The following is a 128,195-nucleotide window of genomic DNA, read 5'->3' on the forward strand; positions in this document are numbered from 1 at the left end:
AGAAATGACATCACTATAACACTTTACACTTCCTGTTTAGAAATGGCACGCCTCTAGTCTCGAGAGCCAGACTGTTGCCTCCCACAATTTTCAAATGCTTCAGTCATATAGTCTGTCTGTCTGTCTGTCGTACAGTCTGTCCGTCTGTCTGTCATACAGTCTGGAGCAATGGGAGCGCTGAAAAATATCCGGGGATAAAGTGCATGTGACGCCTCCTCCCCGCTTCCATTTTGTATTTACATTTGCGCAAATTTGTCCTAATATAAATCAAAATATTCAAAGCCTATATAGCTTGCTGCTTATCAGAGATGGAAATTCCAAAATGAAACATTTCAAAATGAAACATTTTGGAAGAAGATGACAGCTTCCTCTCTCTGCTTTCGGGAGGTGTAGTTCCCGACTCTGTATAGCATTTGGAGATTGTGGAATAGTTGTCTGGCTACGTGAGACTAACACGCCACACACACACACACACACACACACACACACACACACACACACACACACACACACACACAGGTCCTTATTACACAGCCGACACACATGCTCCTACAGACATTTTCCTTGGCACGGCGCCAGAGGTAATTAACGATGCCACATTAGCAGCTCAGCTTTGCTCCAAATGAAGGCGGTGGACGCCTGCCTCATGCTCACATGATACTAACAGCCTCAAATCCATTACCCAGTCCCACCAGAGTCATTAGAATGTTTACTGGCCACGTCCAATGAGATCGCTGATTAGAGGCGATATAAATGCAATATCTGAGTTTAATGAAGACATTTGAATAATCGATGAGGCTCAAGTCCAACATCCACTATCTGTCCATCATTGTGTAATGTGTGGTTTTTAACGACTCGATCAAAGATTGAGAGGTAGCGGGCCATCATTTGCATATGATGGTGATGATCAGTGCTGGTAAAAGTACTCACATTTGGTGAAAGTATCAATACTGCAATGCAGAAATACTCTGTTACGAGTAAAAGTACCAATATTAACAATGTACTTGAGTAAAAGTACAAAAGTATATATCAAAATATACTTAAGTACTAAAAGTACTCATTATGCACATTGTCCCATTTCACAAGTTTCCAAATGTGTAAAATCCTTTGAAAATAGCCGATCTACAAGCAAACAACGCCTCGCTTTGCAACGCGTTGTGAGCTTGTAGATCGGCTATTTTCAAAGGATTTTACACATTTGGAAACTTGTGAAATTGGACAATGTGCATAATGAGTACTTTTAGTACTTAAGTATATTTTGATATATACTTTTGTACTTTTACTCAAGTACATTGTTAATATTGGTACTTTTACTCGTAACAGAGTATTTTCAAATATTATTCAAAATTATTTTCAAATAGCCAAAGTATTATTATAGGTCTGAACTGGCCTTTTTTACAAAGTAACTAAAGTTTTGAAATGATTGTAGTGGAGTAAAAGTACAATATTTGCCTCTGAGATTTAATGGAGTAGAAGTAAAATGACTGAAAATTGGAAATACTCCAGTTAAGTAAAAGTACCTCAAAATTGTACTACAGTACTTGAGTAAATGTACTTAGTTACTTTACACCACTGGTGACGATGAATATGATGACGGCGACGATGATGGTACGTACGTGTCCATTGGTCTCCGCAGCGACGCCAAGTGTGGGAAGATCCAGTGCCACAGCGCCGCCAAGAAGCCCAAAGGCACCAACGCCGTGTCCATCGACACCACCATCAAGACGGACGGCGTGGAGGTGAAGTGCCGCGGCACCTACGTCTACAGCACCCAGGACGGCCAGGGGGACCTGCCCGACCCCGGCCTCGTCATGACGGGCACCAAGTGTGGCGAGGGGAAGGTGAGGAAACCACGTCATCCTCCCCCTTACGCTAAGCCTAGCAGCACTCAACTCCTACAGCATGGACATACGCACTAATGTTATTTATATACTGCGTGCACATACACACTAATGCTATTTATATACAGTACAGTATGTACATACACACTAATGTTATTTATATACAGCATGTACATACATGCTAATGCTATAATATATACAGCATGTACACACTTATGTTATTTATATACAGTATTCACATACACACTAATGTTATTTACAGTATATACAGTATTCACATACACACTAATGTTATTTACAGTATATACAGTATTCACATACACACTAATGTTATTTACAGTATAGTTTGCACATACACTACATTGGTGTGTATGTGCATACTGTATATAAATAACATTAGTGTATGTGCATATTGCATATAAATAACATATTAAAATTATGGTATTATTATTATTAACATTATGTACATACACACCAATGCTATTTATATGCAGCATGCACAATACACACCAACATGTTGTATGTTTTGTATGGATTTTAAAGCACATAATCTTCTATTTTGAGTGGAGGACTGGGTAAATACTGTGCACAGTAAAAGACCCATTCTATTTTGAGTGGAGGACTGCATAAACACACAGTAAAAGACCCATTTCTACCCTCGCAGAGTTAAATATACACTGAGGGCCTTATCGTACACCCATCACAAAACGGCACAAAGTGCAGCATAAGTGTCATTGCTGCCTTGCAGCCAACGCCGTTGGCATTTTCATGTCCAGCGCCCATGTTGTGTAAGTAGCACTTGCACCCGTCTGTGCACCTATTGCTCTTGAAATGAGCCGTGGTTAGGCAAACCGTTAGCACATTGCTATTTAGGGTGAGCAGAAAGTGAACCTGAATTTGCAGGGCGACAGGGCACATTATGATTCAAATGCATGCTTATGTAGCCGGGTTTACAACACGAAGTACACTCTGCTTGCACTCAAAATCCTTCTGAATTTACAGGGCGTCACCTTCAACACATGAGTCACGTTTAAAATGGAAAATGAAAAGAGACTCATCATTACAATAATGAATAATAAAATTAAGATAACAGTTGCAAAGTATCAGCTGGTGAGAGAGAGAGAGAGAGAGAGAGAGAGAGAGAGAGAGAGAGAGAGAGAGAGAGAGAGAGAGAGAGAGAGAGAGAGAGAGAGAGAGAGAGAGAGAGAGAGAGAAGAGAGAGAGAGAGAGAGAGAGAATATACACTTTATACTTTATTGCTAACAGAAAATATGTTCAAAGGCCATTGGACAATGAAATATGTTGACGGTTCTCTCGTATGCACAAACCTGAAACCCACACTGTTATGAAAGATTGTCAAGAGAAATGTTCAATGAATTCAATAACTGTCCAAATACGTGCAGCACAGCCACTGAGGGTCTGTGGTTCACCTCCTGTTTGTTTCACCTTCTGCCTCCTAACATCATTATATCACATATTCCTGCTGCTCCTGTAGATGCTGGAAGTTCACCTTTCCCCCCGAGTGTCACTGTGTGTGTGTGTGTGTGTGTGTGTGTGTGTGTGTGTGGTGGTAATGTGCGCCACAGTGTTTGTGATCATTGTGTTTGTGTCACCACAGGTGTGCAGAGATCGCCGTTGCCAAAACGCCTCTTTTACTGAGCTGGAAACCTGCATTGCACGATGTCATGAAAACGGGGTATGTGTGCACACACACACACACACACACACACACACACACACACACACACACACACACACACACACACACACACACACACACACACACACACACACACACACACACACACACACACACACACACACACACACACACACACACAGAGAGAGAGAGCTCTCTAATCTTCTTGTCACAGTGTGTCCTTGAGCCAAGGTAGATCGCAGTGCTCTCAGCCAGGATCTTGTAAAAGACAAGAAAATGTATTAACTTCTATTTATTGCAGTGTTACAACCCAACCCCCAGGGCACATAATGTAGAGTTATTCAGTTCATGAGCCAATAACCCAAGTTGAGGTGTGAAATATGTTGGGTTTAAACTCCAGTTAATATAACATTGGAGCAGGTTTAGATTGGGGTTGTTCTTCAGTGGGTTCTGAGACGACCCCTGGAATAGCTGCTGGACGGACTGACCTTATACATTGAATATCAGTAGCTGACAGGAAATCATTTTGGACCCAAGCTGTTGTTCCTTAGAAATGCAGTTCCACCGACAAGAGACAACGTGATGACTCAGAGTAGAGAGAGTGTTCCATGATAAAACAGCAATGAGACATCACACTGACTCATGTCCCTGTTTCCTGGGTGAATAAGGTAAAACAGGAATGTGACTTCACACTGGCTCATGTCCCTGTTTCCGGGGTGAATAAGGTAAAAGAGTAATGAGACATCATACTGAACCATGTCCCTGTTGCCTGGGTGAATAAGGTAAAACAGTAATGAGACATCATACTGTCTCATGTCCCTGTTGCCTGGGTGAATAAGGTAAAACAGTAATGAGACATCATACTGTCTCATGTCCCTGTTTCCTGGGTGAATAAGGTAAAACAGTAATGAGACATCATACTGTCTCATGTCCCTGTTGCCTGGGTGAATAAGGTAAAACAGTAATGAGACATCATACTGTCTCATGTCCCTGTTGCCTGGGTGAATAAGGTAAAACAGTAATGAGACATCATATTGGCTCATGTCCTTGTTGCCTGGCTGAATAAGGTAAAACAGGAATGAGACATCACATGGGATCATGTCCTTGTTGCCTGGCTGAATAAGGTAAAACAGGAATGAGACATCACATGGGAATCATGTCCTTGTTGCCTGGGGTAAAACAGGAATGAGACATCACATGGGATCATGTCCTTGTTGCCTGGCTGAATAAGGTAAAACAGGAATGAGACATCACATGGGATCATGTCCTTGTTGCCTGGCTGAATAAGGTAAAACAGGAATGAGACATCACATGGGAATCATGTCCTTGTTGCCTGGCTGAATAAGGACAATAGTTTATAGATATACTGTTGAATCTCATAAAGCGCTTTTATAATCCTTACTGTACACCCATGGCATACAGCCACACTAGTGTTTCAGCTCGAATGTTGCTTGAACGATACTGCCTATGAAAAAGAAAAGATTCAAACAAAACGTCAAGGTCATTCTATGTCTTATCTGCTTCGGCGGGCCGACGGCGTGGAATAAACTCCCATTACACCTGAGACAGGCACCCTCTGTGGATAGCTTTAAAGCACAGCTCAAGACCTATTTCTTCACTCTTGCTTTTAGTTGATTTTTAAATCTCTATGTTGTTATTCATATCCTCACTGTTTTGCTAATACTTTTTCTGTAAAGCACTTGTGCTTTATTCTTGCTCTGTAAAGCACTTCTGAGCTGCATTTCATGTCATGAAAGGTGCTATACGAATAAAGTGTATTATTTGTATTGTTACGGGGGATTATGTAAATGTTGAACAAGAATTTGAACAGCTAATCAGGTTTTCTAACAATGTGCAAATCTAATGAAATTACTACAGTTCTATTCACTTTGATCACAAATGAAAACCTCTGGCTGTGGGATCAGAATTTTACACAGACTGGACACAATCCTCTCACATGGTTTGAAGGAAAGAGAAGGAACAAATGAAAGAAAAATAAATGTCAGCACATGTCCAGCCATGAGATAGTTGGTATTTTCAGGCCATGCATGGAGACACAAAAAGACAGCTCCCAGTACTGTACAACAGCATTAAACGGTGGTTGTACTGGACAGCTCCCAGGTGTTAATGTAACCGTGTTAAATAAAGGTTAATTATAGTTAAAGAAGCTTCCCTTCCAGTCGACCATGAATGTTCTCCAGACAGTTTAGCGTAATCACACTCATTGTTATTTGATTAGAATTTGAACGTGCAGCTGATCGTGATATGAACAGATAATCAACAGATAAATCATTCATACATTCAATTGGTCTGATTAATAGATGATGATTTTGAAACAAAAGCCTTGTTGTGTTGTTTTTAGCCTTTTTTGGTTAAATCAATACATTTAATTTCACGGTCAGTCACTTCATCCTGCTGCTGTAGGCTATAATAGTTGGTCAAATATTAGCCTTGTGCCTATGCACACAGCCTGATGGATGGGGGGGGGGGGTGCTAATATAGCTAAACTGGACACCTTCAGTTCTAAATTGTCCTCTGCGCCCTTGTCTGTGTTGTCTGTTTACACATCATTGGACTGCTGATAGCCATGTGTATGTTGTCTAGAGAACATCATTGTCACTATCAACTCCAACCTGAGTAACGTTTTTTTATATATATAAATTGGACTTGTGAGAGTCGTTTTAATGCAACGCATTTCACTTTTACTAAAGTATATTTGCGAAGAAAATGTGTAACTTTACATTTGGGCCAAATTAAACGCGTCAAAGTGAAGTTTTTCAAATTATTTGGGTAATTCCAATTATGTTTTTTTTTTTTTTACATTTTCTATTAGATGCACATTCTATTTGTTTCATTATCCCAGAACTTCAGAGAGTTGTGTATTGTTTTATTTTTATTTTTTAGGCCATACTTGAACTTGCACATGACTAGCTTATAGTTTATTTATATGGGACAAGCACTAATTTTATATTTTAGACTTTTCAATTATGTTCTCATTGTTTCAACAATAAATCAAATAAGATGAAGTAGCTCAGTAGTCAGTACCCCAGTAGTCTTTCCACAATAATTACACAAAGTAATTATTTTGATGACTAATTTTACTTCTACTTGGGTCATTATTATTTCTCTACAGTTTTTGGCTACTTTACCTACCTTTGGTTGCAATGCTTTGAAATGGACTTTGCGTGACCACTAATGGATATTATATAGATAAATCTATATATCCTGGGCACCTATTGGATCACGGATTCAATCATGACCAATCAAATGATCTCCTTTCATGACCTTAAAGAGGTTCAGTGTGTTCAGTACAACAGTGTTTATCACAGTCACAAGTCCCCCAAAACGCACGCATACATGCACACGCACACACACACACACACACACACACACACACACACACACACACACACACACACACACACACACACACACACACACACACACACACACACACACACACACACACACACTCAACAGCACATTAAAAACAGTGTGGTGTGTGAAACAATTATCAGCCAACAACTTGGAGCCTTTCACGACGTCTGAGTCATTAGGAGATAAATAGGCGTGTTAATCAGTGATGTGGTTAATTACATCTTGATGTAAGTGTAGTGAGTCATCACTTTATCCTTCATTTAGGAGGTGGTGGGGTTATACAGCATGTATGGAGAGATTCATCAAGCAGAAAACACTTTATCTACAGAAAAACATTTTCGATTATAACACAAGACCATTTTCAGACGCTTGACGTCATTGATTACTCCATGTGGCAAAATAAACTGCTTTTTCTTAAATTTTCATGTATCCCTGTGTCCATTTCTGTTCAGCAGCTAGCTAGCTAGGCTTTGACGTTTTGTTTCCAGTAGGAGTTCTGTATGCGACTGCACAGGTGAAATGGAAGTGGGGGAGGCTTTATTTTCTACTCATTTTCAGAGCTTCTGAAGTTCACACTGTTAAGTAGAAACATTAGAACATTGTGGGAGTCAACATGTCTGCCTTGAGAGACTTGTAAACAAGCTCCACAAATGTGTCTGACATTTCCTTCAGGCATGCTTGCTGTACAACACTGTTCTGAGACTCAGCACGTACTGTGTGTATGTGTGTGTGTGTGTGTGTGTGTGTGTGTGTGTGTGTGTGTGTGTGTGTGTGTGTGTGTGTGTGTGTGTGCAGGTGTGTAACAGCAATGGGAACTGTCACTGTAATGGCGGTTGGGCACCCCCGTTCTGTGAGAAGCCCGGTCTCGGAGGCAGCGTGGACAGTGGACCAATCCAATACAACAGTGAGTCTCAGTCTCTCTCTCTCTCTCTCTCTCTCTCTCTCTCACTCACTCACTCACTCACTCACTCACTCACTCACTCACTCACTCACTCACTCACTCACTCACTCACTCACTCACTCACTCACTCACTCACTCACTCACTCACTCACACACACACACACACACATAAAGTGCACGACACAAGCGTACAACTAAGTGTAACTCGTGCATAACTATCTCTAAACCTAACCTAAAACTAACCCCCAACCTGAATATGTTTTCTAATTGTAAACGTATCCCCAAAAATATATATTTTTTTCAAACATAAAACAACCATTCCTCTTGTGAGGACCAGGAAAATGGTCTTCACAATGTCTATTTCTCAAATTCTACTGTACTTTTGGAGACGTTTGGTCCTCACAAGTATAGTAACACACACACTCTGTCCCTGTGTGTGTCCATGTGTTCTCAGGTCAGGTGGGCGTGGTGGTGGGTCTGCTGTTCACCTTCCTGTTCTTGCTGCCTGCCGTCCTGACGCTCTTCTACTGCTACAAGACGAAGAGCTCCTACCTCCACAGGTGGCTCTCACAGAGGGAGAAGAGCAACAAGACCAACAGGTACGTTACAGACGAGCTCCTACCTCCACAGGTGGCTCTCACAGAGGGAGAAGACCAACAGGTTACAGCAGTGGTTCTCAAACTTGATGATATGTATTTGGCCGCGGACCCTTATCTCAAAATATTTTGTTCCAGGGACCCAAGGTTTGCACACATTTTCACTATTTTTCAAAAATAGCAGATCTACAAGCTCATAGCGCGGCTATGAGGTTGTATATCTGCTATTTTTGAATTGCCAAAGTATAAAAGGTGGTTTTAAAGTGGTTACAATTATTGTGATGCTATTTTAACTCATTTTGCTGGGGAACTTCTGGGTATACTTCTGGAGGAGTATGCGCTGGGTGAGCTACTTCCATTGAAATGAGTGGGCAGGGATTTGTTGTGCGCTCTGCAGTTCTAATGTAGCTCAATGATTGTGTCTCTCTCTCTCTAGACTTGAGGGCGCTGTGGAGAAAGAAAAAAACGGTCATTTGAATCCTGCCTTTCACCTCAAAGTGGTTGGTCCCATCAACAAAGCCAGCAGCAGCCATAAGGGGGTGAGTGCAGAGCCCTGCGTGTGCGTGTGTGTGCGTGTGTGTGTGTGTGTGTGTGTGTGTGTGTGTGTGCACACGAATCTGCTTGATATAACTTCATTGACATTGGTCCCCATGGCTACTGCCTTCTACACATAGTATTGGGTTTTTTTAAAGATATTTTTGGGGCTTTTTCTGCCTTTATTTATAGTTTGTATTAGAGATGGACAGGAAACAGGGGGAGAGAGAAGGGGAGAGACATGCAGCAAAGACCGTCGGAAACGGGACTTGAACCCGCGGTGCGCTGTCAGGCTATTTATGAGCCATGTTCATGGTTTTTAACCCATTCATCTCCCACCAGCTACCTCACACCAGCAAAGAGGTGTTGCCCCTCCGCCCCGCCCCTCCGCCCAACACCACCCAGCCCGTCAACGTGGTGCGTCCGCTGCGGCCCGCTCCGTCACCGCAGGACCTCAAGGCCAATCCGGTGCGACCACCTTTGCCGGGCAGCAAGCCCCCCGCCGGCCCACCCAAGTCTCCCGCCACCCAGCCACAGAGACTCACCCCACCCAGGAAGCCTCTCCCCCTCAATCCCACCCGCTCCCCACTGGTAAGACTTCTCTAACAATCTATCTATCCAACCCCCACCCCTCCACGGGTTGATTCAATGAACGGCTGTTGTATAAAGCTTAATATCCATAGTAACACAGTTTTGCTTGCTGAAAATAACTGAGCTGCAACGTGACCTTTTCTTGAAGTTCTATTCAGCAAATGACACTGTTATGCAAAGGAGTACAAGTTAAACTTAACACCTAAAAAAATATAAAATGTTGAAATGTTTTTGTCGTTATTGTTAATTTAATCTATGCTATAAATGTAGACCATGAAATGACAGTCAAATAAAGTTAGAATTGTTGTATGGTCATAATACTTCATCTGAACCTAAATAGGAATATTAGCAGTCAAACACATAATTATTAATTATATAAAATGGAACAAAGACAAGCATTCACATCTTATAAATACAAATTATGATTCATTAATGACCTATTCAGTGTTGGGCAATATTACTTACGAAAGTAAAATATGACTTATTACTCCATTAAAAAGTAATACTATTATATTACTTATTACTTTGTATGAATAGTAATATTTATATTACATATTATATAACGATATTACTTACATTTTTATTAAAAAATATGGTTCCATATTGGAACAAAAAATATCAAGATTCAAGAGATTTCTTGTCACCAGGATGTACGATGAGTACATGCACTGTGAAAAACTTGGGGTGCTCCATAATACACAATAAAAACAATAGCCTACATAGTCCGCCACACTCACATCCTTGACAGCCACTTCAATCCTCGCCAAAACCAAGACGAGCTTATCCACAATGTTAATAATGCCTCCATAGCCATCCTGGATTCCATAGCACCCCTCAAAGCAGTCAAGTAATGATATAGGCCTAATGTTTTCATATTGCTGGATATTAAATTATGGATAATATTAATATTTTATATTGTTTGTGTGCATATGTTTTCACGTTGCTAGTATACATTCCTCTGTCCTCACAAACGCTGCTGTTTGTGCTGTTTGAGACACAATAAAACCACACAAGCTATTGGGCCATGGTGGATGAGGAGATTGGATGTACTACAGCTCTGTGCATGACTGTAGTATCTTTTCCAGAAGGTGGTGTTTCCATTTCCGGGCCTATTTTTCACAGCTTCATTTGATTGGCTCAGCAGCAGATTTAAACTGGAAACACAAGATACAGACACAGAAACAGGAATGCCAGCTCCTGGAAGAGGAAACTACAGTCATGCACAGAGCCTGTGTTCTGGCTATTAACCACTTAACACACTATATAGGTACTTAGTTATCCAGGGTCTCCCTGGGGTCTGTACTTGGCAATTCCTTTTCCCTCTACACCAAATATCTTTGCCCGTAAATAGTCAATCTAAAAGCCATGATGACTGCCTGTCTGTCTCTATCACTAAGCATCTGTCTGTCTGTCTGTCTGTCTGTCTGTCTGTCTGTCTGTCTGTCTGTCTGTCTGTCTGTCTGTCTGTCTGTCTGTCTGTCTGTCTCACTCTCCATGTGTCTGTGACGTCTAGCTGGTGTCAGAGCAGCAGTCCAGGCCCTCTCCGTCTCCTCCTCAGAGGCCCTTGCCTCTCAGCCCGGTCAGGGGGGCTCTGGCCACTGTGAGCCCGGGGCGGGACCCTCCCCACAAACCCTCCAACGGCGGCCTGCTGGTCATGATGCCTCCGGCCGTGGGCCCCAAGCCAGTGGGCAAAGTGTGCGCCTTCCCCCCTCTCAAAGTGCTCAGGTGGGACAGTGTGTACTGAACACACACATTTATCTGAAATGACCTTCAGTTGGCCTAGTTCCTTCTGTAACCCTTGACCGTTTGACTTAATCCTAGTAGCCAACTCAAATCCCAGTATCTATAGCAGTGGTTCTCAAACTTTTTTTGTGCTAAGGACCCCCAAATTGATATGTATGTGGCCGCAGACCCCCACCTGAAAATGTGTTCTGCCTTAAAAAAAAAAAAAAATTGCACACATTTTCAAGATTTTTCAAAAATAGCAGATCTACAAGCTCATAGCACGGCACATAGCCAAAGTATAAAATATGGATAAAGGAGTTAAAATGTACGTGACGCTTTATTAAGTAATTTTGCTGGGGACCCAGCAAAATTTGTTCTATAGATTCTAGACTCAACAAGTCACTGTGTTTTAAAGTCTAGAGAGTCAATGATGGCAAGCCATGACTCCTAATGCATGTATGCCCCATGTATATCTATGGAAGAAGAATGTCTCTCCACCATTAAAATCATCATACCTCGCTGACTTCTCAATTTTCAAGCAGTTTGGTTTGTTACAAATGCTAAACACATAGTTATGTTATAATACAGGGTACTTGGTTAAATTAAAACTATGCGTTGTCATACCAAGAGGCCTTATCTTACGTAGATAGTAACAGTAATGGTTCTAAAACAGAATTCTTGTTCAGTCTTATACTAGACTCAGGCATATTTCTATTTCCACAGCTTAAATTTGAGCACCACAGTTAAATTATTCTGTATTTTTTTTTGTATTATTTAGTTGTTTTTTTTTTTACAATAGAAGATGGTTCCATCTTATGGCTCATATTTGTGACATCATTTTATAATACACATAATTATTTTCATAAATCTTCAGACAATTCATATTTAAACTAGACAGTTTAAATAGGAATTGTCTCAAGACTTCTGAAAATGATTATGTCGTATGTGTATTATACAATTATGTCACAAATATTAAAGATATAGGCTAAGATGGAACCATCTTCTTTTGTATATATATTTTTTTTAATAATAATATTAAATACATTTTGAGCATCAACTTTTTTCACCACCACTGCTACAGCTTCATCCTAGGGGAAACACTGCGAGGCTACAACATAGCCTCGATGGCCGTATTCATGTCAATAGTTGACAGTTGTGTAACACTTCTCTTTGTCCCCCCCCTCCTGCAGGCCGGTCCCGGGAGCCAAACCAAACACAGCCTCGCCTCCTTTCTGTAAATGACCTTCTCCCCCTCCTCTTCCTCCTCCTCTCCTCCTCCTCCTCCTCCCAGTGGAGGAGGAGGTGGCAGATAGCCTATTTGCACTAAAGAGACCTCAGAGGAAGGACGGTGGCACACAGAACACATCAGAGGAACAGGTTGACCCCTCCAGGAGATGAGAGCAGGGGAGAGGGGGAAAAAACGGTAACGGGAAGAGTGGCCATTAAGGAAAAGTGGGCACTTCAATGTAAAATTGGCTATCTCATGTTATGTAAAGCATACATGATTAGAACATGCCTGAACATTCGCCAATTAACCCATTAATAAGGCCTGAGGTTCCGATTCTACAAAATGTCTTCTAAATCCCAACAGTTTTTTTGAAAAAACGTATGTTGCTATGTCAGTGGTTTTCAAACTTTTTAATGTCAAGGACCACCCAAAATATATATGTGTTTGGCTGCGGACCCCCATCTCAAAACATTTTGTTCCAGGGACCCCCCCAGAAGCAAAGATTTGAGTTACAAATGTTCGCTTTAAAAATATATATTCAAAGATTTGCACAAATCTTCTTGATTTTTCAAAAATAGTAGTTCTACAAGCTCGTACCGCACTCGGTGCCACGCTACGAGCTTGTAGATCTGCTATTTTTGAATAGCCAAAGTGTAAAATAATGCTTTAAGCTCAAAGCTAAAAATGACACAGATGCGTCCCAGGTCTTAATGGGTTAAGGCCTAATATTTCTGCAATTGCAAAAAAAATGCTACAAAACCTGTTCATCCAATCATTTTGGGCATAAAAAATAAGTTGAAGGATACATTTAGGTCTGATAATGATGTACCGTGCATGTTCAAATCATGTATACTTTACATTACTTCAGACCATTTTTCAAATATTAAATGTTTTAACATTCCGGACAAAAGAGCCAATTTTAGATCAAGGTGCCCACTCTTCCTTAGTGCCCACTCTTCTTGTATGCAAAAAAACACCTCATTCATACTCTGTAGTACGAGGGTGTGGCTTGTTGAAGATAACGAACAGCTGGCATGGTGCCAACATGGAGTATCAATTCATCTACATGACCTCCACCTTGACCCCGCCCCCCAGCGCACGCCAACATTACCATGACGACCACGTTGTTGTTGCACTGAGGCCTTGCAGACTGAGAGACGCTGGGGGACACTGGGTCACACGTTGACGATTCTAAATCTTTGTATTTTTACTGAACCTTTACTGAATTTTTATAATTATTGTTGTGTGTTTACAGTGTTTGTTTGTTTTGTTTTCATGGCGTGGCACCTACAGGTGAGCCATCTAGAAGAGTGTGTGTGTGTGTGTGTGTGTGTGTGTGTGTGTGTGTGTGTGTGTGTGTGTGTGTGTGTGTGTGTGTGTGTGTGTGTGTGTGTGTGTGTGTGTGTGTGTGTGTGTGTGTGTGTGTGTGTGTGTGTGTGTGTGTGTGTGTGTGTGTGTGTGTGTGTTAATCTCACAGGCCACTGGACCGATCAGCACCAGATATTCGTGCACGCTGCCAGCAGGCTAAGGAAGTAAATCCCTGAATGTTTTTCCACATATTGAAAGTTTTTTTTTCCTTCTTTAAAAAAAAATGTTCTAAACGTTATTTTACATGTATAAAATAGTATACTGGAAGACAATGGAGATCAGACTCCAGAAATGTTGCCCAAATATGGAGATGACTGACATCATACTGTAGTATTGACTACATTGATTGATTGATTGATTGATCGATCTATAGATGATGATGTGGATCTCTGACATCACAGACTTGCCACATGACATCATAGACAGTGGTGTAAAGTAACTAAGTACATTTACTTAAGTACTGTACTCAAGTACAATTTTGAGGTATTTTTACTTTAATGGAGTATTTCCAATTTTCAGTGCTTTTACTTCTACTCCACTACGTAGATTTTGATTATTATTACAAAACATACATTAACCACTTCAGCCCTAAATACATTTATATGTTATTTGAAATTTGAAAATAGCTATTTGAAAATAGCCGATCTACAAGCTCATGTGACGCATTGTGAGCTTGTAGATCTGCTATTTTCAAAAGATTTTTAGGCATTTGAAAACTTGAAATGGGACATTCTGCATGATGAGTACTTTTACTTTTGTTACTTTAAGTACATTTTAATGCCAATACTTTTGTACTTTTACTCAAGTACATTTTGAATTCTGGACGTTCACTTGTAAAGGAGTATTTCTATATTGCAGTATTGATACTTTTACTTAAGTAAAATATGTGAGTACCTTTTCCACCACTGATCATCGATGATGATGTCATGGACCTGTGACATCACAGACTGGCCACATGACGGCATAGATCCACAGGAAAGCCATGCCATTATTACATCCCCGTCTTGTTCTAATTATTGTTTGTTTACAATGTGTTTTTGTTTTGTTTCGTTTACAGTTTGTGTTAATGTGCCAAAGAGGTGTTTGTACACCCGGGGGGTGTGTCCTGAATGCTCGTCAAACATTTGATGTCAACAAAAAGCCTTTAGCCTTTAGAGACGTGTTAACCCATTAAGACCTGAAGCCGATTCTACAAATGTCTTCTAAATCCCGGCAGTTTTCTGAAAAACGTATGTTTCTATATCAGTGGTGCTCAAACATTTTCATGTCAACATGATATGTATTTGGCAGCCGACCCCCATCTCAAAATATTTTGTTCCAGGGACCCCCAGAAGCAAAGATTTGAGTTTTAAAAAATCCTTGAAAATAATACATATATTCAAAGATTTGCACACATTTTCACGATTTTTCTAAAGCCAAAGTGTAAAATAATGCTTTTTAGCTCAAATAAAAAAACGACACAGATGCGTCCCAGGTATTAATGGGTTAAATGTAACAAGTAGAACACACATGTACAAGTACTGTACCTGGACCTCTCCTGTGTTTCACGCTTACTGCTGTTGCCGCTACAACACCTTAAAGCTAAATGACTCTTTACTAGAGGATTGGGTTGTGTAGTTACCTTGACAACATGGAACTCCAAATATTGGTGAGAAATCTTCATTAGTTGATATTCCAAAATAGTCTCCTGGTTGACTTACATTGCACAGTGAAACAGCTTCTCTTTTAGCACATAAACACATGCAAACAAAGCAGATTCTGACAGTTTTTAACTATATATTACAAAACAAAAAAGTCAACTTTCTGTTGATTTTACTGTTGGAAGATCCAGTCTGCATCTTCATGCTAATTCAAATAGTAAATTCAACAGGAAGTTGACATTTTCTTTTGTTATGTGCCATGTCGGACTTGAATTGATTAATCTATACTGACACCAAAGTATATTTTGTTATTGTCTTATGCTAAAAGAGTGACTTTGAGAGCTGTGTCACTGTTCAGTGTTCACAGACAATTTTGGAATATTCATGTCTAGTCAAATGAGGAACTATTGAAGATATCTCACCAATATTTCGAGTTTCATTATAGCAAGGTAACTACACAACCCAAACCTCCACCAAAGAGTCTTTTGTCTTTAATTTCTCCTAACGGTGATCAATAAAGGTCTATCTTATCTTTGTACAGTAACAGAGATCAATAAAGGTACATTGTGGAGAATGTGATCAATGCACAGAACATCTTGAACACACCCCTGGTCGATCATTGTTTGAATGTTTTTTTGCAGTGTGTACGACTTTTTAATTGTTACATTAAATGATATTTTTTTCTACAAACCTAACCTCTGGGTTGTGACTGAGACACTGAATAACTTTGTGATCAATACGTAGGTGTTTTCCACAGGTTTACATGAGGGAGGTTCCAGGGGTTCCCCTGCTAAAGGCCCGTTCAAAGTCAAGTCCCTAGATGGGTCTGAAACATGCGTCAGGGGGTGAGGGATTCCGTCCGTTCTTTACGGACACATGCATGGTCGCTCACGGTATTTAGGGGTTATGTTATTTATTTTAAAGTGTACAGGCGTAATACACCTAGTTGCGAGAGTATGTACCGTACCCATAATGTTGCCATGTCTGCTTATTATAAGCGACTTTGGGCTTATTTTTCTGTAAAGTTGCTTGTAAACAAACAAGCCATTTTTTATTGGTGGTTGCGGATTTATTTGGGCTTGTTTCTAAAGTGTAGTTGCTTATTTGGGCCAATTATTATTTAAACCAGTTATATTGTAGATCTGCTATTTTCATGTGATGTGGCCTAGTCGATTCTTTTGGGCTTGTTTTCATAGACCTGGTTGCTTATTTCTCTCACAAAACCTGGCAACAGCGCAGCTAACAACATGAAGCATACATTTATAATGCTTTTGTCTAAAAGGTCCGGCCAAAAAAGTCCTTGCGGACTTGTTTCCGTTGGGGTCCTTGAGTTAATTTCATAGACATATATAGTAGCAACCAAACAGTTCAAAAATCAACATGAAAATACAGATAATACATAAAAAATACCACTATGTACAAAAAAAGCATTTAAAAAATATATGTACAAAAAAAAAGGGGGGGGGGGGGGAAGCATGGAAAAATAAAAATTATATACAAAAAAAGCATGAGGAAATACAAAATATGTACAAAAAGAGGAGGGGGGGGGTCGTCTGTCTACAGGGAAACTGGTACTAGCTCCTCTTTCGGCCTCCAGAAAGATGGGTTTTTAGGGCTGTTTTGAATGAGCCCAGCGAACTGCATTTTTTGAGGGATGGGGTTAGACTATTCCATTCCTTAGTGGCTGTGCTATAGAAGGAGAATTTGCCCATGTTTGTTTTATGGGTGGGTGGTACCAGATTGTTGTTTACGCTCCCTCTAGTTTCGTGGCTGTGGGTGTCACTAACTTTTTCGAGGTATTTATACAGATATGCGGGTATAGGGGGCATATCGGGCAAATCTGCATTTACAATTTTGAAGACCAGACCCATTTTTAGTTGTTTAACCCTGTCTTCCACCCTGAGCCAGCCTAGGCTGGCAAAGTGAGTGGGAGAGAGGTGGGTCATGGGCCCCAGTCCGAGAAGTAGTCGGATCAGTTTGTTTTGGGAGGTTTGAAGCTTAGTCTGCAGTGACACTGAGGTGTTGGAGTACCAAGAGGAGCTAGCATAGTCAAAAAGGGGCTGTATCAGGGCCCCTGAGAGGGTCCTGAGGGCCTGAGGGTTGACAAAAGAGGAAACTCTGCCCATAAATCTGGTTCTCTGGTTTACTCCTTTGACCACCTTTGTTGCCATGCTTTCACCTGTCAGGTATTTGTCAAGAATACATCCCAAATAGGTAATCTCTTCTTTGCTAGTGATGATTGTGTCATCGACTTTGACCTTGAAGTCATTTACCTTCATTTTACTGAGGGAATGTCTGGTCCCAAATAGGATGGATTCAGTTTTCCCAAGGTGTAGAGACAGTTTGTTATCGGTCAGCCAGGTACGGATTTTTGAGAGTTCAGAGCTGAGAGCTTCCTCAACTTGCAACTTGTCCTCACCCGAGATCAGGAGTGCCGAGTCATCAGCGAACAGGAACAGTTTGCAGTTACAGGCAGCATTCATGTCGTTAATGTATAGAAGGAACAGTAACGGCCCTAGAATGCTGCCTTGAGGAACCCCGCAGCTCACCGGGAGGGATGAGGACATGGTTCCGTTGATGTCAACCACTTGTTCTCTACCCTCCAAGTAAGATCTCATCCAATTTAGTGATGTGCAATCAAAACCAATCGCCCTCAGCTTATCAAGTAGAATTGCGTGGTTTACAGTGTCAAACGCCTTTTGGAGGTCCAGCATGACCATGCCACAGTATTTGCCCGAGTCTACCTCACGTTTGATGTAGTCGGTCAAATATAGTAGGCATGTGTCAGTGGAGTGGGATGTTCTGAAGCCTGATTGGAATTCAAACAACAGTTTACGCTCGCTGAGGTAGCTGTTGATTTGTTCTTGGATTGATCGCTCTATAACCTTTGAGATGGAACAAAGGATGGAAACAGGCCTATAGTTGCCAGGATCTAGTTTGCTTCCTTTTTTAAATAGAGGGATTACTCTTGCCAACTTGAATTCTTGTGGGACGTGACACTGACTGATGGATAAGTTTGTAATGTGGGCTACTATGGGAGCAATGGAGACCGCTGCGTCTCTGAGGAATCTGGTGGGGATGTTGTCAAGGCCGGTGGCCTTGTTTGGCTGTAGGGCGAGGAGTTTGTTTTGCACATCCTCAGTCAATACAGGTTTGAAAAAAAAGGAATATTTTTTAGCCCCTAGCAATAAAAGACACAAACTAGTCCACAAACTAGACAAAAACAATGGTTGTCTACAAAACGTGAGTTTCGACCCCTACTGCACTGTGCTATAATATATTATTTGTGTGTGTGTGTTTAACTTTAGGGAATGGCTGGGTCAGTGGCGGAACAACTCAAAGCCGGGCCGGGAGGCACAGCGCAGTGATCAGGCACGCAGGGGGGGCTTTTTGGGGGGATTTTTGTCACTTTATTTCGGTTTTAGGGTTAGGGTAGGGTTAGGTTAGGGTTATGTTGTTTAATTCTTATTTTTGCCTGATTTTACCGAATTATTATCTGACGGCCCGGGCCCTCCTGGGTCGCGGGCCCGGAGGCGGCCGCTTCCCTGGCCTCCCCGGACGCTCCGCCACTGGGCTGGGTTCATTTTGTCACAGACCGTGGATTCACGGTCTAAGTAATTAAGTACATTTACTCAAGTACTTCCACCAACGTGGGTCTTTTTTTGGAAAAAGAGGGCCGGAGGAAAACTTTTTTTCCTTATACTGCCAACGTATAGCCTGACGGTGAATGTTGATCGCACGGAAGGAAATCCTGGAGCCGCAGGTGACGGAGAGGGAGACAAAACCAACAACGTAAGGAGCGTCGCCGCTCGTTACGTCTCCTTACGTCCGACTATAAATGATACTTAAATCAGTTATTATAGCATCAAAGTCAGTTTAACCACTTTAACCCTATTTCATGCTTTAGATATTCAAAAACGGCTGATCTGCAAGATAACTTATGATGGTTCTAGTTTTAGCCTGTCTTAACTGGACTTAGGCTGGTTTAGCTGGTTTACCAGGCTGGTCAAACTGGTCAGGCTGGTCTTGCTGGTTTGTCAGTATAGTTGGCCAGCTGGCTGGCTGGAATGACCAGCAAAGCCCAGCTGGTAAGCTGGGCTTTGCTGGTCAGCCCAAAAGAACACTTCCCAGACCTACTGTAGTTAAAGGTAGGGTAAGTGATTTACTTTGGTTAAAATAAGTGTTAAATAGCTCTATATTCTGATAGTACTCATTGCTATAGAGTGTTTGTTCAGTAAAAGGAGTCTCCCATGTGTCTCCAGCTCTTAATTAAACAGAAAATGCATTTTCAGTGCTCTCTCCTGATTGGCTTACATTTTGTCACCTACCTGAAAATGCACCTATCTGTTTACTAAAGAGCTGGATAGACCCCTGTGACCGAACAAACGCTCTGTAGCAATGATTACTATCAGAATATAGTACTTTAACCTTTTTCACAAAAAAAAAAGAAATTTCCAAAAAATATCACTTACCTTTAAATGCTAACGTAATGTGAAAATCAATGTTAACATATAAAGAAGCACTTCAAAAGCACTAAGTGAATGGTGTAGTATACTTGGGAATAACTGAGTGATGGTGTGGTGGTCTAATGGTCTGACGTTCAGCACGGAGAGTCCACGTTCCAGTCTCAGGCCTCCTATAGTGCATTGCTTGTGTACTCTGACATTTTGTAGGCTAAAAAAGAACAACTCAAAAGCACTAAAAGACAAATCCAGGGTAGAACAGGAAAGTTACATAATGCAGCTTTAAATGGTGGAGTATTTCAACTTACTAACTACTAACTACTAACTGAAGGAACACAGAAGAACACTTTAACAAATAATAGATACATGCTGTGAGTATTTGAGTGATTTTATAGTGGTCTAATGATCAGACAGAGATTCCATGTTCAAATCAGCATTTCAATGTAACTTTGCTAACTGAAGGCTAACATAAAAAACAGTGGCTATACACAGATGTGGCTGGGTGGTGGTGTTGTGGTCTAATCATCAGACTTTCAGCGAAGAGTTTACATGTTCCAGTCCCAGTCCTCCTATAGTTCAATGCTGGCGTGTTGCAACTTAACTTTACTAACTGAAGGCTAACATACTCAATGTTCGAGTACTTTGGAATTGTCATGGCTAAAATGCAAATACAACAGAACGCTTCAACAACACTAAGTGACATATTATGCTATAATTCCCTGTGAGGTACTGTAGTATAGTGGTCTAATGATCTGACTTTCAACACATGGTTCCATGTTCAAATCCCTGTCCTCCTATAGTTTATTGTTGGCGAACTAAAGGCTAAAATACAAAAGAACAACTCAAAAGCATTAGAAGACACCTGCTGAGGGCCCAAAGGTGCCTTGAAGCAATGGCAAGGTTTGCTTGATCGGTTGCCTCTGCTACAGACAGTTTGCATGTTCAAGTCCCATGCCATCAAGGTACTGGAGGACCATCGGGGGTATGTCCCTCCCCCTGTTCCTGAGAAGTAAAGGGGGGGGGGGTTATGTGTGAAATAACTCTGTCCAGCTGAAGTTTTACTGAAAGAAATTCCGTTATTATTTTTATTAATAAACACCTGCCTAGACTGCCTATAGATGAATCCACAGTGCGCTGCGGTGTCAGGGGAGCGCTCTGTGGATTCGTCTATATATAGCCTACCTGTAGGGTATATAAAGTAACCTGCTGGAAGGGAAACGGTTACTTAAAAACATGAGGATTATTTAAAATAAATCTTCTTCTTCTTCTTTCCTCCTCCTCCTCCTCCTCCTCTTCCTCCTCCTCCTCCTCCTCCTCCTCTCACACACAAATATTTGGTACGTTTGTCAGTTATACCAACTGACATTTTTGCCATCATTCCTCCAAACATTCAATCAATTCAACAATTCAACATTCAACTATCAATATTGAATAAAACCACAAATCCTAGACCAGGGGTGGGCAACTTAGAGGGTGGAGAGGGCCACTATATTTCCACACTCACTCCAGAGGGCCACATAGCATACTGTCGGGCCATTCTATGTCACGCAAAAGTAGCAAAAATAGCCGATCTACAAGCTCAAAACGTGTCGCAGTGCGACGCGTTTTGATCTTGTAGATCTGCTATTTTTGCCATTTTTTTATTGGAATCCTGAATTTGTTTTGCTATTTTTTTGTTGGAATCCTGAAAAGTAACATTTGTATTTAATTTCAAATGCATTTAGTTATACTTATGTCAACTTTATGAACTTAAATACAAATACATCGGACAAATACAAAAGACGATATAATTGTAATACTAGTTATTAAGCTACTAATATAGACTGAAGTAATTAAAGCAGGTCATCTTTGCATGTTTGGAATTGTAACAGCTGAAATTAATTATATATCAGTAATCTGATATTAACCTGCGGGCCGCATTAAGTGAAGGTGGGGGCCGCATGTGGCCCCCGGACCGCCAGTTGCCCATGTATGTCCTAGACTATAGGTCCTCAAAAACAAAATATGCAAGTAACTTGTATGTTATTTTTTTTTATTTAGTAAACCTTAAACTTAACCATTATGGACACAAAAAAGCATTGACTCTCTGATGGCAGACCCCTTGACCAGTGCTTGTGCCAGGTTTGGTGAGATCGCAAGTCTGGACGTTATGTTTGTGACGTCCACCGTCCAGCCACCCTCTAGGCAATTTCAAGATAGGAAAACTTTGTTTCAACCAAAACATATCACTTACTTTGAATTGCCATAGCCAAACAAAACCGCTTTTCCTATTGTTTATTCATTCAGTGAAAACATAAAGTCATCATGACATTAGGTCTACATATATATAAATAAGACAACGAATAGCCTTGTAATTTGCAGTAAAAAGCCCATTAAAAAGTCTACTTTGCATAGTGGGCCTAAACAGCCAGGGGAAGAATTCAGCACAACTGACAGATAATGGTTGGTTTTTAGTTTAGTCGTATAACAGTAATAATAGCTGAAATAAAGTTTTACACACTCAGACAAACCCGTTGAATAATTAATTTGCCTTTTTACTCTGCCTGCTGAATTGAAATATGATAATAATGAATAAGTCACATTCACTGAGTCTACAGTGGTGTTTTTCTGCTCTTCCTGGCGGCAAACTTAGCAATTAAATTTCCTGAAGTTTACTGTACTTAAGTAAAATGTTTCAATACTTTATACATCTACTTCACTACATCTCAGAGGCAAATATTGTACTTTTACTCCACTACAATTATTTGAAAACTGAAGTGAGCATGTTACTTTGATTATTACAACACATACATTAACCACTTAGGCCTGATATATTGCCTCTGTCGGGTGGAAACCTCATACTGTACAGTATGTACTGTATGTCCAAAACTGTTACTTTTCAGGATTCAAATTCAAAGTAGTAAAGTAGCAGATCTACAAGCTCAAAACGCTGCGTTTCAACTTTGCGGATCTTCTACTTTTGATGCTTTTGTAGCTGTAGTATGGAAAAAAATAATATATAGAGGTAAATATGGAGATAAGAGGTTTCTGCCCGACAGTGATGATATACTATAATGTGGGTTTTAGTCTTTTTTCACACTTTAAGTCACATTCACTCAGTCTACAGTGTGATTGTTCTGCTCTTCCTTGCAGCAAACTTAGCAATTCAACTTTCTTTACGAGTCGATCCCAGGAACCTTTCAATCTGGCATGAGGCTAAGGTCTTTTTCTGGATTATTAAAAAAGTTTCACAGTGGTGAAAGTTTTCAGATTTTTCTATACCTAAAGAAAGCTTTTTTTTTTATTAACTTGAATAAAATGTAATTGTGTCCAATCTGTATGGTAGAGTATGTTAATACAATATATCTTATACGATTTGGGTGGTTGTATTTTGTCTCCCTGCTCTTCTATTGAGACATTTAGATTGAGGTCATGTCTCACCTAGACACATGGATCTGACACAAATTCTGACCTGATGGTCAAGATTACAATTTTCCCCCAAGCTAGCAAATATGGGATAGAAGAGGAAAGTTACATGCAGTGCAGTAAAAGTAACAATGCCACAATGTAGATATACTCTGTTACAAGTAAAAGTCCTGTAAGCCTGTGAGCGTGTAGATTATTTTTGAAATATTTTGAAAATCTTCGCGTGGCTGAATCCGCCATTATTTCATCGGGTGAAACAACACAACTTTTTTTTTGTAATTGCATTACGGAACGTACACATTGTTACATTTAGTGGGTTTATTTCGTCATAGCGCAACATATGGCGAAGTATAGTAGTGCAGGTCATTGCAACAATCACAGATCTTGTGAAAAATGAAAACCACATTCGAAACTTTCCGCGCCAATAATCATATTCTTTGAGACACACATCCAGTTTTTTGCCGGTTTAAGAAGGAAATCACGTGACGTTGATCCCCTTCCCCTATTCGCTCATACTAGGACATGACGTATGTGTAGGTAGAAGAACACTTGTATACTTATACTTGTTTCCATTGTGGTCCTATGTATTCAATTCATCAACATACAAATTACAAAATAATACTGTCATCATTAAATACAAAGGAGAAAAAAGGAACGGAAAACAGAACGGGAACACTTTTGGACATGCAAGGTTTCCACCCGACGTCGACGATACGAGACGCACACTGACAAACAACAGAGACTTTACGATGCGCTTTGAAGTAATAACCTCCATCTTTTCATATAGAAAATATCTTTTTGATGGACATTTCAATGAAATGGGGAGCACTCTAATTGAATCACACCTGGCTGTGCTTTCTGTCTGTACCGTACTGTCATATCTATCTCCTCAAAAGGCTTCAGCTGTCACCAGACTAATAAAAAGAATATTAGGGGCTTGGTGGAAAATGAAAGGTGCTCGGTGGAAAAAATGAAATTTCCATACATAGTGTTTATCTTGATGTATTCTGAATCGCTGCTTTCAATAACACATTTGGTGTATTTTTCTCGGCCTCTTTCCTCATGGTCGGCTTCTGCACAAAGTCAACTTCTCCTACAGTAGTGAGTGTGTCTGTGAGTTACGGAGTGACAAATGTGCCCGTCACATTTTTTCAGTCTCAAAATCATTTATCTTCCCAAATAGAAGCCATATTGACATAAATAGGTGTGTAATTTTACTTCTATCCCAGGTGTTACCAACTAATTGCTGGTTGTGTTCCATTCAGGTCAAACAAGAGTCAGGGTAGAAGACAGAGTACTGCAACTTGTAATGGGTCTGGTCTTTAACACCCATTAAAACCGGGAAAGCATCTGTGTCATTTTAGATTTGAGCTATAAATACAGTATAGCAACATACGTTGCTCATAGGATTTAGAACAGTGGTTCGCAAAAATAGCAGATATACAAGCTCACAGCGCGTCCCTTCGTGCCATGCTGCGAGCTTGTACATCTGTATTTGTTTTTGTTTTTTTAAATAAAGAAAATCAGATGGGGGTCCGCGGCCATATATATATATATACACACATTTGGGGGTCCTTGGCACAATATTTTTTTTTGCACTACTGCTTTAGAAAGCATTTGTAGAATCAGCCTCAGGTCTTAATGGTTTAAAATACTAAAAGAGGAACAGTGCCCATGTACCTGTATATACTACTCTAGAGTGAGACGCCAGAGATGTTCATAACACCAGAGGGAGCTCCTCTGACCTAGTTCCCCCCTAGATTTGACACGAACACGGGGGAAAATGCATTCTACCACCAATTTGTGGAATGCCCTATACCAACAGCCTTTAAAAGTCTCGATTCCCCATCCACTTTTAAAACTGACCTAAAAACATGGCAAAGGTATTCTTATCCCCAACTATCTTGCCCCCAGAGAGTCATATAACTCACTCCCTCAGCGAGCTCCACGGAAAGAGGCCCATGCAATGGGGGTGGCATCCTCTGCCCCTCGCCCCCACGCCACTTCATTCTGTAAATATACCGTTGCTGTCGGGCAGAAACCTCTTATCTCCATATTCTATATTCTCTGACTTTTTGTGTTTTTTTATAAATTAACGCCCTACTTGATCATACTACAGCATCACACAAAAGCATCAAAAGTAGCAGATCTACAAGCTCGAAATGTGGCGCGAAGCGTCTGGCTTTGAGCTTGTAGATCTGCTGCTTTTGCTATTTTTGAATTTGAATCCTGAAAAGTAACAGCTTTGGACGTATGAGTTTTCCAGAGGCATACAGAGACGATCAACTATTGTTTTTTAGTGTTGTTGTTGATATGTTGTAGATGAATTGAGACAACATGCATTGTGCATGTTGAAAACAAGCCCCCTGGGGCTACACTAATGGAGCAGAACCTTAATTAATATCATTGGTAACACCTGTAAGTAACATTACACATCGTTTCTGTCGGGTGGAAAACTGTCCAAAACAGTAACTTTTCAGGATTCAAATAAAAAAATAGCAAAAGCAGATCGACAAGCTCTTTTCGGATCTGCTACTTTTGATGCTTTTGTGTGACGCTGTAGGATGTATGGCGTTAATTTACCCCAAAACACACAAAATGTTTCAGCATTATATAAGCTTTAGTGGAGGAGGTAGAGCAACCGCTTGTGAACCGGAAGGTTCCCAGTTCGATCCCGGGCTCCCCCAGAGTTGGCATCGAAGTGTCCTTGAGCAAGACACTAAACCCCTAATTGCTCCTGATGAGCAGTATGGTGCTTTGCATGGTTTCCTCCGCCGTCGGTGTGTGACTGGGTGAATGTATATAGCGCGTTGAATAAAGGCGCTATATAGATGCACCATTTAATATTTCTTGCAATGGAGTTAAGGCAAGCGGGCCTAACATTGAATACAGTAGACGATAGTCATGTCTCTCTCTCAGCTTTCCTAACTGTGCCACAATATAAAGTAATTCTTAAAAACTAACTTTTCCCGTTAGTGCAAACTGTTGGTGCATTTCATTTTTATGTTTTATATATTTTGCCAAGTGATGGGAAAGTGGATACAGCCCGGTTCAGTGACTCGCGGAATCTCATTATATCCAAGGATATCGAGCTAGACTTGAGGGATGAAAATGTTTCGCTTAAAGCCTTAAATGAAAATCTTTGCAAAAATAATTCCACTGTTGAGTGCATTACCCGTCTCAATTATTGGACCTTACCACCAATCCTGTCACCGTTCCAATATGAATCACCAACCTTAAGTCTTTGAATTTGTTCTGAAATGCAGTTATTTCTTTTTTTAATCTCTGAATGTTTTCCACCTAGTTTTATCAAATACAGCAGTGGTTCAGGGGGGTCCCCAGATGACTAGCTTATGTGCAACATCCCCAGATGATTAGCTTAATGTGCAACATTGGTTTCTCACTCAACAGCAAACAAACCAACATACAGTATAAGTGTGTACAGGGTATCTGCACATTTCTCAAGTGACAAAACCTTTTCAAGTCAGGAAAGTGTCTGTGTCATTTTAGATTTTACCTATATATATATAATATATAATATATATATATATATATATATATTCTTGCAATGGAGTTAAGGCAAGCGGGCCTAACATGGAGCAATATATATATATATATGTACATGTAGATGTATATCTAAAAAAAACTGTTAGGATTTAGAAGGCTTTTTTTTATCGAAGGTCTAAATGGGTTGAGGATTTTGAAGAAAAAAGACTATTACTGCGTCAAAAGTAATCAACAAACTATACTATAGAAAAAGGTCAAATATTAGCCAAATGTGGTTGCCTGCTGGCCTAGTGGTCCAGGCGCATACCACATACTGCTGCGTGTCACTCCCCGTCTCTCTCACCCTGTATTCTCTACAATATAATATCAATTCAAAAGGCAAAAAAAAATCTAATATTACGTAAGAAAGAGGAAAACATTTTGAAAATATCTGATCGGCTATTTTGTTATCTGTGGAACTTGCTTGTCAGGGTGGGGGGTCCCCAGTTTAAATATGATTATTTTGGGGGGTCGGGGCCTGAAAGGTTTGAGATCCACTGATCTACAGTAGCTCAGGGGGTAGAGTGGCCGCTTGGGGAAACTAAACAGAAAGGTTCCTGGCTAGATCCCCAGGCTCTCCTCCTTCAGTTATGGTCAAAGTGTCCTTGAGCAAGACAATGAACCGATCTGCTACATTTGCTATTTTTGAATATGAATCCTGAAAAGTAACAGTTTTGGGACATACTGTATGAGGTTTCCACCCGACAGAGACGATATGCAGTAAACGCACCATTTTGTTTAGTTTTTTACATTGGATTTAGATGTCACTACTCATGGTGGATGTAAAAGGCCAATTACCAAAAGTAAAAGTACTAAAATGTATGAAAACAGCAGATCTACAAGCTCACAACGCGTCGCGATGCGACACGTTGTGAGCTTGTAGATCGGCTATTTTCAAATAGCCTAGGTATAAAATAGGCATAAAGTGGTTAAAGTATGTTTTATTATATAATAATTAATATCTGCAAAGTAACTAGTAACTAAAGTTTTCAAATAATTGTAGTGGAGTAAAAGTACAATATTTGCTTTTGAGATGTAATGGAGTAGTCAAAAGTATTGAAAATTGGAAATACTCCAGTAAAGTAAAAAATACCTCAAAATTGTACTCAATCAAGTACAGTACTTGAGTAAATGTACTTAGTTACTTTTCACACCATTGAAAATCAGAGATAACCCACTTGAACATCCGTCCCCCAACCCTGAAATCAGAGGTTAAAACTTGTGAGCGAGGAGGAGAAGAAAAAAAGAAATCAGGAGCGGAACACAAAACGCCAGTGTGTGCAGACTATAGAGCGGGGCTAAAAGGCTCTTGAGACAAGCGTTTCAAACTGCATTTCTGTCCCCATTACCTTGGTGTCTCGCCCCCCCGAGGCCGACATATTCGAGTCGTTGTCTGGCACCGGAGAGCAGTGAGGATTTACCATGGCAAACAGGCTGTTTGTAAAAAAAAGCGAGAGAGAGAGAGAGAGAGAGAAATACCCACCAAAAATACCCACCATTTAAGGTAAACGTGAGGTAATAAATCAAATGCATATAAATAGTAATCTACAGTAGGACCAGTACACCTGCCTGTAGATAAAAATAGGGATGGGGGCAGGGAAACAAACCTACCTTCTATGACGTCAGTGTGCGTCCTGAAGGTACCCAAGGACACGCCCACCTCAGACATCAGCAACATTATGAAAATCACATAATTACAATTGTTCGGGTGAAATTCACCCATGGTTAGTGTTCTAGGGTAGACCAAGAACCTATCATCAGTCTAAACAGTATTATATTAAAAGATATATATCCGTACATTGAAACTATATAAACTATAAGATGCCAGGTTAACACATGAACCTGGCATCTGTCTAAATAACATGCTATCTAAATTACATTTTAACTTTTGCATGCTCGTCAAGGCTTGGGCAAGTGCTACGGAGAGTGCTACGGGCTAAGGTGGAGTCTTTTTGGTGTTCTCCCTGTTTGTTTTGGTAGCCCAAAAACATCCCTGTCTACCAAAACAAACAGTGAAAACACCAAAATACCAGCGAGAGCGCAGTGTGTAAACACCACCACACTACTCCAGTGGCTGATGACTGCTGGTAGAGAGAATGATTGGTATATATATTTATTATTTTATTGTGTAAACACAGGGCAAAGTTGCATACTATATCTTTAATGTACACATTAACACTGAGGATTTTATACAGCAGAAAACATACAAAGTACACAAACAGTCTACCATCAAATTTTTTTTTAAATAATTTCTTTACAGCAAGAGAGAGAAAAACATCTTTACATCTGTATAAACTCCAGAATTCTCATTCTCATTGGGTATCATATAAATATTACAAAATACAACAGTATTTGTGTGTTGCGAACATCCTTTTAAGAATATAAACTGGGTCTAAAGCCAGTGGTTGTACGTCACAGCCTCACAGAACTACTGATGACATCACTGTTCACAATCACACCTTAAAGTCAAAGTGTGCTTTTGAGTTTTGGGGCTTTATAAAAATAGAAGCCTGTTTAAAAGAAGAAATGAAAACTTGAGAATAAAGCCCTGCTCTGGACGGTTCTGAATATTGGTTCTGACTTATTAAGGCTTCATTTATCCGTTGCAGGGCAGCGTCGCACAACGGAAATTGACGATCTACAAGCTCAGAACAGATGAGGAAGAGTTACAAAGACATCTTACTGAGAAGGCATACTGTTACATCAAACTGGGCTTCATGTCTGCCTTTGACAAGGCTGCATCCTACTAGACTTACCAGTCGAACCAGTAATAATAATAATAATTAATAGTAATAATGGTTGGTCCTCACTGACCGTAGTCAGCTTGTAGTTCGTCTATTTTTGCGCGCTACACCGGTGTGCAACTACGTATAAATCAGCCGTCAATTTCCTCTGAGACATAAGCGAGACACAGCAGGTTGGGGCAAAGTGCAGAGGAAACCCCAACCTCCAATAGTTACATTATCTAACAACACACACAAATAGAAACCTTTTAAACGCGCCACGTCTTTCCAAATCTAAACAATTGACTATTGACCGAGCCAGTATGTCTACCTGTGTGTGCAGTTTTAGAAAAACGGCCCCATCGATCCAAAGGGGGGCTTTTAGGAGGCAATTAACCATATTACATTGTTCGTTTTAAGTTGATTACCCAAGGCCTCTGGTCTTTGCACCAAGCACTGCAAAAAAATATATATCGAATAAAACAAAAAACAGAAAGGTCATACAATTAACAAAATAAATAAGGAAAAACTAAAAAACTAATAATAATTTAAATCAGTTGTTTACATGTATACAGTCAAGCAAAAAAAACTTAACCGGCCATTGTTCTTTAGTGGGTGATATACAACAGGCAAAGAAATAATTTATACACACATGCTTAGAAAAGATTCTCTGTACCGTCTGTTAGACAAATGTGACAACGCTGCCCTCCGTTGGTCAACAGTTAACATTGTAGATATACTGTTTCTCTCTCTATATATAAAACAAAGCACACGTGCTGTGCTGTGAGTGGTTCTCCGCACTTTGTCATCTGTCTCATCTGCTTTAAGTGGCTTACGTACAACTGAATGGTTTCGTTTACATTATTGCACACAGTGTTGCACTCTGGAGATAGCCGATCTACAAGCTCACAACGTGTTGTAGATCGGCTATTTTTGGCATGCGACACCGGGCGCTTGACTATATATGAATCAGGCCTTGACCCTTTCAGCGCCACAGGTCTCTGAAACGCTCCACATTTAGGGAACTTCTGTCAAGAATCAGAGATCAAATTCACAGTTCTGTCTGGTTCAACTTAATGCATCTTTCTTTCTTTAGTTCGTTCCCCTCAGGTCAGGTTTTTGAGGAGAGGCGGGGGGGGGGGGCTGTGCATTGACGAGTAAAAGCTAAGCTAGATGCTAAGGCAGGCAGGTGTGTGTGGGGAAGGAGGAAAGTCTGTAAAGTTGTCCTCTCTTCTCGGGTTATTTTTATTGTAATATTTTTTACCTGTGTGCGCTCTGAGCAGGTATAGGTAGGTAGGTAGGTATAGGTAGGTAGGTAGGTTAGGTAGTAGGGTTGGGATCCCTTAGGATTTTAGCGATTCCGGTTCCTTAACGATTCTTTCTTAACAGTCCGATTCCTTAACGGTTCCCTTTAACGATTCCTATAAATTGCATACCATAGGCCTTCTTCCAGAGATTTACAGGCAAGATTTGCACAATGGTACCAAAGATGGATGTCAAAGTTGCAGGACCCATGCTCAGGTGCCAGTCACACCTGCCAGCAAATGGTACAAGGGCTGACACCAAATAATACGTAATCTGCGTAACGGAACACCAGCTTCACTTGCCTTATCCTGAAGGGACAAACGTGACATATTTCCATGGGAGCGGTGTTGCTGCTTGGAGCATAAACAAACTCCACAAAGTTGCAAGACCCATGCTCAGGTGCCAGTCACACACCTGTGACTGGCACACACCTCTCAGGTGTGTTGGGAAAAAACACACTGCTCTATAGGCTATAGGACAGATGTGTCCTGCCTTCTGTCCTATAGGGACACAACGCCTCACATTGCGAGGCGTTGTTCTAGGCGTCGTGAGCTTGTAGATCTATTTTCACATTATTTATATGTTAAATGTAATGCCTCAACTCCTACGTTCGAAGTGCTTATCAGGGTGGGGGGTCCCCAGTTCAAATATGATTATTTTGGGTGGTCAAGGCCTGAAAACGTTGAGAACCACTGGTGTAGCTGACCTGCTGTTCACAGCAGTCCACAGTAGTCCACATCCCTGTGCTGTATGTGTGCTGTAGCCTATAGATTTAAGTGAATAGTGGTGAAGCCTATTCTGTAGCTTAGCTTCCTCCTTAAAAAGGCTTGTTTCCCACTGGCCAGCTGACTCTGTCTTGTAAGACTCTGTCTTTATAGCCTCTGGTTACCATTTCTGGTTTATCTTGCTGGTCTGGTTACCTGTACAGGGTTTCTTGTAAAAAATGGTTTGATTAGGGGCGGCCATAGCTGAGTGGTTAGTGAGCCCGCCTAGGGAGCCAGAGGCCCTGGTTGCCCCAGGTTCGGTTCCAGGCCAGGTCAGCATATGTGTCGATGAAATGAAATTTGTCCCTGAGCAAGACTCTTAACCCCTAATTGCTCACAGGTTCTCATTGGAAACAAGACCGCAAGGACTTAATTGAACGACCTGTTAAAAAAAGGAATTATCCTTATCCATTGTGGCTGTAGCAAACTGTGGTTCATATATGAGCTGTTGAATATGCAATGTGTGAATTTTTATTAATTTATTAAAATACTGTTAACCTTCTGTGTTGTGTTCTACTCATAAATCAATGTGCTTGGGGGAAATTCATGCCGCATGGCATGTCTCATTGTTCGAACTTTTTATTGTAAATTTAAATTTTTATCCCACGATTTTTGTAACCCATTTTTTTCACCCAGTGCCAATTGCCCAAGCTGTAACTTGTGTATTTTTAGGGAACCCTAATTCCTTCATTAATTTTTTGATACATCTTCGTTGTCGGACATCAATTTTCATTTAAAAACTAAATTCCTTGACACACTTAGTTGACTGGGGTCCCCCAGGGTCTATGCTAGGCCACCTCCATTTTTTACTGGAGTATTTCCCATTTTCAGTATTTGTCTTCTACTCCACTACATTACAGAGGCAAATATTGTACATCTCCTCTACAATTATTTGAAAACTTAAGTTACTAGTTACTTTTTAAAGCATACATTAATCACTTCAGCCATGGGTTTTGATTGATTTATTTTTTTATTAGGCAAAAGAATGTAAAACAACACAGTTACATTTATAATGCTTTTGTCTAAAAGGTCCGGCCAAAAAAGTCCTTGCGGACTTGTTTCCGTTGGGGTCCTTGAGTTAATTTCATAGACATATATAGTAGCAACCATACAGTTCAAAAATCAACATGAAAATACAGATAATACAGAAAAAATACCACTATGTACAAAAAAAAGGATTTAAAAAATATATGTACAAAAAAAAGGGGGGGGGGGAGCATGGAAAAATAAAAATTATATACAAAAAAAGCATGAGGAAATACAAAATATGTGCAAAAAGAGGAGGGGGGGTGGTCGTCTTGAAAATAGACGACATGTATCAATAATTGAAAATAGTCTACATATTTGAAAATAGTCTACATGTATCAATAATCTACATGCTCACAACTCGTCGCTTTGTGAGCTTGTAGATCTGCTATTTTCAAAGGATTTGTATACATTTAGAAACATGTGAAATGGGATATTGTGCATAATGAGTATTTTTACTTTTAGTACTTAAGTATATGTTGACGCCAATACTTTTGTACTTCTACTCAAGTAAATTCTGAATTCCAGACTTGTAACCGAGTATTTCTACATTGCAGTATTGATACTTTTCAACCACTGATAGCTGGTAGACACAACATCCTTGTTTAGAGGATGTGATGTGTGTGTGGTTGATCATAAGAAGTAAAGGGACATGTTTACCTATAAAATCAAAACCACAGAATCAGCACCAGCTACAGTATGAAGGAATGGGTGATGTTGTGCAATTCACACATTTCAGTTAAATTAAATATAATAATTATGACTTAAAATGCAATATAAATCAAATGCATGGGAATGCACAGTCAAATTGACATGAAGTGAGTGACAATTTAATGTATAAAATAAATAACATGGTACATGGCTGCAGGTAGATTAGCCTAATATTAATGGTTGATGTGAAATTCAGATAATCATCAGTAAATGAAACTGTTTTGTGGTTAAGAGATGTGCAAACGTTCTGTACCTGAGCCTCCTATAAACCACAACTCTTTCTATCGACTGCGACCATACTTGGCTGTTCCACACACCTCCCTCGGTTATGATGGCATTTCTTCCACAGAAGATGACATTAAGTTGTGTTTTCAATCATATATGGCTGTTCCACACAACCCCCTCTCTTATGATGGTAGTTCTTTCTAACCAACATCACAGGAAGTTATGTTTTCCCCTAATATATGCAGACAGAGCATTCTGTTATCTACTCTATCAACAGAGTTTAGCAGCATTCTGCACTAAACTGTGTGTGTGCACAAACATGCTATACTTATATATATTTATATATACTAAATATCTTCACTGAAAATAGCCGATTTACAAGCTCACAACGGATCATGTTGCAATGAGTTGTGAGCCTGTAGATATGCTATTTTTGCTGAATGTTAGTCCCAGAACAGGGACGCTAGGGTTTAAGTGGTAAAATGTGTATACTGTATGTGAATATGTGTCCATGTAGTAACTTACTGCCTCAGAATGAGCCCTGAGTGTTGATGTCTATGTCCTGTTTGAATGTTAAATGTCTGCTTGACCTGAATGAACACTGGACTGTGATTATAAAAACAGTGTTGAGGTTCCAGGCCATGGTCACGTTTGTCTGTTTCATTTTTCGAACAGATCTCAGGTTTTTCAGTGAGAGTCTCTCTGGCTGAGTCCAGGAGAACTCCGTCCCAAAGGGGAATGTTTCATTCAATGGGGATATTTTTTTTCTGAGTGTGTCCCACAGACTGGGGACAAATAATCACATCCCACCGTGTCATCAGAGACCTGTACCATTAAGATACTGGAGTGTACTGGTGCAGGTCTGGACTGGCCATCGGCAGATTGGGACATTTCCTGATGGTCTGCCTGTGCAATGGCCTGCAGCCATAGCCTGTCAAAACAGGACAATTTTTTCTTTGTTTTGACTTCAACCCAGACACACTATGACTACAGGTTACATCATTGAACACGGCTGGCCATGAATGAGTCTTTGTCTTTGCTGTGACTGGGCGCAGGTGAGAACCACAACCCCATATAGACTTCATCCTACAGCAGTGTCCTGGCACTTGTCATGTATCGCAGTCAGTCCAGGCTTAGTCCAGATATCACGTGTGTGTGTGTGTGTGTGTGTGTGTGTGTGTGTGTGTGTGTGTGTGTGTGTGTGTGTGTGTGTGTGTGTGTGTGTGTGTGTGGGGGGGTGGGGGGGTGGGGGTGTGTGTGTGGGTGGGGGTGGGGGTGTGTGTGTGTGTGCGCGCATTGTGGCAGACCAGGGGAAACAGCCAGGCCTATTCCACAGAGAGGGCGGGTCCCTAAGCTCAGGTTGGGGGAGGTGGTAGGTGGAGTGTATTATCCTGTCCAGGTATTACAGCCACTGGGAGCCTGGCAATGGACTCACCTGCAGCCAGTCAGGCAATCAAGGGGAGCCTTTAAATAGCCGGCTCACAAGCCGGCTGGAGAGTCAGTTTGGAGGAATGAGGAAGCAGGCCACGTCACTCTGTTCCACATGGAAGCTAGTAGGAAGGACATCTTGCAAGTGAGTACAAGACTTAACTCCAACACTTGGAACCACCTTGGATGTGCTTATAGTTATACTCTTGTGGCTCACCTGGTTTCTCTCTCCCCCTCCCCCCTAGGCCGACTGAGCTCCAAACCAACTGAACCCTGAATCATCATAGTAGTCACTGCTCTCTCTCTGTTTACCCCCAGGATTGTGGAGCCCCCACCTGTGTGTAGCGTGTGTACAGGCCCAAGCCCCGGACGGGAGGATTCCTAAGTTGCTTTTGCCCCAATTACCCTTTCCCCTATCGTTTGAATAAAAGACTATTTAATTTAACAAGCCGACTGACTCTGAGCCTCTTGTTTTATTGTGAATCTCACCTGTATTCCCCTGGGTTGCCACATCTTGGTGGAGAATACGGGTACCCTCGGTCCAGCGATACAGATTCACAATAAAATAAGTACTCGTGAGTGAGACACGCGGCGTAATGGAGAACGCCTTAACCCAGCTTATCCAGAACCAGGCCCAGCAGGCTAAGGGCCTCGAGGCCTTACAAGACGCTATGACGAAGCTGGGCAAACATTTGACCAAGGCGGAGAAGCTTACTGAACCTAGCAAGGTGCTCACTAAACAGACTGCCGATGACGACATTGAGGCGTACCTTGAGGTTTTTGAGAGAACAGCAGAGAGAGAGCAGTGGCCGGAGGCGCGGTGGGCAGGCATACTGTCCCCTTTCTTGACAGGAGAAGCCCAGAAGGCCTGTCGGGACCTCGCGCTCACCGAGGTGAATGACTATGATAAATTAAAGGAGGCCATCTCAGCCCACTATGGGCACAACCTCCAATCCAGAGCTCAACGGTTCCATACGTGGACCTACGACGCCACCGCCCCGGTTCGGTCGCAGATTGCCGCCCTGATGCGCCTGACCCGTAACTGGTTGGTTGTGGGGGATGGACCCCCAGCCTTGGATCGAATCGTGCTGGACCGGTGCACTAGAGCGCTACCAGCAGAGGCCAAGCGACACGCCGCTCAAAGCTGCCCGGACACCGTGGACGCACTGATAGCGTTACTTGAAAACCACCAGGTCACAGTGGAGCTGATGCGGAGCAGTCGGCTGGAGAACCCGCGCCCGGCCCGTCCTGACCCCAGGGGAGATAAACCTCAACCGAGAAAGTGTGACTTGGAGGCCCCAACCCAGTTCCATACCACCCGGGCGGGTACACCCCGGGCACCACCACCACGGCCCCCTCCGGCATCTCGAGATCGTCGAAGGTGCTTCACCTGTGGCCAGGAGGGCCATTTGTCATGGAATTGTCCTGGGAATGAGGAGTCCATGCCTACAGAGGGCCCACCGGATCCACAACAGAAGGGAGGTAGCTACCTCACCACTTGCTGGGCCCATGAGGGCACAGAGGCCCCCAGGCTCCCCGTTAAAATAGGGGACCGGGATGCCGAAGCCTTGTTGGATTCTGGAAGTTATGTGACCCTCCTCCGGCCCGAACTGGTGACCGGCATCCTGGGGCCCTCTATCCCCGTTTCCTGTGTCCATGGAGAGACCCGGAACTATCCCACCACCCACATCAAGATACAGACCACCAGAGGTTCCTTTGAGGTCTGGGCCGGAGTGGTCGACAAACTGCCAGTTCCAGTGCTGATCGGGCGGGACTGCCCCATTTTCTGGCGGTTGTGGGGCCGAAAGACTGTCGACCACAAGAGAGGTAGTAAGAAGAAAAAGCCCCGTCCCCCGACTAAAGTAAAGCGGATGTATGCCTGTGCCGCTCCGTCCGGTGGCCCCCTTTCAGCTGGATCCGAGACCGATGAAGAGGCTCACGCCCCAGCAGAGACCCCAGGGATGGAGGACACAGGGCCCGACATGTCCTCGTCCGATGACAACTTTGCGGAAGCGTTCTCGGAGTTCCCCCTGGCGGAAGAAGAACCAGGGGCCCGCCATGGGCAGTTTGGGACGGCCCAGCTAGAGGATCCGAACCTGGAGCAGGCCAGACGAAACGTGGCCGTGCTAGAGGGGAAACGTGTGGAAGGGGTGAGTGATGTCACTTTTCCACATTTTGCTGTAAAAAATGGACTTGTGTATAGGGCAGAGATGTCCACGAGTCTCTGAGCTCGAGTCCGAGTCAAGTCTCAAGTCTTTGAGGCTCGAGTCGAGTCAAGTCTCAAGTCTTTGAGGGTTGAGTCGAGTCGAGTCCGAGTCAAGTCTCGGGTCTTTGAGGCTCGAGTCGAGTCGAGTCTCAAGTCTTTGAGGGTTGAGTCGAGTCGAGTCCGAGTCAAGTCTTTGAGGGTCGAGTCCGAGTCAAGTCTCGAGTCTTTTTAAAGTCTTTAAAAAAAAAAAATGGGGGGGGGGGGGGGGCATAGATGTAAAAGTATAGACAGGTCATAATAAATCACATTAGATTCACAGATTAGAGATTTTATGTATTTTCCCCACAATTTATTTTCATTCAAATGAAATGTGATTGAACTTGCACTAATAATGACTTTAGTTGATTTTTCACTCTTTAAAATATAGTATTTCTTAATTATTAATAATTACAGCTTGTAGATTGGCTATTTTCATGATTTTTAATTGTTTTTAAATAATAATAAAAAAGGAACATACAAGATTTCCACCCGACAGCGATAATATATAGCCAATATGGTTCTGTATCAGTATATGAGTCAGTTTTTGCAGATTTCATTCTAATTGGCTGCTATGCCTGCATATGAATTTCATGGGCCTGGGTAGGTCACCCTGGCTTGGCGGAGATATGCCCTGTTGCGCACACTCGACTCCGCACAGCAGTCCAACAGCAGAGCAGGTGAAAGCAATTCACTTAAACGAGGGCTGTGTTGCGCACCAAAAAACTATCTAAATGTGGATCCCCAGTTCAAATATGATTCTTTTGGGGGGTCACGGCCTGAAAAGGTTTGAGAACCACAGCTTTTATGCAGTGAACATTACATGAGCGTAGCGTTTACCGTGGTGAAGTGTTGAATATTCACCCAGCTGGGTTTAACGAAATGATAATCCGATGTTTCCTAAACGTGCTGTCACAGATGATCCGACCATCTTATAAAAAATGTAAGCATATGCCAAGATAACTGAGGTTATATAGCTGATTCTGAGCTAAACATATTTGTTTAATTTCGAAGTTTTTATATTTAAACTTTATGATGAAAGGCCGCGGCGGCCACACACATAGCAGCTGTTGCGCTCGCCTCTCCATGTTTACGTTAATGAGCAGCATGAAACAGCTTGACTGAAGCCGGCTCCGCGCAGCGCGCACTGGAGCGGAGGTTTCTTTGCGGGGGGGGGGGGGGGGGGGGAGTGGAATTTTTTGGGGCATTTCATTCATTTATTTGTCCCAAAAATAAACATAAAATAAAGATTGTCCACGAGTCTTTGAGGCTCGAGTCGAGTCAAGTCTCAAGTCTTTGAGGCTCGAGTCGAGTCAAGTCTCAAGTCTTTGAGGGGCGAGTCAGAGTCGAGTCGAGAGTCTCGTTTTTGGCCACTCGAGTGCGACTCGAGTCCGAGTCCTTAACTCGAGTCCCCATCTCTGGTATAGGGTGGTTAAGGGGGGGACCGACATTGTGGAACAATTGCTCGTGCCAAAACGTTATGTTCCAAAAGTATTGTATCTGGCACACTCGCATCTGTTGGGGGCTCATTTGGGGGTGGAAAAAACCTATGATAGAATCTTGGGCCGCTTCTACTGGCCAGGTGTAAAGAGGGCGGTCCAGGATTATTGCCGAAGCTGTGCCGAGTGCCAGAAAACTGCCCCAAAGGTACAATATCGAAATCCTTTGATCCCTTTACCCATAATTGACACGCCCTTCCAGAGAATAGCCATGGATATAATAGGTCCCCTGCCAAAGTCCAGTAGGGGGCATCGTTATATCCTGGTCATCATGGACTATGCCACTCGCTACTCAGAGGCCGTCCCGCTGCGGTCGGCGAATGCTAAGGCAGTAGCCAATGAGATGTTCCTCCTCTTCAGTCGGGTGGGCATTGCAAAAGAGGTCCTCACTGACCAGGGGAGTTGTTTCATGTCGCGGATGATGAAGGAGATGTGCAAGTTGTTGAAGGTGAGCCAGATAAGAACATCAGTCTACCACCCACAGACTGACGGTCTCGTGGAACGTTTTAATAAAACCCTCAAACAAATGCTGAGGAAGGTGGTTGATGCTGATGGAAAAAACTGGGACCAGCTAATGCCTTATGTGTTGTTTTCCATCCGAGAGGTTCCCCAGGCGTCCACAGGGTTTTCCCCGTTCGAATTGCTGTACGGACGGAGACCCAGGGGCATGCTGGACCTGGCCAGAGAGGCCTGGGAACAACAACCATCACCTCATCGCTCCGTTATAGAGTATGTTGACCAGATGCAGGAGCGGATGGGTAAGATCTGGCCACTTGTGCGAGAACATATGCAGCAGGCACAACAGGCCCAAGCCCGGGTCTACAACCGGAACGCCCAAATACGGGAGTTCCAGCCTGGGGAACTTGTCCTCGTCCTTGTCCCAACGGCCGAATGCAAGTTCCTCGCCAAGTGGCATGGGCCCTATGAGGTGGTAGAGAAGGTCGGTGAGGTCAACTGTAAATGTAAATCTCCTAAAAAAGTGGCACCCCCCTGATTGTATTCCGATAACCTCATTCCTTGCTGGAACCCCAGACTCTGACCCCTCGCAGGTACCTCTAGGCCCCCAACTGGCCCCGACCCACCGACAAGATCTGGTAGAGCTGTCCGGCCAGTTTAGAGATGTGTTCTCCGACCTGCCTGGACGCACCGATGTGATACAACATGACATTGTCACCAAGCCAGGAATGAAGGTGAGGCTCCGGCCTTATCGGATCCCGGAGGCTAAGAGGGAGACCATCAGAGAGGAGGTAAAGAAGATGTTGGAATTAGGCGTGATTGAGGAATCACACAGTGCCTGGTCAAGCCCTATCGTTCTAGTTCCAAAGCCTGATGGCACTGAGAGGTTCTGCAACGACTTTAGAAAACTAAATGAGATCTCCAATTTCAACGCCTACCCTATGCCCAGGGTGGATGAGCTTATTGAGCGGTTAGGCCCCGCCCGCTTCATATCTACCCTTGACCTTACCAAAGGATACTGGCAGGTGCCCCTCACTGAGGCCGCCATGGAGAAGACGGCCTTTTCCACCCCTGATGGTCTATACCACTACAGGGTCCTGCCGTTTGGGGTCCATGGGGCACCAGCTACGTTCCAGCGAATGATGGACCGGATCCTACGGCCCCATCGTGAGTATGCTGCAGCCTACTTGGATGATATAATCATCTATAGCTCTGATTGGACTTCCCATCTAGGCCAACTGAGAGCTGTCCTGGGAGCCCTGCGGCGAGCGGGCCTGACGGCCAATCCCAAAAAATGCCACCTGGGCCTGGAGGAGGCCCAGTATCTGGGCTACACGATCGGAAGAGGTGATGTGAAACCACAGATCCGGAAGGTGGAGGCGGTAAAAAGTTGGCCTAAACCGGCTACTAAGCGTCAGGTAAAAACATTCTTGGGTTTAATTGGCTATTATCAATCCTTCGTCCCTCACTTTGCTACCATTGCAGCACCTCTAAATGAGATGACCAAGAAGAGCCTCCCAAATCATGTGGTCTGGACTGCCGAAGCGGAGGAAGCATTTGCCACCCTCCAGAAGGCCCTATGCATGGAGCCCGTTCTGAAGACGCCTAACTTTAAGGAACCCTTCGTTGTGCACGCCGACGCCTCAGGGACAGGCGTTGGAGCTGTACTGTCTCAGGTCCAGGTTGGTGAGGAACACCCAGTAGTCTATATAAGTCGTAAATTGAAGAAACACGAACTGAATTATTCCACTGTAGAAAAAGAGTGTTTAGCAATTAAGTGGGCTCTACACAAATTGCGGTACTATCTACTGGGCCGGAAATTCACACTGGTGACAGACCATGCACCATTAAAATGGATGTCAACAGCCAAAGACCATAATGCAAGAGTGACACGGTGGTTCTTAGATTTGCAAAATTTTTATTTCACTGTTGAGCACAGGTCGGGCAAGGCCCATGGAAATGCAGACGCCATGTCCAGGAGAGATGAGACCTGTGGGTTTGTTGACGCTCCTAGCCTCTGCCTGGAGCTGGAAGGGAGGGTGTGTGGCAGACCAGGGGAAACAGCCAGGCCTATTCCACAGAGAGGGCGGGTCCCTAAGCTCAGGTTGGGGGAGGTGGTAGGTGGAGTGTATTATCCTGTCCAGGTATTACAGCCACTGGGAGCCTGGCAATGGACTCACCTGCAGCCAGTCAGGCAATCAAGGGGAGCCTTTAAATAGCCGGCTCTCAAGCCGGCTGGAGAGTCAGTTTGGAGGAATGAGGAAGCAGGCCACGTCACTCTGTTCCACATGGAAGCTAGTAGGAAGGACATCTTGCAAGTGAGTACAAGACTTAACTCCAACACTTGGAACCACCTTGGATGTGCTTATAGTTATACTCTTGTGGCTCACCTGGTTTCTCTCTCCCCCTCCCCCCTAGGCCGACTGAGCTCCAAACCAACTGAACCCTGAATCATCATAGTAGTCACTGCTCTCTCTCTGTTTACCCCCAGGATTGTGGAGCCCCCACCTGTGTGTAGCATGTGTACAGGCCCAAGCCCCGGACGGGAGGATTCCTAAGTTGCTTTTGCCCCAATTAACCTTTTCCCTATCGTTTGAATAAAAGACTATTTAATTTAACAAGCCGACTGACTCTGAACCTCTTGTTTTATTGTGAATCTCACCTGTATTCCCCTGGGTTGCCACAGCATGCACGCACACACGTGTGTGTGTGTGTGTGTGTGTGTGTGAGAGAGTGAGACTTTGTGGTCAATAGACACAACATCCTTGTTTAGAGGATTGATATCTGTTTTTGTTTATAGGTAATATAATCATTTTTGGGCGGTGAAACCGCCCCTATAAGTGAGATTTGGAAAAATGTACATTTTCCTGCGCTGTGATCTGGGCCCAGGAAATTTGTAGAATTATCCTGCGCTGTGATTGGCCAATCACAGTCTATTCAGGACTGTGATTGGCCAGTGTCACATGACACATGTGCATAGCCCTATATAAGCAACCATAACTTGAAAAAAACCAAATATTGGTTTTTTTCAAGTTATGGTTTCGTCCATCATAAAGAGTGTTTCAATAAATGTATTTATCTTTTGTACATGATTGGTTGACTCCATTCAGTATTGTGATTAGCTAGCAAGACACCGCCCACTTCACACAGGGTGTGATTTTTTTTCCTATATTTGATATAACTGAAAAGGTAAACATGTCCCTTCACTTCTTATGATCAACCACATAGAGCAATGTGTGTGTGGTTGATCATAAGAAGTGAAGGGACATGTTTACCTATGGCCTGTCTGACAGTAGCAGTGTAAACAGAATATGGGTCAGTTGTTCTGACATGGTGCTGCTCATTCATAAGCATTCAATAATTATGTGCACTGTTTTTAGAAACACTCATTCAGTAGGATATAAATCAAGTTTGATGTATACAATATGTAACATGGTACAGCAGATGTTAACAAGATAAACAGATGTTCTTAATAAACTGTTGAAAGCCAATTTAATGTATAAAATAAATAACATGGTACAGCAGCAGGGCGATTAGCCTAATATTAATGGTTGACGTGAAATTCAGATTGTCATCAGTAAATGAAACTGTTTTGTGGTTTAGAGATGTGCAAACGTTCTGTATCTGAGCCTCCTATAAACCACAACTCTTTCCATGACTGCAATCATACTTGGCTGTTCCACACACCTCCCTCTGTTATGATGGCACAGCAAGTTGTGTTTTCAATCATATATGGCTGTTCCACAGACCCCCCTCTCTTATGATGACAGTTCTTTCTACACAACAGGAAGTGGTGTTTTCATGTCCATGCCCCCTAATATGCAGAGCATCCTGTTGTCTATCAACAGTTTTTAGCAGCATTCTGCACTAACTGTGCACTGTGTACGTGCACATACACACTATACATATACATACACTATATTACAGTACAATAATAAACTATATTTTTTGGTTTATCCATGTAAATCCAATACTTAGTTGACCAGATTCCCAAGGGCTCTAAACCATAGCCTACGCTAAATATATTCACTGAAAATAGCCGATTTACAAGTTCATAACGCATCACGTTGCAATGAGTTTTAGTCTTGTAGATCTGCTATTTTCACTGAATGTTAGTCCCAGAGCTAGGGTTTAAGTGGTAAAATGTGTATACTGTATGTGTCCATTGACTTACTGCCTCAGAATGAGCCCTGAGTGTTGCTCTACTGTATGTCCTGTTTGAATATTAAATGTCTGCTTGACCATAATGACCATCAGATCTCAGGTGTTTCAGTATGAGTCTCTCTGGCTGAGCTGGGAAGTGCAGGGGAACTGAGGAATGTTTCATTCAATGGGGACATTTCGGAGTGTGTCCCACAGACTGGGGACAAATAATCATCTCCCACCATGTCATCAGAGACCAGTACCATGAAGATACTGAGTGTACTGGTACAGGTCTGGACTGGCTAACGGATTGGGCAGATTGGAGACTTCCTGATGGCCTGCCTGTGCAATCACTGATTTAGGCATACTGACCCGCTGTCAGAGAAATAATAGGCACTTTTCATGTATAGCAGTTGATCAAAATGTCAGTCCAGAATATCATGTAGGGTGTAAGGCATCAGTCGTTGGTCTATAAACCCACCCCATGTTTGGCACCTACTGTGAGTAAATCACTTTTGACCAGGTTATTTTATTTGTGCAACAAAGGGGAGTAACCTGATTTGTCTGGTTAATTTGATATATGTTAAAACAGGTTTTGATATCTATTTATTTACATTTTGTAAAAGTGGCTCAGGAGGTAGAGTGGCAGCTAGGGAACCGGAAGGTTCCCAGTTCGATCCCGGGCTCCCCCAGAGTTAGTGCCGAAGTGTCCTTGAGCAAGACACTGAACCCTTAATTGCACCCGATGAGCAGGTTGGTGCCTTGCATGGTTTCCTCCACCGTCGGTTTGTGAATGTGTGGGTGAATGTAATGCACATTGTAAAGGGTCTTGGCTAAAGGTGCTATATAAATGCACCATTTATCGTCAGGTGTCTTTGAGATTGACAGTGTCGCAGTGACATGGTGGCTATTTACAACCATGAACAGCAGCTAAAGTCCTTGTCATGTCTGTCTATCAGTCGCCCCCGGTAATAGACAACACCACTGACCACTTTCTATTTACGCCGAAGAGCGTCCGTGTATGCCGTGCCTTATTCATTAAAAAGTCCCAGAAGGTTTTTTTATTGACTTACATTTAAAAAAATATATGTACTGTATGCAGCCTCTTAATGTACCAGCGATACATTGACAAATATAGCTCAGCGGCGGACTGGCCATTTGGCGTACCGGGCAAATGCCCGGTGGGCCGCTGGGCCACCCAAAAAAAAAAAAAAAAAAAACCCCTTTTTTTTTTTTTTTAAATAAAATATTTTCGTTCCTGTTTTAGGATTATTACGGTCATTTCAGGGTCGCGTGGCCCAATTATTAGTTACGTTAATGTCTGGGCTGGGATGCTTTCCAGCAGGGGCCTCAGTGCGGCTGCAGAGTTCATGTGCAGAGGGCTGGGCTGAAACAGTGAAACGCTCCCCCCCCCCGTTGACAAAACGGTCCGGGGGGTGGTGGGCCGGTCCGGACCAAAATGCCAGGGCTGAATTTTGGTCCCAGTCCGGCCCTGATATAGCTCAGTCTGTCGTGTCAAAAAGAGTGTGCACACTGCACACATTTTTGTTTGTACAAAATGCAATTACAGACGAACCTAGACTGGCTCGGCTTTGGCACGTTAGACTCTGACGGTGCTGGTGGTGATAATGGCGATTCATTGCTGACAGTGACAACAGGAGAACTTGGAACCGGGTCCGTGACAGAGAGCCACTGGGCCGTGCTTGTGTTGTTGTTGTTATCGTCCACACTCACAGTGCTAGTTGTGGCCCAGGGACAGAGGTGGTTGCACTTTCAGCAGATTCTGTCAGTTTTTTTCATCCATTTCCGAATATGCATTTTGAAACTGCGCTCCTAGTCTACATTATCAACACACGATCAACATGCGATGCTTCCTCCAGTCTTTACATGCTCGGGGGAGTTTTTGAACCTATGTGACGCAATCGTAATAATGAATAGGAGGAGGGAGCTCAGCAGACAACCAATAGTAGCTTGCGTATGTGCGTAACAGACTGTCCTTGACTAAAAACCTTAGAGACTGTAGCTATTGTAATATCACTAGAAACCCAATCCAGCACCCAAGGGAGTTGTATATTTTATTATTGATATTATTTCATTTTGAAAAAAAATAAAATAATCACATCGATCTCGACTGAGGGTGCGCGGCCTAGCACAGAGTCCAAAAGGTTTGGACTCAGGCCAGGTGTGACTGCTTAAATCAGCCATCACCAACACTACAGTATACCAGCTATTTTAATGTAGATCTACACTGCTTTACTTTCACACACCGTTGCACACGTTCATACTGTCACTGTGGACAACTGGTTATCCATCCACTGAACTCCCACTGATTTCTATAAAGATGGATCCATCATCAGATGATGATTGAAGTCTGACGAAGGAGTGTATGGGAGGATTGTATGGGCAAGCCACACGGTCACATACGATTCAGAAGCAGCTGGGCCCCGGTCGGTGGTAATTCAGTTGGGGCCTTTTGATGCCACGTTTTTAACGTGTGGAGTTAATCATTGGTGAACATGGTGCTGGTGTCAACCAATAGGAAAGAAGCGCTATGGTTGACCTCACTTGGCAGGCCTTTGACTTTCAGGGTGGTTGTGAAGTGTGTGTGTGTGTGTGTGTGTGTGTGTGTGTGTGTGTGTGTGTGTGTGTGTGTGTGTGTGTGTGTGTGTGTGTGTGTGTGTGTGTGTGTGTGTGTGTGTGTGTGTGTGTGTGTGTGTGTGTGTGTGTGTGTGTGTGTAGGTTCTGTGGTTTACATTTTATAGGTTACCATGTACCTTTACTGCTCATGATCAACACACACACACACACACACACACACACACACACACACACACACACACACACACACACACACACACACACACACACACACACACACACACACTCGAAGGCAGTGTGAGCAGTGTGGTTTGAGTTATGTTGGCACATTGCCTTTGAAATCCTCCTCATTTATTCACTAGAGATGCTGATTTCACTCACTATTTACTTATTATTCTAAAATATATTTACATATTCTAAAATATATTTACATATTCTAAAATATATGTACATATTCTAAAATATATTTACATATTCTAAAATATATTTACATATTTTAAACATATTTACATATTGTGGCTGTAAGAGATCTTGGACCTACAGTATATAAATTAAATAAATTAATGCCCTACTTCGCGAAGCACGTGTGTGGTCTGTCTGTCTGTCTGTCTGTCTCTCGCTCTCTCTCTCTCTCTCTCTCTCTCTCTCTCTGTCTCTCTGCTTCTCATAGCTATTAGTTCACTGTGAACAGGAAGTAGAAAGGCATTTCAGAGTCGTTCTTCACAGGAAACGATGGGTCACATCGTGCCCTGCGTGATCCTCTGTGAGTATATCACTAATATTACTAGTAGGTCTAATGAACTAGTGTTTCAACCATTTCAATGTAGGATTATGAGTACTTAAACAGCAACATTTTGTTCAAGTTAAGCTGCTGAGTTTGACCTTGCTGTAGATTTATCATTTCAACAATAATACGATTTACTATTAGCAATAACATCCAAAAAACAGTGATGATGCAACTATACCGAACAGAGACAGCCTCTTGCAACCACTCCTAGTATGCACCATATATTTATTTATTTATTTATTTATTTATTTATTTATTTATTTATTTATTTATTTATTTATTTATTTATTTATTTATTTATTTATTTATTTATTTATTTATTTAATTAATTTGTTCATTCATTCATTCATTTAGAAGTCAAAATGTACAGGCCGTCATACTCCGTGTGGCCCCCATGACACCACTGGTTCTATTAACTACACACGTATGAACAACAACAACAACAACAACAACAACAACAACGCTGCTGGGTGTACTGCTTGTGTTTAAAACAAAGTATTTTTCACTGTTTCACAACTTTTCACTGTTGATGCAGTTTTCTTTCTCTCTCTGCTGCTGCTGCTGCTGCTGCTGTTCACTCGGGGCTAGAGCCTAATTTATACTTCGCAGCACGACGGTGTCCTGTGCCTAAAATAGAGGACATACAAGCTCACAACGTGTCGTGGATGCAACTCATTGTGAGCTTGTAAGTCTGCTATGTTTTTAAAACATTATGGCTAAAATGGCATAATCCTGGATTATATTCATATAATATAATAATACAGGCCAGGGTCTTCAACGTTTTTCAGGTGAAGGACCCCTTAGCTGAGAGAGAGATCAAGCAGGGACCCCCACTACATAGGCTATATTGTATAAAACTGTGTTGCAGATAGTTTTTTATTTATGTTGGTAACAACTAACCCTTATTGATGAGCTCAGGAACACATCACTGAAGATGCGTCTTTCATGCATATATATATATATATATATATATATATATATATATATATATATATATATATATATATATATATATATATATATTCCATATATATTCCATATATATATATCAATAATCAATAATATTAGTAATACTAATAGTATTACTATTAGTAATAGTAGGCCTAACAATCTGACACATAGTTTCAGTGTTAAAACGGATACAATAATTGCTGTCTGTGGTTCTATATGGGCTGTGGCAATAATTTTGACAAATAATAGCTCGCAGCAACGTATTGAAAAAAATAACTATAATAGTTCATTTTTGTAACCATGAAGTTTAGTAACTTTGAATTATGAACAATGAACTGAACTAGTTAATTTAAAAATGTGTGAACTGAACTTTGGCCTAATGTATATCAAACTGAGGGTCATTGCAATTAAAATGGTTGTAAAAGTCTTCTATTCGTGGGCTAATATGTGTCAATTTGGGGGTCCTTAACATGAAAACGTTTGAGAACCACCAGTGTAAAGTAACTACTACATTAATTACTACAATTGCAGGGTATTTTTTACTTTACTTGAGTATTTCCATTTCTTGATACTTGATCCTTATACTCCACTACATCTCATAATCATATAATGTACTTCTTATTCCACTACATTTATTTGACAGCTTTAGTTACTAGTTACTTTGTAAATTTGAATAATATTTAATCAAATTATGTGTCAAAAATCTGCTTTTTTTCAAACATTGCAGATCTACAACAACACTTGTACACAGTAAAAGCCTTCGTATTAATTTAACTCTGAGTGTACGAATTGAACCAAATGCATCTGAGGATCCATGTTATGTTATTGATTGTCAGACATTATCACAAAAGAAATCAACATTAACAATTATATTGTTTATTTCTCTACAGGACAGAGAACATGGCCTCTGTTGGTACATGCTTGCTGTTTTCGACCATCATCCATTTCAGTGCAGGTAAGAATGATGATTTCAATCAGATGTGGGCGCGCTTGTGTGTGTGTGTGTGTGTGTGTGTGTGTGTGTGTGTGTGTGTGTGTGTGTGTGTGTGTGTGTGTGTGTGTGTGTGTGTGTGTGTGTGTGTGTGTGTGTGTGTGTGTGTGTGTGTGTTTGTGTGCGTGCGTGCGTGCGTGCGTGCGTGCGTGCGTGCGGCATGGTTGGACCGATTGGCATGAAACTTTGCACACACACTGGAGGCCAATTCACGTCTTGGCCTATAACTCTTGAATCGTATGTCATACAATACAAATGTTGTAAGACTGTACAGTATATTAAGGTTGGGTCAATGCATAATAATAATAATAATAATAATAATAATAATAATAATAATAATAATAATAATAATAATAATAATAATATAAAATTGATATAGAACGTTTCTAAGTGCCCAAAGACACTTTACATGGGGGGCATGAGAAAACAACAAAGAAAAACAATTTAATTGATTATTTTCTCCCACTTCTAGCCCCTACATAGAATTTCGATGTCACCTGACCTATCGTTCGTGTTGTCTTGTGAGGCGAAACACGGGCTGTCACTATTAGCTCCAGGCTAATGAGCGCTACGCAGAATTTTTTATTTGCGAAGCTCGGAGGCACTGTTAGCTCAAGGCTAAGAGTGCTAGTTGGCTAGGCTAGCTGAGCCACAGCGGAGCTCGGAGTCACCGTTTAGCTCGAGGCTAACAAGTGCTACGTGGCCAGGCCGGCTGAGTCAGCAGTGTTAACGGTAGCGGTCGGAGCTACCAGTATTCGCTGGGAGCGAGCGTCAGGGCTTAGCTCTGGAATACTAACAACAAGGTGGTGCTAGATCGGGTCCAACGCCTGGTCCCGGGCACCACGCTCTTGGTTCGGCCTCTGAGGCGCTCACCAAGGCGTGGGTGGGATGTTAGCTCAAGGCTAAGAGTGTTAGGTGGCTAGGCTAGCTGAGCCGCAGCGGAGATCGGAGTCACCGTTTAGCTCGAGGCTAACAAGTGCTACGTGGCCAGGCTGGCTGAGTCAGCAGTGTTAAAGGTAGCGGTCGGAGCTACCAGTATTCGCTGGAATACTAACAACAAGGTGGCGCTGGATCGGGTCCTACGCCTGGTCCCGGGCACCACGCTCTTGGTTCGGCCTCTGGGGTGCTCACCAAGGCGTGGGTGGGATGTGAGGTTGGCCATGGGCATCGACTCACTCCGACTGGGTAGGCTTCGAGGACGGCTCCGTCGACCATGATCTTCTCTTCGGGCTAGCTTTGGTAGCTTGTAGGACGCAACACGTGGAGTCAGGGCTAGTGTAGGCTAACTGAGCTACAGTGTGAGCTAGCCGTCCGTTGAGCTAGCGTCCTTGTCAGGGCTAGCCTAAGGCTAGTCAGGGCTAGCCTATCTTCTTCCTCTGGGGGGAAGAAGGTCTCCCTCGACTGGGGAGTCGAGGGAGATATGGTCGTCCTCGTCTTCTTCCACCATGGCCTCATCCTCAAGGTTTTCGTAGACGTGGTCCTTTGGTTCCACGTCGCAGATCGGCCCGGCCGTCTCAATTCGTCTGCCCCAACTCAAGGCCGGGGATGGCACGCAGAGCGGCCTTGCCGCGGCCCCCGTCCGATCGCTCGGGCCCTCCCCCGGATCGACCCCGCTCGGAGGATCCGAGCGCGACAGGGAATTTGTTGAGCCACTTGCGGAGAAACTTTGTGTCCATCCCTCCGCAGATCGGACAAAAGGCTGCCCCTTCAATGAGCCCTGCCTCGCGTGGCTGATGTCCAGGCATGCTGTGTGTGCCTGTGTAGAGGGCCAGCACTGGACCGGGTCTTCCACTTGGTCCCGGACGCCATGCTCTTAGCTTCAGCCTCTGGGGCTTCAACTAAGGCTTGCGCGGGGAGTGAGACTGTGGCTCTGGGCCTACTCACTCCTGACTAGGATAATTCGGTGAAGGCCTTGCCAACCACAAATTCCCTGTCGAGCTAGCTTTGAAGCTAGTGGGCCGCTACACGTGGAGCCAAGGCTAATCTGCGGGTTGGCCGAACAACAGAGGTGAGCTAGCCTAAACAGCTATTGCACGTTAGTCACTTGCTAGCTTTCCGTGCTAACAAGTGCTACTAGGCTAAGCTGCGGTTAGCAAGCTAACAGTTAGCGATCGAAGCTAACAGTTAGCGATCGAAGCTAACAGTTAGCGATCGAAGCTAACTTGTAATAACAAGATTTGGAATCGAAGTTATCACATTGAAAAATAAAAGGTCAGAAATCACCTGGATTTGCTAGCGTCTCGCGGTCACAAATGTTGATCTGCCTAGTGAAACGTAGTTAAGCTAACAATCCTTCGGCGAAACTGAGGAGATGTGTTCTGTATTCTTTACGAGAAGAGAACGAAGGGACAAACGTATATCCGTCCCCTGACTATATAGGCGGAGGGCGGGACCTCCAGGTCAGGGGAGCGAATCAGGATCCAGCCAAATGGCTTTGCCTGGAAGTTGATCAAGATAAATGCCTCTGAATATAGAACTACAGGTTTTCTTTCTTTTTTTTGGACATACAGTATTTCCAGCCCACTATTCTACAGCATACTTGTGTATTAAATGTGATACTTTTACAGTTTGTGACATGCAGAGTATTGTAATCACTCCTGTCAGTATTTTAAAAGTAAATTTAAAAAAATAAACACACCAGGTTACACTTAGTTGACTGGGGTCCCCCAGGGTCTTTACTGTGCGTGCGTGCGTGCGTGCGTGCGTGTCGTGCGTGCGTGCGTGCGTGCGTGTGTGTGTGTGTGCGTGTGAGAGAGAGAGAGAGCGCGAGAGAGAGAGATTTTGTGATCAATAGCTGGCAGTGGTGTAAAGTAACTAAGTACATTTACTCAAGTACTGTACTTAAGTACAATTTTGAGGAGTATGGAGTACTGGAGTATTTCCAATTTTCAGTACTTTTACTTCTACTCCACCACATCTCAGAAGCAAATATTTTACTTTTACTCCTCTACAATTATTTGAAAACTTTAGTTATTCTTTCGTTTCTACATAAGAAACGTACTTATGGGATATCATCGCCCTCCGGCGATGGCACAGAGCACAACACATGAGCTCCCGGTACTAATTCCATTTGTTCAGGGTCATGGGACGCGAAACCGGAATCCGGCTCGGGTATAAAACCCCCTCGCGTCACAGGGAACACCCTCTTCCTTCACTCTGCAAAGCGAAAGCGCACGGAGCCTGAAGCAACACTATAGCATGAGGAAACTTTTCGAATCCCAGCAACTCCCAAAGCGAGAGCACCCAGTGTCACTCTACGGGTGATTCGTTCTAAAAAAAAATCAGTTATTATTATTATTATTATTAACTCTCCCGAGTTACTTGATTTTCTTTCCTGTCCTCTCAAGTTTTTCCTGCCTCGGGGCAAATGCTGCAGCGCTACCGCTGTGAAGCAGCTAAAGCTAAGCTAAGTGCTAAGCCAGGCTAGTGTTAGAGCTAAGTGCTAGCTAGCCTGTTAGCCTCGGGGAAAAAACAAGAGGAGAAGATGGAGGCGCCGCGTGCCTGCGGCTTGGACAGCTGCAGCCTCTTCGTCGCCGCAGAAGATCGTCACCGCCTTTGCATCTCCTGCCTGGGGCCTAACCACGCGCGGATAGCCCTGGATGGTCCGAAGGGTTCGGACGCATGCAAGGCCTGGGGCGTCTTCTCCCGACACCGGCTGGAATGCCGCTTCAACAGAGCCAGGAGGCTAGCGGCGCTCACCCCGACGCTGGCCTCGTCATGGGCTCTATAAGGCGTCGGCGGTGAGCACAGGCCCAGGCGTGAGCCCACCGCTACATGCTGCTCCACGTTCCAGCGGTGCCGCGAAGAAGACTCAGCGCGAGAAGCTCACCCTCCCGGCGGGACGAGTCCAGACTACTGCCCGAGGCTGACGGAGTCCGAAGGGCCCTGCACTTCTCGTGGCAGAAAGGGACGAAGGAACCGGAGAGAAGGGGCTTCCCGATAAGAATTCTCTCCGGAGCGGACCTGGGGTCTTGGGCCTCCCTCCCATGGGCTTCACGGACAGGGCCACGGGTGGATCCAGGGGTACACAGAGACTAAAAGAGACAATGAACTGAAGTCTCGCCATGGGCTTCACTAGGTTCACAGTGTCCTTTTTTGTCTAAATGTGTGTGAAACATGTGCATCCTGTGTGTGAAATTAAATGTTTTGCCAATATCACAAATGCTCATCTTTTCACGTGTAAATGAACGAGGCGGTTCAAACCCCGAGTCAAACGAGGTGCCCTGCCCTCGATTCTCCAATGAGCCCTCAGTGCTCGGTTTGCGCCTTGGAACAGCATTCCGAACACTGTAGGGAGTCCTGTGTCCTGTGCATGCTGAACATGATGAATCAAATGCAGGTAGTAAAACCTTTGCTATGAATCAAGTGTCTCGAAAAGCATTGTTTTCTAGGTGTAGAACTGGGCCCCTCTGTGAGAAAGATACATTTCTAACTGCGCCGGTGCAGTTCCTTCTTCTGTCCGGAAGATGGCTGCAAAGCGCATCTGTAGGACAGTTGAGGAACAACATGGCGTCCTCCCTCAATCTGCCCAACATGGCGGACGAGGACAGGCGGAAGTTTACTTATCAGAGGGCCCCGGTGTTACACCGGCGAGACTCCCCTTGTGGGTCAAAAGTTTCGTTCCGTGTTACATCAACGACACCGTACAAGAGGGCCGGTCAGTCGACCTCACCAAGATGACGGACGGTTGGAGGAGGATGTTGTCATGGCAGAGGACCCCGGTGTCACCCCATAGACACTCCCCAGGTGGGTCGGGAGTATTGCGCCGGGTAAACAACGACACTGCGGTAGGGTTCCGCTGTTTCACCGCTCGAGGCAACGGTGCCCCTGTTTCTCACGAGAACGGGCACGTCCTCCGACGCGATGACCTCATCACGGCCGCCACACGGAAAGTCCTGTGCGTGCTTTGAACATAATGAATCAGGTACAGGTAGTAACCTTGCTGTGAATCGAATGTCTCTAAAAGTGTTGTTTCAAGATATGAAACAGGGCCCCTCTGTGAACGAAACATTTCTGTCTGCACATGTGCAGTACCTTCTCCCGTCCAGCAGATGGCTGCAAAGCACCTCTGTAAGACGAGGGGAGGCGGAAGTGTACATTCCTGAGGGCCCCGGTGTTACACCATCGAGACTCCCCTGGTGGGACGAAGGTTTCGTTCCGTGTAGCAACGACACCGCACGAAAGGCCCGCCCCAGTCGACCTCCCTAAAATGGCGGTTGTCAAGGGGCGGAAGTTGACGGACCAGAGGACCCCGGTGTTACCCCTTCGACACTCCCCGGGGGGGACGAGAGTATCGGTCCGGGTAACAACAACAAAACCGAGAAAGGGTTCCGCTGTCTCGCCACTCGAAGCGACGGTGCCCGCGTCTCTCACGGGAACGGGCACTCACTTCGGTCTTGTGACCTCATCACGTCCACCGCACGCACTGACGCTGCCGTGACTGCCCCTGGTGGACGCCTCCCGAATGATCATGGTTATCAAAATGGAGTCGTCACTGGTTTCCTAGGAGACGGACAAGCGCTCCTCGGAGCAGGTGACGTCAGTGGCCCCCACCTAGAATCAGAATCAGAATCAGAATCAGTTTTATTGTCACATCACAGGTTTACAAGGTAAAAAGTGGGTGAAATTCGTTTTTGTACATCGTTCCCATCGCAACGTTAATTTACATAGAAAGAAGAGGGGGGGGGGGAGAAGGAGAGGGGTGGGGGGCAAGTGGGAAGGAGATCAAAACAAGAGAGCAACAGAAGGCCAGACAAGTTATCTACATATTTACAAAGTACCTGAGATAATAAAAAACTAAGGTGCCTGAGCATAGCAGCAATGTATGTATACTGTGCATGTTATACTTATACTGTGCATGATATACATATGGACTTTAAGGTGCTTAGAGAAAAAGAGCACAATAAAAAAGACAAAAAAAGTCAGTGCGTTATACATGGGATTAAGGTGCAAAAGGTCAGTGCGTGTCCACCTAGGGTGGACTGACCCTAGTATAATCCGCAAGTAGCTCCATGAGGGAGTGCAACAAAAAGTCATTTGTACCTGGTGTAGTCCACAGGTGTGTCCGAGGGGAAGCTAAGTCCAAGTCATTGTCCCTGGTATAATCCACAGGTGTGTTCAGAAAGAGCCAGAAAAGTCTGCACCGCCTGTTGTCAGGCTGCTGAACAAGGCTTATGCCTCATTCAGCATTCTGACAGCAGCCGGATTAAAACTGCACCAGAACCTGGTGGTGGAACTCTTGATACTGCGGTAGAGCCCCTTGCCCGGTCGCGGTCGTTGTAGGGGTTTGAACAGTCTGTGACTTGGGTGGTGCTTGTCCTTGATGATGCGCTTGGCTTTGACCTACCCTGCGAACCCTCTGGCTCACTGACTAGAACCCGGGGAAAACTTGCAATCCGAACCTCTGGACGGACCAGAAGGGCTACGGTTCGCATTTTTCCAGCAGACTTCCTTTGTCAATCGATGTTTTGTCTTTTCAAGCAACGGGCCTAACCGCACGGATGCTGGAAACAGGGGGTTACCTACGTAACCCGGGGTCACTACGGAGCAGAGGTGTAATCAGAGAAATTTTACTGAAGCAGAGTCCACTGGGCTCTTTTTCAACTTATTTCCTGATGAAAGAGAAGGGGGGGGGGGCGTGAGGCCTTCTCGAGGAGAATGTCACTCCTAGCTCTACCACACGCCGTATGGACACAGAGCATCCTGAGTTTCAGGTTGGGCTTGCTGCCCGGGAGTGGTCATCAGTGCGGGAAACGGTCACGCAACCTCCGGGTCTTGGACCTTTGCTGCTCACTGAGACCCTGGCCGCCCGCTCCAGCGTGGCACATGTGGAGGTCGGGAGTCACTCCTACCCCCCGCTGCGAGCCACGAACTCCCCTGTTGTTCGGAGACGTTCTGGAGCAGGACGGGGACGGGGTCCTGCGGACACCACCAGGCGCCGGACCAGTGGGTCTGGCTCGTGAGCGTACAAGTTTGAGCTCACAGGGGCTGCCTCCTGGTGTGGTGGCCACCTTTCAGGGTGCCAGGGCGAGTTCCACGAGGTCTCAGTATGACATCAGGTGGAACATTTTTGAGTCCTGGTACGATAGGCGCTCGCCTCCAGTAATAGCCTTCTAGGCGCCTGTGGCCAGCGTCCTGACTTTCCTGCAGAGCAGAATGAACCAGGGCCTGGCTTTCTCCACCATCAAGGTGTACTTGGCAGCCATCTCCTCTTGCCATGTGGGGTTCGATGGCAAGTCAGTGGGCCTTAATTCGCTGGTGCAGCGTTTTATGGCCAGAGTGAAACGGGACAAGCCGGTCAACAGGCCTTTGTTCCCTACATGGGACCTGGTGGTGGTGCTGGACGCACTCTGCCTTCCTCCTTTTGAGCCGTTTGTGACCTTGACTCTGAGGATGATTAGTCTCAAAACGGTTCTTCTGGTGGCCCTGTGTACAGCTAAGCGCGTTGGCAACTTGCAGGCGCTCTCGGTGAGCTCTGACTGTATGCAGTTCTCAGGTGACGGCAGGGGTTTTTTGTTGAAAACTGACCTGGCCTTTGTCCCTAAGAATGGCGTGTTTGCTGGGGCCCCAGTGGAGTTGGGGGCTTTCCATCCTCCGCCGTTTGGTTCAGCGGAGGATAAGCGGTTGCACTGTCTCTGCCCAGTGAGGGCTCTGAGACTTTGCTGTCAGAAGACAGCGGCCGGCAGGGAGTCGACTCAGCTGTTTGTCTCCTACGGCCCGGGCGGCCGGAGGAAGGCTGTGGCTCAGCCTACACCCTCCAGGTGGATTGTGGAGGCTGTCCGGTTGGCCTATGAGAGTAGTGGGACTGTGGTCCCGGTGGGCCTCGGGGCCCACTCTACTCGGGGTGTGGCTGCATCTTGGGCCCTCTACAAAGGGGTTCCGATGCGGGACTTTTGCACGGCAGCAAACTGGTCGTGTCCCTCCACGTTTGCGGCCTTATACAGCCTGGACGTGGCGGCATCTGAAATGGCGCACACGGTCCTGGGCGTGGCGGCCGGTAGCAGTCAGGCGGTGGGTGACAGGGCTTGAGCTCTTTCGCCTCCCACTGACGGGGCGTCCTCGGGTCAAGGGAGTCTTGACTTCGTGGCCTTCTACCTGGCCGTGGCGGCGCTGTGCTTCCCCTGGCCCAGCGGGGCTGGATCTAGGGGGAAGGAGGACCTGGTCTTCTATGCCAGGGGGTGGACGGGGTCTTTTACCTCCCTGGCTGTGAAGGGCGGACTTCGGTCTGTTGGGTCCTTGCCTTGAGGCCTTCCTCGCCTCTGACCCGGAGGGTCATGCGTCCGGAGGCCTGGGGTCCTGTTCTTCGGACTAAGAGATGGACAAGTTCAGTCTCTTTTGACCGATAGAGTCAGACCTTGGTCTGTCAGGTCCTTGCTTTTTGTCCTTTCCTGTCTTGCCCTGCGGGGTCAGCCGCCTGGGGGCCTGGACCTTGCCGGGAGGGCAGGGTCTGGGGCCATGAGGTGTGGGAAGGATGGGGTTCAGCAGGTTACGTAGGTAACCCCAGTTTTCTTAGTTTCGAAGTAAGAAACTTACCTAAAACCCCTTCTGTGCGCTTTTTAGCATGCAGAGTGAAGGGTTACGAGGGTGTTCCCTGTGACGCGAGGGGGTTTTATACCCGAGCCGGATTCCGGTTTCGCGTCCCATGACCCTGAACAAATGGAATTAGTACCGGGAGCTCATGTGTTGTGCTCTGTGCCATATCCCATAAGTAAGTTTCTTACTACGAAACTAAGAAAACCCCTAGTTTCTAGTTACTTTGTAAAGCATACATTAACCACTTCTGCCATGAATATTTGAAAATAGATGATCTACAAGCTCACGCGACGTGAGCTTGTAGATCAGTAGATCAGCTATTTTCAAAGGATTTTTATACATGTGAAATGGGATATTGTGCATAATGAGTAGTAGTACTTTTACTTTTAGTACTTAAGTATATTTTGACGCTAATACTTTTGTACTTTTACTCAAGTAAATTCCGTACTTTTACTTGTAACAGAGTAATTCTACATTGCATTATTGATACTTTTACGTAAGTAAAACATGTGAGTACTTTTTCCACCACTGATAGCTGGTAGACACAACATCCTTGTTTGGAGGATATGATGTGTGTGTGGTTGATCATAAACAGTAAAGGGACATGTTTACCTATAAAATCTACACCACAGAATCAGTACCAGTTATAAAGGAATGGGTGATTTTGTGCAATTTACACATTTCAGTTACATTAAATAAAGAAAAAATATAAAAAATTATATGACATAAAAAAGGGTTAGGGTTAGTAATATACATATATATATATATATATATATATATATATATATATATATATATATATATATATATATATATATATATATATATATATATATATATACATCAAGTGTGTGATAGTGTTTTGTGCAACATATCAAATAAAATATATGAAACATATCAAATATTGTCACTGTCAGGCAGAAACTTTGTATCACCATATTTCAACCTTTTTATGTTTTTTTTGTCAATTGATGCCCTACTTCATCATTCAAGAGTGGCGAACAAAAGTAGTGAAAATAGCAGATTTACAAGTTCAAAACACGTTGCATCGCGACAGCAACGATATGCAATATAAATCGTCAGGTCAGGGACAGGTCTCTTAAAATAGACAATCTACAAGCTCACAAAGCGTAGCTGATGCAATGCGTTGTGAGCTTATAGATCAGTTATTTTCAGCATGGTCCACCATACGACTGTGGACCAGTCTGTTCATTCAGTATTTGAATGTATGGCCTGGTCTGATGGTAGCAGTGTATATGGGTCAGTGGTTCTGACATGGTGCTGCCCATTCATTAGCATTCAATAATTATGTGAACTGTTATTGAGAAACACTCATTCAGTATGGTATAAAACCAGTTTGATGTATACAATATGTAACATGGTACAGCAAGATGTTAACAAGATAAACTGTTCCAAATTCATTTTAACATAATAATATACCCGTATAACATGGAACAACCGATGTTCTTAACAAGATAAACAGTTTAAAGCCAATTTAATGTATAAAATATATAACATGGTACAGCAGCAGGGAGATTAGCCTAATATTAATGGTTGGTGTGAAATTCAGATAAATGATGATTATCATCAGTAAATGAAACTGTTTTGTGGTTTAGAGATGTGAAAACGTTCTGTATCTGAGCCTCCTATAAACCACAACTCTTTCCATCCACTGCGATCATACTTGGCTGTTCCACACACCCCCCTCTGTAATGAAGGCAGTTCTTCTACAGAAGATGACTGTAAGTTGTGTTTTCAATCATGGCTGTTCCACACAACCCCCTCTCTTATGATGGCAGTTCTTTCTAACCAACATCACAGGAAGTTGTGTTTTCATGTCCATGCCCCCTAATATGCAGACAGAGCATTCTGTTATCTACTCTATCAACAGAGTTTAGCAGCATTCTGCACTAACGTGTGTACGTTCACATACACACTATAGTACATATACATACACTGTACATACACTGTACCTACAGTACACTAATATTTTTTTATGTTGGTTTATCCACCTAAATCCAATACTTAGTTGACCAGGGGCCTGTTCCTCAAAAGGTGAATTAGAGCTAAAGCCTGGCTTTACCACCTATCCTGGCTTAATTTAGCCAGGATTAGAGCTGACTCGGTTCCTCAAAAGGTGAATTATCTTGAAGATTAGTTTAGCCAGTTCACCCTGGCTAAGTTTAGCCTTATCCGATTCCTCAAAAGAGAATTGAAGCAAGCCTAGCTTAGTTACCATGGCAATTTAGCTGTGAAGTTAGCCTGGTCAGGAGCAGCCAAGCTTACTTAAGCCAGTGCCTTGTTCTTCAAGTTTTTCCACAGTTAATTCAAAACATGTGTTTGTATATGGACTCATTTTAATGACCCTGCATTCAAATAAAATGAAATCAATACAATAAGATATAATCAATGTAATTATATTACTGAAATAGTGTGTGACCATGAATCATAATTGTTTCACAATGACTCATGTGATATGTCATTGTCACTCTGTTAACACTATAGTTCATATTGTTGTTAGATGTTTGATAATATATTACCATTTTTTTTAAAATATTATAAAAAATGTCTAACACATACATATACACACATATATATATATATATAAATATATATATATATATATATATATATATATATATATATATATATATATATATATATATATATATAACAAAAAAGGGGACTCCTGCACATCCAAAAAACCCCGTTGGAGGTGCAAGTCTAGTCAGCAGGCATATAAATTGTAAAAAAGGTAAAAGACCTTCAAAGAAGGGACTGCACACTCTAGGGAACAGATGGACAACTTACTACTGCATTATAGTATTTTATTAGCACGACGCGTTTCGCCGTGAGCTTCGTCAGGTGCTATACAAAAGTGTGAGTGTTTGATACAGTGACACATATATAGTGCCATTCATTAAACAGTTCCACCCCTCCAGGCGTGGTATAAATCATTCAATTATTTAAATACATTTCAGTACAGGAGAGGGTAGACAAAAGATGCTGTATGCAAAAACATCAATAAACAAACAGATCAAATAAGAACACATTTAAGGAGAAAACAAAAAAAAGGATAATATAAATGCACATATATATATACATACATACACACATCAGAAGGAATATCTCTAGTACCGACAGGAAATCCCATACAGATGTAAGGCAACCCGTTTATAGATAAAGTCTTTGAGTTAAAAACTTATAAATTGAAACAAATATCATGGTATAGGCACAATCAAAACGGTCAGGATGTGGGTTAAGCATGGATCAGGCCAGGTCCGTTAGTCAGTGAAAACTTTTTGGACTGTTAATTTAAATATAAGGGGCGGTGCGAACATATTTGTACAAAAAAGCGCAGTGTGGTAATAGCACATTAATAACTTTTAAGATTTATAGAAAAGGGCTGAGGTCCAAATTCTCATTTAGGCCATTAGGTTCCATTGTGTTTAAGGTAAAAATCCAGTGAGCTTCTCTCTGCAATAGCAGTTTTATCATGTCGCCACCCCTAGGTGGCAGGTTCACCTTCTCTATGCCAATAAATTTCAATGTGGCTGCTGATCCATGCGCCCTCTCCTTGTAGTGTCGTGCAATGGCATAATCCATGTTGCCGTTTCTGATAGCGGCTTTGTGTTCAGCTATTCTTATTTTCAGGTTGCGTTTCGTTTGACCAATATAGACCATCCCGCATGGACACTTTAACATGTAAACCACATGAGTTGTGTTACAATTAATGAACCCTTTTATTTTATGTACCCGTCCGGTCTGTGGATGATAGAAAATCTTAGTGGTACTGGTGTTGGAACAGTGGGTACATCTACCACAGGGATAATTGCCACATATCTCCTCACTTAACCAATTAGTGCCAGTAGGCCTACTGGGTGCTTTATACATAGATGTGACAACAGAGTCCCTAATGTTTTTGCCTCTTTTAAAACAAAATCTAGGTGATAGTGTTGCTAGATTTTTCAAATTTGGGTCGCATTTCAGCATATTCCAATGCTTGTGGATGATGTTCTTAATTTCTTGAGACGAGGTGTTAAACTCGGAGACAAAGGTGACTCTATTATCTGAAATGCTTTTGTTCACGGGTTCCAAAAGTGTCTCTCTTTTTACAGTTTTAGTTTTGCTTTCTGCTTTATGTATAATGGATTTCTTGTAGCCCCTCTGTCGAAATCTATTGTGCATTTCGTCTGCCTTTATCTTAAAATCTGCAGGGTCACTACAAATGCGCTTAAGGCGCAAGAACTGTCCATATGGAATATTTTCTACTAACCGTTTGGGGTGGTAACTCTGAGCGTATAGTACACTGTTTCGATCTGTCGGTTTACGGTAAATGGTCGTTTTGAGAAGTCCATCAGATTCTACTGAGATTCGTAAATCCAAAAAGTCTATGTGATCTTTGCTGTGTACCATAGTAAATTTTAACGTGGGATGTGTCCCATTAATGTAATTCTTGAATTCCACCAGCTCGTTTTCTTGGCCAGTAAAAACCATCAGGATATCATCTATATATCTTTTCCAGTATATCACCTTTTTCAGCAATGGAGAAGCGGCTTGGTTTTGGATAAAACGGGATTCCCAATGACCCATAAATAAATTGGCATAATTAGGCGCAAATGTAGACCCCATAGCAGTACCCTGGGTTTGAATAAAGAACTTATTGTCAAACATAAAATAGTTGGATTTCAAAATGAAGTTTGTTAAACTTAGTAAACATTCTGAGGGGATATCACCTCTTGTGCCCAAAAAATAAGACATTGCCGCCAGGCCATCATCGTGAGGTATATTGGTATATAGACTTTCTACATCAAAAGATACCAAATAGGCACCATGTGGGATAGTAATGTCTAATGACTTGATTACATCCCTGGTGTCCGCTACGTATGAAGGTAATATTTTGACAGTATCTTTAATAAAGAAATCAACAAATTGGCTCAATGGCTCTGATAGTGAATTATTACCTGAGACGATGGGTCGTCCTGGCGGATTTGTCAAACCTTTATGAATTTTGGGTAATAAATAAAGAACGGGAGTAACTGGAAAATCGACCTTAAGAAACTCAAATTGATGTTTTGTTATACAATTGTCACGGAGAGCAGCATCCAGAATCTTGTCCCTGTCATTCATCAGTTGTTCAATTGGATTTTGGGGAAGACGTTTATAAAAAGAAGTATTATCAAGCTGTCGCATAGCTTCAGCAATATAATCTTTAGTATTTTGAACAACAATAGAACCGCCTTTGTCAGCAGACTTAATAATGATCTTGTCATTTTTACTAAGTTCCTCGAGAGCTTTTCTCTCCAAAGCAGTCACATTTTGGCGTTTATTTACTTTATCTGATGATATGACAAGTTTCTGGATATCCTGCTCTACCATTTTACTAAAGGTGACCAAGGTTGGATTCAAAGTGCTGGTGGGACAAAACTTAGATGATTTCTTTAATTTATTCACAGGATTAATCGGTACAGATTGGTCAACATTTCTGAAGTGGTTTTTAAGATGCAATAGTCTAAAGAATTTATAACAGTCCACTTTTAGCTTAAATGCATTGACTTTGTTTGTAGGTACAAATGAAAGTCCTTTACTTAAGACTGATTGCTGAGCAGGGGAGAGATGACAGTCAGATATATTTATTACCGTCTGTTGCTCTGGCTGCGGGTGACCACTGTGTGCGGGATGGCGTTTCTTCTTGCCCCGCCTCGTCCTCTTCCCCTGGCTCCACCTCGTTGCCCCAGAACATGTGAATCTGACCGAAGAATCTGATCCCGGTCTATCAAGCGACTCGACCTACTCCCAAGATGAGCGTTTTTTAGACGTACAAACAAGGGATACCCCACGACAGCACAGCTACCACCAACGAGGTGGAGCCAGGGGAAGAGGACGAGGCGGGGCAAGAAGAAACGCCATCCCGCACACAGTGGTCACCCGCAGCCAGAGCAACAGACGGTAATAAATATATCTGACTGTCATCTCTCCCCTGCTCAGCAATCAGTCTTAAGTAAAGGACTTTCATTTGTACCTACAAACAAAGTCAATGCATTTAAGCTAAAAGTGGACTGTTATAAATTCTTTAGACTATTGCATCTTAAAAACCACTTCAGAAATGTTGACCAATCTGTACCGATTAATCCTGTGAATAAATTAAAGAAATCATCTAAGTTTTGTCCCACCAGCACTTTGAATCCAACCTTGGTCACCTTTAGTAAAATGGTAGAGCAGGATATCCAGAAACTTGTCATATCATCAGATAAAGTAAATAAACGCCAAAATGTGACTGCTTTGGAGAGAAAAGCTCTCGAGGAACTTAGTAAAAATGACAAGATCATTATTAAGTCTGCTGACAAAGGCGGTTCTATTGTTGTTCAAAATACTAAAGATTATATTGCTGAAGCTATGCGACAGCTTGATAATACTTCTTTTTATAAACGTCTTCCCCAAAATCCAATTGAACAACTGATGAATGACAGGGACAAGATTCTGGATGCTGCTCTCCGTGACAATTGTATAACAAAACATCAATTTGAGTTTCTTAAGGTCGATTTTCCAGTTACTCCCGTTCTTTATTTATTACCCAAAATTCATAAAGGTTTGACAAATCCGCCAGGACGACCCATCGTCTCAGGTAATAATTCACTATCAGAGCCATTGAGCCAATTTGTTGATTTCTTTATTAAAGATACTGTCAAAATATTACCTTCATACGTAGCGGACACCAGGGATGTAATCAAGTCATTAGACATTACTATCCCACATGGTGCCTATTTGGTATCTTTTGATGTAGAAAGTCTATATACCAATATACCTCACGATGATGGCCTGGCGGCAATGTCTTATTTTTTGGGCACAAGAGGTGATATCCCCTCAGAATGTTTACTAAGTTTAACAAACTTCATTTTGAAATCCAACTATTTTATGTTTGACAATAAGTTCTTTATTCAAACCCAGGGTACTGCTATGGGGTCTACATTTGCGCCTAATTATGCCAATTTATTTATGGGTCATTGGGAATCCCGTTTTATCCAAAACCAAGCCGCTTCTCCATTGCTGAAAAAGGTGATATACTGGAAAAGATATATAGATGATATCCTGATGGTTTTTACTGGCCAAGAAAACGAGCTGGTGGAATTCAAGAATTACATTAATGGGACACATCCCACGTTAAAATTTACTATGGTACACAGCAAAGATCACATAGACTTTTTGGATTTACGAATCTCAGTAGAATCTGATGGACTTCTCAAAACGACCATTTACCGTAAACCGACAGATCGAAACAGTGTACTACACGCTCAGAGTTACCACCCCAAACGGTTAGTAGAAAATATTCCATATGGACAGTTCTTGCGCCTTAAGCGCATTTGTAGTGACCCTGCAGATTTTAAGATAAAGGCAGACGAAATGCACAATAGATTTCGACAGAGGGGCTACAAGAAATCCATTATACATAAAGCAGAAAGCAAAACTAAAACTGTAAAAAGAGAGACACTTTTGGAACCCGTGAACAAAAGCATTTCAGATAATAGAGTCACCTTTGTCTCCGAGTTTAACACCTCGTCTCAAGAAATTAAGAACATCATCCACAAGCATTGGAATATGCTGAAATGCGACCCAAATTTGAAAAATATAGCAACACTATCACCTAGATTTTGTTTTAAAAGAGGCAAAAACATTAGGGACTCTGTTGTCACATCTATGTATAAAGCACCCAGTAGGCCTACTGGCACTAATTGGTTAAGTGAGGAGATATGTGGCAATTATCCCTGTGGTAGATGTACCCACTGTTCCAACACCAGTACCACTAAGATTTTCTATCATCCACAGACCGGACGGGTACATAAAATAAAAGGGTTCATTAATTGTAACACAACTCATGTGGTTTACATGTTAAAGTGTCCATGCGGGATGGTCTATATTGGTCAAACGAAACGCAACCTGAAAATAAGAATAGCTGAACACAAAGCCGCTATCAGAAACGGCAACATGGATTATGCCATTGCACGACACTACAAGGAGAGGGCGCATGGATCAGCAGCCACATTGAAATTTATTGGCATAGAGAAGGTGAACCTGCCACCTAGGGGTGGCGACATGATAAAACTGCTATTGCAGAGAGAAGCTCACTGGATTTTTACCTTAAACACAATGGAACCTAATGGCCTAAATGAGAATTTGGACCTCAGCCCTTTTCTATAAATCTTAAAAGTTATTAATGTGCTATTACCACACTGCGCTTTTTTGTACAAATATGTTCGCACCGCCCCTTATATTTAAATTAACAGTCCAAAAAGTTTTCACTGACTAACGGACCTGGCCTGATCCATGCTTAACCCACATCCTGACCGTTTTGATTGTGCCTATACCATGATATTTGTTTCAATTTATAAGTTTTTAACTCAAAGACTTTATCTATAAACGGGTTGCCTTACATCTGTATGGGATTTCCTGTCGGTACTAGAGATATTCCTTCTGATGTGTGTATGTATGTATATATATATGTGCATTTATATTATCCTTTTTTTTGTTTTCTCCTTAAATGTGTTCTTATTTGATCTGTTTGTTTATTGATGTTTTTGCATACAGCATCTTTTGTCTACCCTCTCCTGTACTGAAATGTATTTAAATAATTGAATGATTTATACCACGCCTGGAGGGGTGGAACTGTTTAATGAATGGCACTATATATGTGTCACTGTATCAAACACTCACACTTTTGTATAGCACCTGACGAAGCTCACGGCGAAACGCGTCGTGCTAATAAAATACTATAATGCAGTAGTAAGTTGTCCATCTGTTCCCTAGAGTGTGCAGTCCCTTCTTTGAAGGTCTTTTACCTTTTTTACAATATATATATATATATATATATATATATATATATATATATATATATATATATATATATATATATATATATATATATATATATATACATATATATAAATATATAATATATATATAATATATATATATATTTAAATATATATATAAATTATTAGTTACGGGTTTAAAGGAGCCTCTGTGTAAGTCAATAAGGAGCATATTTTAAATTATCAATTTCTAGTCAATGGAGAAATTGTTTTGTTTTTTATTTCTTGTCCACCTTTGGAGTTACATCATGATGGCAAGGTAACTACACAACCCAAACCTCTACCAAAGTGGTCTTGCAAATGTGGGGTTATTGCGTGTCTCGTCCCGTCCCCCGCTCATCCCGTCGGTCAACCCCTCCCCCCCCCCCGTCCCGTCCGTCCCGTGCGTCCCGTTGCGGACCCCGTCGCAGTACACCGCCGTCCCCCCGTCCCGTCCCGTCCCGTCCCGTCCCGTCCCGTCCGTCCTGTTGCCCGTCCGTCGCAAACACACACACACACACACACACACACACACACACACACACACACACACACACAGGACTGAGGACTGTGCAATACTTTGCCACGCTTTCTCCCTGGATTTATTAATAACGGCCGTGTTTCCTTTTCTGTTGATAACATGTTTCACTTCCTCATAAGCTTGCATGAGCTGCTGCTGTTCGGCCACAGAGAAAAACGCTGCGCGAGTTTTGTTCCCCGCTGCCATGATTGGTCAAGTTCAAGGAATCTGCGCTCGAGTTCATGGTCTTTTATAGAAATACGTCGTCGGCGAATCGCCGCCCATTTAGCCTGGCTTCATTATCCTGGCTGGACACAGCCTGGCTTGACAAGGTCTAGCTCGACAAAGTTGCTCCTTTTCAGCCTGGCTTGGCGTCTGAGGAACGGAACAAACGAGGCTTTTCGGACCCGACTTTGTCAAGCCTTGATTTGGCTTAAGGCCAGGCTTTGTTAATTCACCTTTTGAGGAACAGGCCCCAGATTCACAAGGGATCTAAACCATAGCCCCCCTCCTGTTTTCACTCTACACTAAATATATTCACTGAAAATAGCTGATTCAGTTCATAACGCTTGCAATGAGTTTTGAGCTTGTAGATCTGCTATTTTTGCTGAATGTTAGTCCAAGAATAGGGACGCTAGGGTTTAACTGGTTAAATGTGTACATGTACTGTACGTGAATACTGTATGTGTCCATATATTAACTTCTTGCCTCAAAATGAGCCCTGGGTGTTGGTCTACTGTATGTCCTGTTAGAATATTAAATGTCTGCTTGACCTGAATGACCATCACTCCAGCTCTCTGAGCTGGCAAGTGCAGGGGAACTGAGGAATGTTTCATTCAATGGGGACATTTCTGAGTGTGTCCCACAGACTGGGGACAAATAATCACATCCCACCGTGTCATCGGAGACCAGTACCATGAAGATACTGGAGTGTACTGGTGCAGGTCTGGACTGGCTATCGGATTCTGCAGATTGGAGACATTTCCTGATGGCCTGTCAGTGTAATCACTGATTTAGGCATACCGACCCGCTGTCAGAGAAAGAATACACTTACACTGCTACTGTATACACACTCATGTATAGCAGTTGATCAAAATGTCAGTCCAGAATATCATGTAGGGTGTAAGGCATTAGTCCTTGGACTATAAACCCCATGATTGGCACCTACTGTGAGTGAATCACTCGTCTTTGGCATGTTAGACTCTGACGGTGCTGGTGGTGATAATGGCGAATAATTACTGACATAACAACAGGAGAACTGTGAACCGGGTCCGTGACAGAGAGTGACTCGGCCGTGCTTGTGTTGTTGTTGTTATCGTCCACACCCACAGTGCTAGTTGTGGCCCAGGAACAGAGGTGGTTGCACTTGCAGCAGGTGGTGGAGAGGGCAGACAGGTAACTTTAGTGGTCAGTGTTTACTGTGTTTGCATCATTAGGTGTGCATTATTGTTTACAATCAGTGCATTTAATTGCTGTTATTTAGCCTACATCATAACGTTGACCATGTGGTCCTTAAAACAAATAGCCTATAATAGTTGGTCAAATAAAGGTAACAGGGTAGGTGGTCACCAAGGAAGAGTGGCCAGACTGGGCACCTCGGTGTTAAAGGGATATTTCACCAAAAAAAAAACGTTGGATAATTTTATCGTCTACTCAGGCTTTTGTGGGCGCCTCCATTTTTAACTTGTTAGATTCATCAAAAACACCCGTCCTTGGTTCTGGTGACTCACCCTGCCCTCCTAATATGCGAGGGGGCCGTGTTTTTTCGATAACGTTTTTCATTTATTTTTAATATTTGTTTTGGAATATGAAAAAAAAAAAAATACACTAAAAAAATGTGCGTATTAGGAGGGCAGGATGAGTAACCAGAACCAAGGACGGGTGTTTTTGATTAATCTAACATGTTAAAAATGGAGTTTGAAGTTACAATGGGTTTGTATAGGAAGGGGGCGTGTCTGATAAAATGAATATCAAATATCTAAATACTGAATCAAGAAACTTAAAAACTGTCTGGGGGCGTTCACAAAAGCCTGAGTAGACGATAAAAGGATCGAAAGTTTTTTTGAAAGTGAAATATCCCTTTAAATTGGCTATTTTTTCCAAAATGCTAAAAAAAGGAAATGTTTGGAGTAAAATTTAAGTAAATTAAAATATACATGATTAGAACATGCTTAAACATTCGACAATTAGGGTCAAACTTTTCTACAATGGCTATAAATTGCTACAAAACCTGTATATCATTTTGGGGCATAAACAATAAGTTGAAGGATAAAATTAAGTGTGATTATGATGTACCGTGCATGTTCACATCATGTACACTTTACATATATTTAATTTTTAAACATTTTACACAAAATAGCCAATTTTACATGGAGGTGCCCAGATGTCCCTATAGCACCCGCCTATCCTGTATCCAAATAGAGTAGACCATTAGCCTTCCCCATTCTCTGCCTATGGTTTCTGGTAATAGTATTGACCATTTATTTTGTATGTCCGTGGCAAAAATTTAAATTTGAGAAAATGTCCACCACAAGCTGGCCTGTTGGTCCACCCCTGCTTGCAACAGATTCTGTCCGTTTTTTCATCCATTTCCGAAATATGCATTTTGAAACTGCGCTCCTAGTCTGCATTATCAACACACGATCAACATGCAATGCTTCCTCCAGTAGTATTCACATGCGCGAGGGAGTTTTTTTTACCTATGTGACGCAACAACGTAATAATGAATAGGAGGAGGGAGCTAAGCAGACAACCAAAGGAGTTGTATATTTTATTATTGATATTATTTTAATTTTAACGTATTATTTTTTTCACGTCCATCTCGACTGAGGGGGAAGGACGGTCCGGTTGAGGGGCCATTGCCCACTTGTGGCACCGGCCCTGCCTTAGAGTCCAAAAGGTTTTGACTCAGGCCAGGTGTGACTGCTTAAATCAGCCATCACCAACACCAAAGTATGCTAGCTATTTTAATGTAGATCTACCTTGCTTTACTTCCACACAGTTGCACACGGTCATACAGTGCCTGTGAGCTATCCAGTATTTCTGCTGGTGACTGCTGAACAACTGTGGTGTTGCTAAATGCCTTGCCCAAGGGTTACTCACTGACTGTTTTTGAGGGAGGGAGAGCTTTATTTATTATTGCTTGCTGGTCAATCAACCACCTAAAAACGTACTTCTAACCATCAGACTGAGACCAATCGTTCTTCCGAAGGAGATGTGATCCTGGAGAGCACTTCCTGTGACAGAGGGAAGTGATGTCACTGTGGACTGCCTGTCCAAAGACTAGACAACTGGTTATCCATCCACTGAACTCCCACTGATTTCTACTATAAAGATGGATCCATCATCAGATGATGATTGAAGTCTGATGAAGGATTGTATGGGAGGATTGTATGGGCAAGCCGCACGGTCACATACGATTCAGAAGCAGCTGGGCCCCGGTCGGTGGCAGTCCAGTTGTGGCGTTTTGATGCTGTGTTTTCAACACATGGAGTTAATCATTGGTGAACATGGTCCTGGTGTCAACCAAAGGAAAGAGGCGCTATAGTTGACCTCACTTGGCAGGCATTTCACTTTCAGGGTGGTTGTGAAGCGTGTGCGTGTACATGCTTGCGCACTGTCCAAACACATAAAAGCAGAAGGCAGGAAGGTGCTAATTAGCTTTCTGATTAACACCTTAATGCGCAGCTGTCTATATTGGTCAATTATCATTACCCATACGTAATGAAACATTAGCACATATTATTAGTGTGGTAGCCCTAACAGGGCAACCAGACAATAGTACTTGTAGTACTTCATTTTTCCGGATAAACTTTATTTTGTACCGCTACTCCTCCGCACACACTCGTGCCATCTGTCAAATTGACCGGCTTCATCGGGAATAGTGTACTTTCAATTTGCTAAGAGATACGTTGTATAGTTTAATTGATATTCATTTATTAATGAATTAACTCAGCCTCAGCCTGAGTGTCAAGTCCCTCTAAGACACTCCACCAGGATGAGATGGCCTGGCTACATGTTCACGTATCCAACCCTTGGCCAACCAGCCTACCAGCCCCGTACCACTGTGAATGCAGTTGGAATCCATCCGATGCAGTGGAACCAGCTGTGCTACCCCCATCCCTATCCCCTTCCCTTTCAGCCCCCAATGCCCCCATCCATCACTCCATACCCATTCCCACCTATTACATTGTTTCTGAACTGAACTGAAACACAGCAAAGACTGTACACACTCACACACACAAGCACACTCACATACACAAACACTTGCGCAAAAAAAATATGCCACGGACTATACACACATTAAAGGGATACTTCACTTTCGGGCCGGGGACACATTTAAAAAAAATATTAAAAATAAATGAAAAAAAGTTATGGAAAATTCATGGCCCCCTCACGACACGCAGTGTCCTACTAATGTGTGAGGGGGCCATGAATTTTCCATAACTTTTTTCATTTATTTTTAATATTTTTTTTAAATGTGTCCCCCGGCGGAAAGTGAAGTATCCCTTTAAGGACATTCGATACCTACCTTGGGAATGCTTATTGTGTTCTTCTTTGTCTTATACTAACTATCCACTGTTCAGAGTGAAGTTGTTGAATTTTGGGGTTTTGAATTATTAAGGTCAAGTGTCAGGAGCCACTATTGTTTGTCGGGGAGTGTGTGATACCCTCACAAATGTGACTGGCTGGAGAAAGGGGCATCAACTCGCCCGTTGAGAAACAGTTTTTTTGCTTTTTTTCCTCCTTCATATTAACACAGTTCGAATGTTGAAGAAGGTTTGTATTCCAAAAGATGGTCGTTTTAGAATCATTAAGTGGTTTAAATTACATTACAAAAACAGCTGTGTTTCTGTGTGTTTCTGTCGGTCTTGTGTGGGCAGAGAGTGGTTTTAAAGGTATCATGACATTCATTTTCACTTTTTTTATTTTCAATGTTTTATTTGGGGTTTTATGACCTCAATTACACCCAAAAAACCTGAACTTAAAACATTCAGTGGATTTTCTGTGGTCTGGGGTTTTCTGAATAATTAGGCTGAAAAGTAATCTGAGCTTGGCCCTTCGACAGTGAGGTCACTGTCGAATAATCCCGCCCACTCTCCTCCTCGCCCCTCCCCTCCCCTATCCTTTCCTTTGGGGGGGGCGGAGCAGAGGCGATGATTGACAGTCAAAATCCCTCACCAGCGACACCCGCAGGCAAAGATTTATTTTTTCATTGCAGTTGAAAAGGCTTTAGAAATGTGAGAGAAAAACACCTGCCATTGATCACTGGAATGGAATTTTCACTTAAAACTTTTTGTACACTTTTGAAGGACCAGGACAAAGACTTTGAATGTGGTGTAAAAGTGAATGTCATTAAACCTTTAACTTGCAGGGAAAACATTTGCATGAGTGGTTTTGGTTGGTCGTTGGCTCCATTGTTCTCCGGTTACAAGCCTAATCCCCGCCCATCAGTAGCCCTCCTCTCTGTGGTGCTGCAAAGTACATTTACTCAAGTACTGTACTTAAGTACAATTTTGAGGTATTTTTACTTTACTGGAGTAATATCCACTGGGTGAATATTCAACCTGAGGCTGAAACTAACTTCACCACGGTGGGAAGTGGCCAGTATTGCGTTAGTCTTTTTCGGGACAGAATCTAGTTGTATTAACAATATAACATTGTAGCGAACACAGCAGCTTTGTGAGGGCAGCCCCAGCTAAACAACAGGCCGCTCGACGTTCATTTGACTGGAAGTATTTCACTGAAGATGTGGACAAAACAACGGTGGAGTGTTTGTGTAGCCTAGCCTCGTTAGCTCGTCGTGGCGAGCGTCTTGGCTGAACTGCAACCTGGTGTTTGCACTTTCTTCATTTACAACCCGCACATCTACATAAACGTTCAGATTTCAAATATAAAGTGCTTAACCCATGGCCACGGATGTTGCAATTATGTACGGGCCCACATAAGTACCTGTATCTTCCGTATTGTTCAATAAAAAGCTTTTTAATCCGATTGGTGGCCATTTTCTCCATTTGCTTTCAACTACACGACTGTTACCCACCTCTTCAGGAAACACTACCCTTCCTCTCTGCCTGACCTACTTGTTGTTAACTAGTTGTACGAACGCTTGTTTTCTATTGCTGTATTGTTTATTGGATCTTGTTTAGTCGATACACTTATTTGTTTTAGCTCATGCTCATTTGATTTAGCTATTTTGTCTCATCTGTTTAAGGAAATAGGTAGCTGATATACTGCACTTTTACCTTAGCGCTAGGTATACTCTTGGTTGCTTGTTTTTGCAGAAAATGCACTAAAGACTTCTGGTGATTAGTAGTTTTCGTTCCCTACCTATGTTGAATACACTTATTGTAAGTCGCTTTGGATAAAAGCGTCTGCTAAATGACTGTAATGTAAATGTAATGTAATGTTACGGTTGGGAGGTGTATTGCACTCTGATACATTGCAACTCTATGAGAAAATGGCCGCCGATCAGATTAAAATGCTTTTTATTGAACAATGCTGAAGATACGGGTACTTATACCCACCCAAAGTGAATTGTAACATCTGTGGGGGGTAAGCACTTTATATTTCAAATCTGAACGTTTATGTAGATGTACGTAAAAGGAGAAAGTGCAAACACCAGGTTGAAGTTTCATAGGGCTAGATATTGCAACCTTGCTGGTGCGAAATACTGTTCCTCAGACAGTGTTCCCAGGTTTGATTATTTTAAGCGACTTTGGGCTTATTTTCCTTTAAAGGTTCTATGACATTCATTTTCACTTTTTTTTTATTTTTTATGTTATTTGGGGGGTTTTATGACCTCAATTATACCCAAAAAATCTGAACTTTGAACATTCAGTGGATTTTCTGTTGTCTGGGGTTTTCTGAATAATTAGGCTGAAAAGTCATCTGAGCTTGGCCCTTCGGCAGTGAGGTCACAGCCGATTAATCCCGCCCACTCTCCTCCTCGCCCCTCCCCTCCCCTATCCTTTCCTTTGGGGACGGGGCGGAGTAGAGGCGATGATTGACAGGCAAAATCCCTCACCAGCGACACCCGCAGGCAAAGATTTCTTGTTTCATTGCAGTTGAAAAGGCGTTAGAAATGTGAGAGAAAAACACCTGCCATGGATCAATGGAGTGGAATTTTTTGTTAAAACTTTCTAGACACGTTTGAAGGACCATGACAAATACTTTTAATGTGTGGTAAAAACTGAACGTCATGAAACCTTTAAAGTCGCTTATAAATATTCAGTTGCTGGTTGCTTTTGTTTTGGCTTGTTTCTGAAGTGTAGCTGCTTATTTGGGCTTGCTTTCAAGATTATTTTTGAAAATAGCTGCCCCAGAGCGTCTTTATTATTAGTCGACTAGTACAAATCACTAGTAGTGAAAGCCCTAGACCACACTGGTCTTTAGGCTATTCTGTTTTCTAAGCATTTAACCCTATATACAGTACATCTTATTAAAAAAAATACATATATTTACTTACATCGGCTATTTGAAAATTGCCGATCTACAAGCATGCATTGCGAGCTTGTAGATCTGCTATTTTCAAATAAATCTTTTATTAAATCTATTATGATGATGATTATTTAATATGCCTATTTTTTACAACACAGATCCTGTATGGGGGTCCCTGGCACTAAATATTTTATAGAGTGGACAGCTGACTGAAAGGTGTCAATGGGGGAGTGATTAGAGTGGCTAGGTTGAATAAATTACCCATTGTTCACGCCCATTACCAGGAGTTGAGAGGTGTCATTCATATTTCAATGACACTTCATTTGAAAGCTTATATTCTGTACTTTAATAATCTGCAAAAAAATGAAAAATGACATTGCTGCCTTGTACCCAGTCACAAATGTGAAGTAACTTTTCTTTTTTTGAAAATATACCTTTCAAACCTTTCAAACCTTTAGAACCTTAAACCTTTCAAGCCTTTCAAACATTTCAAACATTTAGAACCTTAAACCTTTCAAACCTTTAGAAACTTAAACCTTTCAAACCTTTAGAACCTTAAGAATCTTAAACCTTTCAAACCTTTCAAACCTTAAACGTTTAAAACCTTTAACACTACTAATAGTAAAATGTAGTTTTTAGGGTAATTGTTTAACCTAAAAACTACATTTTACACTATTACTATTCAACACTAAACTTTTAACACTACTAATACATCAACACCTTTCAAACCTTTCAAACCTTTAGAACCGTAGACCTTTAGAACCTTTCAAACCTTTCAAACCTTTAGAACCTTTCAACCCTTTCAAACCTTTCAAACCTTTAGAAACTTAAACCTTTCAAACCTTTAGAACCTTAAGAATCTTAAACCTTTCAAACCTTTCAAACCTTAAACTTTTAAAACCTTTAACACTACTAATAGTAAAATGTAGTTTTTAGGGTAATTGTTTAACCTAAAAACTACATTTTACACTATTACTATTCAACACTAAACTTTTAACACTACTAATACATCAACACCTTTCAAACCTTTCAAACCTTTAGAACCGTAGACCTTTAGAACCTTTCAAACCTTTCAAACCTTTAGAACCTTTAGAACCTTTCAACCCTTTCAAACCTTTCAAACCTTTCAAACCTTTCAAACCTTTCAAACCTTTCAAACCTTTCAAGCCTTTCAAACCTTTAGAACCTTAAACCTTTCAAACCTTTAGAACCTTAAACCTTTCAAACCTTTAGAACCTTAAGAATCTTAAACCTTTCAAACCTTTCAAACCTTAAACTTTTAAAACCTTTAACACTACTAATACTTTAACACCTTTAACACTTATACAACTATCAATACTCAATACCATCAACATTCTTAGCGATCCCACACTGTTTCTTCAGTAACAGTACTTTCTAGTTATTGTGGGATCGCTAAAGTGATCACACTAATGTTATTGACATTATTTAGTGTGGGATCGCTAAGGCGATCACACTAATGTTATCTTCAATATACTATATTTATTCCGTCCGTTTTTTGACCCATAACTAGTCCTTCATACTTTTAGCTACAAACTCTGTTCCAACTCTTCAACGTTCGGCTTACTTAGGATATGTCGGTTACCATTTGAATTTTTGAAATAATTTGTAATTTCACTTTTAATTGCTTAAAAAATCCCATTCATTTCATTGGGGAAATGCCATTTAGCGACAGTGGAGCCTAGCAACTGCTTATTAGACCCTAGCAACACCATATTAGAGCCTAACAACCACCTATTATACCCTTGCAACTGCCTATTAGACCATAACAACCACCGTTTACCCTAGGAACCACCAATTGTACCCTTGCAACCACATATCAGACCATATAAACTGCATATTAGACCTTAGCAACCCCCTATTAGACCCTAGCAACCACTTATTATACCATAGCAACCACCTGTTTTACCCTAGCAACCACCTGTGTTACCCTGGCAACCACCTGTTTTACCCTAGCAACCACCAATTAGACCCTAGCAACCGCCTATTAGACCCCTTGCAACCGGCTATCAGACCCTAGCAACCACAGTTTTACCTTAGCAACCGCCTATTAGACCCTAGCAACTGCCTATTAGACCCCAGCAATCACTGTTATACGCTAAAAAACTACAAACCTTTCAAACCTTGAACACTTTTAAAACCTTTAGAACCGTAGACCTTTAAAACCTTTAAAACCGTACACTTTTTAAAACCTTTAGAACCTTTCAAATCTTTAAAACCTTTAAAACCTTTAAAACCTTTAAAACCTTTAAAACCTTTCGAACCTTTAGAACCTTTAGAACCTTTCAAACCTTTCGAACCTTTTGAACTTTTCAAACCTTTCAAACCTTTCAAACCTTTCGAACCTTTCAAACCTTTCGAACCTTTCAAACATTTCAAACCTTTCAAACCGTAGACTTTTAAAACCTTTATAACCTTTAGAACCTTTCAAACCTTTCAAACCTTTCAAGCCGTATACTTTTAAAACCTTTAGAACCTTTCAAATCGTTCAAACCTTTCGAACCTTTCAAACCTTTAGAACCTTTCAAACCTTTAGAACCTTTCAAACATTTCAAACCTTTCAAACCTTTCAAACCGTAGACTTTTAAAACCTTTAGAACCTTTAGAACCTTTAGAACCTTTCAAACATTTCAAACCTTTCAAACCTTTCAAGCCGTATACTTTTAAAACCTTTAGAACCTTTAGAACCTTTAGAACCTTTAGAACCTTTCAAACCTTTAGAACCTTTCAAACCTTTAGAACCTTTCAAACCTTTAGAACCTTTAGAACCTTTCAAACCTTTAGAACCTTTAGAACCTTTCAAACCTTTCAAACCTTAAACCTTTCAAACCTTAAACCTTTCAAACCTTTAGAATCTTTCAAACCTTTCAAACCTTTCAAACCTTAAACCTTTCAATCCTTTAACACTACTAATACTTTAACACTTATAAAACTATCAGTACTCAAATCATCAACGATCCCACACTGTTTCTTCAAGAACAGTACTTTCTAGTGTTATCTTCACTATTTATTATTATTCCGCCCGTTTTTTGACGGTTAACTAGTCCTTCATACTTTTAGCTACAAACTCCGTTCCAACTCTACAACGTTCTGCCTACTTAGGACATATCGGCTACCATTTGAATTTTTGAAATAATTTGTACTTTAGAGATATTTCACATTAAATTGCTAAAAAAAATCCCATTAATTTCAATGGGGAAATGTTATACTTTTAGCTAGAAACTCTGTTCCAACTCTACAACGTTTGGCCTACTTAGGACATGTTGGCTACCATTAGATTTTTTTAAATAATTTGTACTTTTAGAGATATTTCACTTTTAATTGCCTAAAAATCCATTATTTTCGTTTTTTGACCTCTAACTAGTCCTTCATACTTCTAGCTACAAACTCCGTTCCAACTCTACAACGTTCGGCCTACTTAGGACATGTTGGCTACCACTTGATTTTTTGATCTGAATTCAATTTTTAGAGATATTTCACTTTGAATTTCTCCATTGAAATGAATGGGATTTTCCACCCGTTCCACCCGTTTTTTGACGGCAAACTAGTCCTTAAAGTTATACAGTGCAGGTCCACAAATAACGATTTTTAGCAGCCACTGCTTGGTCATTACCGTCACTGCAGGCCGTTTGTTTATTCCTCCGTTACCCAGAATTCCATTTGTTTTCACCGGAAGACGGAAGCGTTTCAAAAAGCGTTCTTTTAATTGTTTTATACGATCTGTGGATCGTATCTCTTAGCCAGTGGAGCTTTAGTTACCGTGAGCTGTGTTTTCTTTTCTGTTGTTTTTCGACCTTCAAATCATACAATCTCTTAAAATCAGTGTGAGTTTCCCTTCTGTTATTAGCGCGGTAGTTCCTGGCCAAACAGGAAACCGGTGCGGTAGTTCCTGGCCAAACAGGAAACCGGTGCATTTCCGCCTCCGTTTTCCGGCCGGATGACGTCATTTTCGCGGGAAAGTCCCCCTCGACACTGTTCAATAGAAAATATATAAATAAAAGGCTTTCGTGGGTGAAATTCATGGAGTGGGTGTTGTGAAACTTTTGCCACTCACAAAAGATATACAATTTAACTTTAATTTTGTTGAAAAGTTACCTAGTATTACTTATTACTATAATTATTTTAGCTACAAACTCTGTTCCAACTCTACAACGTTTGGCCTACTTAGGACATGTCGGCTACCATTTGAATTTTTGAAATAATTTGTACTTTCAAACCTTTCAAACCTTTCAAACCTTTAGAACCTTTTACATCTTTTACATCTTTTCAAACCTTTCAAACCTTTCAAACCTTTAGAACCTCTTAAACCTTTCAACTCTTTAGAACCTTTCAAACCTTTCAAACCTTTCAAACCTTTCAAACCTTTCACATCTTTCAAACCTTTCTCACCTTTCAAACCTTTCAAACTTTTAGAACATTAAACCTTTCAAACCTTTAACTCTACTAACACTATCAATACTCAATACCATCAACATTCTTAGCGATCCCACGATGTTTCTTCAGGAACAGTACTTTCTAGTGTTATCTTCAAGTTGTTCCCCCCATATTTTGACGGCTAACTAGTCCTTCATACTTATAGATACAAACTCCGTTCCAACTCTACAACGTTTGGCCTACTTAGGACATGTCGGCTACTATTAGATTTTTTTAAATAATTTGTACTTTTAGAGATATTTCACTTTGAATTTCCCCATTGAAATGAATGGGACTTTTTTTTTAGCAATTAATAGCCAGAAACTCCGTTCCAACTCTACAACGTTCGGCCTACTTAGGAAACATAATCCGATTTGGTATGCAATGGTGTGCGTCATCTGAAAGGATGTCTTGAGACTGAGTGTACTTAAAAGCAGAAATCAATGTGTGCATGTATCACTGCATTTCTATGTGCAAGAGCAGTGAAAAAAGGAATGAGAGCTTTTGTGGCTGAGTTTCTCATTCTTGACTTACAGGGGAAACAAAACAAACATGACCTTAACCGAAGGAAATGTTTATTAAAGGAAAATACTTTGATGAGACCTTGATAAAAGACATGACCATGCATGTTTCCTTTGTCTTTTCTAGGCCACAATCAAGTGGAAATCATAGTGGCCTTGGAAGACAACCTTCTCCTGTCATGCCCTTGCTTGAAAAGAGACATGGCCAGGGATGTTAGTTGGCAAATCTTCCAAGGAGAAACAACCAAGAATGTCCTCAGCTACAAGAGAAACATCACAAAGCTCAGTGATGGATACAAGGACAGGGCTGAAATCTTCCTGACAAAGAATAGTAACAACTGCTCTCTTCTCCTGACAAACATCACAATGCATGATCAGGGGTTATACAAGTGCCATTTCTACAACCCACTGTACAATTACACAATATTTAACTTAACGGTTTTAGGTGAGTCTCACTCACTCACATACACACACACACACGCACGCACACGCGCACAGACGCACGCACGCACGAGTGCTGGTTCACTGGAAGTTATATGGGGAACGTCTGCCAACTTCTTCCATAACCTTTCAGAATGTTTCTAATGGACTCTACCACCTGAGCAGCAACTTCGCAATAGAACTGAACGGGACAGAACCTCTGTGTGTTGTTGAGCACACAAATGACCCACAATTATATCTTACCAACAACACCTGCATTGTAGAAGTGTCGTCACTTCAGTCTGGAAGTGTCGTCAGAACTGAAGAATGCACACAACTATCAATTTCTACTTTCACTTTTCTAATATAGAGATGTGAATGGGGTTGGAGTTAGATACCACTCTTTACGTAATGGATTGTAAAATTGTTCCAGTGTAATTTAAACCCGACAGGATTATGAAATTAACATAAAGAGATCTCGCTGATTAATGAATCGTGCTCTTTGCAACACACGGTTTAATATACTGACCTTTCTGGGTTTATCGCTGGTTTTAGTTGCTGCCTCGGGTAAGTAAATTCATTCTTAAATTGGCTCAGTGATTCACTTACAGTAACTGTGTGGGTTGTGGGACCGTAGGCTACAGCAAACGCACAATGAAAATAGTACACACTCACTTTAGAATCATAGGCTTTAATTATGGAATCGCTAAGGCTATCACACTAATTGTGGGATCGCTAAAGCGATCAGACTAATGTTATTGCCACTATTTATTGTGAGATCGCTAAGGTGATCACACTAATGTTATTGTTACGACCCTGTTATGAGTCTAGGGCACAGGGAGTAACAAAACACGGTGGTATGGTGCAAAGAAAAGTGATTTATTTACATTAAGGTGATTTGACAAGATAATGGAATTTTAGAAAGGACCAAGACGTAGGGAGGCAGGGCAGTGCCAGTGATTACAAAAAACCCTTTAAACTAACTCAAGTGTGTTAAAGCTTACCTAACTAATCTAATACAGAAATAAGGGAATAACCCAAAACAAACCTAACTTACTAAATAAACTAACAAAATACAGAATTGGCACATACCCTCTTACTAATGTTTCTAGACAGCATATAGGTACCCTACATGTGTGCAGAATGTAGCCTCCCCAATCTTACCTTGCCTACCCTTGTCATAAAGGTCAAACATGGTCTGAACATGAAGAGCATGCCCCAGCCTGGACATGCACAGATGCAAGAGAGAGAGAGAGAGCGTCAGACTACATGTGAACAACAGCCAACTTATATAGTAAATCAGACAAGTCATGATTAGTCCACAGTAGCTTGAGATGTCCCCACCAATCGACCACTGGTAACTGAAGGTGCTCTCTGATTGGCCCACCATGCTGGAGAACCACGGACCAATGGAATGGACAGAGAACTGGATGCCATGAGCCAATCATAGGTCGGGAATGGCACACTAGATTTGCATAGAACAGGACACAGTCAGTTGTCTGGCATGACACACTAAACTTGCATAGGACAGGACACATTATACACAGTACATACCATGGGATGTAACAGTTATCTTCACTATTTATTATTGTGGGATCACTAAGGCGATCACACTAATGTTATCTTCCCTATTTGTGGGATCGCTAAGGCGATCACACAAATGTTATCTTCACTATTTATTATTATATACTTCCCACAGTTTTTTGGCCCCTAACTAGTCCTTCATACTTTTGGCTACAAACTCCGTTCCAACTCTATAACGTTCAGTCTACTTAGGACATGTCGGCTACCATTTTCATTTTTGAAATAATAATTATATTATAATAATAATTAACTTTTAATTGCTTAAAAAATCCCATTCATTTCAATGGGGAAATGCCATTTAGCTACAGTGGAGCCTAGCAACTGCTTATTAGAGCCTAGCAACCACCTTTTCACCCTAGCAACCACCGGTTTTACCCAGCAACTGCATATTAGACCATATCAATTACTTATTATTAGACCTTAGCAACCCCCTATTAGACCCTAGCAATCGCTTTTTAGAGTCTAGAAACCACCTGTTTTACCCTAGCAACCGCCTATTAGACCCTAGCAACCGGCTATGAGACCCTAGCAAAACCTTTAAAATCTTTAACACTACTGATACTTTAACACCTTTAACACTTATAAAACTATCAATACTCAACATCATCAACATTCTTAGCAATCCCACACTGTTTCTTCAGGAACAGTACTTTCTAGTGTTATCTTCACTATTTCTTCATTAGGCTATATACTATATTCCTAGCAACCACCTTTTTATCCTAGCAACCACCAGTTTTACCCTAGCAACCGCATATTAGACCATATAAACTGCTTATTAGACCTTAGCAACCCCCTATTATACCCTAGCAACCGCTTATTAGACTCTAGCAACCACCTGTTTACCCTAGCAACCGCCTATTAGACCCTAGCAACCAGCTATCAGACCCTAGCAACCACAGTTTTACCCCTAAAAAACTACATTTTACACTATTCAACACTGTCAACACTATCAAAACCTTTAACACCACTAATACTTTAACACCTTTCAAACCTTTAACACCTTTCAAACCTTTAGAACCGTAGACCTTTAAAACCTTTAGAACCTTTAGAACCTTTAGAACCTTTAAAACCTTTAAAACCTTTAAAACCTTTAGAACCTTTCAAACCTTTAAAGGGCAAGACCACTTTGGTAGAGGTCTGGGTTGTGTAGTTACCTTGCCATGGTGTAACTCCAAAGGTGGACAAGAAATAAAAAAGAATTGCTCCATTGATTAGAAATTGATAATTCTAAATGCTCCTCATTGACTTACATTGTACGGTGAAACAGCTCTAAAAGTCACTCTTTTAGCACGTAAACGGACGCAAACAGAGCTGATTCAGAGAATATAGAACATCACCAAACCCAGTACTGTTTGTTTTTTTAATAAAAATATCAACTTCCTGTTGATTTTACTACTTGAAGATCCGGATCCGGATCCGCGGATCCAGTCCGGGTTTTCTTCTACATAAAAATAGCAAAATCAACAGGAAGTTAACATAAAAAAAAATAAAAAAAAACAGTACTGGGTTTGGTGATGTTCTATATTGTCTGAATCAACTTTGTTTGCGTCCGTTTATGTGCTAAAAGAGTGACTTTGAGAGCTGTTTCAGCGTACAATGTAAGTCAATGAGGAGCATATTTTTCAATTTCTAATCAATGGAGCAATTATTTTTGATTTCTTGTCCAACTTTGGAGTTACATAATGGCAAGGTAACTACACAACCCAAACCTCTAACAAAGTGGTCTTGCCCTTTAAAAACCTTTCAAACCTTTAGAACCTTAAACCTTTCAAACCTTTCAAACCTTTCAAACCTTTCAAACCTTTCAAACCTTTCAAACCTTTCAAACCTTTAGAACCTTAAACCCTTAAACCCTTCACACCTTTCAAACCTTTAGAACCTTAAACAGCTACTACAACAGCTCTGTTGAAAGTGTTCTATCAGGCTGTGTTACGGCCTGTTACGGAAACTGTATTGCCCGAGAAAAAAGAAACATACAGATGGTGGTGCGGTCGGCAGAGCGCAGGGAGGCAAGCTTCCCTTGCTCCAGGAACTGTACAGAAGAGGTGTGTAGTCAAAGCTCAGTGCATCATCAAGGACAGGCACCACCCCAGCCACAAACTGTTCATACCCCTACAACAACCGTGGCCAGGCAAGGACAGTATCAAGGGCAACACCACCAGGTTCAGGAACAGCTTTCACCCGGCTACCATTAGGCTTCTGAACAAGGCATGATCGCCGCCTGTCCTTGGACTTTTTGCTCTCCTTTATGGACCTAATTTTGGATTATATCAGTGAAAGGTACCTTAGTGGACTATGCGGTCAAACCTGACATGTGCTGATACTCTGAACCTTAATCCCATGTCCACACTGATGTTTTATTAGCACCATAACTAACATCCATATCATGTACAGTATCTGCTGCTATGCTCACGCACCTTGTTTAACCTCAGGTACATATCGCATAGCCTGGTAAACCCTCCCTCCGGAAATCTCATTTCTATTTGATTCCAGGAGTGAGTCTGGCCTGATAGCCCATTCTGCAATATTGGCTGCGGGCTGGAGTTGGGCGGGAGTAATACCGTTGACTGACAACCCCTTCAGCCAATGATAATTTTTCCCCTTCAGCCAATCAGCAGTTCACCAGTCTAATGTGACGCAACGGGACTTTTGAGACTTTCGGGGCCCAAAATGGGTTGCCTTATTCGGATACATGGGTGTCACTGCCCACCCCTACCGGTTCTCTAAATTTTTATTTTTAAATAGGCTTTGTCATGATTAATTGACCACATATATGAAGTTAAACAACTAAATTCTATCCAAACGATATCTTATAAGTAAATTCCGTGCCTCAAAATAGAAGTTAGAGAGCTTTTTTAAGTCAAAAAATAGCAGAGAATATAGTGGACAGAAAAAGATGGCTGCCGTTCGTGTTTTGGGCTCACTCGAACTCGCCACCTGATTGGCCAACTGTCGCTGTCAATCACAGAACGATGTGCGACGACGCTGATAGGCTCGGTTAGCTGGTAATTCCACTAGAAACCCCCACAATGGGCTATCAGGCCAGACTCACTCCTGGAATCAAATAGAAATGAGATTTCCGGAGGGAGGGTTTACCAGGCTACATATCGCACCCCATAGATATACTATGTGTAAATATGTACATACATTGTTTTTCTCTCTCTTCCCCTTGCTCCCCACCACCCACCACCCCCTTCTCTTTTTTCTTCCTAATCTGAACAGAAAAACAAAAGGCCATACTGAAAGCTGACCCGTATACAGACATACCTGTAGGGGGCAGTGTTACACTCAGCTGCTCTGTGGAGGACTCTGAATCTGAATGGAACTACCACTGGTACCAACATAACAAGGACTCACTGATCATGCAAGATGGTGTTCAATACTCTACTGGACCAATCAGTGTGTCTGAAGGTGGAATCTACTGGTGCAGAGGGAGAGGAGAACCAGTGTACTACACTGAATACAGTGATGCAGTCACCATAGACACACTTGGTGAGTCATTTCATTTGCTTTGGTAAAAAATATATATAGTGAGCCAAAACAATATTTTGCAGTGTGGCTGAGGGCTAAGCTGAATAGTGTTTTGTACTGTTTATAAGTAGAATAAGTCAGGATCAGGTAGGATGGTTATTTACCAGATCTCTATGCAATCATTGTGTATGCTAATTCGGATTGTATTTTATTTGAACAGAGGGCAGGTCTGTTTTGATACTGCAGCCCAGTTGGTCTCACATATTCATGGGAGAGACCATCACTCTGAAGTGTGAGATACTGGGGAGAAGTGACACAGACTGGAAGTATGAATGGATCACAACAAGCTTAGCTTCATACAAACCAGAAAACCAGGCTGAATTCAGAATCAGCAGTGCCTTTGTTTATCACAGTGGTGTCTACGTGTGCAAGGGTCGTGCCAAAAATTACCAACAGTCTTCAACAGGGTGGAGTCATGCTGCTGAATTGACTGTGTCAGGTAAGTCAGAATATATCTCCTTTATATAGACAATGTAAAGAGAATATTGTGAATGGGAGTGGCAACTGCCACAAGACTGCATGAAACATCAATATCTATAATAATGTTTATAATTCAAAGAAATGTGCTTTCCAACAGCAAAACCCCAGGCTGTTCTGGATTTGTCTCCTTCATGGTTGAGTCCTGTAGCCTCTGTGACTTTGAGCTGTGATGTTAAAGAATCATCCGAAGGCTGGGAGTTCTACTGGTACAGGGCAGTTCCTAAACCATCAGACAACTCCTACACTTATGAGCTCTTACCTGGTAGCCACAATGGGACTGTAGAGGGTTCCTACATCATTCATGGTCCTACAGGTACAGGAGGATATGTGTGTAAAGCTGGGAGAGGAGACCCAGTTTATTACACTGAGGACAGTGAACCTCAGTTTGTGTGGTCTGGTGGTGAGTGTGACTCATAATTCATCATTGTCTCTGCCAGGCCGTAAGGCATGGCGAGAGAGTATGTTTTGCACCCTGTCCGTCCGTCCGTCTGTCTGTCTGTCCGTCTGTCCGTCTGTCCGTCCGTCTGTGACCAGCTAATCTCAGGCTCCGTTGGCTTGATTGCAGTGAAACTGTGCACACACACTCCCTGGATGCCAATTCAGAACCTCTGCCCTTTCACATGGGCCTGTTATAGCGCCACCAGGAGGCCGCTTTTTGCAAAACAAATTTCTTGACAGTACTCCTATAGATTTTGTCCAAACATCACGCGAATCGGTACAAAGTATCTCTATAGTCATTAAACAAAACAGGTTTTTCAGATTTTTCATATTCCATCCTGATTGGCTAAAAATGGCTTCCAAAGTTTGCAGGATTGCTCCGTTTTGAACAAAATGCCTCAAATTATGAACACAGCATGCAATTTCCGCACATACATTCTCACTAGGCAGAGGAAGAAATGCCACTTGAACATTTTCAAATCAGCCTCATGGTGGCGCTATTACACGCCGATTTGTGTTTTTACCTATAACTGCACCGATCTGTGTACAACTTTGTATGCACACTCCCTAGAGGCCAGGGACAAAACCTTTGCCCTGCATTTTTCACATCTGTCTTTTGTAGCGCCACCAGGAGGCCATCTTATATAAAACACATTTTTGGATATTACTCCTTCAGATTTTATACAAATTTCACGCAAATCGGTACACGTGCTCTCTAGCCATGTGATCAAGACGGATCTGTTTGACATTGACAGTTTGCAGGAGTGGCCCGTTTTGAACAAAATGTTGCAAATCATGAACGCAGCGTCCGATTGCGGTGAAACTTTGCATGCACATTCGCACTACGTTGAGGAGCAAATGCCACCCTTTTAACATTGGCCTGTTATAGCGCCACCAGGAGGTCTAATTTAGCAAAAAAAAAAAATTTGAATAAAATGCCTCATATCATGAATGCAGTGTCCGATTGCCGTGCAAGGCCTAAGAAGAAATGGCACCCTTTTCACATTGGCCTATTGTAGCGCAACCAGGCGACCACAATAACCTACCTGACCTGGCGGAGACCTGTGCTCCGAGGAGCACTTTTTCTAGTTTAAAGTCGTTTTCTTAGTTGACTGATGCACGCTCTGACTATTGCTCAATTCCCTCCGTTTTCTATTTATATTTCTTTCACATTCTCTGATCTTCTCACTTTTCTTGAGTTTATTTCACTCTGTCAATGTGACAGTGCTCTTTGTTTGATCTCTGATCATGTGTTGTGTTTTAGATCTTCATTCTTCAGCTTCTCTCACAGTGAGTTCTGACAGAACTCAGCACTTCATCTCTGAGTCTGTCTCACTGAGCTGTGAGGGAAACTCTACTGAATGGAAAATGAAGGGTTTTAATGATCGAGTAAAAGAGTTATCATCTGGGCTATTTATGAATGAATCTACATGGACGAGGAACGTATCTACAAATGACAGTGGTGTGTACTGGTGTGAGTCTGGATTGGGAGAGTACAGCAATGCTGTCAACATCACAGTACATGGTCAGTCCAGTTCTTTCATTCACTATACCTAACAATACTGCAGCATTCCATCAACTCATTAAAAACATGCTTTTGTATTTGTTCAGTGTGAAACCTAACATCATGGACTGTTTTAAAATGATTAAATGTTTTGCAGATGGTTCTGTCATTTTGGTGAGTCCTGTTCACCCTGTGACCGAGGGACTTTCTGTGACTCTTCGCTGCAAACATGAGAGAGACGTGTCACTCTCTAACGTGGACTTTTATAGAAATGGAGAATTGGTCCAAACTAAAACCAATGCAGAGATGATCATACATGCTGTATCTAAGTCAAATGAGGGCTTTTACAAGTGTAAATATTCTGGAGAAGAGTCACCACAGAGCTGGATGGCAGTGGCATGTGAGTATACTGATATTAGCTTTTTTCATTTATTTGAACAGTCAGTATACCCCTTTAAAAATTCCTATTCTTTGTCCTAAGTGTTAATGTACACAGATTAAAAGTTAAAGGAGAATACCGGACAAATTAAGTGTTGTCTTTGATGTCTCGTTACTCACCTATTGACGTGAAAAGTGGCGTTCTTTTTTTCCATCGATTCCCCTGTCGTCATTTTTTAAACCCCCTCCGTTGTCATAATGGGAGCGCGTGGGTTAGGGAGATTCGTCTATTATAACCGATGCAAAGTTGTTTTTTTCTCTACTGCTAGTCATTGTGGAGTCTCATGATAGTCAAACATGAGAGTAGCTAGCCTGAGAGGCTAGCGCTACTGCCGAACGATTTAACACTGGATGCTTGTTTCTTTCCAGAACCTGGCAACTCGTGTTGCCAGGTTCTTGAAACAAGCATCTCCATAATGACTAGCAGTAGAGAAAAAAACAACTTTGCATCGGTTATAATAGACGAATCTCCCTAACCCACGCGCTCCCATTATGACAACGGAGGGGGTTTAAAAAATGACGACAGGGGAATCGATGGAAAAAAAGAACGACACTTTTCACGTCAATAGGTGAGTAACAAGACATCAAAGACAACACTTAATTTGTCCGGTATTCTCCTTTAAAAAGACACTCATTTAAATTGTCTTAATTAAATGAAAGAAATACACAGCTTTGTTTGTAAACTATTACATAATAACAGACATGACAGTGGTCTCCCAGGTTTATAACAGCAGGTTAATCATGTTTTGGGACATACGTATACTACAGCCTACAGTACAAGCAAATAGAAAATGTTCTAATGCTTCTAATCTATTTATTTCAAATGCAATTGTTATTGCTGTCATAGTGTATAGACATTATGAATATAGACTAAATGCTAAATTGAGTTCTTTATTTCCAATACTGTTTTCATCCTTCAGTGTCTGGGTCTGTGGAACAGATTTCTCCACTTATAATTGGACTGATTGTAGGACTTCTTGTTGTGATTCTTCTGACCATCTTTCTGGTCCTGCTATGTCGATACAGAACATCCGAAGGTGAGAATGACTACATAACATGGATCACATCCAGGGTAGATTATAATCACTGAACAATTATTTATAAAAGGCGGTGGCTCAGGGGTAGATTGGCCGGTAGAGCGCCCGGATGGGAACCGCAAGGTTCCTAGTTCGATCCCGGGCTCCCCCAGAGTTAGTGTCGAAGTGTCCTTGAGCAAGACGCTGAACCCCTAATTGCTCCCGATGAGCAGGTTGGTGCCTTGCATGGTTTCCCCTCTGCCATCGGTGTATGGGTGAATGTAATGCGCTTTGGATAAAAGCGCTATATTTACCATTTACAACTCTCCATAAAACATACTGAGGAGGTTGAGGTTGTTCTGTACCAGTCACCCTTTTTATTATCATTAAGACCACAAACATTATTTTGTATTAATTGCGTTATGTATAAGATTTTATATTGTTATTATTTTTTTGCCATAATCTCTTTTTATCTATTTGATATATTTCTTTCATTGTGATCTTTATTACATGCTGCTCTTGTTTTCTCTGTATCTAGAACGACTGCTGCCATTTACTGTCAACCAATTCCGCTTAGGAATTATAAACGTTTTCTTATCTTGTCTAATTTTATGTCTGTAGTCAGATTATAATCTCAGAGCAACTCTCCATAAATCAGTACTACGGCATAACAATATTACATTTTTGGCCCACGGTTTTCTTACCTTTTCTATGATGTTATGATATCTTAGGATGCATGGTACAGTAGAAACAATTCATAACTCCATCCCAGGTCCGCCACAGCTTAAAACGTGCGCCAATAGGCCTTGCGCTAGATTGTGTATTTTAATTCAATTTTTTTTTATTTTCCTTAGAGATCTGACGTTCATAGTGACAGAACACTATGCAACGTGATTGTCTTGAATGCGCCCCACCGGAAGTCTCGCTAGACGAGATTGAAATCTCGAGATTTCAATCTCGTCTAGCGAGACTTCCGGTGACAATCAAGACAATCACGTTGCATAGTGTTCTACTATGAACGTCAGATCTCACCCAAAAAAAAAGAAAAAAGAAGCTATTCATGTACACGATCTAGCGCAAGGCCTATTGGCACGCGTTTTACGCTGTGGCGGACCCGGGATGGAGTTATGACATTTTTCTACTGTACCATTCATCCTACGATATCAAAACATCATAGAAAAGGTAAGAAAACTGTGGGCCAAAATGCCTCTTTAAGGTTCAAATACGTATGGTTAATTTAATTGTTTTTAATTTACAGGTCGATGTTGTGTCAGGTAAGTACAGTATTGATCTCTGTCTATTCATCAACATGACAGCAGTAGATTCCATCTTGTTTCTACTTCATTTATGCCAAATATTTACCTTTTAATTACAGGACCGTTCAGTCTCAGGGAAGCAATCAGCGCTCAGCTGACTACCAGAACACCAATCAAATTGGGGCTCCTGATGATGTGCACCTCCCACTGCAGCATGGTCAGTCTGATGAACCAATCATGTTCTCGCAAGTTCTTCTGATTAGGACAACTGATTCTAATTGAATCTGAATTCATTATAATTTAAACATACGTCTTAATTTATGAAAATATGAGTGTTCGTTTTGGAAGCTCATTAAAGTCAGTTTGTTTTGTGTATTTCCTAATTAGCAGAAAAATTAACTAAAATGAAACCATGTTTGAAAATAAGCGCCACATTAATGTTTTTGTTTACCTTTAGATGACAACAGCATCTATGAAGTAATCCAGCAGCCACATAACTATGAAAATGGTGCAGTACACTTTTTAAAGATCCAATCCATTTATTGTCTCCGCCAGGCCGAAAGGCATGGCGAGAGAGTATGTTTTACCCCCTGTAACCAGCTAATCTCCGCCACTGTTGCCTTGATCGCAGCGAAACTGAGCACACACACTCCCTGGATGCCATTTCCGAACTTCTGCCCCAAATTTGGAGGAGAGGCAGACTTACGTAAAACACATTTTTTATATTACTCCTTCCGATTTTATTCAAATTTCACGCAAATCGGTACACATGATCTCCATAGTCATGTGATCAAGACGGATTTGTTTGATTTTTCATATTCCATTCTCATTGGCTAAGATTGACATCTAAAGTTTGCAGTAGTGGCTTGTTTTGAACAAAACTCCGCAAATCATGAACGCACCGTCCGATTGCGGTCAACCTTTGCACGCACCTTCACACTATGTTGAGGAACAAATGCCACCCTTTTAACATTGGCCAGTTATAGCACCACCAGCAGGTCTAATTTAGCAAAACACATTTTTTGCACAAATGCCTCAAGCCATGAATGCAGTGCCGTGCAAGGCCTAATAAGAAATGGCACCCTTTTCACATTGGCCTATTATAGCGCTACGAGGAGACCACAATAACCTACCCGACCTGGCGGAGACCTGTGCTCCGAGGAGCACTTTTTCTAGTTATCTAATTTTATTTTTGTTTTAATGTGGAATATGAATGTTAGTAATGTAATTTTTTTCAGGTTCTGGTGTATCACTTGATTTGTTAGACATGTTTTATCAATCCCTAATGAGTACAGTAACTTGTTTAGGGACCAGTCGAAATTTACAGAAGGGGGGCATGGAGGAAATATATGTGCCCTAATTTAAAATGCAATGACCCTCCCTCTGAATGGGAAAAAAAATCAATGACTCCCCAAGTGATTAAAAAAAAAAGAATGACCCTCCCCCAAAAATATCAATGACATTTACCTCAGTAAAATGATGTCTATTATACACTAATCTTATTTCTAACCTTAACTTCGAGTAAATAAATTGACCGCAAGAAGTAACATTGCATCGCAGAAAATTACTGACTTGAGTGGGATTCGATACCGTAGACGACGGAGCGCACGGATTCAGAGTCCGAGAATTTACTCAGGAGCTACCCGTACTAGCAGAAAGGTTGAGTTGTCAGAAAGACTTGCCCTTAGCACCGCTGAAAAGTCGCGCTGCTCGCGGCGCATCATCAATAGAGAACACTTGCTGTATTAAAAACAAATATGAAAGACAAGCGCGGTATAATGAGAGGCAGGTGCCTGGAGTGCACATGTGATGTGTATGAAACCCAGAACGACATTGCAGCATGTGATTATTGTGGCCATGCCCCTGGCCAACACATGCAGGTTTAAGTTGTGCCACCACCACCTGATAGTGATACAGCACCTGTCTCCAAATTTGACCAGGTATGTTTCGTTTTTTTCTACTGAAGCATCTGTTTTCAAAGAATTAGAATACATTTATAATGTATTTAGAGTGTGTGTGTGTGTGTGTGTGTGTGTGTGTGTGTGTGTGTGTGTGTGTGTGTGTGTGTGTGTGTGTGTGTGTACATATATATATATATATATATATATATATATATATATATATATATATACACACACACACACACAGGAAATAAGTCCACGGAAATAATTAATTTAACTTGAAGGTTAAGGTATGATTTAATTTTAATATAGTACAAGAATAGTGTAACTATCTGTAAAATATAACCCATTTATTTCATAAAATTATGTATTGGGTTATAGCCTATTTGTCTCAATATTTGTCACATTCAGCACTGGACTTCACTGACTGTAGGGGTCACATTAATCACATTAGAATCACAGATTATAGATTTTATGTTTTTTCCCCTATTTTCTGTATTTTTCATTAATATATAGTATTTCTTAATTTTTAATAATTATAGCTTGTAGATTGGCTTTTTTCAGCATTTGAAATTGTTTTAAAATAAAAGGAACAGTTTTCCCAACCGACAGAGAGTCAGAGACAATATTTAGCCTATATATGGTTCTGTATCAGTGTATGAGTCAGTTTTAGCAGATTTCATTCTAATTGGCTACTGTAGACTGCCTATGAATTTCATGGGCCTGGATAGGGCCACCTGGCCTGGCGGAGATCTGCCCTGTTGCGCAGCAGCACAGCAGCAGGTGAAGGCAATTAACTGAAATGAGGAGCTGCGCAGCTCAAACTAATCTATGTCAAACAGTCAAGTTCTAGCTGCTGAAATAAACTTCCCATTTGGATCATTGTTGACAAAGGAACAGAACATGGATATTGTTTGCAAAAGGATTATTTATTGTCCATCAGAGCGGTGAGAACACAGCTTCTCTCTGCTTTTGTATGATATTGATAGCCTAATCTTTGGATCTGTTTGCAGTTATTAATTTGTATTGCTGTTGATCCGACGTCGGGTTCTCTCTCCCCCCCCCCCCCCCCTCTCTCTCGTGCGCCCGCGTGCTCTCTCATGCCCCCCCCCCCTCTCTCTGACAAAAGTGTTGCTTGGCTTCCGCGCATTATAAACTGGAATATAGGCTTTAAATCTAACCTATCACTGGTTATGTGCAGCGTTTCACTTGATGTTGAATCTCAACCAGAGAACTGGTGTCTACCATTACCGTATAGAGGTGCGCGCTGTGCGTCCTGGCCATCTCCACGCATCCATTGCAGCCTGTGCGGAGTGTGCGCTCTGACGGGTGGTTGTTTGGTGTTATAATAATTTATAACTTGTTTGTAAAATTGATGAGGGGAAGGGGAGAATGTAATTCATAAAAACTGTAGTAAAAAATATATATAAAAACCCGGACTATTTTATTAATTAAAAAATGCATGACCCTCCCTTGGACTACATTTTAAATGGCATGACCCTCCCCTATTTTCCTCCATACCCCCCATTTCCTAAGGGACGAGTCGAAATTTAGGAAATGGGGGGTATGGAGGAAAATAGGGGAGGGTCATGCCATTTAAAATTTAGTCCGAGGGAGGGTCAACTAATTTTACTTTGAGTCCAAGGGAGGGTCATGCATTTTTTAATTAATAAAATAGTCCGGGTTTTTATATATATTTTTTACTACAGTTTTTATGAATTACATTCTCCCCTTCCCCTCATCAATTTTACAAACAAGTTATAAATTATTATAACACCAAACAACCACCCGCCAGAGCGCACACTCCGCACAGGCTGCAATGGATGCGTGGAGATGGCCAGGACGCACAGCGCGCACCTCTATACGGTAATGGTAGACACCAGTTCTCTGGTTGAGATTCAACATCAAGTGAAACGCTGCACATAACCAGTGATAGGTTAGATTTAAAGCCTATATTCCAGTTTATAATGCGCGGAAGCCAAGCAACACTTTTGTCAGAGAGAGGGGGGGGGGGCATGAGAGAGCACGCGGGCGCACGAGAGAGAGGGGGGGGGGGGGGGGAGAGAGAACCCGACGTCGGATCAACAGCAATACAAATTAATAACTGCAAACAGATCCAAAGATTAGGCTATCAATATCATACAAAAGCAGAGAGAAGCTGTGTTCTCACCGCTCTGATGGACAATAAATAATCCTTTTGCAAACAATATCCATGTTCTGTTCCTTTGTCAACAATGATCCAAATGGGAAGTTTATTTCAGCAGCTAGAACTTGACTGTTTGACATAGATTAGTTTGAGCTGCGCAGCTCCTCATTTCAGTTAATTGCCTTCACCTGCTGCTGTGCTGCTGCGCAACAGGGCAGATCTCCGCCAGGCCAGGTGGCCCTATCCAGGCCCATGAAATTCATAGGCAGTCTACAGTAGCCAATTAGAATGAAATCTGCTAAAACTGACTCATACACTGATACAGAACCATATATAGGCTAAATATTGTCTCTGACTCTCTGTCGGTTGGGAAAACTGTTCCTTTTATTTTAAAACAATTTCAAATGCTGAAAAAAGCCAATCTACAAGCTATAATTATTAAAAATTAAGAAATACTATATATTAATGAAAAATACAGAAAATAGGGGAAAAAACATAAAATCTATAATCTGTGATTCTAATGTGATTAATGTGACCCCTACAGTCAGTGAAGTCCAGTGCTGAATGTGACAAATATTGAGACAAATAGGCTATAACCCAATACATAATTTTATGAAATAAATGGGTTATATTTTACAGATAGTTACACTATTCTTGTACTATATTAAAATTAAATCATACCTTAACCTTCAAGTTAAATTAATTATTTCCGTGGACTTATTTCCTGTGTGTGTGTGTGTGTGTGTGTGTATATATATATATATACACACACACACACACACACACACACACACACACACACACACACACACACACACACACACACACACACACACACACACACTCTCTAAATACATTATAAATGTATTCTAATTCTTTGAAAACAGATGCTTCAGTAGAAAAAAACGAAACATACCTGGTCAAATTTGGAGACAGGTGCTGTATCACTATCAGGTGGTGGTGGCACAACTTAAACCTGCATGTGTTGGCCAGGGGCATGGCCACAATAATCACATGCTGCAATGTCGTTCTGGGTTTCATACACATCACATGTGCACTCCAGGCACCTGCCTCTCATTATACCGCGCTTGTCTTTCATATTTGTTTTTAATACAGCAAGTGTTCTCTATTGATGATGCGCCGCGAGCAGCGCGACTTTTCAGCGGTGCTAAGGACAAGTCTTTCTGACAACTCAACCTTTTTACTAGTATGGGTAGCTCCTGAGTAAATTGTCGGACTCTGAATCCGTGTGCTCCGTCATCTGCGGTATCGAATCCCACTCAAGTCAGTAATTTTCTGCGATGCAATGTTACTTCTTGCGGTCAATTTATTTACTCGAAGTTAAGGTTAGAAATAAGATTAGTGTATAATAGACATCATTTTACTGAGGTAAATGTCATTGATATTTTTGGGGGAGGGTCATTCTTTTTTTTTTAATCACTTGGGGAGGGTCATCGATTTTTTTTCCCATTCAGAGGGAGGGTCATTGCATTTTAAATTAGGGCACATATATTTCCTCCATGCCCCCCCTTCTGTAAATTTCGACTGGTCCCTAAATTTCGACTCGTCCCTTAGTGTTGGACATTGTCACCAACACGTTAACAGGCTTTCTCAATAAGGAGAAACTGACAAATAATTATGCCTGTAGGTTTTATTTGGTTCAAATATTTATGTTATATATACATTTTTATTATTCACAGATCCAGGTCGTTTCAGGTAAGTACAGTATTGACCTTTGTCTATTCAACATGTCAGCAGTAGATCTTGTTTTCTACTTCATTTGTGAAAAATATTTACTTTTAATTACAGACCCGTCCAATCTCAGGGATCAGCTGACTACCAGAACACCAATCGAATTGGGGCTTCTGATAATGTGCACCTCCCACTGCAGCACGGTCAGTCTGATGAACCAATCATGTTCTCGCATGTTCTTCTGATTCGGACAACTGATTCTAGTTGAATCTGAATTAATTATAACTTAAAAATACGTCTTCATTTATGAAAACATGAGTGTTCTTTTCGGAAGCAAAAAAAGTGAGTTTGTTTTGTGTTTTTCCTAATTAGCAGAACAATTAACTAAATTGTCAAACCATGTTTCAAACCATGTTTGAAATAGGCCTAACTAAAATAAGCACCACATTAATGCTTATGTTTACCTTAGGTGACAACAGCATTGATGAAGTAATCCAGCACTCCAATGACAATGACAATTGTACAGTATACTTTTTAAAGATCCAATCCGATTATTGTAATCTAATTTTATTTCATTTTAATGTGGAATATGAATGTTAGGAATATAATTTTGTTCAGGTTCAGGTGTATCACTTGATTTGTTAGAAATGTTTTATCGATCCCTGCTGAGTACAGTAACTTTTCAGTGGTTTGAGAGGGCATGGCCCTCTGTCAACTGTCCGTTCACAGGACAGCCTTGTCAAACCCTGACAAACAATTATGCCTGTAGGTTTGTATTTGGTTCAAATATTTATGTTATATATATTTTTTTGATTTACAGATCCTGCCTGTGTCAGGTAAGTACAGTATTGACCTCTGTCTATTCATCAACACGACAGCAGTAGATTCCATCTTCTTTTCTACTTCATTTATGATATGTAATCTTTTAATTACAGACCCGTTCAGTCTCAGGGAACGAATCAGGGCTCAGCTTACTACCAGAACGCCAATCAAAGTGGAGCTCCTGATGATGTGTACCTCCCACTGCAGCACGGTAGGTCTTTGAACCAATCATGTTGACTAAGGACTTAGGATACTTCTGACATGTTTTCTGACTTGGACAACGGCTCCTAATTTGAATTTAAATTAATTATAAATTAATAGCTGAACATAAATCTCTTTCATTCATTAAACCATGAGTGGTCCTTTTGGAAGTACATTACAAGTCAGTCAGTTCAGTGTCTGTTTTTCCTACTAATTCACAGAATAATTACAACCTTTTTTTCAATTGTGTTAAAAAAAGTCCACTTTATTATGTATTTGTTTGCCTTTAGGCGACACAAGCTTTTATGAAGTACTCAAGCGATCTACTGACTATGAAAACGGTACAATATCTAATGTTTAAATGTTCTAATGCAACACTGTTGTCGAGAGTTATTCATATTTTTAGGCCAAGTGGTTGTACATTTCCAGTAAGCAGAGATATCTGTGATTGTTTTTTTGTTTTTTTTAGATGGAATGGGAATTGAACTCGGTGAACAACAAAACTCTGGCAACCAACTGCAAGGTGAATACACCAACAGATGCATCAAACTGTTCAAATATGACCCTCATTCTGCAAAGCTTCTAATTGTCTCATGAAGGAGAAACTGACAAACAATTATGCCTGTTGGTTTGTATTTGGTTCAAATATTTATGTTATATATATATTTTTTATTTACAGATCCTGCCTGTGTCAGGTAAGTACAGACAGTATTGACCTCTGTCTATTCATCAACACGACAGCAGTAGATTCCATATTTTTTTCTATTTCATTTATGATATGTTATCTTTTAATTACAGACCCGTTCAGTCTCAGGGAACGAATCAAGGCTCAGCTGACTACCAGAACGCCAATCAAAGTGGAGCTCCTGATGATGTGTACCTCCCACTGCAGCACGGTCAGTCTTTGAACCAATCATGTTGACTAAGGACTTAGGATACTTCTGACATGTTTTCTGACAAGGACAACGGCTCCTAATTTGAATTTGAATTTAAATGAATTATAACTTCATAGCTGAACATAAATCTCTTTCATTCATTAAACCATGACTGGTCCTTTTGGAAGTACATTAAAGTCAGTCCGTTCAGTGTTTGTTTTACCTACTAATTCACAGAACTATTTTTTGATTGTGTTAAACAAAATCCACTTGTGTATTTGTTTACCTTTAGGCGACACAAGCTTTTATGAAGTACTCAAGCGATCTACTGACTATGAAAACGGTACAGTATCGTTTAAATGTTCTCTGTCATGCAACACTGTTGTCGAGAGTTATTCATATTTTTAGGCCAAGTGGTTGTACATTTCCAGTAAGCAGAGATATCAAGATATTGTTTTTTTTCTTCTTCTTTTTTTCTTTAGATGGAATTGGAATTGAACTCAGTGAACAACAAAACTCTGGCAACCAACTGCAAGGTAAATACACCAACAGATTAATCAAACTGTTCAAATTTGACCCTCATTCTGCAAAGCTTCTAATTGTCTTTCAACTCATTTTCACTTACAGAATCATCAGGAAGGCATGAGTCTACATAAGAGGAAACGCTTTGATAATGGATGTGGAGGTAATGTTGAGTATCATAATCCAGAGAGTTAATGAAAAGTGGTGTTCTATCCTGTAAATGTTTACTGTAACTTTGTTTCAGGTCCTTGGATAGAAACGTGTAGGACAACCCAACTTGGAAAATGGTTTAGATGTCAAATCACCTTGGAAATAATGAGGGACTGACTGTCACTTTTATACATCAAATGTTTTTTTTGGATAAACCTTTTTCTCAAACAGTAGTTGGAAAGTGGCGAAAACGGAATTGTTTCTATATAGACAACTGGCTTCAAGGTTATTTGCATTTGGTGTCTAAGGAGCAAGCAGCATCGCTTCCTCAAGATCTGCACAGTGACCACATGGACTCTTTGAGTTTAAACATGACAGTTTTGAACGAAAATGGTAATACATTAGAATTCACATATAGAATTCACATTAATAATAACAGCGAGGAGAATAGGAGTCCTTGTTCTTTTTTGTTTACTGATCCCCATTCCCCATTCCATTTAATTACAATATGTACACATGTATGTGATACTTTAAATGATCATACTTGGTGCGGGTGGGTGCTCCACAAGATCATATTGATAATTACTATATTATGTTGTATATATACAGTAGGCTTATAAAATCATATAGTTTTTTATATCTGTAAATCTGTAATGTACATTTTTAATATGTGCTTCTGTGTCAAACATTCCATGAGGACTTTTGCAACACGTTTGAAGATGTGTTGTTATGGTTTCCATAACAATAATCTTAAACGGGTAATATCATACTGTAGGACAGTGGTTCTCAAAGTGGGGTACGGGGACCCCCAGGGGTCCTTGGGGATGTTCCAAGGGTTCCCCAGCCAAATTAGTTAATAGCATCACAATCATATTAACCATTTATCCATATTTTATACGTTGCAGATATACAAGCTCACAGCCCATCACTTTGTGCCGCACTGTGTATCTGCTATTTTAGATTTTTTTTTTTTTTTTTAATCACAAAGATGTTTGGTTGATTTAAAATCATTTAGATTTTATTTTTAACACAAATGTTCTCTTCTGGGTTTCCCTGGCACAAAACATTATCAGAATGGGGGGGGGGGCGGGTGGGGGGGGGGGTTCCGCAGCCAACTACATATACATTTTGGTGTCCCTGACATGTAAAAGTTTGAGAACCACTGCTGTAGGACATTTTATGGTCTGGGAAACTAAAGGCTTTGTAACATCTTACCTGAGGATCTAAGACTAGCAAAATCATCTTTTACATCTCTTCTGAAAACTTACTTTAATTTGTGTATTTGATTGTCTTTTATCCATGCTTATTTCCTTCTGTGCCTTATTATATTTTTTATTGATATTCATTTAATTTCCTTTCATGTTTTTTTTCTGGTGTGATATTTCATCTTGTTTTTAATTAAGCAATTTGTATCCCCTTTTCGAAAAGCGCTTTGAAATAATGTTTTTATTATTAGTTTTTTAAATATATATTTTAATGTATAGTTCTTATTTTAACATTTTATGCTTTTTGAAGTGCTTTGTAAGACTTAAGTCCCATAAAAATAAAGTTTATTTTCATTATTATTATTATGACCAATCTATTCCTTTCTATTTAATTATCTCATAATCAGTAGGTCTAAATGCAGAGTAAGAGATTTATACAAGGCACAATATTCACTAATAAATGCAGGGTAACTGTTTGAAATGTGACATGTTATTAATCAACAAGGGCTATCGCCTTCTACGTCCCCCCCATTTTCAGTGAGGGTTTGCATGTGGTAGCACCACAGTCATGGTAAAGTTAATGGACACTACATGTTCCACCATCTTTATTGTTGGTCAACATCATTGCAATTAGCTGTCTATGTCAGGAGAGGGAGACAAACTAACATACAACTTGGAATGTCGTTTAAGCATGGGGAAGGTATGTTGTACAAGCTTTGTGTTTGTTTTGGTTGTTGGTAATGTAAAGTATTATGCTTGCAGATACTGTGTGTGTGTGTGTGTGTGTGTGTGTGTGTGTGTGTGTGTGTGTGTGTGTGTGTGTGTGTGTGTGTGTGTGTGTGTGTGTGTGTGTGTGTGTGTGTGTGTGTGTGTGTGTGTGTGTGTGTGCATATGCAACCTATCAAACAACAGATTTGAAACATATCAAATAACATATTGTCACAGTTGGTTAGAAACCCCTGATCTCCATATCTCAGCTTTTTTATGTTTTTTTGCAATTAGTATGCCCTACTTCATTCAGTTTTGTACAAAAGTAGTGAAAATAGACGATCTACAAGATCAAAACGTGTTGCATCGCAACAGCAGCGATATCCAATAGAAAACAAATGCAAATGTGTACAGTCAGATTGACATGAAGTGAGTGACAGGTTAGGGACAGGTCACTGAAAATAGCCAATCTACAAGATCACAATGTGTGGCGGATGCAACGCGTTGTGAGCTTGTAGATCAGCTATTTTCAGCATGTAATACCACCATACTACTGTCACCAGTCCGTTCATTTAGTATTTGAATGAACAGACTGTGGTATGGCATGTCTGACAGTAGCACAGTAACACAGAATATTCATATGCATTCAATATGTCCACTGTTATTTAGAAACAAACTACACTCATACATTAGTGTGAAATAAAACCAGTTTGATGTATAAAATATGTAACATAGCAGATGTTAACTATAGATTAACTGTTTCAAAGTCAGTTTAACGTGTAAAATATATAACAGGGTACAACAGATGTTCTTAACAAGATAAGCTGTTTAAAGCCAATTTAATGTATACAATATATAACATGGTCCAGCAGCAAGGAGATTAGCCTAATATCAATGGTTGGTGTGAAATTAAATGAAACTGTTTTGTGGTTTTGAGATGTGCAAACGTCCTGTATCTGAGCCATCTATAAACCACAGCTCTTTCCATCTACTGCGATCATACGTGGCTGTTCCACACACCCCCCCTCTGTTATGATGCCAGTTCTTCTACAGAAGGTGACAGCAAGTTGTGTTTTCAATCATATATGGCTGTTCCACACAACCCCCTCTCTTATGATGGCAGTTCTTTCTACACAACAGGAAGTGGTGTTTTCATGTCCATGCCCTCTAATATGCAGAGCATCGTATGTTCGCTGAATGTTAGTCCCAGAACAGGGACGCTAGGGTTTAAGAGGTTAAATGTGTATGTACTGTATGTGAATATGTGTCCATGGCATGTATTAAATACTGCTTCAGAATGATCCCTGAGTGTTGTAACCTGACTCTGCCAGATGGGGGCGGTATTGAGTAACTAGTTTCTCAAGCTGAGAAACAATTGTGACGAAAGCTTTTTGGATCTGGAAGCGTCAGGTTATGAGTGTTGATGTCTATGTCCTGTTTGAATATTAAATGTCTGCTTGACCTGAATGAACATTGGACCTGTGATTATAAAAACATTGTGTGTTGAGGTTTCAGGACATTTAAATGTTTGTCTGTTTCATGTCTGTCTGTCTGTCTGTCTGTCTGTCTGTCTGTCTGTCTGTCTGTCTGTCTGTCTGTCTGTCTGTCTGTCTGTCTGTCTGTCTGTCTGTCTGTCTGTCTGTCTGTCTGTCTGTCTGTCTGTCTGTCTGTCTGTCTGTCTGTCTGTCACCAGTCTGGGTTCAAAGTGGGTCACTCGACCGAGACTGCCCTCCTGGCAGTGACAGAGTCGCTCCATGCCGCTAGAGCGAAATCTTTCTCCTCCGTCCTGATACTCCTGGACCTTCGACACCTCCTGCAGCGTTCGACACGGTGAACCATCAGATCCTCCTCTCCACCCTCGAGGGGATGGGTGTCTCAGGCTCTGCACTCTCCCTGTGTGCATCCTACCTGACGGGGCGCTCCTACCAGGTGATGCTGAGAGGATCTGTGTCAGAACCACACAGGCTCACCACTGGGGTTCCCCAAGGCTCGGTTCTGGGTCCTCTTCTTTTCTCTCTCTACACTACATCTCTTGGTGCTGTTATCCACTCCATGACTTTTCCTACCACTGCTATGCCGATGACACCCAGCTGATCCTGTCATTCCCCCCCTCCGACACACAAGTGGAGGCACGCATTGCTGCTTGTCTGGCTGACATCTCGGAGTGGATGTCGACGCACCACCTGAAGCTCGACAAGACAGAGTTGATGTTCCTCCCAGGGAAGGGCGGTCCGCACCGAGACATGGCCATCACCATTGATAATGCTGTGGTGACTGCGAGGAATCTGGGTGTGACCCTGGACGACCAACTGTCGTTCTCGGCAAACATCGCATCAGTGACACGGTCCTGCAGATTCCTCCTCTACAACATCAGGAGGATTTGTGTGTGTGTGTGTGTGTGTGTGTGTGTGTGTGTGTGTGTGTGTGTGTGTGTGTGTGTGTGTGTGTGTGTGTGTGTGTGTGTGTGTGTGTGTGTGTGTGTGTGTGTGTGTGTGTGTGTGTGTGTGGGTGGGTGGGTGGGTGGGTGTGGGTGTGTGTGTGTGTGTGGGGGGGGGGGTGTTCAGTGATCACATCCAGCTCAGTGTCCAAATAGCTGGACTCAGGCCAGGTGACTTCTTAAATCAGCCAACACCACAGTATGCTAAAAATCGACACTGCTTTACTTTCACACAGTTGCACACATTCATACAGTGCCAGTGAGCTGCCCTGTGCTTCTGCTGGTGACTATTGAACATCTGTGGTGTTGCTAAAGGCCTTGCTCAAGGGTTACTCACTGACTGTTTTTTAGAAAGGGAGAGCTTTACTTATTATTGACTTTGCTTGCTACCCAGCCACCTAAAAACTTAACTTCACTAGCCATCAGACTGAAACCACTTTGACATTTATCTTTAACATATGAGGCTTTTCAGTGGAGAAAGATGTTGATTGAGAGACCAATCGTTCTTCCAATGGAGATGTGATCCTGGAGAGCACCTCCTGTGGCAGAGGGAAGTGATGTCACTGTGGGCTGCCTGTCCGAAGACTAGACAACTGGTAATTCATCCACTGAACTCGCACCAGCAGCTTTTGTTACCGGCTTCACCACAGCCGATGTACCAGCAGCACCCAACCCCTGCTTCACTAGAGCTGGCGTACCAGCAGAACCTGACGCCAGCTTCACCGCAGATGGCGTACCAACCGCAGCCGACGCCAGCTTCCCAGTCGACGTTTTAGCCACAACCGACGCCATTCTCCCAGCCAGTGCCGCAGCCGATGCCACTATCCCAGTCGACGTACAAGCTGCACCCAACGCCAGCCATAGCGCAGCCAGCCTTCCAGCAGCACGAGGTGATAGCCTCAACGCCACCAGATTCTTCCTTGCTTGACGTCAGTCAGTTAACCTCCTCTTGCAAACCATTTGGGAAGGTGACCTCTCAGGCCCCGTTTAGATGACAACGCCTCGCGTCTCCATGTAAACGAGCAAGACGGTGTCAACCACTGTTGCCAGATTCTGCGAGAGAAATAAGCAACCAGGTCTATGAAAACTCAAAAGAAGCGACTAGGCTACGGCTATTTGAAAATAGCCGATCTACAAGCTCACATGTAGATCTGCTATTATTAGGTAATTTTGGAACCTTTTTGAAACATTTTACACAAATCTTGTATGGGGGTCTCTGGCACAAAATATTTTCAGATGGGGGATCTGTGGACAAATTTGACATGATGTTTAAGAACCACTGGTTTAAACAACATTAAGAAACAAGCCCAAATAAGCAACTACACTTTAGAAACAAGCCCAAAATCGCTTCATAATAAGCGGACATGGCAACCAAACAAACATATGGGAAGTAGAACGGAAGTTGTTCTACGCATGCGTGACTGGTCTATCTGGCAGTGCATCACCCCCACCTAGCCACCTGGCAGGCACACTGCAGCGTTTTCAATCACTGCTGCGTCTCCGTGTAAACTCAGAATAAAAAGAAAGAACGCAACGGCACTTCTGCGTTTTCTCTAGAGACCGTTGTCGTCTAAACGTGGCCTCAGTCTCTTCACGGGGTGGCAGCCTCAGATACAAACCTGCCCAATCCAGACTACCAGGCCACACAGACCGTTACATTGAAGAGCTGCCAAAGTGATTGCTTCCCCAACAAAGCCAAAGCCCTTACCAACAGAAGATCAGTAGGGCCCTTCAACCATCTCGTCACCCTTGAACCAGAGTGCCTCTCTCACCTATAAGTCCAGACCCTGTCTTCGATGAACTGCTTCACCAGTACTGGGGCCTGCGCGGGACGTCATAAACCAGAGAGTACGGCCGCCCATACCGGCCTTGGCAGACCTATACCTCCAGTCAACCTCCCGTACCAGCCTCCATTCTTCTCCACCGACATGGAGAGGGATCCCCAGCGCAGACAGTTGTGGCAAGTCAGCAGAGGTGGAGGACCGCATCTGTTCGCACCTGATGACGCAACTCGTAGAGCTGCTTGCCGTTCCAGAGGGGGGTGAAGACCGCTAAGAGACTGGGACAGCTAGGGTAATTTTTCTCCTTTACATATTAGCCCTTCTAATCTGGGGGCGTCTGTACAAAATTCCCCATAGCCACATTTATTTTGCCTAATTTATTTAGAGCAGGCTTATTTCAGGCACACTAGTTTATTTTAGGACCCAGTTTTCCTTTTGGTATAGGCTTCAGTTCGGGCACTCCTAGTAAAAGAGGACCCCAGTTATGTGCACTCTCACTGTGCAGTCCACATAGCTACACAGGCAAACATGAAAGCAGAATGTGTTCTTGACGAAATAACATTCATATCATCATCCATCCATGTCTGTCTGTCTGTACTACCAACTTTACATAAAAAAACATAAAATGCCATCACTGTGTGCCCTGTGGTGGGCATAGCATCAAAACCCCATAAGACACGCCTCCAATAAAGACTAACAATTTTCTTCACATATTCTAAAACAAATTTACATATTCTAAAACAAATTTACATGTTGTGGCTGCCAGGCAGATATCTTGTACGTCTACAGCATATTGTAACATTTTATGTTTTTTCATAAATGAATGCCCTACTTCGCGTCGCACAATGGAGTGAAAATAGCTGATCTACAACCTCACAACAGGTCTCATCGTGACATGTTGGGAGCTTGTAGATCTATGCTATTTGAAAAACTTTGGAAGTGAAACTGGTTAAGTCTGTCTGTGAGCGACTGACTAAATAATAACTACATTGGATCGATTGGCACACTGACTATTCTACGGCATACTTGTGTATTAGAATCAGAATCAGAATCAGAATCAGAATCTGATTCTGATTCTGATTATTAAGACCTGAGGCTGATTTTATGAATGCCTTCTAAATCAGTAGTTCAAAAATAGTAGATGTACAACCTTGTATATCTGCTATTTTTAGATAGCCAACGCAAAATCTAAAGTGACATGGATGCTTTCACGGTTTTAATGGGTTAAATGTGATACTTTTACAATTTGTGGCAGGCAGAGTTTGTCAAAAATAAATACATCAAGAACAGATTTGTGGATTTTCATGAAACCTCTTAAGAAGACAAGAAATATGAGGTTTGATGGCCCCCTAGAAAGGGTCTGTGGTGTGTGTGGTGTCTGTCTCTCTCTCTCTCTCTCTCTCTCTCTCTCTCTCTCTCTCTCTCTCTCTCTCTGCTTCTCACAGCTATTAGTTCACTGTGAACAGGAAGTAGAAAGGCATTTCAGAGTCGTTCTTCAGAGGAAAGGATGGGACACATCGTGCGCTGCGTGATCCTCTGTGAGTATATCACTAATATTATTAGTAGGTCTAATGAACTAGTGTTTCAACCATTTCAATGTAGGAGTATGTGTACTTAAACAACACCATTTTGTTCAAGTTAAGCTGCTGCATTTGACCTTGTTGTAGATGTATTATTTCAACAAAAATATCATTTATTATTAGCAATAACAACAATGTAAGCAACAATGTATGTATGTGTTTATTTATTCATTCATTCATTCATTCATCCATTCATTTATTTACTTACACATTAACACATTATTATGACTACTTAGTGCACAATGTTTGTTGGATATCAGAATAGTTCCAAATCATATTTACATGTATTCTTCTACAACATCAAGACTAAAACTAACGTTAATGTACAGTCTTTCAGAGTCTAAGCTTGTTATTGTCATCATACTTTATGAAACGTTTTCAACATTTACCTTTAAACCAGTCTACACACACATAAAAGCAGAAGGCAAGAATCTGCTAATTAGCGTTCTGATTAACACCTTATTGCTCAGCTGTCTATATTGGTCAATTATCATTAGCCATACATAATAAAACAATAGCACAACAACTGTTGTAGCTGTCTATGTTGGTGTTGTGTTAATTAGGAGTAATTGAAATGCAGATATGTATATGCTTAGCTTTATAACATCTCATTAATTATTTTTCAGTGCTGAGTAGCGTCCTCCTCTATGGACACAGTCAAGGTGAAGATTGATTTTATATTCTCTTCATTCACTCAGTGAAGATCATATTTCCACCTGGCACATACTTCATCCTTTATATTATGACTTAATATTTCTGTCAGGAGAACATCAGGTGATCGGGTCGTCTCAAGCCGTGCTGGCCAAAGTGGGGGATGATGTGACCCTTCCTTGTCACGTTGAGCCACCTGTCAACATGGAGAAGAGTATTGTGGAGTGGACGAGACCTGACCTGAAGCCGGAGTTCGTGCACGTCCTCAAAGATGGACGTGTGAATACCCAATATCAGAACCCATTGTACAAAGGAAGGACGTCCCTGTTCCATGAGAAGCTGTCTCGTGGTAACATCTCACTAGGGCTGTTCAGGGTTCAGCTCTCAGACGAGGGGACCTACAGGTGTTCTGTTCCAACCCTGAAGAGCAGCAGTTCGGTCCAGCTCCTTGTTGGTAAGGTTTAGTGGTAAAAACATGTATGGGAAAACAACAAGAACGCTTTCATTAACTCTCTATAACAGTGGTTCTCAAACTTTTTCATGTTAAGCCACGGACCCCCAAATGTTTGAAAACATTTATTTTTTTGTTTGTTTTTTGCCAGGGACCCCCATAAGAAAATATTTGTGTTAAATAGTTCACAAAAATAGCAAACATACAAGTAACGTGTCGTGATGCGACACATTGTGAGCTTGTAGAACGTCTGTCTTTGAATAGCTGAAGTGTAAAATAGTAGTTTAACTGTTTGTGATGCTATTAACAAAATTATCTAGGGACCCCCTGGAATTATTTGTTTTATTTTGGGGTGTAAATATTTGAAACTTAGGGGTCCCCATATCAATAATAATAGTATATCCCATTCCTCCTCATTAATTCAACAGTTAATGGCCCAGGGTCCTATCCAGTGAGTCAAGCTGAGTGAAAGGGCCTTCATTCAGCCCAAGACAGACAGACAGACAGACAGACAGACAGACAGACAGACAGACAGACAGACAGACAGACAGACAGACAGACAGACAGACAGACAGACATATAATCATGTTTATTTGTTTTTTACAGGGACTGTGTCTCAGCCAGTGATCTCTTTAAATGGACCAAAAGATGATGGTGCATCTTTGACATGTGATTCTGGGTGCTGGTATCCAGAACCTGAGGTGTCTTGGTTGGACAGTGAGGGAAACAACGTCACTGCTGAACCATCAGTGACAGTCAGCCTTTCTCAACACTGTCACACTGTCCAGAGGAACGTGACAGTGTTGCAAGCAGGATCCGTGACCTGCAGAGTTCACCTTCCACATATCAACTACACTGTTGACATCACAGGTAATAAATGTTTCCACCACTTCATCCTGTAAACATAACAAATTGTTTTATTTTATTTAAATGTAAAGAATCTCTAAGGATACTAGTATACTGATTTAAGAGCCTTTATGTGTATGTCCTTCATATGTTTTTGTTCTGTGTTGTTGAATTGTTTTATTGTTGTGCTTTGAGGACCCCCTCGAAAATGAGATGCTGCATCTCAAGGGGCTTATCCTCCTGTGAAATTTCAAATAAATAAATAACACCTGTGTCATACAGTAAGATCGGTCAGTGTGACATTCTGTAAACCTCCTGTACAACAGCACAATAGTGTTGCTCTCCAAAAGGAGCAGATCTACATGTACATGTTCACAACGCATCACATGGCAATGCGCTGTGTGAGGTTGTACTGTCGATCTAATGCAGTTATTGGTTCCACATTCTTTTGTAATGCACGTTGAAATGTTTGCACACTGAAATGTTTGCTCAGTAGAAACCGCTTATCTCCATATTTCAGCTTTTTGTGTTTTGTGTGCAAATGAATGCTGATGATGAATGAAAGAGAAAATATGATATCAATATATTCACCATTGTCAGCTAATAATGGTGATAATAATAGTGGTTGCAGTTTTCCATTTCACATTTTGTGTGCATTGTGCAAGTGAAAATGTTGGCCTAATGTTGGCATTAGAGGAAAGGACATTGGGTCACCAAGCCAGTAGGGGCAATCCAGCTGGTCTTTTTAAAGATATGTTGTTTGGGGGTATGATGTGTGTGTAAGTGGAAGATTTGTCTTAATAGTGGTGCTAGAGGAAGCATATGGTGACCACTATCCATAGGAACCATCGTCTGGGTTTCATGCCGGAGGCCGCCAGTCAGTTAAACTATGCCTAAACCTAACCCTAACCTCAGTAAAACTATGCCTATGCCAATGCCTAAACCTAACCCTAACCCTAACTCAACCTAACCCTAACCTCAGTAAAACTATGTCTAAACCTAACCCTAACCTCAGTAAAACTATGCCTATGCCAATGCCTAAACCTAACCCTAACCCTAACTCAACCAAACCCTAACCTCAGTAAAACTATGTCTAAACCTAACCCTAAACCTATCCTCAGTAAAACTATGCCTAAACCTAAGCCTAACCTCAGTAAAACTATGCCTAATGTGATCAACAAATAAACCTACCCAGAGAACGTTTGTTTACCTTGTTCGCTCCATTTCTGGCCCTTCGAGAGTCGTGGGGCTTGCTCTTGTCCACTTCTCGCCAATAAAAGCCACTGCCTCCACTTCTCCCTCCCGTCGAGTTCTTTCCAATTGAAACATCCTCTGTCATCTGTCCAGTTGGCAAAGGTGGGGATCGAACCCACGTCTTTTGGATCCTCACCAAGCTCTCCAAAATGTCATCTCTGCTATTTCCATTAATCTGTAGTTTATAAAAAGCATTACTTGGACACTGGGTAGCAAACATAGCCTTGTCTTTTCCATTCTTTGTATCCTTCCCCCTTCTCCGCCTCTTCCCTTCCATTCCCCCACTCAGAAAAGCAAATGTTCACTGACCTTAAACCAAAGGCCATACTGAAAGCTGACAAGACAGACATACCTGTAGGGGGCAGTGTTACACTGAGCTGCTCTGTGGAGGGCTCATCTGGATGGAACTACTACTGGTACCAACATAACAAGGACTCACTGATCATGCAAGATGGTGTTCAATACTCTACTGGACCAATCAGTGTGTCTGAAGGTGGAATCTACTGGTGCAGAGGAGGGAGAGGAGAACCAGTTTACTACACTGAATACAGTGATGCAGTCACCATAGGCTCACTTGGTGAGTAATTTCATTTGCTTTGTCAAAAAAAAGTAGTGAGCCAAACATGTATTTTACAGTGTGCCTGAGGCCTAAGCTGAATAGTGTTTTGTGTGTCATTGTGTGTGCTAATTTAGATTTTTATATTTGTATTTGAACAGAGGGCAGGTCTGTTTTGATACTGCAGCCCAGTTGGTCTCACATATTCATGGGAGAGACCATCACTCTCAAGTGTGAGATACTGGGGAGAAGTGACACAGACTGGAAGTATGAATGGATCACAACAAGCTCAGCTTCATACAAACCAGAAAACCAGGCTGAATTCAGAATCAGCAGTGCCTTTGTTTATCACAGCGGTGTCTACGTGTGCAAGGGTCGTGGCAAAAATGACCAACAGTCTTCAACAGGGTGGAGTGATGCTGTTGAATTGACTGTGTCTGGTAAGTCAGAATATAATCTCCTTTATATAGAAAATGTAAAGAGAATATTGTGAATTGTAGTGTTGTGACTGCATGAAACATCAATGTCAGACGATAACGGACTATGTCAACAATGTTTATAATTCAAATAAATTTATTTCAGCAAAACCCCAGTCTGTTCTGGGTTTGTCTCCTCCATGGTTGAGTGTTGGGGATTCAGTGACTCTGAGCTGTGATGTTAAAGAATCATCTGAAGGCTGGAGGTTCTACTGGTACAGGGCTGTACCTAAACCATCAGACAACTCCTACACTTATGAGCTCTTACCTGGTAGCCACAATGGGACTGTAGACGGTTCCTACATCATTCATGGTCCTACAGGCACAGGAGGATATGTGTGTAAAGCTGGGAGAGGAGACCCAGTTTATTACACTGAGGACAGTGAACCTCAGTTTGTGTGGTCTGGTGGTGAGTATGACTCATAATTCATCATTTATAAAGGTCGTTTTCTGACATTCAAACGTACTTTGTTTGACCTCTGATCCTCTGTTGTGTTTTAGATCTTCATTCTTCAGCTTCTCTCACAGTGAGTTCTAGCAGAACTCAGCACTTCATCTCTGAGTCTGTCTCACTGAGCTGTGAGGGAAACTCTACTGAATGGAAAGTGAAGGGTTATAATGATCTATTTGATGAGTTATCATCTGGGCTTTTATTTAATGAATCTACATGGATAAGAAACATATCTACAAATGACAGTGCAGTGTACTGGTGTGAGTCTGGATTGGGAGAGTACAGCAATACTGTCAACATCACAGTACATGGTGAGTCCAGTTCCTTCATTCACTATACCTAACAATACTGCAGCATTCCATCAACTCATTAAAACATGCTTTTGTATTTGTTCAGTGTGAAACCTAACATCCTGGACCAATTTAAAACGATGAACTGTTTTACAGATGGTTCCGTCATCCTGGTGAGTCCTGTTCACCCTGTGACCGAGGGACTTTCTGTGACCCTTGGCTGCAAACATGAGAGAGACATGTCACTCTCCAATGTGGACTTTTATAGAAATGAAGAACTGGTCCAAACTAAAACCAATGGAGAGATGATCATACCTGCTGTATCTAAGTCTGATGAGGGCTTCTACAAGTGTAAATATTCTGGAGAAGAGTCACCACAGAGCTGGATGGCAGTGACATGTGAGTATACTGATATTTGTATATAGTTGATATTTGTCACTGGAATGCTTCTTGCAGTTGAATCATGTTTTGGGACGTATACTACCACCTACAAGTAAAAAGGAGTTGTTCTAATGCTAATCTATTTATTTCAAATTCAATTTCCATTGCTGTCAAAGTGTGTGGAGACTAAATGCTAAATTTAGTTCTGTATTTCAAATGCTGTTTTCATCCTTCAGTGTCTGGGACTGTGGAACAGAGTTCTCTACATGTAGTGGGACTGATTGTAGGACTTCTTGTTGTGATTCTTCTGACCATCTTTCTGGTCCTGCTGTGTCGATACAGAACATCCGAAGGTGAGAACGACTACATTAGATGGATCATCTAGATTATAATCACTGAACAACTCTCTATAACACATACTTAGGAGGTTAGGTTGTTCTGTACCTAAGTCACCCTTTTTATATTATCATGAAGACCGCCATCAGACCACAATTTGTAATAATTGTTATTTATACGATTTTTTGTTGTTGCCTTTATCTCTTTTTATCTTTTTGATATATTTCTTTCATTGTGATCTTTATTACATGCTGCTCTTGCTTTCTCTGTATCTAGAATGACTGCTGCCATTTCCCCCTAGGAATTAATAAACTTTATCTTATATTATCTTGTCTCATTTTATGTCTGTAGTCAGATTATAATCACAGAGCAACTCCTCATAAATCATGCTGAGTACAACGGCATAACAATATTAAGGTTCAAATATGTATGGTTAATCTAATTGTTTTTAATTTAGTTCAGTCTCAGGGAATCAATCAGGGCTCAGCTGACTACCAGAACACCAATCAAATTGGGGCTCCTGATGATGTGTACCTCCCACTGCAGCATGGTCAGTCTGATGAACCAATCATGTTCTCGCAAATTCTTCTGATTAGGACAACTGATTCTAATTGAATCTGAATTCATTGTAACTTAAAAATACGCCTTAATTTATGAAAACATGAGCGTTCTTTTTGGAAGCACATTAAAGTCTGTTTGCTTTGTGTATTTCCTAATTAGCAGCTAATTAACTAAATTGAAACCATGTTTGAAAAAAAGCACCACATTAATGCTTTTGTTTACCTTTAGATGACAACAGCATCTATGAAGTAATCCGGCATCCACATGCCAATGAAAATGGTGCAGTATACTTTTTAAAGATCCAATCCAATTATTGTAATCTAATTTTATTTTGTTTTAATGTGGAATATGAATGTTAGGAATATAATTTTTTAAGGTCCAGGTGTATCATTGATTTGTTAGAAATGTCTTCCCTGCTGAGTACAGTAACTTCTCAGTGGTTTGAGAGGACATGGCCCTCTGTCAACTGTCTGTTAACGGGAAAGTCTTGTTTAGTGTGGGACATTGTCACAGGCTTTCTCATGAAGGAGAAACTGACAAACAATTATGCCTTTAGGTTTGTAATTGGTTCAAATATTTATGTTATATATAAATGTTTTTATTCACAGATCCAGGTCATGTCAGGTAAGTACAGTATTGACCTCTGTCTATTCATCAACACGACAGCAGTAGATTCCATCTTCTTTTCTACTTAATTTATGACTAAATATTTTAATTACAGACCCGTTCAGTCTCAGGGAACAAATCAGGGTTCAGCTGACTACCAGAACACCAATCAAAGTCAGGCTGCTGATGATGTATACCTCCCACTGCAGCATGGTCAGTCTTTGAACCAATCATGTTGGCTAAGGACTTCTAGCTAGGATACTTCTTTCTGATATGTTTTCTGACAAGGACAACGGCTCCTAATTTGAATTTAAATGAATTATAAGTTCATAGCTGACATAAACATTAAAGTCAGTCAGTTCAGTGTTTGTTTTACCTACTAATTCACAGAATAATTACTATTTTTCAATTATGTTAAACCAAATCCACTTTAATGTGTATTTGTTTACCTTTAGGCGACACAAGCTTTTATGAAGTACTCAAGCGATCTACTGACTATGAAAACGGTACAGTATCTATGTTTAATTGTTCTCATGCAACACTGTTGTCGAGAGTTATTCATATTTTTAGGCCAAGTGGTTGTACATTTCCAGTAAGCAGAGATATCTGTGATTGTTTTTTTTGTTTTTTTTAGATGGAATGGGAATGGAACTCTGTGAACAACAAAACTCCGGCAACCAACTACAAGGTGAATACACCAACAGATTCAACAAACTGTTCAAATATGACCCTCATTCTGCAAAGCTTCTAATTGTCTCCGCCAGGCCGAAAGGCATGGCGAGAGAGTATGTTTTCCCCCCTGTCTGTCCGTCCGTCCGTCCGTGTGTGTGTCCGTCCTTCTGTCTATGACCAGCAAATCTCCGCCACCGTTGGCCCTGTCGCTGTGAAACTGCGCACACACACTCCCTGCATGGCACAGCAGAACCTCTGCCCCACATTTTTCCGATCAGCCTGTCATAGCGCCACCATGAGGCCGACTTTTGCAAAACACATTTTTTGCTATTACTCCTACAGATTTTGTCCAAAAAACACGCAAATCGGTACACAGTATCTCTATAGCCATGTGATCAACACGGATCTGTCTGATTTTCCATATTCCATCCTGATTGGCTAAAATTGGCTTCCAAAGTTTGCAGGATTGGTTCATTTTGAACAAAATGCCTCAAATCATGAACGCAGCATGCGATTTCCGTGACATTTTCCACAGATTCCCACTTGGCCAAGGAAGAAATGCCACCCTTTTCATTGGCCTGTTATAGCGCCACCAGCAGGTCTAATTTAGCAAACCACATTTTTGGAACAAAATGCCTCAATTCATGAATGCAGTGTCCGATTGTCGTGCAAGGCCTAAGAAGAAATGGCACCCTTTTCACATTGGCCTATTATAGCGCCACCAGGAGGCCACAATAATCTACCTGACCTGGCGGAGACTTGTGCTCCGAGGAGCACTTTTTCTAGTTGTCTTTCAACTCACTTTCACTTACAGAATCATCAGGAAGGCATGAGTCTACATAAGAGGAAACTCTGATAATGGATGTGGAGGTAATGCTGAGTATCATATAATCCAGAGATTAGAGTTAATGAAAAGTGGCGTTCTATCCTGTAAAAGTTTACTGTAACTTTGTTTCAGGTCCTTGGATAGAAACCTGTAGGACAACCCAACTTGAAAGACGGTTTAAATGTCAAATCACCTTGAAAATAATGTAACATGTTCTGGCATAACTGGGGACTGTCACTTTTATACATCAAATGTGACAATTCACAGAGTTAAAGGTTGTTGTTTTTCAGTTTTTTTGTGGATGAACCTTTCTCTCAAACAGTAATTGGAAAGTAGTGAAAACAGAATTGTTTCTATAGATGGGTTTCCTGTTTGTAAACATGAGAGGATGATGCGCGCGCAGTGGAGGGTTGAGCAGTAGAGGGCGCTATTACCCGCAGCAGCTCTAGTCAAATGTACATCCATAAAAGAAATGGTCTTCACCGGGTTTAATGAAAGTAGATTAAATGATGCAGTTTGTAATATCTTCTTTACTCAATAAAAATGATTTGTCGGAAGTTGGATCTGTTTGTATATAATAGCAGCATTATGCCTATTATGCCTAAAATAGCAGCATTATGCCTATCTAAATCCCGAAAATAACAACAGAGTGAATGGCGCTTCCGGTTCGTTCTACCACCCGCATGCGCAGATTGCGCACTCTGCTCTGTGATGACGTCGCGCGGAAACCCATCTATATAGACAAGTGGCTTAAAGATTATTTGCATTTGGTGTCTATGGAGCAAGCAGCATTGCTTCCTCAAGATCTGCGCAGTGACCACATGGACTCTTTGAGTTTAAACAATTATGAACAAACAGTTTTGAACAAAAATGGTAATAAATTAGGATTCACATTAATAATAACAGCCAGAGGAAAATAGGAGTCCCTGTTTTTTTGTTTTGTTTACTGATCCCCATTCCCCATTCCCTTTAATTACAACATGTACACATGTATATGATACTTTAAATGATCATACTTGGTGCAGGTGGGTGCTCCACAAGACCATGATGATAATTACTATATTATGTTGTATATATACAGTAGGCTTATAAAATCATATAGTTTTTTATTTCTGGAAATCTGTAAAATGAAAAATCTGAATCTGTGCTTCTGTGTCAAACATTCCATGAGGACTTTTGTAACACGTTTGAAGATGTGTTGTTATGGTTTCCATACCAATAATCCTCAACGGGTCATCTCAGAAGTACTGTAGGACAATGGTTCTCAAAGTGGGGTCCAGGGACCCCCAGGGGTCCCCAGCAGGTAATAGCATCACATGCATGTTAACCACTTTATCCATATTTTATACATTGCAGATATACAAGCTCACAGCTCGTCACATTGTGCCGCACTACAAGCTTGTACTTTTTCTATTTTTTAACATTTTTGAAAATTCACAAAGATGTTTGGAAGATGTTGAATCATTTAGATTATTTTTTTTAACACAAATCCTCTCTTCTGGGGGTCCCTGGCACAACACATTTTCAGATGGGGGGGGGGGGGATCAGCAGCCAAATACATATGCATTTGGGTGTCCTTGACATGAAAAAGTTAACCTATAGGCTTTGTAGCATCTTACCTGAGAATCTAAGACAAGTCACTGTCATCTTTTAAATCTCTTCTGAAAACCTACTTTAATTTGTTTATTCAATTGTCTTTTATCCATGCTTTATTCCTTCTGTGCCTTTTTATGTTTGTTTTTATTATCTTAACTTGTTTTTAATTAAGCAATTTGTAACCCCTTTTCGAAAAGCGCTTTGAAATAATGTTTTTATTATTAGTTTTTTTAATATATTTTTAATATGTAGTTTTTATTTTTACATGTTATGCTTTTTGAAGTGCTTTGTAAGACAAGACAAAATAAAGTTTATTATCATTATTATTATGACCAATCTATTCCTTTCTATCTAATTATCTTATAATCAGTAAATTATTTATCAACAAGGGCTATCGCCTTCTATGGCGTAGAAACCTTGTATCTCCATATCTCAACTTGTTTATGTTTTTTGCAACTTTATGCCCTTCTTCATTCAGTTTTGTATAAAAGTAGTGAAAATAGCAGATCTACAAGATCAAAACGTGTTGCACCGCAACAGCAACGATATGCAATATAAAACCAATGCATGGGAATGTACAGTCAGATTGACATGAAGTGAGTGACAGGTCAGGGACAGGTCACTGAAAATAGCCAATCTACAAGCTCACAATGTGTGGCGGATGCAATACGTTGTGAGCTTGTAGATCAGTTATTTTCAGCATGTGATACCACTATACGACTGTCTCCAGTCTGTTCATTCAGTATTTGAATGAACAGACTGTGGTATGGCCTGTCTGACAGTAGCAGTGTTAAAAGAATATGGGTCAGTTGTTCTGACATGGTGCTGCACGCCCATTCATAAGCATTCCATATGTCCACTGTTATTAGAAACAAACTACACTCATACATTAATGTTATATAAAACCAGTTTAATATATAAAATATGTAGCATAGCAGATGTTAACTATATAAACGGTTGCAAAGTCAGTTTAACGTATAGAATATATAACAGGGTACAAATTATGTTCTTAACAATAACAAGATAAACTGTTTAAAGCCAATTTAATGTATAAAATATATAACATGGTACATCAGCAAGGAGATTAGCCTAATATTAATGGTTGATGTGAAATTAAATGAAACTGTTTTGTGGTTTTGAGATGTGAAAACATTCTGTACCTGAGCCATCTATAAACCACAACTCTTTCCATCTACTGCGATCATACTTGGCTGTTCCACACACCCCCCCCCCCTCTGTTATGATGCCAGTTCTTCTACAGAAGATGACAGCAAGTCGTTTTTTCAATCATATATGGCTGTTCCACCTACCCCCCTCTCTTATGATGGCAGTTCTTTCAACACGATATCACAGGAAGTTGTGTTTTCATGTCAATGCCCCCAATATGCAGAGCATCCTGTTATCTACTCTATCAACAGTTTAGCAGCATTCTGCACCAAAGTGTGTACGTGTACATACATACATACTATACATATACATACACTATATATTACAGTACACTAATATGTTTTTTGGTTGGTTTATCCACGTAAATCCAATACTTAGTTGACCAGATTCCCAAGTGCTCTTGATTGATTGATTGAATATTTTATTAGGCAAAAAATGTAAAACAGCACAGTTACATTTAAAGTACTTTGTCTAAAAAGTCTGTTAAAAAAAGTCCTTGCGGTCTTGTTTCCAATGAGGTCCTCTAACCATAGCCCCCTCCTGTTTTCAGTCTACACTTAATATATTCACTGAAAATAGCCGATTTACAAGTTCATAACACATCACGTTGCAATGAGTTTTGAGCTTGTAGATCTGCTATTTTTGCAGAATGTTAGTCCCAGAATAGGGTTTAAGTGTGTCCCTCAGACTGGGGACAAATAATCACCTCCCACCGTGTCATCAGAGACCAGCACCATGAAGATACTGGAGTGTACTGGTGATGGTCTGGACTTCGTGATGGCCTGCCTGTGCAATCACTGATTTAGGCATACCGACCCTCCAGTGGCGTAACGCAGCCAGAATCGCGGGGCCTCCCCGCGGGAGTTTCACGTGAGGCCCACGTACGCGCGCGTGCATATGCGTGCACAACCCAGAAAAAATTCGGGTCTAATTTGGGTCTAATTCGGTCTAATTCGGGTCTAATTCGGTTCTATTTGACCAATATAAATCAATTTTTTCTTTTTTTTGCTGTCAAAATATTTGTATCTGCGCAGGCGGGGCCCCCCCTGCTGGTGGCCCCCCCGCACCGCAGCACTTGCGACCCCTCCGTTACGCCACTGGACCCGCTGTCAGAGAACGAATAGGCACTTCTCACGTATAGCAGTTGATCAAAATGTCAGTCCAGAATATCATGCAGGGTGTAAGGCATCAGTCCGATCAGTCCCAGACTATAAACCCCATGTTTGGCACCTACCGTAAGTGAATCACTTTTGATACGGTTATTTTAATTGTGCAACAAAGGGGAGTAACCTGATTTGTCTGGTTCATTTGATGTATGTTAAAAGAGGTTTTGATATTTATTGTCTCCGCCAGGCCGAAAGGCATGGCGAGAGAGTATGTTTTACCCCTTGTCCGTCCGTGTGTGTGTCCGTGTGTCCGTGTGTCCGTCTGTGAACAGCTAATCTCCGGCACCGTTGGCCCGGTCGCTGCGAAACTGTGCACACACACTCCCTGGATGCCAATTCAGAACCTCTGCCCCAATTTTTTTACATGGCCCTGTTATAGCGCCACCAGGAGGCCGATTTGTGCAAAACCCATTTTTTTATATTACTCCTACAGATTTTATCCAAACATCACGCAAATTGGTACACAGTATCTCTATATTCATGTGATCAACACGGATCTGTCTGATTTTCCATATTCCATCCTGATTGGCTAAGGTTGGCTTCCAAAGTTTGCAGGATTGGTCCATTTTGAACTAAATTTCACACGCACATTCCCTCTAGGCCGAGGAAGAAATGCCACTTGAACATTTTCAAATCAGCCTCATGGTGGTGCTATAAAAGGCCAATTTGTGTTTTTAACTGTAACTGCACCGATATGCGTGAAACTCCCTAGAGGCCAAGGAAAAACAACTGCCCTGCATTTTTCACATTAGCCTTTTATAGCGCCACCAGGAGGCCGACTTATGTAAAACACATATTTGGAGATTAAGCTTTCATATTTTATCCAAATTTCACGCACATCGGTAGACATGATCTCTATAGTCATGTGATCAAGATGGATCTGTTTGATTTTTCATATTCCATCCTGATTGGCTAACATTGACATCTAAAGTTTGCAGGAGTGGCCCGGTTTGAACAAAATGCCGCAAATCATGAACGCAGCGTGCGACCGCGGTGGAACTTTGCACGCACATTCGCACTACGTTGAAGAACAAACGCCACCCTTTTAACATTGCCCTATTATAGCGCCACCAGGAGGCCGATTTTTCTTTTTTATATTACTCCTACACATTTTGTCCAAACATCATGCAAATCAGTACACATTATCTCTATAGTCAAGTGATCAAGATGGTTCCGTCCGATTTTTTATATTCCATCCTGATTGACAAATTTTGAACATTGCTGGCCCACAATAACCTGCTTGACCTGTGCTCCGAGGAGCACTTTTTCTAGTTTATTATATTTTTTTATATAAAAGTGTCTCGAGAGGTAGAGTGGCCGCTAGGGAACCGGAAGGTTCCCAGTTTGATCCCGGGCTCCCCCAGAGTTAGTGCCGCAGTGTCACTGAACCCCTAATTGCACCAGATGAGCAGGTTGGTGTCTTGCATGGTTTCCTACACCGTCGTTGTGTGAATGTGTGGGTGAAAGTAATGCACATTGTAAAGGGTCTTGGATAAAGGTGCTATATAAATGCACCATTTATCATTGCAAAACAGGTGTGCAGTCACACCCAGCTCCAGGCCCGGCAACAGTCGAGAACAGAGGAGGGGGGCAGGTGACAAGCTAATTGTCTCCGTCAGGCCGAAAGGCATGGCGAGATAGTATGTTTTGCACCCTGTCCGTCCGTCCGTCCGTCCGTGTGTCCGTCCGTGTGTGCGTCCGTGTGTCCGTCCGTGTGTCCGTCCGTGTGTCCGTCCGTGTGTCTGTCTGTGAACAGCTAATCTCCGGCACCGTTGGCCCGGCCGCTGCGAAACTGTGCACACACACTACCTGAATGCCAAAGCCGAACCTCTGCCCTGAATTTTTAAGATTGGCCAGTTATAGCTCCACCAGGAGGCCAGTTTGTGCAAAACACATTTTTGGATATCACTCCTACAGATTTTGTCCAAACCAAATCGGTACACAGTATCTCTATAGTCATGTGATCAACACGGACCTGTCCGATTTTCCATATTCCATCTTGATTGGCTTCCAAAGTTTGCAGGATTGGTTCGTTTTGAACAAAATGCCTCAAATCATCAACACAGCATGCGATTTCCATAAAATCCTTGTCTTGTCTTGTCTGTCTATCAGTCCCCTGGTAATAAACAACACCACTGACCACTTTTTATTTATGCCGAAATACATCTATGTATCCCGTGCCTTATTCATTAAGAAAGTACCAGAAGGTTTTTTTTTTATTAAAGGGACACTTCACCCAAAAAAAAACTTTTCAATGGATTAGTCACCCCATGGAGACTTGAATTCATGGATATTTTTTAGTTTTTGTCTCATTCCTAAGACAATAATTTGATGACCAGCGGACCGGTAGGCAGCGGTTCCGGTAGGAGACACAACGGACTCATTATTGTCTTAGGAATGAGACAAAAACAAAAAAATATCCATGAATTCAAGTCTCCATGGGGTGACTAATCCATTGAAACAAAGTATTTTTTGGGTGAAGTGTCCCTTTAACTTACAGTTAAAAATATATATTTATGCAGCCTTCTATGTACCAGCGGTACATAGACAAATATAGCTCAGTCTGTCGTGTCAAAAAGAGTGTTCACAACGCACACATTTTTGTTTGTACAAAATGCAATTACAGACGAACATGGACTGGCTCATCTTAGGCACGTTAGACTCTGACGGTGCTGGAGGTGATAATGGTCATTCGTTGCTGACAGTGACAACAGGAGAACTTGGAACCGGGTCCGTGACAGAGAGCGACTGGGCCGTGCTTGTGTTGTTGTTGTTATCGTCCACACTCACAGTGCTAGTTGTGAACCCAGGAACAGAGGTGGTTGCACTTGCAGCAGATTCTGTCATTTTTTTCATCCATTTCTGAATATGCATTTTGAAACTGCGCTCCTTATCAACACACGATCAACATGCGATGCTTCCTCCAGTAGTATTCACCTGCACGGTGGAGTTTTTGTCTGTCTGTGTGTGTGTGTGTGTGTGTGTGTGTGTGTGTGTGTGTGTGTGTGTGTGTGTGTGTGTGTGTGCGCGCGTGTTGGTTCTGTGTAGGTTCTGTGGTTTAAATTTTATAGGTTACCATACCTTTACTGCTTATGATCAACTCTCACAGACACACACACACACACACACACACACACACACACACACACACAGATGTGTGTGTGTGTGTGTGTGTGTGTGTGTGTGTGAGATGCTGATTTCACTCACTATTTACACAATACATAATCATTTTTATTTATTTTTATCTTTTACATATTCTAAAATATATTTACATATTCTAAAATATATTTACATATTGTGGCTGTATGTTGATTTTCTTGAAACTTCTCGAGAAGACAAGAAAGACGAGGTTTGATCGAGCCACATAGAGTGTGGTCTGTCTGTCTGTCTGTCTGTCTCTCTCTCTCTCTCTCTCTCTCTCTCTCTCTCTCTCTCTCTCTCTCTCTCTCTCTCTCTCTCTCTCTCTCTCTCTCTCTCTCTCTCTCTCTCTCTCTCTCTCCTCCCTCCCTCTCTCTCTCTCTCTCTCTCTCTCTCTCTCTCTCTCTCTCTCTCTCTCTCTCTCTCTCTCTCTCTCTCTCTCTCTCTCTCTCTCTCTCTCTCTCTCTTTCTCTGCTTCTCACAGCTATTAGTTCACTGTGAACAGCAAGTAGAAAGGCATTTCAGAGTTCTTCACAGGAAAGGATGGGTCACTTGCCCGGCGTGATCCTCTGTGAGTATATCACTATTATTAGTAGGTCTAATGAACTAGTGTTTCAACCATTTCAATGCAGGAATATGTGTAAAAACAACATTTTGTTCAAGCTAAGCTGCTGAGTTTGCTGTAGATTTATCATTTCAACAATAATATAATTTACTATTAGCAATAACATCCAAAAAACAGTGATGATGCAACTATACCGAACAGAGACAGCCTATTGCAACCACTCCTATAGTATACCACCATTTATTTATGTATTGATTTACTTATTTTATTTATTTATGTATTAATTAAAAAAATATTATAACTACCAATTTTGTTGGATATCAGAATAGTTTTACAAATAATCATACATTTATTCTTCTACAACATCAAGTCTGAAACTAACGTTAATGAGCAGTCTCTCTGAGTCTATGAGCTTGTTATTGTCATCATACTATATGAAATGTTTTCAACATTTACCTTTAACCACTTAAACCCCATATGGGTAACTGGAGTCCCTCAGGGCTCAATACTAGTTAAGTGTGCCTGCCATGTAATGGCAAAACACTTATTGTAATCCGCTATACTTAATAATAATTAAGTGCGCCTGCCATGCAATGGCAAAACACTTATTGTAATCTGCCATACTTAATAATAATTAAGTCTGCCTGCCATGCAATGGAAAAACACTTATTGTAATCCGCCACTTAATAATAATAATATTTATTCCCGAAAAAATTTACACCAAAACGTATATATACGTATATATATCTATAATGATCTCTCTCAGCATCTCTGAAACAGACGGTTCATTGAACATCATGCCATTTGGTAACCTGTACTGCATTGATCAGATCATTGAGACCATCGCATTATTTTTTCATGCTATATACGCAACATGTATGATTGTAGATCGGCTATTTTCGGTGGGCGGCATTATCCTACAGTATGACGACTGAAGTATAAATCAGTCTTTATGTAACTCAGGAATACACCTAACCTTGAGGACTTTTATAAAAAAGCCATACAGACATCTTTGTCCAGTGGGTTAGGAGCGCATGGACTTTGTCTACAAATAAAGCAACTCTAAACTCATGCAGGAAATATTTCTAAAATGTTAAAATGGCTGAGGGTTTAAGAATGTTCGATTTCACAGTGGAGTGTTGGGGATGTACTTATTATTATAGATAGATTTAATTGGATGTAATTGTTTTTTTCCCCCTATTGTATACTGTACATTTGAGTGTACCTTTGTTCCAGTCTGTACATAAGGCTGATCTTGGTGGCAGGTGTTTTTTATGTGTTTTATTCACTGCCAAGGTCATTGTAAAAATGCACACTGTCTCTACATGTGTGCAATTTTGTTTTGTTTTTTGTGCAAGACTGCCTTTGAGTTTGTGTCTAGTGTATTTAGGGTTCAATTGTTAATGAGTAAACTGTACTATACTGTGTTGTACTTCACTGTGCAGACTTATTTTGTATGTAGGCAACTAAGCATGTCATGTGCTTTAGGCAGTGTTGGGTAACATGCGTTAGTAACGTAACGCCGTTACGTAATATATTATCGAATTGCGGTAACGGGTAATATAACGCATTACTACAAGGAGAAGTGGTAATATATTATTAAAATGACACTACGTTACTACGTTACTTTGTGCGTCACCCACCAAAGTGAAGGTGTCAGCGCGGGAAAAAATGACGCTTCACCGGTGCGTTTCAATGTAGCGCTTCTTTAGCAGCCGCTGCTTTTAAATTTCGGCGTTTTTCAGCGGTTGTTTTCCCACGCCGTTTCATGGTGCCCCCCCAAGGTTGGTGCCCTATGCTTCAGCACCTCAAGCCCGTTGGATAAGCCACCGCTTGTAGCAGCAGCAGTGCTGCTGCTACAAGCGGTGGCTTGTGGCTACAGTTGTGCATTATGCACAGGCAATGCCTCAGCCTATGGCAGCCTATAACACTGATTGATTGTAAAATAACAGGTTTTATTGTAAAACATGCAGACCCAAGCTGTGCTCCAGTATTTTATTTATTGTGGGTAATCTATTTGAGAACAGCAAAACCGATCATGCACAAGTTTATAGCCTGAAACATGACTGTCATGTCATATCGTGACCGTCATGGATGAACATCAACCTGGTATTTAAACTTTCTCCCTTTTTGGCCGTACATCTACATAAACGTTCATATTTCAAATATAAAGTGCCGACCTCATGGCCACGGATGTTACAATTATATACGTTCCCTCCGAAGTACCCGAATATTCTGAATTGTTAAATAAAAAGCTTTTTAATCCGATTGGTGGCCATTTCCCCCTATTTTCTCCATATGCTTTCAACTACGTGACCCTATCTGTTGGGAGGTGTATTGCACTCTGATACATTATAACTCTATGAGAAAATGGCCACCAATTGGATTAAAATGCTTTTTATTGAACAATACGGAAGATACGGGTACTTTTGAGGGGCCGAACATAATTGTAACATCTGTGGCCATGGGGTCAGCACTTTATATTTGAAATATGAACGTTTATGTAGATGTATGGAGCAAAAAGTGAGCAAGTGCAAACACCAGGTTGAAGTTCATCCATGACGGTCGTAACAGAGTAAACAGACGACCGTGATAGCTATATCACGGTGGCTATAGTGCACGTTCTCATAGAACCGCATGGCTCATTTGCATGCACGTTAATTTATTGACGTGCATGCAAATGAGCCATGCGGCCGTGGTGGAAACTGGAAAGTAACTAAGTACATTTACTCAAGTACTGTACTTAAGTACAATTTTTAGGTATGTTTAATACTTTATTGGAGTAAAGAAAGCACCTTAAACTGTTTACAGCACTTTCATTTGCATTCTATGCTGCTCATGCAGTCCTTGTTCTGTGGACTTTAATTTAAAAAAGGTATAGAAAGAGGCTTGTGTCTTGTCATGTCATTATAGGCTACATTATAGAAGGTATATGTCTATTTATGAATTGATTAATGTAAGTAAATAAATTGATTCATTAATGTAATTTATAATCCTATCTTATAATTTAAATGCCTGCCCATCTGCCATCTCTGTGTCCCAAAAATAATTTGTGGGCTAATAATAATAATACAAAATCTAGATGATTACGAAATGTATTACTTTAAAGGGAGGGTAATAAGTAATAGTAATATATTACTAAAATAAAGTAACTTGCCCAACACTGGCTTTAGGCCTGCATGATACTGACAAAAACAATTATATTGTGTATCAATATAACTTATCAATATATGATGTTTATGATACTCTTTTTTATGATGTACTTTTATTAAACTATTTCCAGATGTACTTTTATTAAACTATTTCCTCAAAGTTGGCAGGTCTGATGTGAACCACAACTCATAGTCTGAATATTAATGGAACAGTGGTTCTCAAAGTGGGGTCTGGGGGGGGGTTCCAGGGGCCCCCAGCCAAATGATTGATTGCTAGGAAGCAAATGGACCCTTATGTGTCTATCACTCTGAGATAGTACAAATGGAACCAAATGGACCCGTTCCATTTGTACACTCTCAGAGTTACATTAACATGATACTACAGTGTATATCTAGGGGTCGTAGAGATCAAAATGATATCAAATGGGGGGTCCGTGGCCTAATGTATATCAAACTGAGGGTCATTGCAATTAAAATGGTTGTAAATGTCTTCTCTCCGCGGGCTAATATGTGTCAATTTGGGGGTCCTTATTTTTTACTTTACTTGAGTATTTCCATTTCTTGATACTTGATACACTACATAATCATATAATATACTTCCTATTCCACTACATCGTTTTAGTTACTATTATCTACTTTGTAGATTTAAATAATATTTAATCAATTATGAATCACAAATCAGATTTTTTTCAAACATTGCAGATCTACTAATTCACAACACAGTAAAAGCCTTAGTATTAATTTAACTCGAATTGTGTACGAATTGAACCAAATGCATCTGAGGATCCATTTTATGTTATTGATTATCAGACTCTATCACAAAAGAAAACAACATTAACAATTATATTGTTTATTTCCCTACAGGACAGAGATCATGGCCTCTGTTGGTACATGCTTGCTGTTTTTGACCATCATCCATTTCAGTGCAGGTAAGAATGATGATTTCAATCTGGCATGCTGTGTGTGTGTGTGTGTGTGTGTGTGTGTGTGTGTGTGTGTGTGTGTGTGTGTGTGTGTGTGTGTGTGTGTGTGTGTGTGTGTGTGTGTGTGTGTGTGTGTGTGTGTGTGTGTGTGTGTGTGTGTGTGTGTGTGTGTGTGCGCGCGCGCGCGCGTGCGTGCGTGCGTGCGTGCGTGCGTGCGTGCGTGCGTGCGTGCGTCTGTGTCTGTGTGTGTGTGTGTGTGTCTGTGTGTGTCTGTGTGTCTGTGTGTCTGTGTCTGTGTGTGTGTGTCTGTGTGTGTCTGTGTGTCTGTGTGTGTGTGTGCGTGTGCGTGTGCGCGTGTGTGGCACGGTTGGACCAATTGGCATGAAACTTTGCACACACACTGGAGGCCAATTCACATTTTGGCCTATAACTCTTGAGTTGTGTGTCATACAATACAAATGTTGTAAGACTGTACAGTATATTAAGGTTGGGTCTAATGCATAATAATAATAATAATAATAATAATAATAATAATAATAATAATAAGGGTAATAATAATAATAATAATTAAAGCTGCAAGCAACGATGTACGGGCCCTCGCAGCTCTGTCCACTATACAAGTCTGTATGAAAAATAGCTGAAAAGTTAGGCTACATAGCTTAAGCAATTACAGCCTGTCCCTATTGGCCGTCTAAGTGTGCCTTGCAAGTTTAGTATATTTTTGTTTGTTTTCGAAGGTGGGAACCGGAGTTATGGCTGTTTAAAGCCCACCCTATAGGAACACAGAGGGGGTGGGGCTTAAGACATTTCAGCCTGTCCCTATTGGCCGTCCCTATTGGCCATCTAAATGTTCTTAGGAAGTTTTGTAGGTATTCGATGCTGGGAACCGGAGTTATGGCTGTTTAAAGCCCAGCCAATAGGAATTGTAGATCGGCTATTTTCACTTCCTGTTTGGCGTTGAAGTTTGACGCTTTGCCACGGTCACGCCGTTTTACGAAAACTCAAGCTTTTGATAACTTTTCATCGTTAACGTCCAGGGCTGGACTGGGACCAAAATTCGGCCCTGACATTTTGGCCCAGACCGGCCCACCACAACCGGCGCGCAGATACTGTAGCAGATACTGTAGCAGATACTCTACCGCCCACTCGAGGCACATACAAAGGCACGCCCTTAATACCACCACTTTTACTGAAATACATCCCATGTTCTGGAGTTCTGGAGCCTTGAGTAAAATAAATGATAACTACACGCGACCCATACATAACTACACAACACATACATATGATAGTTAGCCTACAGTACTCACAAACCATTAGAGTGTGTTGCTCTTATAAGGAGGATGCAGGCTAAAGCACATCCTACTCTGGGGAGATGATCTCCACTGGAGATGATGTATTGGACCTATTACAAACCTGGACATGAGCAGTAGAGGACTATTATGAAAGGGTGAAGTATGTACATGATTACATGCAAAAATTAGTGTGCATGCAATCAGAACTTTAGTTTGCTATAGTAAAGAAAACAAGGGTAGGCTATAATGATCTGAGAATGCATCTGTTATAGGCTAGATCTATAGGCTGTATGAGGATGGCATAACAGGATATTATGCCTAACTTACAGTATACATAGCAAAGGCTGTAATTTGCGTACTGTGTGTATGCAAATAAGTTGTTATTGTAACTGCAGAATTATTCAGTGCTTTTAATAACAACTATGTATGACCCTGTGAACTCTTTGAAAGGTCAGTAAAAAACAACTGAATACATATGTTTGACTTTGGTCCATGTCCTTTAAGCCCATATGGGCTGCCTGGGCAACAGGAACGATGCATGACACTTGCCATGTAATTATTGGCAGAAATGTTCATTAATTGCAAAAATAGCAGATCTACAAGGACACACCACATCATAATGACACTGACTTGTGAGCTTGTAGATAGTTATTTTTGTGTGACTTAATCGTATGACTAAAGTATAAAATAGGGCTAAAGTGGTTAATATGAGCATCTAATCAATCAATTAGGATAGTATAGGATTATTATTGTTTGCCATACTTAGATATTTAGACATAATTACTTGTAACACACCATGCAGAGTTTGTTGTTTAATGTTCTTCAGATAGCTAGCAACCATTCTAAACCATCTTGTGATAGAAACCAGGAAGACATACAGTCCTCTGTTGTGCTCACCACAAAACATGTTGGGCTTGTGAAAGTTACAGGTATGGTGTGTATGATATGAAATGTTGAGCTTACCATAATCACAGTAATTTTTAATCATATTCCATCATATCCTTGGGCTTTTAGAGAGAAATGAGACAGACTCCAGTCACTTTCAGTTGAGCACTGCAGAGGGGGTCTCTGTGTGTGTCTGTGTTCAGCTGAGGCTCGTTGACGCTTGTTAATTCATCAAGGAAGGCAATTTGCACT

The 128,195-nt window shown here is 41.5% G+C and overlaps 3 protein-coding genes across 5 annotated transcripts in view; all 3 read left to right on the plus strand.

Annotated features, from left to right (window-relative positions):
• The window catches only part of adam19a (ADAM metallopeptidase domain 19a), a 133,555-nt gene extending 119,737 nt beyond the window's left edge, over window positions 1–13,818 (plus strand). For 2 of the 3 annotated variants that reach the window (XM_080451145.1, XM_080451146.1), the window contains exons 16-23: window positions 1,637–1,841; window positions 3,460–3,537; window positions 7,675–7,783; window positions 8,235–8,379; window positions 8,813–8,915; window positions 9,253–9,501; window positions 11,015–11,226; window positions 12,417–13,818. In XM_080451145.1, coding sequence (XP_080307271.1) covers window positions 1,637–1,841; window positions 3,460–3,537; window positions 7,675–7,783; window positions 8,235–8,379; window positions 8,813–8,915; window positions 9,253–9,501; window positions 11,015–11,226; window positions 12,417–12,468 — 1,153 coding nt within the window. In that variant the 3' untranslated portion in view covers window positions 12,469–13,818. Of the gene's footprint in view, window positions 1–1,636; window positions 1,842–3,459; window positions 3,538–7,674; window positions 7,784–8,234; window positions 8,384–8,812; window positions 8,916–9,252; window positions 9,502–11,014; window positions 11,227–12,416 lie in introns of all 3 variants that reach the window. The other variant, XM_080451147.1, reaches the window with a different exon arrangement.
• Window positions 13,819–46,720: 32,902 nt separating this feature from the next.
• On the plus strand, window positions 46,721–99,024 carry LOC308101327 (uncharacterized protein). Its single transcript, XM_080450751.1, has 21 exons — window positions 46,721–46,759; window positions 48,625–48,689; window positions 79,143–79,460; window positions 84,242–84,511; window positions 84,711–84,989; window positions 85,209–85,343; window positions 89,685–89,700; window positions 89,802–89,899; window positions 90,140–90,190; window positions 95,430–95,445; window positions 95,539–95,624; window positions 96,242–96,257; window positions 96,357–96,454; window positions 96,735–96,785; window positions 96,914–96,967; window positions 97,124–97,139; window positions 97,243–97,340; window positions 97,612–97,662; window positions 97,802–97,855; window positions 97,947–98,004; window positions 98,086–99,024. The coding sequence occupies exons 2-20, from the start codon at window positions 48,635–48,637 to the stop codon at window positions 97,973–97,975; spliced, it is 1,791 nt and encodes a 596-aa protein (XP_080306877.1). The 5' UTR covers window positions 46,721–46,759; window positions 48,625–48,634; the 3' UTR covers window positions 97,976–98,004; window positions 98,086–99,024.
• Window positions 99,025–99,874: 850 nt separating this feature from the next.
• Window positions 99,875–117,623, plus strand: LOC308101328 (uncharacterized protein; the record flags this gene model as incomplete). The annotated part of the gene is made up of 13 exons (XM_080450752.1): window positions 99,875–99,896; window positions 102,965–103,231; window positions 104,121–104,354; window positions 106,466–106,807; window positions 107,411–107,674; window positions 109,194–109,481; window positions 109,622–109,900; window positions 110,043–110,345; window positions 110,438–110,698; window positions 111,295–111,411; window positions 111,852–111,944; window positions 113,196–113,249; window positions 117,547–117,623. 13 exons carry the CDS (start codon window positions 99,875–99,877, stop codon window positions 117,621–117,623), a joined length of 2,601 nt encoding a protein of 866 aa, XP_080306878.1.
• Between the last annotated feature and the right edge of the window lie 10,572 nt (window positions 117,624–128,195).

Source organism: Gymnoscopelus braueri (genome assembly GCF_963280865.1).
Source record: "Gymnoscopelus braueri genome assembly, chromosome: 15".
NCBI lineage: Eukaryota > Metazoa > Chordata > Actinopteri > Myctophiformes > Myctophidae > Gymnoscopelus > Gymnoscopelus braueri.

What these genes read in the sequence shown, in the direction of transcription:
- LOC308101327 (XM_080450751.1), top strand. Translation starts at nt 48,635, where the DNA reads ATGGCCTCTGTTGGTACATGCTTGCTGTTTTCGACCATCATCCATTTC. An exon ending in ATTTAACTTAACGGTTTTAG is followed by an intron (nt 79,461 to 84,241) that starts GTGAGTCTCACT and finishes TAATCTGAACAG; the next exon opens with AAAAACAAAAGGCCATACTG. An exon ending in GTACCTCCCACTGCAGCACG is followed by an intron (nt 97,341 to 97,611) that starts GTCAGTCTTTGA and finishes GTTTACCTTTAG; the next exon opens with GCGACACAAGCTTTTATGAA.